Source organism: Gymnodraco acuticeps, unplaced genomic scaffold (genome assembly GCF_902827175.1).
Source record: "Gymnodraco acuticeps unplaced genomic scaffold, fGymAcu1.1, whole genome shotgun sequence".
Taxonomy (NCBI): Eukaryota; Metazoa; Chordata; class Actinopteri; order Perciformes; family Bathydraconidae; genus Gymnodraco; species Gymnodraco acuticeps.
Window position 1 is genome coordinate 39,343 of NW_022991628.1, and position 111,308 is coordinate 150,650.

The following is a 111,308-nucleotide window of genomic DNA, read 5'->3' on the forward strand; positions in this document are numbered from 1 at the left end:
ATTTTAAAATAATGTTTTGTTCTATAAAAGTAATACAAAATAAATAAATAATTGTCTTAATTTGTATAATATATACCAACAACTCAATAAAATAGCTATTGTTACAAAATAGTTGGTTCAGCTTCATTGAATAACTATTACATTAATGAACAATGGTCAGTACTGTAACTCAATCAACTAACAAGATAGTCTAGTTACGCATGTCGGAAATCTCAGAACAAAACCTAATAGTATAGTATCTCTCAAATATGAGAAAGAAAACAACATAGTATAGTATTTTGAAAATATCAGAAAGAAAATGACATAGTATAGTATGTAAAAAATATCAGAAAAAAAGAATGTCGGAAATCTCTGAAAAAAACCTATTAGTATAGTATGTCTAAAATATGAGAAATAAAACAACTTAGTATTCCATAGTATTTGGAAAATATCAGAAAAAATCATGTCGAAAATGAGTAAAAAAAGACATAGTATACTATAGTAACTCGAAAAGATACTTTATCTGCTGAGAAGGCAGATGGATACGTTTCTATTGAATGAAAAACAGTACCTCGGCTCACCGACAGAGGGCGGCATTGTAACTAGTTTTATTGTGGAGTGATTTAACATAAAACTCCCAACTTCTGTCAGCTATAATCAGTCTCTTTATAATGTATTTGAGACATCATTATGGTGGGTATAATTTGCAATTTTCAATTCTAAGTGGAAAATGTCATCTTCATTATTACACTGACTTATACTATAATATTAATCTCTCACATGCAAAACCTCCCAATGTTTTATACTTCCATTTCAAATTAGCTGCACCTTAGCCAGCTGTGATTAACACTAGCCTATATTCCATCAATAATTATAATTAAAACATATACTATATATTATTCTGAAATAGGCCAATTTGCATAATGACTACTTTTTCTTTTGTAACTTTAAGTATATTTTGAGGCCAATACTTTTGTACTTTTATTTTTGTAACATTTTGAATGCAGGACTTTTACTAGTAACAGAGTATTCCTGCACACTGGTACTTAAACAGGATCTGAGTACTTCTCCCACCTCTGCTACTGCCACTCTTGCAAAAATAATCTACCAATACCTGCATCCTAGAATATAATCTGAGCAGTGTAAAACTCGAAAAGACACAGGTATGGTGAGAGGGAAGTGGCTCATAGGCTAATTCTAATGCTTAAGGTCATCATGTCCTTTTAGCTCCAGCTCTCCCACGTCTTGTCACCACTGAAAACACATTCCTGAAGCTGAATCTGAGAACCTCCGAGGGGGGTAACTCTTAGTTTGAGTTAGAGTATATTGAGGGTGAAAATGGATATGAACCAAACCCACTCAGAACCTGTACGGGTCTGATTGAATTGTGTTAACATGTGTGTGTTAGCTTGTACATATGTACAATGCTGGTATGACGTGAGAGTGTGTGTGTTAGTGTTCTTACTCCAAGTTCGAGCTCCCAGTGTGGGCTTCCTTCTATCAATAACACACCCCAAAAAATGTTTTCCGTGAATGGGATCCATTGACCCGGGCTGTGACTGAGTGACACCCTGTGGTGTAGAGCCAGCTCTGAAATGCCTCATTTGTTTATAAACTGACAATCACAGGCAGACCTACCCTGTGGGCCACTGACAGACATACACAATGTTTTGCTCTTAAACTTCTTCTGAACAGAAAATGTAATTTTAAGTGTACAAGGATTACAAACCCGCTTTGATAATTCATTTAAGCATGGAGAAGTATATACAAATGTAGCATACAAATTAAAAAACGTTGACTTCAAATATTCTTATAACTTGACACTGCAATGTGTTCAAATCTGTTAAAATTCAAAAGTTAAAGAAGAACACATTATGCATCAACGATTTTCATACTTGATATAAGCATGGCATTAAGGCTCTCACTAAGCAAAAGTATAATTACTAGCTTTACATATTGCAACTTGACTATTGCAAGGTCCAGACTTTACCACGCGTTTTCTAGTGTCATCAGATAACGTGCTTATAATAAATACAAATCTGTAGTTGTTGGGGCAAAGTGAAAAGCTAAGTAACATAGCCAACTCAAAAATATTCAGGAATTGTTCTTTGGGACCTCACCTTGTTGTAGAAATAGACGTTTTTTGACAGCAGACATTTTTTGGCTTGTCATTGTAGCAGAAGCACAGGTGTTACTAATCACAGTAACGATGGCTTTGTTCCATTCAGGTGTCCCAATAAGGCGTTATTGTGACAGCATGCATCGCACAATTATAGGGCCGTGAAACTGAAGCCGCTAAATGGATTCCAGCCATCGTTAAGTTTATTACATACACCTGTGCCCTTCTTACTGCGGAATGTCAAAAATGTCTGCTATGAAAAAGACCTTTACATTAGATGAGGCCTCTTTACTGTAAACAAATACAACTTACATACAAAACATAACGATTATTAATTGTCCTATTCAAATGCTTTATTGTATTCCTAAATTGTCTACTTCTATGACAGGTTGCTTTTTTAATAGTATCAATGGTTTGCCAGCAACTATAAAACAATTTTTGAGGGTGTACTGTATGTGTTTGCTACACTGTTTGTCTATAATGAATAATTAGTATGTGGACCATAAAGTAAATCATTGCTGAAAGTATGGTTATAACTTTGAATTAAGTTTACATATTTGGGGGGTGTCGTTTTTCTCATACTGATATTCTGAAAAATCTGTGCTGTTGTATTTGCTGTAAAGTGTCTCGACTGTAGGCTATTTTTATTTAATGTACAGCACTTTGGCTCGACCAAAAATCGTTTATAAATGTGCTATATAAATAAAACTTGATTTGATTTGATATTTCATGGAAAATACAAAGACAAAAGAGGAGAAACAGATGCAGAGACTTCAGTAATCAACAACATCAAAGCCCCGAATATTTCCAATATCGGAACTGTCCTTACAACTGCTTTGAATTCACTTAGAGTCTAATAGGTTCCTTAAGTTATGAGTTTTTCTGTGAGCACACAGAGGAGGCAAGCATTACAACAACTTTTCAATCTGTCAAGCCTTCTGGGAAACCTAGCAGATGTAGCATTCACATTTAAAGGTTATGGTGTCTAAAAGTCCATTCCTCAGGGGCCAGTATAAGGCAGAAAAGTAATTATTTCTAGTTGGAGCTAGAGAAAACCATCTGTGGAAATATATACTTTTAAGTATTTCCATATAATGCCTCTTTGTTGTATGTATTTAGTTTAAATTCAAACGTACATATCTATGTTTTTTTTTTAAATGCTGGTTCCAGATCTACAATTTGGAGGATTTTACTTACATTTTCTATGTATTGTTCGATTTTTCAGTTGGCTGGACAAAGACAATACAATTTGAAGATGTCTCTGGGATTTGGTTATGCATTATTGTACTTTTGATAGCTGGAATGGAGTGAGAAAAGCACGCAGAGACTGTACAAAAGTTAGATGGAGATGGAACAGTGACAAAACATACATTCTTCTTTTAATCTCCCCTGTGTTAAATTAGACAATCCATGAACATTTTTTATTTAATATAAAACAAATCCACATTGTTACACTATGAGCAGCAAGTGCACTGATAACATTATATAACCTCAAGGAGATTTACTTTATAAATATACAGACGACTCAACAGAGCACTTATTACCATGGGTCTCAGTCATCACATGCAATGGCTTCTAGACTGATGCAGTAATAATAGCCACACTGAGACCTTCTCTACACACATGGGCTTATTTGTGCAAGACTTTGAGGGATAGAGCAGCGCTACATCAGATAAACAATAAGACGCAGGGCTTGTTTTAACAATGGGAAAGTGATTTGACCTCAGGGCTCAAAATGAACAGAGGGACTGTCTGTAAACATGGATGAATGGTTCATTGAATTAGTAATAATGGATGAAACTAGTATCCATGTCCTTGGAATAAAAACAAGAGGAATTCCGATGAATCTAAATGAAAGTCGTGTAGTTGACAGTTTTATAGAAAGTATTTCCCTTCTTTGAAATACGTATGTACTTATTTTTTATTTTCAAAATGGGAATACATCAAAGACAACAGAAAAAAGGGCCGTCTACAGTCCACGCGTTCTGTCTTTCATTAAATCCAGTTTCAGCATTGCAAGGTGTGATTTTCCAATTTTCCACAAGGGACTTCACCTGATATTTTTAATGAGGTTTTCAGCTATAAAGCGCCAATAAATAGTGGACAATTGCAGTTTTTCCAAGACATAAACTACCTGTGTCTTTCAATGCCATTTCTTTATTTTTACCTAGTTTTGTGCTCCACAGGAAACAGACGTCTGCGGGGACATCTGCTTTCAATTCCTACAGGTTTACTTTGTCCAATCTGGCAACCCCACCTCCAGTCCAGTGTTGTGTGTTTTCACAAGACTGGTTCTTATTTGATTGTGTTCTAAGGAGTTAATGTCTGTCGAGAGTATATTTATTTCATAAGAATGTGATTTGAATGAGGGGATAATAAGGGCAACAACCCCATAAGCCAGAGACAGATCCTTAAAAAGGGTTTATGTGTTATGTGATGGAACAGATTTGAAAGACTTATCTTAGTTTCACCTATTTATAAGGAGAATTAAAATATCATGTTTTAATGTGCCTGTAATGCAAATGGCATCCAATAGATTCTGGTTGAAATATAATTCTCCAGTCAATTTATATCCATCATGTTTGAAGGCAATTGTCCCCTGAGTTTAAACCTGACTCACCTATTATCCACATTTAGACTTTACAAGCTTAAATACATGCATCGGGAAGGTTAAAGACGACTACATTTTTTTTAAATAAACACAAATTGGAGTAACCATCTACTGATCAGAGTTTAACCATGTGCCCTGATCTTTTTCAATGCCTTGTCTGCATTCAGCCCTTATGGCACTTAGTTTGACTTATGGAGTTCACAGCATGTTTTCTGGGATGTTTCTTATGGTAAATGAGCTGTAACATCTGTCAGTAAAAGCACTTAACAAGAGGCAATTAGAGGAGTAACCTGTACCTCTGTTTGTTTATTATTTTAAAGAATGACTGAGTGACTTACATGGTCTGTTGTTTTGAGACTTTTGTTACATAGAGCAGAGGAAAGGTCTCATTGAGGCTGTGTTTAACATTATGTGAGTTTAATGTGTTTAAATTGGCTACATTTAGCCTGTGACTTTTTTTCTGAAATCTGGTTCTTTTCTGTTATTTTTCTATTTATTGCACACAATGGCAGTTACAGATATGCCATGTGTTCAGCTGTGCATTCACACAAGTTGCTACCTAATCTATTAAAGTGTCAGAGGTAAATGCCTTTTTACCTGTGCTGTGTTGGAGGAATATGATCAGAATGTGATTGCCTTACCCTTGTGTCAGTTCCATTTACCCCATCAAACTAAAATAGAGATTTTCCAGAAACCATCCACCAAGGAATCGCTCCGACTCTGCATGCAGCCGGGTAACTCCTCTCTCAATGAATGAAAAACAATAGAAAGTGAAAAGAAATATGAAAAACAGCTTAAATTCCAGGATATTGTTGTATGTGGTTTTCAAGGAATGAAAGGAAGCTGATAAACAGATATAGAGCTCAGTCACATTTAGAATAAGAAAGTACTTTGCGGATTGAATCACTTACCCTCTTATTGAGACGGATGTTAAAAAATGATATGTAGCTGGAGGTAATATTCTGATTAAAAAAATGATACAAACCTATATTTTTTGAGATTTTCCATCCTTTGCAGGTTGGACCAACTTCACACAACAGAGGATGTTTTTTCAGACATACAAGCCTACTGCTCGAGCTCCACACTGATTTATTTTTTACCTACAATGACCCTATTGCACGTCATACATACCTCCCACACCTCATTTCTACCCGTTAATCATGTAAGTCCTGTCTTAACATTGCTCTCGCTATATACAGACCTCTATGACCTCCCCTAGCACGCATTCACTCGTAAATCAAAGCGCAAACTAACAAGTCAATTAGCTTTCTTTTCCTGTTGATATAACAAATCAATTAGCGCTCATGTCCTGTGCATCTGAGGAGTCTGTTAGCTCTGGTTTCCTGTTTGTTTCCTGCAGGATCGAGGTGCGCTGTCAGAGCAGCTGCCTTGTTTGTGTTGGACCACATACACACATCAAACAGCTTCTAATAGCAGCCTTATCACAGCACATTACCCTCACATAAACATGAACCCTGGGTCAGGGCAGCAGGGCAGCATGTTTGCGTGTGTGTGCGTGTGTGTGTTTTCTGTATCCCCACCCACACTGCCAGACTACTGACAACATTTTTTGTAAACTGTGACTTGAGACATATTGCAACTTGATGTGATATGTCCATTCTGGGATAAACGTTATGCGTCCGTCTACAAGTAAGTGCAAAGTTCAAACCATTTTGCTTAATAAACGCGTATTTCAATGTCATTTTGATACCATGTTCAGTCCCACAATGAGGATGATGATGATTTTAAATACATTTGATGAATGGAGCATGTCCTTTATTAAATGTTTAAATGTTTGTGCCCAATGAGTAATATAAGCAACATATTTCTCCCAACTACATTTTTCTTTTTTAAATATACTCTAAAGCAGTGGTTCTCAACTGGTCAGGCCTCGGGACCCACTTTTTCCTTAGTCAATAGATCGCGACCCAACATTTTGAACCACTCAAATCTATTCAACAAAAAATCGTGCAGTAAAATATACTCTTTTCAGCATACATTATTAATTAAAGTGAAGTACAGTGCATATATCCCTTATATCCCTTCACAGAACTAAAGTATGCTTTTAAATAAGGTTTAATGAGATGACGGAATCAAAGCTGAACTGCATAACATAAAAAGGCCCACATGCTGAAAACCCAACCCCAGAAGGGGGGTCTGGGGGGATTCTCCCCCAGGAGATTTTTTGAAATACTAACATATAAACTACCCATTCTGGTACACTCTGAGAAGAAAATAAATAAATCTATTACTACCCGACATATTAATAATTTTTTATGCCATTGTTTGTGTTTCACTTTGTTCTGACAGCTTGCTGCTCCTCACAGAGAGAAGAGCAAAGAGGAGAGAGTCTGTGTGAATTACTTTAAATTGTGGGTAAGGGTAGACAGCTCCCATTGTTCTGTGACCTGTCAATCATCAAACTGGGGGTCATATTTCATTATGTGTTCATTGTTATCTGAAGTTATACCCATGGATGTATAAAGAATAGTTCTACCGCTAAGTTATTTTCCGTGGGGACTTCCGGCAACAATCTTGATTCTGATCAAAGGCCAGAAGACTCGGAAAAACATCAGCAAAGATGTTTTATTGAGAAGATCAGACTGAAGTTTTCAAAACCGTTCATGGTCTCCGGTACTTCCAGTCCAACGCCTACTGCATGCACAGCGTTAGAAAATCGGGCCTTCAAAATAAAAGTTTGACTTTTTCCCCCCCCAAAAAAACCAATATATTTTTTTTCTACATTTTTTTTTATTCACTCACACATCTGCGACCCACTTGAAACGGGCCACTTTTCGGTCAGGTCGCGAGCCACCAGTTGAGAACCACTGCTGTAAGGCATTTAAGGGCCATTTTAAGTTAAAAAAAAAGGAATATCAGGGGGTAATAATCCAAGAAAAACTGAGCATTTGCAAGAATAACAATCTCTTTGAGATTACGAATTATTTGAGATTAGTCACACATTTACTGGCAAAAGAAGTGTGTGTATGTGTTGGGGGTTAGAGTTAGGGTTCAAATATTTTCTATCCCTAACCCTAAACTGACTTTTACACCGTTGTAACTGTTGAATTTAATGAGAAAGATATGTGACTTAGTTTATCTTTCATTTGATCCATTGTTAACATGGAAATATTGATTGTAGCCTCTTAATACTGATACACTTGTAATTTGTGTTAATCTAACCCTAACCACACAGCAAACAAAGGGCGCAAACACAAAAACGCGATTCAGTATACATCCTCTCACTGACTTCTAACTTTTGTCTGTTGCCAAGCAATAGAATCCAATTTTAATCTAGATAAATATTTTATTGTTGTCATGGTAATACTATTACAATCATCTCGTGCCTTAAGAAAAATGTTTACGGCCTAAATCACTTTGCTGTATGTTGTCTATCTGTGTAGACAGCTTCATGTATTTAAAACCAGAATTATTATTACAACCATCAAATGCATTGGAAATCATGCTTGAAAACATTTCAAATAATACAATTAAAATAGTTGTTAAAGGAAAAATGGAAAAAAACAACACTGGGAATGTTTCATACAGTATGGTCTAAAGTAAAAACTAAAGTAGTTAAATAAATTAAACAAATGATTTCTAGGTGAATAAAACACACACATAACGTGAATCCTTTCAGCAGACACATACAGCAAAGCAAGAGATAACACTGATACATAAAGTACAATACAATCATATGTCCCTTTCAAAAATGTCATTTCAGTGAGACACATGACACGGGCTATGGTGGTTAGTTCCTGATTCTCTTTTCAAAAATATACTGCATATCTATTTATATATTTATATAAACAACAACAAAACTTTTGATAATTTTCTTTTTTTTTATAATTCTAAAATACATCTATAATATTTAGAAACAATATGTACAATTCCCCCTCTCACATGTTTATGCAACATTAAACAAATTCTTCTAAAATGGAAGAATAAATTAACATCTGGAGAGGAAAACCTCTGTTTGTAAGGCCGGGGGGGGTTAAGAGCTGATCGACTTTGTTTGTCTGACACACACTCGCTCATTCACTCACCAAAACGCACACACACACGAACATATGGTTCCAGTTGTACTTATTGAAGATATGTGATATTCAGCAATAGTTTCAGGATGGTTCTCCTGTTTATTCACAAAACAGTCGCGTCAGTGAGATCTCATATTCTGCGAGGTTTGAACTTTGAATAATGAACATTACGGGAACCGACATGTTGCGTAATGTCAGTGAACGTTCAATAACGCTTCAGGTCTGTCAGCTTTGAAATTCCCCTCCTGTGTACTCACCTCTGCTGTGTAAAATAACCAATAATCCAATGAAAAACATGAGGTTATATGAACTGACATGCTCATCAAGGCCTCAATTTGTAAGAGGCTGCAGGATCAGACCTCGCTTTACATGAGACAACAGTTTATTCTCATGATGGCTGACTGTTTTTAAAGCGTCCTATCCAACGCTCTATAAGGGTCCATATCTGTTGGACCACTGTAAGCAATGTACAGAGGAATACAAGTGAAGATGGCGAGGATGAGGAGGCGCTCGATGCTGAAGATATGTGATGGTGGTTGTTGTGGCTGTGGGCTCTATGAGACGGCTTCCCTGTGATGTAACCGTTGACGATGCGAACCAGCGGGGGAGGTGGAGACTGGACCATAGGTCTGTAGAGCAAAGACATGAGAGTAGGATAGAAACATTAGATTTAAAACAATGTTTATTTATTTTTGAAATTCCCCCTAAATATTTGCTTGATTGCCTTTTAACTTAGCAACATTAGCTCTAACCCTAAACCTAGCCCAGTAAACACACATTTCAAGAAGATTTTAGCTTATTTCAAAAAAGAGATATCCAATTGTGTGTTTTGTCCTATGGTTTTGTCCTTGCTTTCCTCGATGGTTAGAGGTAGGCGGGGCTCAGTTGGAAAATAATCTGAGGTCATCTACTTAAATGCACCCAACAGGATTTGCAACATTTAGCCAAAGCAAAGATGCGCTATCACAAAGATGGCGCATTAGAAATGGCACTAATGGTATGAAATTGGGTATGTAAAATACAATTATCCCCAGACTAATTTCCTTTTTTCCTGACCTTGTTGTATTCTGCTCTGTCATTGCTCATCTAAAACCACCACCAAGGAAAATCATGGTGTTATCTTAAAAAAAGGACTCTCTCTACATCCCTATACCATCCACAATTGTAAGCGTAAATAAGCGGAAAGCAGGAAAAAAACAAACAATGGAAATATTAATGATGGGGAAAGCTACAAAGGAAAACTTCTCAACAAAGCAATCCACTGTTTCAGCATCGACCAATCAGCAGAGAATGTATCCGAGGCGCGCAGCTCATTGATCTGCTCATGGCAATAAACCAACAGCCAATCAGCCGGCCTGCTTCTACTCTATTGTTCTTCCAATGCCAATATTATACATCCTGCATGTGTCTCTTTATCTGTCATTTTCTAAACAATTCCAGCAATTAAATCATTGTATTCTCTTGTTTGATGCCGAGACTGCAGTGCATGTGTGGTTTTGACTGGGACGAGGCCAGGCTGAACAAACACACACATTATTGAAATTTGCACAACAGGATAGCCTTCAATATACAAGAAAATGTGATCGCAAGATAGCATTTCCACTTAACTGCACTTACTATAGGCAGGGGCGGACTGGGACTACAAATCAGCCCGGGACTCTCGACCGGCCCACTTCGGTACCGCCGGCCCACCTCGGTACCGCAAGTAATTACCGCTAGTAAATTGTCAACGGGGGGGTGCTAGTGACTTATCCGACCGGCCCACCTCGGTGCCGCAAGTAAATTGTGGACGGGGGGGGGCTAGTGACTTATCCGACCGGCCCACATCGTCCGACCGGCCCACTTCAGTACCGGCCCATCGGGATTCGTCCCGAACGTCCCGATGGCCAGTCCGCCCCTGACTATAGGGCTCTGTTTAATAGGGGAATACATTTTGACAATCAAAATAAAGATAAATTAGTCTATCGCCATTGCTTCTTGAGTTTGGATGGCTGACTCCAATGTCTTTGGCTGAAGAAATTACACAGTTGGAGAAGTTAAGACAGTTAAGGGCCAGGCAAAATAAAATGGCTAAATATATTCTGTGTAGGAATCAGTTAAACATGAAAGTGCAAAAAGGCAGTGTGTCGTAACCAACTGCAGAATCAATGAGGCAAATTCCCTTCAAAAATTCAACTCGAGTGATAGATAGTGTTTATTTTATTACTTATAGATACTTGTAGTTAATGATGTTTTCTTAGCATTGACTTGTGTTGGCTCGAGTGCTACTGCCTGCAGCTTCAGGCTCATCATTTTTTTTTTAATACGGAACATAAATTCAGACCAAGCAGGGAATACTTAGCTGCTGCCTGTTAAGCCACATTAGTTCATCTAATGTGTAAATTACTGAAGCAGATATTTGAAAGTCAAGGGAAAATATTAGCCTTTTTACAAAGTTACAAAGCTGGTTTATTTTGCTTTGAGGGCCAGAAGAGGTGTACGGAAACCAGGTGTGACACATCGCTCTGTGGCCGAGCATCAAATACAACAGAGAACTGTAGCTGCTTCTTTTTTTTGTGGACTCCCTCCAATGGGCTACCTTTTCAGACATTCAAATATACAAAGACGTGCACCGTGTACACTTTGTAACACGTGTACACAAACAGTCTGTTTCCTTTCCGCTCAAAATGCAGGTTCTCAGGAGGAGAGAAAACATTTCTGCAGACATAATGTACACAAACGCTCACAAACGCCCTCTGTTTCGGTGAAGAACAGGCACTGTATGGTCTCTTTACATCACTAATTTGTAATAGTTTGTACTGTTTATGGAAAAATACATGTTCATACAGAGGTAGAAATCACTCAATTCTGAATAGCAGAGACCTGCATGGTCTATTCTTTCTTTCCTGCTGGTTAGCTGCAATTAAGGATAATCATAATTTAGATATCACTGTCATAGTCATACGCTAACCAGGTACAAATAAAAAGACACAATGAATTTTTCTTTCCTCACATGTCTTGTGTTTCTTTAACCTGTGGTTCGCTCATAAACTGGGAAAGTAAACTGTAGCACCATGGGAACATTTCAAGAAGAGACAATTTGAAGGTAACTGTATTAACAGAAGAAGAAAAAAGCAACAGCATCATATACAAACATCTCATAAGTCAGCATTATGTTATAGCCATAGGAAAAAGCTGTATGTTTCACACAAATTAAGATTCTGAGAGGGCTGACTACAGCATGCAAATACATTCTCATTCAGGAGTCAGTAAAAAAACAAAAATAATAGTAATTCTAAAAAAGATAAGATTGTCATCTTAACCTTTATCCAGATGATTGTGCAGTAAAATACATTTCTCTCATGGGATAATAAGACAAATAGAGTTCGTTTTTTTATGCAGGCTTTATTTTTCCCTTTTCTACTAATACAAGTCACTCGTGTGGATATTGACCATTATTCCCAAAATGGAAATTCCTCCATGATTAACTTAAGAAGGACCTGGTTCGTTTTTTGTGTGACATTTCCTCCCACGGTCCAAAGATCAGGTGAAGTGGAAACTATAATTGCCCGTAGGTGTGTATGAATGTGGTTGTCTGACTTTAGGTTTTGGCTAGAAACTCTAAAGCCTCTTGCCAATGCATGCTGAAATAGCTTCCAACTATGAGCAGGATAAGTGGGTGTAGAAAACAGATGCCGGGTCAAATTCATCTCTTTGTTCCCTGCCCACATGCACAATCATGCAACATAAAGGTTTGCCCTTACAACAAAATAAATTAAGTTTCAACACAGCAGACCACTCCTTTTAGTCTGAAAGGTGAGCTTGTTTTGGTGTCCGGTTAGTGCCTGCCTGGAGCTACTGTGAGACCAAAACCGGATACTTAGTAGGAATTCCCAGGCGGCTTTTTTCACATCCAAGACACTTATACCAGCTAGGAACTAGTCTGGACTTATACCCCACTGCAGAGTGTGTGTGTGTGTGTGTGTGTGTGTGTGTGTGTGTGTGTGTGTGTGTGTGTGTGTGTGTGTGTGTGTGTGTGTGTGTGTGTGTGTGTGTGTGTGTGCAGGGGCGCCGTAAGGGGGTGAACAGTTGGGACGATTCTAAGGGCCCGTGACTGACAGGGGCCCAAACAATTTTAGAACATTAAGAAAAAAATGTTTAAGTAACCAATGTGATATCTTTTCATGGGGCCCAAAATCCCTGGTGGTGCCCCTGTGTGTGTGTGTGTGTGTGTGTGTGTGTGTGTGTGTGTGTGTGTGTGTGTGTGTGTGTGTGTGTGTGTGTGTGTGTGTGTGTGTGTGTGTGTGTGTGTGTGTGTGTGTGTGTGTGTGTGTGTGTGTGAACATGTGGTGAAGTGTGTGCAGACTGCATGAAGAGTATGGTGATGTGATATGGTGGCTGTTTGAGCCTGCGGCATCCCACCAGGAAGTGTCGGGTCTATTCTATAGACATGTGGAAAGACTACATTACACATTTTAAATTTCCCCTCTCTCTTCTTTTTTTTCGCTCAGCTTTCCTAGTTAAATCCTTTTTTTCTTTTGTCCCCACAACAAAGAGACAGACAAGTCATTGATGACAGACGGATATCAGAAACTAGATCCTCTTTTCGCACTTCTTACCTCTCCTCGATGCGAACCCAGAGGTCGTTGAAATGCCGGTGCCGCTGTTTCTTCTGCTTGTTCCTCCTCTTTTTCTTCAGCATTTTCCGCTCCGCTTTCTCCAGCATCTCCAGGCTATCGGCTGGCAGCAGCATGTGGGGCAACAGATCGTCCTCCAAGGAACGCCCCTGATCGTCCTCCTTGTGGGGAAGCTCGTGGAAGAAAGGCTCCAGAAGAGGGGACTCATCGTAGAGGTCTTCTGACTCTGGAGATGATGCTCTCCTAGAGGGCGCACATCACAGGAATATGAGACACTTGTAAAGAAAGAGCTAGAAGGATTTGCCATATTTGCTTAGTTGATAACTCTTGATTTGAAAGGTATGAGCTTGTGGAATGATTTCTGTTTTTAATCAATAGAACCAAGACCAGCAGTACCTTCTGCATTTCAAAAATGTGTTTTGTTTGCATGCAAATAACGCAGAGTCTCAAACATGCTTATTTTCCTCTATTTCTATTTTTATTTAAATGCAGGCTGCTGTCAGTGGGGTGCATGGTAGTTAAGGTTTTCAAATTCTCCGCATGGGCCGAATTGATGCCAAAACATAATTAAGTTTGGTTTTGGAAAGACCAACTCTGGTCCATCAAAAGCCAAACATCTTCGAGACATCAACTGCCTGTGAGTATTATCCTGAACAAATGGATTTATGGCGAATAAATTGATTATGCTTGTTTTTGTGATTCATTGTGGAATTGTTCTCCTTATTTGTCCTTTGGAATCCACTGTAACTGTTCTGAACCCAGCCATACTAAAGCTGCTTCTCCATGATGGGATAAGCTACAACATTTTCAGAGCTACAGTTCTCGATAAGTCTGATGATTAAATATTTAAATTAAGATTTCCAGTAGAGTAGGACCTAGTGGACACGCCATTAAACAAGGTTTCAAAATCCATCTTAGAAAGGACAATATGATTAATTAAATAACGTATACGTAAATCTAATAATTAATCAAATTAGATGAAAGGGAAATAGTAGAGGAGATACAGTGAACCAACATCCAGTCTCTTAGACAAAATATACAATATTTCTGTAAAAAAAATAAAACTGACTGTTACAATACAATACAATACAATACAATACGATACGATGCGATGCTTTACGATCATATTTTAATGGTCAGATCCAGTCTGAAATTTGACTTGCATCACAGCGGCTCTTGTACTATACTACTGGAATAGGAAGAATATCATCAAATATTTTGATACAAGGTCTGGTATAATGGTGCAGCTTAGCAGATATATCCATAGATATATTTCCAGACCCAGGTATTGTTTAAAAGATGAATTCCAGAGATGAACCTATGAAAGCAATGTAGTGTGATTGGGTCACACACAGGTTCATCTCAGGCTCATAATCCTACATCAAACGTGTGTGAAAAAGTGTGTGTGTGAAAGTAGACTCACTCATTCATTGAGTCACACACACAGAGCACAGATCTGCAGAGATAGCCACCCGCACAGTGTGCTATGCTAGACTGCACTACATGCTTCACAGCAGGAGGTATGAGCCCTGCTTAGCTCGGCCTTTTCAACAACACTTCACTGGTGGCCGGTGGGGATTTTATCAGATGTATCTGTGTAAGGATCTACATCGAGCCCAGTGGAAAAGGAACATCAGCATATTGTTTTTCCTAACTCTAAAGTAATCCAAATATTAGATCCCTACAGCTTTCCCTCCGTCTATCAGACTTCCTTTTACATAAATCTGAAGTTTGTTTATGATAAATGATTGAATACCGCAGTTTATTCTCAAATCATATAACTACTACTTTTGACAATATCTGCCAATCATTTTGCAATGTAAATTAAAGTATATTAAGACAACATTAAATATACTTTTTACCCCTTGCACACAATGAATCATACACATTTTACTTGAATGTAAGTAAGTATTTGCTTTACACGTTAATCACAGAGTACCATGTTAGGCATCAGCTAATCTAATGTATACACTGTAATATTTATCATATATATTTTATCATAATTCTATTTTATTCATTTATTTATTTATTAATCCTGGTCATCTACATGACCATCCGAAGCTGTGTGCACTACTTGCTGGTCGAAACTGTCAGACCTTTTAATCTGTGTTTTAATATGTCTGTTTATAAAGCACTCGCTGGAGCAGTGACTATAAATCTCGTTGTATTCTGTACAATGACAATAAAAGCTTTTGAATTTTGAATTGAATTTAATCTCTTGATCAACAGCTTGTCAAATAACAAATAATGTAAAGATAATTGTTAATCATGTACATTTAGTGCTGACATTTCAAAGCCAATGAGTGTCTTTTTATAAACTTTTTTTTAATAATATGTGATCACCAACTTCAACAAAAAAATGACCCTTTATTATGACGTGGCGAGGAAACAAGGGGCACCGGTAGAATCGCTTAACATATAAGTAGAGTGCAATTTTTCATCATTTGCAGACAACACATTTTCTTACAAGGTCAAAGCAGAGCTTGAACATCTGTTCTGGGTCTACAAATGAACACAGACCAACTACAGAGTTGTGCTTGGAAAATGATTTCCCATTTGAAATTCAGTCAGTGAGAAAGTTGAAAGAAATGTATATTCCTGTCAGGGCCATGAGGCAGCGGTTGCCCCGGTGAATGTTGACGGGACCTGAAACCTTACCCTTATTTAAGTGATAGAATATGGGCCTTGGAGTTTGACAGACTTGTGTTTTGAGAAGAAATCATAATGGGCAACAACTATGGCGAAACATAATATTTTCTGCTTGGTTATCTATCTGTCAATTTTGTATTTCTCACTTTCCACGCTATTTTCTTTGTCAGGCTCTTCCGTCTTCTCTTGTTACACAGACATTTCTTACGCTTTTTAAGGAAAATTATTATATAAAACATGCTGGAACAGAAACGGCCCCAAGCATATTACTCATTCATCTTTGTCTTCATGAATTACTCTACTTGACCCATTGTGTCTTTCATAATAAATCGTTTTAAAGTTGATTTTCAGATTGTAATGGTTGTGTGGGTAAAGTTTAAAGGTATTTTGGATGTTTTAACTGAATCAGGCAGCCCAGCAATTTTCCTTTTCCTGTTGTTAGTCAAACAAAACCTTTTTTTTTATTTTGGTTACAGATTACGCAAACATAACTGTACAATGTCAAGCACTTAAATGATATTTGGTGAGTTTGACTCGTAAACAATACAAAGTAAAACGCTGCATGAAAGTACAATGATTTTAAAAGGGACATTTGGATTTCTGGAGAATGAATCAAATACATTTTTAAAGGTAAAAGCTTATATCAAATTGGAAGATGTTGTGTCTGTGAGTGTGTGTGTGTGTGCGTGTGTGTGTGTGTGTGTGTGTGTTTAAGGGCCTTTGGGCAGTAAACGTACCTGTTTATGGGCTGCCCAGCAGGGGTGTGCTCCACCTCGTATCCCTGGCGACGAAGCACATCAATGACTGTATTGTTGCCGAGAAAGTGACCTGCGACCAAAAAAAACACAAAAGTGATGACCTCCACTTCTGAAAGCTAATGAGGAACTGCAAGCAAATTGAAACAAGACATTTACTACCCTTCTAACTGCACTGTTTCAGGAGATCACAGGAAAACCCAGTCATGATTTAAATACAGAAACTAGAGGGGCCACTTGGAACGGAGACCTCTGCCAAGACCAATCTACTCCAACATTTTAATGGTTCTTCCTTGTCCGCTGCTAGACCATTCAACCAAGTTTCATCACAAATTGGGACACTAGCTTTTCCGTACTGCTGCTGTCAAACAAACAAACCAAAAATATGTCCGACTTTATACGTGTTAAATGTGGAGTAGGAGCTGGGAGGCAGTTAGCCTGGTTTAACATAAGCAGCGATTGAATAAAATAGGCTTTAGAGATTGCAATAAACATAATTAAGCTTGTTGAATTAAGCTGCGTGTTAACAAGCTAAGCTAGTTGTCTTATACCTTATTAAACAAAAACACATAACAATTAAATAGAGCTTTCGATATTCTCGTCTAAATGTTGGTAAAAAGGTTGAACAGTTTATTTTTCCTTGGGTCCCTTCAAATTTCTGCTGGCTCCTCAACGCTTCAGTTTATAACTTTAATTTGTTCCCCTACTTTCATACCCCCCTTAATCGCCTCTAATCACCTTTTTCCTCTGCTTTTCCATTTTCATAGACTCTCCTTTGTTTTCATTTACTTCATTATCCTTCTTCCTCTATGCTTTAACCCCCCTTGTATGTGCCACCTTTCATTCCCCCTCCAATATTCATCTCTCCATTCTCCTCCTCCCTTATCTCTAACTTCCCCCCTCTTCCTCTCGTTCTCGCTCTGACCCTCTCAGCTACGTGAAGTGGGGGCATTGAGGCTTCAGGTTGCCATGTCAAGAGGTCTCCATTCTTCCCTTCACTCTGACAAGGGGGAGCAGGGGCCCATTGTTGGGGTCTGCTCAGCCGTGGTACCACGGAGATGTGTAAACAAAGAGCCCCGGCACTTTAATCTGGCCCAGAGCCTACGATAGAGAGGTTGGCCTCAATGCACTATGGGTGCCATGATGCTGACCCATCTCTACGACTAATACGTGCTGGCTTAAACTTTGTCCAAGTGGGTAAAAGCTTTAGGAGATGACTAAAGGGAAAACTGAAAACTGCAATGTCAACATTTGATCTGTGAATTTGATAACATCTTTCTTTACTTCTAGGTGAATGCAAGTACTTAGTCAATCTGAGAGGAAAAATGTCCCATGTGCATAAAGCTTGGTAGACCTTGAAAACATGAAAAAGTCATGCTTAGCTTTTTTATTTTATTTCTTAAGTTGTTTTGAAGTCTTTCTTTACCATTTTTAAGGAGTGCTTTTATCTCATTGATGCACCTATCTAAATAATCTAAGAGCTCTCCTGGGAGAAGAACAAAAGAGCCATGCATTTATTTTCTGCTTTTGAGATGAAATCATTATCAATACAGGTGGTCAGTTAAACGAATACCCAGCAGCTCTTAAACTCTCCATGGGAGTTGGAGAGAGGACAGAGGGACAGAGTTTCCCAGCCTGCCCACGTCTAGGAACAACTCAGTGTGATTTATGTGAGTTTACGTCAGAGGATTAAGGTGGGACAAATGGGGCTGTTCGGCACAATGTAGGGCCACAGAAGGGTGGGCGGACTTCAAATCTTCAAAGGCACACACATACAAATACGTATACACACGCAAATTATAGTAGGAGGTAAACCATCAATTCTGACATGTCCCCAAGGGAATTCAATGTGTTTTTTGGGGACTGGGTTTTAAAAGTTGAAGCCCTCCATCCCCAGTGCTATTATATGCTTTAGAATGTAAAAGGTATTTAAGTTACCATGCGGCAGAAAAAAAATCTTATAAAAAGGTTAAAAAAAAGTGTGGTAACATCTTATCAACAAATCTGTTTTCTCCCTATAATATTAATCTCTACAACTGGATGGAGCCAACTATACTTGTCTCACTGTATGGATCAACTGTACAGTTTCACACACTCTAAGGAGAGAACCTATTTTTGGATCACATTTTTTTTAAATTAAGAAAGAATGACTACAGCAACCACAAGCATTTCACATAAAACATTTTTCAGACCAGCAGTCCACCTTGACAAGAGCAAGTTTCATACATCAAAAAAAAGAAAAACCTGCAGCCTGCTGGTGTGCCAAAGTCATGGAATTGCAAACAGAAACGTAATTCAGACACCTTTGATTAAGTATGATTGATGCCCCGGAAAGAGGCAGAAAGTAAAAACAGAAAATAATGTTAAAAAAATTCAGCATTTTCCTGAAAATGGGCCTCAAGTATGATGTAGCCTTTGGCCACTAACACGTCTTTGGGGCCTTAATATGCCAGGTGATTTGTGACAACTGCCTCTCTGTTTCTTACTCATACTGCTAATAATTGTTATGAAGCAATACCTGTAATTCTATCAGAAAGAAAAAAGACAGTTTATTGTGTTTGCAAAATTACAACAATGTCGGAATTGTGTGATATACAAGCCCATGTATTTCCCCTTTTTCTTTGAATTGACCGACAGCTCATAGATACTGTCTCGTCCCATGGAGGTACATCATGTTCCACGCAGAATACTCAATTATCTGAATATCAATCTTGGATCAGTGAAAAAACAATGAATTCCTACTGGCACACAGAGCAGGGGCGGATCTACCGGGGTGGCATGGGGTGGCAACTGCCACCCTAAACAATAGCCTTGCCACCCCAGCTGCCACCCCAGTTGGCATCTTTGTTTTGAAAGAAAAGTTGTGGCTCATCGGACATTTATGAGAGAAAGTCTCTAAAGTCCGAGTGCAAGTGAATGCAGCACAAGATGCACGTCATGTAACCCCTCCCCCGGTCCTGGCGCGAGAGTGGAAATATGATTGGTGGCGAATTCACTTGAACCTGGGGACGGCGCAAAACGAGAAGCCTTTCGGAACCAAGCACTGAAGGAATGAGGTAATTGCGGTCTACACTGACAGAGAAGAGAATGTCAAGTTTGGCTGTACTCAGCATTGAATCAAAACGCACTACAGCTGTTGATCTTAATACGTTTTGTGAGGCGTTTTTGCTGAACAAAATAGTAATCGCCGCATTAGACAATAGACAATAGACATGCCAACTTGATGCTCTGCTCACGGATGACTCGATGAGAATAAAAAACTGTTAAGATGATGACCTTGTATGCGTGTATATATTTTTTTCTTTGAGGGGGTCTGCCCCCAAAAAACAGTTTTAAGTCCTGAGAAAGTAAAATAAGACGGTGTGTAAAACTACACTGCCCAGCCAACAGAAAGTAACCACTTTGATTTAACTAGGCCAGTAGGTAAGGACCTTCCACTGGATAATAACTGCAGCGATGTTTAAGTTTTAGCTGAATACACGTTTTTTAACCCTAACTGATGCAGTTAGTCACTTCTTTAATGTTTGTTCTTTCGGATGTAAAGTCAAGGTTGTAACTGTATATCAATAATGATATAATTACTTGTTTTTCAAATTTGAAGGAGGGTGAGCAAGCATCTTGATGAACATTCATCATTAACTCCTCCAAAAAATATAGTTTATTCAATAATAAATGAATATGTGAATCATAACTATAGGTTACTTACGTAACCCCAGTTCTCAGAGTAACATGAAGTGAGATGTCTCACTATGGGATGCGCCTCATCGCGGAGCAAACAGAAGCATCAATCTCATTACGCCAATCCTGATTGGCTGGTGATCTTGACGTCAGCGTCAGGGAATTCACCCCCTATAAGTAGCTTGCGCCACGACGAATGCGCCATTCAAAATAAGCACCTCTTCTCGCTTCACCATAGCAAGGAGGGCCGTCTGGTGAGACATCTCACTTCATGTTACTCTGAGAACTGGGGTTACGTAAGTAACCTATAGTTCTCATTCATAACACTCCGTTCGATGTCTCACTATGGGAAATTGTAGCTCCCGTATTGTCAGACGAGCTTATCTCGAAAATCACCAAACCAACCAGAACTTAACAGGTAGAGCTCTGACTCAACCAGGTGCCCAGCACTGCTTGAGTCACACTGGGAGCAGAACGTCCAGCCTGTTAAGAGGCGGACAAAAGTGAGCGGCGAGGACCAGCTCGCCGCTGCACCAATGTCTTGGATGGGAGACATCCTGGACAGAGTCCAGGATGCAGCCAGACCCTGAGTCGAAAGAGCTCGCGGACCCGAGGGTGCCTGCGAACTCTGACTCGTATGAGCCCCAAAGCAATTGCTTCCACAAACCAGTGGGAGAGCCGTTGCTTAGTAACAGGCTTGCCCTTATAAGGGTTAGCCCAGGACACAAGGGGTTGGTCATTATGACAAAGCACCCTTGATCTGTCCCTGTACGTGCGTAAAGCACAGGCTGGACACAGCAAATCCGGCCGCTGTTCCCCAGAAGAATACAGTGGCGGGGAGGATGCCTCAATGTCAAATGTGGTACCTGAACCAACCGCCTTAAGATAAAGGCAGGGTTGGGCTTCAACCACACTCTGTTTGCCCTGGGGCGAACTGAGTGCATGAAGACTGTACAGATAGTGCATGAGTGCCACTGGCTCGCTTGGCAGCTGCCAGGGTCAGCTTCATGTCACACTGTATTCAGATTGTACCACTCACGGGCCAGGCCCATAGAGCCAAGCGCTCTGGGTGTGGGTGAAAGATCGCCCCCCCCCGCTTGGGACAGTATGTCCCTGCGTAGTGGGAGCTGCCATGGCTGCCCGCACAGCAGCTGATATATCTCCGCTAGCCAGTACATAGCTGGCCAGTGCGGAGCTATCAGGATAAGTGTGTGGCGTTGCTCTCTCACTCTGGCCAGAGTTGGGGGTATCAGAGCCAGGGGTGGGAACACGTACAGAAGGCCCGGGGGCCAATTGTGCGCGAGTGCATCCACGCCTAACGGTGCATTTAGATCGCGCATCGAAAAGAACAGCTGACACTGAGCATTGTCTTTCGAACAGATCCACCGCGGCTCTGCCGTAACGCACCCACAGCTGGCTCACAATCGTTGGATGTAGAGTCCAGTCTGCATAAAGTGGTATACCTCTGGACAGTAGATCTGCCCCGAGGTTCATCACTCCCGGTACGTGCGTCGCTCTCAGAGAGAGGAGACGTCTACCGCTCCATAGGATCAGTTTGCGCGCCAGTGTGTGTAACTGGAGAGAACGCAAACCCCCTTGGCGGTTAATATACGATATTGTGGTCGTATTGTCTGTCCTCACGAGGACGTGATGTCCCCTGAGGAAAGGCAGAAAGCGTTTTAGGGTGAGAAACACCGCTAAAAGCTCCAGGTAATTTATGTGCGCCCGCTGGAGGTCTCTGCTCCAGAGACCCCTCACCGGGCGACCTTCATAAATACCTCCCCAACCTGTCAGACATGCGTCCGTGGTGACCACTTTCCGTGAAAGGACAGCACCCATAGGCACATCTCGTACTAGAAAAGTCGGGTGCAGCCAGTGGCGCAGTGCCATTACGCATTTCACAGTAACCATCACTCTCGCCATGGCGCGCGGGGTTTAGTTTTAGGGCGGCCACCCAGCGCTGAAACTCCCTCATGTGTAAGCATCCCAGTCGTACGACCAGGATGGCTGACGCCATGAGCCCCAGCAATCGCAGGCATGATCTGTAGAGAACATGTTTGCGCAGCTGGAAAAGAGCGAGACAAGCTCTGAAAGCTTTCACTCTTTCCGCTGACAGGCGAGCTGAAAAGGGCACCGAGTTCAGGTGTAAACCCAGGAAGAGTATAGTCTGCGCGGGGCACAACATGCTCTTCTCTGTGTTTATTATGAAACCCAGGTTGAGCAGGTGCTTTACGAGGACATTTGTCTGCGTAACAGCCTCCTGCTCCGACTGTGCGAGAAGCAGCCAGTCGTCCAGGTAGGTCGCCAGGCGAATACCCTGTTGTCTTAACGGGGCTATCGCGGCTTCCGTACATCGTACAAACACCCTTGGACTGAGAGACAGACCGAAGGGGAGTACTCTGTATTCATAACAAATCCCCTGAAATGCGAATCTCAGATATTTCCTGTGTGGGTAATATACTGGGATGTGAAAATACGCATCTTTCAGGTCGACTGATGTAAATCAGTCGTCTTGTCGCACGAGCCGCAGCAGAGATGTGTGAGTGAGCATTCTGAACTTATATATTTTTAGATATTTGTTCAGAGCCCTCAAATCAAGTATTGGCCGAATTCCGTTCCCTCCCCGTTTGGGAACGAGGAGGTACTTGGAATAGAAGCCGCCCTGACTCTGCTCGGCGGGTACAATATATATAGCCCTCTTTTCTAGGAGAGAGAGAATCTCTTTCTCCAGAATATGGGCTGACTCTCCTCAGGCCTGCGAATGCAGAATGTCCGAGAAGCGAGGGGGGGTGACAGCGAATTGGAGTCTGTAGCCCCGTGTTACTGTCTTGAAAACCCAAGCAGATGATGTGAGCATCTTCCACTGCATGCTCCTTAGAGCCAGTGGAGATGTCACATCTCTTCCCCTCTGAGTCTCTATTTGTTGTGTTATGGGGCCCTCTAGTGTCTGAACACAGTGGTGCCCCTTTTCGACAATCCCCACAGACACTGCGCATGCGCATGACGGTGGTGCCTTCACAACCCCAGCCGGCACTGCGCATGCGCGTGGCGGTGGTGCCTTTAAAGCCCCAGCCGGCACTGCGCATGCGCGTGACGGTGGTGCCTTCACAGACCCGCCTGTAATCCGCCTTTTGAGAGATGCCGTAGCTGCTCTCAGAAGGGGAACAGTTGACGGGCTGTTTATTGGTTTTATTGTTTTTCTTATCATTTTTTTTTAGCTGCGCCCTCGGCCTGAAGCCTGGATGCGTCAGCGGCAAATGTTTTATGACAGAAAAATCAACAAATTTGTGACATGTGTTTGTGCGGACTTGAGGATGGTGTTGAGGCATCTCTCGAGGCGGCGGGAACACATTTAGAGCTGGGGAACCGTGGACTTCCAGCTCTGTCACAGAGGGGAGAAGGAGGGGCTGTCACGCCGCTCGCTTCTTCTTCCTCGACTGCTGGCCGAAATTCTGGGTTGGCTGCGCCTGAGCTGCAGCCGGAGATTTTCTAGGCCAGCTCGCCCTCGTCTCCAGCCTGGGCTGGGGACTCGGAGCGGGCTTTTCTTCACGACCCCAGCCGGCACTGCGCATGCGCGTGACGGTGGTGCCTTCATAGACCCGTCAATTGTCCGCCCTTTGAGAGAGGCCGTAGCTGCTCTCAGAAGGGGAACAGTTGACGGACTGTTTATTGTTTTTCTTTTCATTTTCGAGCTGCGCCCTTGGCTCGAAGCCTGGATGCGTCAGCGGAAAATGTTTTATGACAGAAAAATCAATAAGTGTGTGACATGTGTTTACGCGGACTTGAGGATGGTGTTGAGGCATCTCTCGAGGCGGCGGGAACACATTTAGAGCTGGGGAACCGTAGACTTCCAGCTCTGTCACAGAGGGGAGAAGGAGGGGCTGTCACGCCGCTCGCTTCTTCTTCCTCGACTGCTGGCCTAAATTCTGGGTTGGCTGCGCCTGGTTTTCGGTATTTTGAACCGAGCAGGGTTCGGAGCAGCTTGGACGAAGGGCTGCCGCTGCGAAGGCAGCGGCTGGGCCCTTCGAGGGAGGCAGAGGTGGAGGGCCTCGTCCTCCTTCTTTTTCGACTCGCATCTCCTCTGCATGGAGGCAAGAGCGGAGCCGAAAATCCCCTCGGGAACGATGGGCATGTCAAGCACATCCTCCTTTTCCCGGTCTGGGAGGTTGGTGAGGTTGAGCCATCGAGCTCTTTCCTGCACCACCATGATCCCCATTGTTTTGCCCGTGGCCTGGACGGCGCAGCGTTGGACACGGAGACAAATGTCTGTGACCGCGGCCAACTCATCCAGAACGGCCAGTCCAGGATTACTCAACATATCCTCACAGAGCTCCGCTTGGTATGCGGTTAGTAGTGAGGAAACGTTCAGAGCCCTGGCGGACAACGCTGCGGCTCTGTAGGACCGTTCAGTCATGGTCGACTGGAAACGGTCCACCTTCGCTGGCAGCGTGGAGTTCCTGCTTGGTGACGGGCCCATCCTCGGTAGGAGGTGGGCTGCCACCAGCAGTTCCATCGGCGGTATGCGGAGCAGGCCGAGCCTCTGCGGGCGAGACCATGGTGAGGTCTCGCCGGGAGCTCCCGCCTGGTGAGGCGTGGGGCTCCGTTCCCGCGTCTCTTGCCGCCACCGGGTCCCGGCCTGACACGGCGTGGGATCCCGGTTCCGCAGCTGCCGCTGTTAGTGAGCCCCAGACCGACAGTGAGGCGCTCAGTCTCTGCGGCGGACGCCCCCGTGTCTTGATTGCCAAACGGCGAATCAGTGGACATGAGGGAGTCCTGTTCCAACAAGCTAGCTTGGTGTGCTAGCCGTCGGTGGAGGCTCTTTCGGGTGAAAAGGGCACAATGCCCGCACGAGCCGGGGTTGTCGATAGCCTCCTGGGCGTGTTCCAGCCCGAGGCAGGACGAGCAGACCTGGTGTGAGTCTGTGCCTGCTATCTTCAACCCGCAGCCGCATGACCGAGCCTCCGAGTCCCTGACTCCTCTGGTGTGAGGGAGAGAGGCGTCCATCTTGTTCGCCTCGTGGCGTGGAGAGCACCCGCTCGTAACAGGTACGTCGTTGAGAGAAAAAGTGTTACCAATCCGTCCTTAATCCGGAGAAAAAGGGACGGTGTGGGTCCTTTGTTCTCAAAGAATATTGACTGGTGTGTCAATATACTTCTAATCCTTTTCTCCTCCGTGAGAGAGAAAAAGAAAAGCGTCCTCGCTACCGTGGTGTCGGTAGTAAGGGGAAGCTAGCTAGCAACAGGTGCGTAGCTAGCTTGAGAAAAATCAAAACCTTACCTTACTTTCCGGGGAAAGAACGGCGAGGTCGATTTTAATACTAACTGGCGTTAGTATTACCGTCTTCTTGCGAAGCAGAAGGAGTAGCCGGCGAGCGCCCGTCGACCGAAATGGTTATATTTGGGTTCAGTCTGTGGACCGTTAAGCTTGTCCGGCTACTATAGAGATGTGCTCTGAAGCGAGAAGAGGTGTTTGAATGGCGCATGCGTCGTGGCGCAAGCTACTTATAGGGGGTGAATTCCCTGACGCTGACGTCAAGATCACCAGCCAATCAGGATTGGCGTAATGAGATTGATGCTTCTGTGTGCTCCGCGATGAGGCGCATCCCATAGTGAGACATCGAACGGAGTGTTATGAATGAGAACAGTTCTTCACTATATCTGTAAAGCGTCTTTGAGCACCTGTAAAAACGCTAACAAATTAAATCTATTATTATTATTATTTATTAACAGTGATTGACAGCTGATAGGAATAATATGATTGTTAATAGTATCATATTCATTCAGACAAACATCGATGAGACAGTTAATTAATGTACTTATTGCAGCAGTCTGCATAGATTTGGTACCCCTGCTGGTCTAAGAGTGAGACAAACTCATTCAGTTATTGTTCAGTTAAAATTCATTAAATTACGTCTGCCACCTTATATGTAAGGCTTTACTGATGTGCCACAATAATATCACCTATGTGATTGAGCTAAAATATTAATATTGTGGCTTTCCAAGTTAACATTGATTGTAGGGGTGTAACGGTTCACAAACATTTCGGTTCGGTACGTACCTCGTTTTTAGGTCACGGTTCGGTTCGTTACGTTTTCGGTACAGCAGAAAAAATTATCACAAAACATTAAATATTTTTTTTAAATTATTATTAAACTGTGACTAATGTATTCAAATAAATACAAAATCTAGTAAAATAAACATTAAGGTGCAGCATTTCGATGAACTGAAATAATCTGTATTTGAACTGTACTAGTACCTAAGCAGCCAGCTTGACATTAGGACTTGCTTGTCATTGTATTCTCATGTTGTTCTAAAGAAAGATGAACTTGTCCACATTGCTTGCTGAAATGGCAGATCTGCTGGCACTAACAATGTCTCCTGCTGTGGAGAACACCCTCTCTAGGGACAGTGGCAGCAGATACAGCCAGGTAGCGCTTTGCTAACATGGCAATATAAGGATATTTGGCGTTTGTAATAGCTTTGGCTCGGTCTGAACTTTCTGCGAGTGGTGGAGGCTTGAATGCTAGTGGGAGTTGGGTTTGCACTTCAGTCTTTTTTCTTTTGGTACCGGTGATATTCACATTCGGGTGATGCCTTTTCAAATGAGTGTGATGTATTGCCAGCCGCGTAACCAATGTTAGTTGAACAATACCGACAAACAGCTTTGGTTCGGTCCACCTGTCTTTGTCCGTCATCCTTGTACGTAACTGCAAAACCAAAATGTTCCCAAACCGGAGACTTCAATGATGCTGGAGGATTTTCAGCTCAACTTTATCTGCGTTCGCCATTTCGACAGTTCCTCAAATTACTGACTACATTTGAACGCATCCCTGTGACCAGCTCTCATAGTATGCCTCTCGTCCAATGAAATGACTTGGTCGCTCTATGATATAGATTACTTCCAGAAAGTTGTTCATGTTCTCGCTGCGAGGGGGGGACCCAAGTTCCCATCAGCAAAAACACGTGGGTTTGCTATCCTGGCTCCAAAATGGTGGAATGAGCTCCCCATTGACATCAGGACAGCAGATAGCTTGCACATCTTCCGGCGCAGACTGAAAACTCATCTCTTTCGACTCCACTTCGAGCGATAGAATTATTAACAAAGCACTTATATACTAATAAAGGACTGGCTTATCTATAGCCAGTTGAGTAGCACTTGAAATGTTTGGCTCTATGAAACCTGATTTACTTATATGATTCTGTTTTCTTCAAGGTCGTGTCTTCCTGGTCGAATGTACTTATTGTAAGTCGCTTTGGATAAAAGCGTCAACTAAATGCAATGTACTCAATTTTTTACGTTTAACGCTATATTCGTTCGGTACACACGTGTACCGAACCGAAGGGCCCGTACCGAATAATTTCAGTACGGGTACGTGTACCGTTACACCCCTAATTGATTGATATGATTGCGATTTAAATCAGCATATACTTCTGTCAGGGGATGCCACCCCTCAAAATCTCCTGCCACCCTCTTGCCACCCCATGAATATTTGTCTAGATCCGCCCCTGACACAGAGAAACATCAACATCTGATTTACAGAGGACATTCTTAAAGATTAGGTACTCATACAGTGACTCACTGCGGAGACGAAAACTACTTCCATATTTGCTTTCCTACAAACAAAACATACATGATAATTGTAAAAATGCTGATGATTTGGAGCGTACTTGTAAACATTGCAGCACTTTTATGAGATGTATTAAGTTCTGCCACAGATGTTTTCTCTGCATGGTCCTCTTAAACATGTGGATTCACAATATCGCTATCAGTTTTTCTGGTTATTTGTAGTATGCGGAAAATCGATATACTTATTTTTGTTTTATTCCAGTTGATATGCATACAGAGTATCGCTTCACTCTCACACTATTGGTCTTAAACAAAACAGTTCTCACTTTTTAACTCTTACTTTAACAACAAATCTCCACCTTAAGGCTCAATGTTTCACTTCAGTTTTGTCCTATAGGTTTTCTCAATAAGAAATAGACATATCCATTCATGTTTCTACTAGAACCAGGCCCCCGGGCCATGTTAGGACCCAGCCCACAGTTTAAGAAGCACACTTCTGAAGTGACATCTGTGACATCTGACATATATTTCCACAGATTATTTATTTAGGCCAATTTCATACATTTTAAATCTATGAAATGTGCCAAAGTATGTACTTCAATGCACAATATGTAGACTGTATGTGTTTCCAGCAGAGCTGAGCGAGGGGAGATGGTAGAGATAAAGACCAGGAACAGACCTGAAAGCTTTCATTCACAGCAAACTCCATACATGCAGCCACTTTTATACATGGCACCGCTGAGTTGGAGGGTCATAGATTAGCTCATGTCACGCTTATAGAAACGTACAGAGTTGTTATTATATTGACTGAACTTTTCTATGAAGTGACAGCTTCTATAACAGTCGGCCATTGGAGGAAACACAATGGCTGAGGGATGGTGAGGCTGGGTGTACAAAGACACAGCGTTCACACCAAAGACCAAAGTTAATGTCCCATATCCAAGATGCTTTTACGTGAAAGCTTCTAAAACACTTGGTTGAAGTCACAGAAGATTAATCGATTAATCTGCCCATGGTATTTGAGATGAATCATCTGGTCTAAAAATATGTCTATCCCTTGTCCTCAAAGGTCGAAGCTGATGTCTTTGAAAAGTCTTTGTTCAGTCTAAACATCATAGAATGTTAGATTAATATGACATAATAAAGAGAATAACATAAAATATCTGAATCTTTTGCCATTTTAATCTTCAAATCAATGTTCACTTATCCAGTATGTCCATGTTAATTTCTGATTTTAACTTAAATCTCATGAAGACATCAAAGTTTGAAGAATGACTTCCCAATTTGGGAAAAGACACCATCCGAAGAGCATATGAATGCACCATTGGCCTTGGCTTGGTCCACACTACCTGTATGCATTTCTAATTGTATTATCGTTTCCAATTTACAACACAGCTTCTAAATATGAAAGACCAGTTGAAATAAACGGAGTTGTCAGTTAGAAAACATATTTCTAATACGTTTCAGCACACCTGTACCCAGTCAGAGGAACATGAGACCACGGAGGTACCCGTCCTTAGAAATACATCCAGTCTCCACAATCAGCAGCTCAAATTATTAGAGCATATGGTAAGCCTTAAGTAGCGTTCCTTTTCCATACACATCAATATTTACATTACAACTTGTAACCAGGGCCCAAGCAGCAGTTCTCATAACATTACAGCATGTTGGATAAACAAACGCTACAGGCAGAGCTGAGGCCATTCTGCCTCGTAGAGCTATTGCTAACTGTTTATGTACACGTGTTCCCTGCTAGTCAGCTGGCCCCACGGCCCATTATCATTACTACTAAGACCCAATGAAGCCTTTTTTTGGAGAAAATGACAGTGAGGTGTCATGTTTTTTCTTTACTCTGCAGAATGTTTTATTAGGTAGCTTCCTGGAAGTAACGTTTATTGCAAATTACATCAAACCACAAACGTTTGGCTTGAATTTATCATGCAACTGGTTTTAGGCTTTCTATTCCTGCTTAGATATTCGACACTACAGTGGTTTGAGACACATCAATTGTGCATAAATCACACAGGCAGAAACAGGGATGTTAAAAGAGAGAGATAAAGCTGTTCAAATGATTGTCAAAAGTAAATAATAGGCTGAAGTTTGAGACTTGACGTTTCTAGGACATCGGAAGTATTAAGCAGCCAAAGACTTTACTGGAAAATCACTGTTTTGGCTAACCGAGCTGCTGACAGGCAAGTAAAAACTCAGTGTCTTCAACAGTTAAATAGATGCAGCCATCCATACAGTGACAGTCATCTCAAAGACAAATAACAGGAAAATTATTGGGTATCCACTGGCATAAAGACCACACAGTCACCCTGGTGTTTTCCAAACAATGTCAGTTCTATATCAAATGTCTGGAAAAAACGCATTTGCTTATATAGTGCGTTATCCCTGGTTATATCATATTGTTAAATGTCTTTGATGGACAGTCTTCCTGTATTATAGCTAAACCTCATCCATTAGCAGTCAAGTGCAATTTGTTTGAAAAGAACAGGACGCTGTTGGTTTCAAACGAGAGACAATTTGATTAAATACTGTCAAGTAAGTTGAGAGTAATTATATGTGGTAGCATTTAAATGGATTATATCAGTCTTGACTTCATCATTCTTTATTCCTTTGTGGTAAAGATATATTTAAATTCCCTTAGCATGCAGTTAAACATAATGTCATTTTAAAAACAGTTTAAGAGAACCTTGTGGCAGCACAGGAAGAAAAATCAATCCTCTTGGTACCATGAACGTACAAAATGGCAATCCATCATCAATTGTTTAGATATTTCTGTACGGACCAAAGTAGTGAACTCAAGACTGGCGTACAGCAGAGCCACAATGCTGAATAGACGACAGGAAGACAGGAATGCATCAGCGAAACACTAAGTGCTTTATGTAAATAGTTCTTAACCGCAATTAAATTACTGGATAAGAGCAGTTCATCTTGTTTTTTTAAGTCAAACTTTGATAATTTTGTGGTGTTGAGACCTAAGAGTCTCTTAATGTAAATATGATATTCATCCGAGCAGGCACCAAGATTCTTTACCACTGGATGAGCTACGGAAAAATAGTTTCAAAGATGTATGTTTTCGCCTGGAATACATTTAGTATGATGTTCTTTTCAGCTATACATTGTCATTTGGATCCCAACTCCATGCAGGATAAGGATATTCCTAAAATAATAGCAATGGAGAGAATGTAAGTAGCCAAAAGATATGTTTGGTTAAATATGTCTGCATACAAGCCCACAAATTCAGTTTGGAAGAGGAACCTCTTGCACTGTTATTGGTTTAAACAAGTCCAAAACCTACATCATATTACATTTTAACTCCAATCTGTTGCATCTTTCAATTTTCCCTCCATTGCACTCTATCTCGTAAAAATAAACGATACACTGTTAAAACAAAAGTACATATGATTCAGCCAAGTAATGTGTGTAGGGATTTTAAAAAATCATAGATTGACGTAGAACCAGAGTAGTCAAGTTTTAGGTTGAAACAGTCTGAGCCAAACTAAACCTCTGAATGTTGTTTTAATGCTTTTACGGCTCATTCATTAACAATCTGCTGTAAAGGCCTTATTTTAAAAGGTGATGTCATCATTACTTTCAGTCAATTACATTTTAATCCATTAACATGAATACAGCAGAAACATTTTACTAACGCAAAAATAATGCCAAACCTCGTTTTTGTGTATTTCTTAAGTCTAAGTAGGGTTGTGATTCACTATGTTGGCTTTAAAACATAAAGGAGATACCATTGTATCCCTCTGTAGGGTTTATTAAAATGTGTTCAGGCATATCTGTCTTTATTTTTTTTAAATGTGAGTTTGATAGATATTATGTTAGAAATATGATTCAATGCAAGTAATGCTTTGTTTTGTATTTTTTGTTGTTGACCTGAAAAAAACTGAAATATGTTGCGTTGTTTCTTCTTTATTGCCAGAAGAAACATTTGGTAGACATATGCTTTTGCAATCCACGTCACGAATAATAAGGTGATTTCATAAAAGAGAAAGCATTTTACCATCTGTTATGAATTTAAAGCCATAAAGCTTAACAAATCCCCATTATGGTTATTGACACCTCTTCAAACGCAACATCAATAGTGAAGTTATACCTCAAAAACCCTCCTTAGAATTGGACAGCTTTTCAATTCTAATTCCTCCAGGATACAGTTCTGAGTGTAAGATACAAGATAGAGATAGCGATGTGTGATAGAGACAGCTGTGATATGGATGTGTGAATATGAAAGAAACAAAACAGCAGGTCGAAGACACACACCCACCTCTGTTCCATGGAATAAGCCTTTCTCAAGTCAAGCCAAAGAATGCTAACATGACAACCACCACCAAAACATTTGTCTTTCTATTGCTCTCAGCCATAGTGAGACGCACAGTTCAGAAAAAGGCTGAATTCAATAGGTCACTCCATTATTGTCAAATTGATACCGATCGCTCTTCCGTAAACAGACTGGCGAGATGGTGGGAAGATGATAGACAAGCTGAAGCAAGAAAACAACTGACCTAATGTAGACGAATAACAAGAGATTTCAATACAGGCAGAAGCGAACATGTCAATAGTTGAATTTAACATGGAAATAAACTCAGGAATATAGACAAAGGGTAAGCACAACAACACGGGAATATTAAGTTGTCAGATGCCAGACTGTGATAGCTGAGGATAAGAGCATCCTGTAAGGCCTTCAGTGTGGTGCTCAAACACTTCTCTATTGAGGTTACTGTACCTTGACATGGTGCCTATGTAAAGTCTGCTATACAAAAAAGGAGTGTAGCTTGGGCAGCTTGAAGTGGTATCTCAATTTTGCATGCAGGTTATCAACCATTTGCAAAGCGAAACCAGGGAGATTGGGTGTAGAAAATGCACATCTCCAAAGAAAAAATAAACCAAATCTTCTCCAATATCCTTTATCAGAACACTTTAAACATACAGTAGTTGTTTAGAAGTAAAGAAAATAGCTATTCTGCTAATAAATATGTTAAAATCATTTGATTTAACCATGAACTAAAGTCTAACAGGGTTCCCTAGCCTCAACAAAAAAAACACTGCAGCAGGAGTTTTGTCATACTGACTGTTTTTGTATTTCCACTCTCTTTAAAACCAGTTTTTGCCTTTTTTGATCACTACGATTCGCCTTTTCTGTTGTCTACCCTCTATTTGTGTCCATTCGGTAAAAGTCAGTGAAGAAATATCCCTTTTCTTTTAATGAAATTGGCATTTTGTTAATGTAAGGCCATCCCTTCCACTTCATCTGTCATTTTCACGTATCATGAAACGTTATTGTTTACCCAAGCTAATTTATCATCTAAAAGTAGAGTCATCTCAATGTTTCTACGATTTATGTCACACCCCGAGACAAAGGTTGAAGACTGACGTTCTGTTGGAAAGCATTAAAGTTACATTTATCATACTGAAGATGCTATTGGAAATGTGGCTGGCAGGAATAATGGAGGAGGTGGTTTGTTTAGCTAGTACAAACAGTTGATGAGTAAAATTGCACGCAAGATGTAACATTTCCCCCTTCTTTATGATCACTTAGTAGTCACTCTGTGTTTTATTTGAGATTAAATATGTTTTTCGTTAGACCAAAAGTGGCTAAATTGTCTGCACAAGTTCTCCTGAGATCGTGCTGAGCAACTTGAATTTATGCAGGGAATAAATGAGAAACAGAGCGCATAAGAGGCCTGTGGCGTGAGGTTGTTTTTTAAATAAACCCTCACTCAAAATGTGTGGTGGCACACAGCACTTTGGAGCCGTGTTAGGGATTACATCTGTCAGGCTGCAATAGTCTCTACACTCTCTCTCTCTCTCTAAGTTTTGCTCTTTCTGCCAAGAAGTTATGGCGCTTGAGCACACACCAGCTCATTCACTGTGGTCGCATGAAACGGTGATCAAAGTCAGAGAATTCTGTAAAAGTGAGCAGTTTCTGACAAAGTAAACCGGAGCACTGCCAGCTCTGAATGTCCCTGCCACTGAATATCTTATTTTTGTTAGAAATACTGTGTCAGAGAATAGTATTACTATAGAAGCAGATGAAAGGAGATGTTAAAAGCAGTTTAAGAGCAGTGAGGGGAACCCAGCCCACATGACCTCAGGTTGGCTGTGTTTTTATGATTATCATAAAAGTGCCATACGCATCATATCATTTGTTTATAACATGTTCATTTATATAGTCACTGTAGCTGTCAAAGAAATGTAGCTCCCCAAAATGTACTAATTGTACATTAAGCAAATGTACTTGGTTACTTTGCACAACTGATCAGATTCAAAAAGATAAAGCTATTTTGAAAATGAAACTATTGCTGTTTTGCCATTAAATCATGGTGGACTTTATGACCACTAAACGTTGTACAAAATGACTAAATATACATCATGCTGTTAAACACTTTTTTTTTTTCGGACAAGACAAATCTGAGGGGTTGTGAAATGACATCCTATCACTTAAACAGAATTATAAAACAGAAAGACTAATTGTGTTGTAATCTTTTGCTTTGCTTTTTTGTTATCTACTAGATAACTTAAAAAGTTTAGGCCCAAATAAATGATGGCTCTTAATTCATACATGGCTCTTAAATTGCCCCCACATCTACATAGTGTTATTCCAGGGGGTGCAGGTAGGCAAATCCTTGTTTTAAGGGGTTACAAATGTGTGGGTACACACACTGCACAGTTGAATGATGCATTGTGGGTTCAAACGGACTACAATGGCAGCATTGTTCAGCATTAAACAGCACCACTGTCTTTTGAATTGTTCAAAGGCAGTACTGAACTTAAGTAGGAAAGTGAAATTGGTTTCTACCAAACTTCACAACCAGAAGAGTTTCACTACAAAAATCAACTGCAGACTTTCATTCACCAGAGTTCTGAACACAATCATGCATCTCGCCAACCAGCAGGACTTCTGAAGCCATAACAGAGTTTATTTTCTACAGACGCGTGCTTTTGTTCGTCCCAACGTTCCATAATATATTATTGCAGTTTGCATACTACGGCCTCAAAACTGCTTCCTCTGAAAACACATGGCAGTTCGCATCCTGCTGCGAGTCTCTGCTCAGCCTTTCAACAGTCTCAGAAAAAGGATACCGAGGGGGAGTCGGATGCCCGCTCACTTTTTAAAAAGCATTCCACATCGTAGTTTTTCTCAGATGTTCTCTCACAGAGCTTCCATCTTAAACATGTGGCTCAGAGGGCAATTTTGTGCCTATTTAGTTTGAGTAATCTGCGAGAGATCGTGTAGATGTCAAATGAGGCCTGCAGATCACCAGTGATTTAGGTCTTAAAATAACTAAGAGCAGATCCACAGGATAAATGATGTTACATACACACTCATGTTATCTCTCCATATGTAAGTCTTTCTCTTTTTATCTCCCTTTTCTGCCAGATTCTCTTTACTAAAATAATGTTTTTCTTGTCTATTACCAAACATCTGTTCATGACATTTCATCCTTAATCATTCCCTTGCTAACTATATAACCAGAATGTTTTCTCGATACATGACTAGGCTTGGTTTTCCAAAAAACTCTCATGCCTTCCTGTGAACACTTCACAACAAAACATGGCCAACTTTTACATCTGCACCAACTAAAGGATCTGAAACAGCCTCGACCGAAACGGAACAACCTTGTTTCTATGATGACAATCTCTCATTTGCTCCAGACCTTTAGTAATGTGAAACACAAGTTACAAAAGCAACTACAGTCATTTCAACATGATTAACGAAAATGGAGTGTTTGTTTTGAATGCAGATGTTTGTTTAGTCATTGGCATCACACAATTTAACAATGTTTTAACAGTGAACAAGAACATAATTAGAATGTTTCTGTGTTTTGGACGCATATTCTCACAAAAATAACATTTAGGGTTCTTTGCAAACCCCAGCTCTTAACAAATTAGTAATGAGCTAGCGCTTTCACTAAATGCCAAATGGATATATAGATATAACACAGTTAATTTGAGAGTAAAAACTCAAACGTATGCTCTGTGGCATGCCAGAATCGTGCATGAACTCACACATACGCCAGGCAACACAGGCTCATTCATACGGCGAACCAGCAAAACCCACTCAGAAAAGTATTCAATAACTCCACATTGGGAGAGGGAGAAGGGGGGGAAAGAGTGGAAGCCACAACTCACACAAGTCATGTTTTCCTCTGTCTCTTCATATCTTCATCCCCCCTGGGCAGTGTTGCTTTCTTTTATGTTCTTACCTCCAAAATGAAAAGGGACAGCTCCTCAATAACAATCCCGAATCATCAATAGATTCACTGCTGCTCGCTCGCTATATATATAATTTACTTTTCCCCTTTCATAAAGAAGTGAGGTATTTCTGGTCCAAATGAAAGTTTAGCCCCTGGGAAGGCATGTTAAGAGCCTGTTCCAGGTGCATAAGGAAATACTGCTGGGTTCGAATGGGGTCAGGGGGTGAGGAGTTCAACTCTTTCAATAAATCAAAACAAGCTGTTGTGACAAGGGGAGAAAAGTGCGGGATATATGAAATATGTCTTTCAAGTGCAGAGACGGAGGCCTTTGACCCGATGAGTGCAACTAAATGTATACGTTTAGGTGCCTTTCACTCGGCGGCTTAACAGTCAGTTAGTGCTGCGGAGTGGCTGACAGGTTTATCCTCCCATTTAAGAAGAGACAGAGATATACCAGATCATACATTACAGGCGCTGCTGACATGTTAACATCCCACTGGTTAAAGGTTTGTCTGGGTTGTATTTAGGGTCGTAAATATGTAAGCTAACATTACTCAGCTGAAGAGAAGCAAGATCAAGAGGAAGCTCCACGCAAGCATACTTAAGAAAAAACGGTGACAGGGGGTCAGTAAGTCAGTCTGTCACACCCCATAAAAATGTGACTGATGTTGTCATCACTACTTTCCATCTGTTGCAAATAAATGTATTTCAGAGCGGTCAAAGCAATGATGAAGAACTGTACTGTCACTGAAAGAAGGCAACACAAGTAAACTGAACATAGTGGAGCATTTAATATCAAGATATCAAAAAGAATAATATTAAAACCACTATATCATTTTTGATACATATACCTTCAATATAGTCTGCCTTTTTGTTCCAGCAATAACCATTGAATGTCTTTGATCTTGCAATGTAACAGTTTCCTGCTATATCCACATGCAGGAGGGATTCATAGGAGCACTGCATGCATGTAATCCAATGTGACTGCTGTATGTATCTCACTTATATGACTTTCTACAGCCAAGTGACTTCCTAAACTGCAGGTCCACTGCAACTCTGACTACTTTTAAATCCAGACTAAAGACTTTTCTTTTTGCCGCTGCTTTTAATTGAACTATTAATATCTTAAACTGCACTGTAACTTTTATCCATGTATTTTTTCTTTTAATGTTTCTTTTATTATCTTTTCTTTTTATTGACTGATTTTAAATGCCATTGTCTTAATGTCTTTCGTTTTTTGTAAAGCACTTTGAATTGCCTTGTGTTGAAAGCATAGGTTGAAAGCGTTGAAAGGTGCTATATAAATAAACTTGCCTTGCCTTGCCTTGCCTGCCTATGCAACCCCAACAAAATTATTTGTTTATATTCAAATATTTGCACGGTTATTGACAGATGTCTTAATTGGAAAAATGCAGGTTTCTTTGGCTGCACTGTCAACAGTAGTGTCAGTTCCTCCATTGTTTTATTTCTAAAACAGAAGCTGCTTAAGGATTGTTTTTGCCACTCGAATTCTGGGACATGTAGTATTATTAATGATTTGCTTTCTGATACGACCTGTAAACATAGGGCTAACCAAGTGTGGCGCGCTACAAATACACATAAGACCTACTCAAAAATACTGTAAGTTGTTTGTCATAGTTACAGCCATGAGATAATTGTATGTGTGTATACCCCAATTGACAGGACATTATTTGAAAAACAGTACAAATATATAATTCACATGACTCTATTTTCATCTGCCAAGTCAGGGGGAAATCTGTTTAGGTTTGGGCACAAAACCGAATAGGTTAATCTTGCAAAAAGATTATTTATCTATGGTTTAAAGGAAATATCTGAAGGAAAATGTAGGGAAGCTCTGGTGTAAACTGACAGTATGAGAAGATCAGCAAACTATTCTCCAACACAGTAAACACAAATAACTCTACAAGATGGGACTTTAAAAAAGCCTGCAGCATAAAGGTGTCATTCAAGCTTAAATCCAGGACTTTATCCAGGGTTGGCAGACGTTCCTCCCCTGCCTGCCTGCTTCCCTACCGAGTGTGTGGTAGGTCTGGTCTGGATTTTAATGGTGCTGTATGACATGTGTGTACTCATGTCAGCAACTGCCCCAAACAGTTGTAAACCGGCTGTTTACGAGGGTGAGTTTCTGTGAAAAAAAGCACCACGTTTCTGACTTTCACACCATCTGGGGAAGAAAAAAGGGGACGACCGCAGTGATGTAGTGCTTAGTGTGAAAATACACTGCAGGGATTTGAGCCAGGTATGTGTAAGGTTTGGCCAGGGGATATGAATAGGAAGGTCCATTCAATCTGTTATGTCTAAAATATTAGGTACACAGGGCTAGTTAAAGCATGGTTTATATAAAATAAATAATGCATAAAGAACACACCTTTTTAATGTGTATATTTTAAATCCCTGACTCCTCTGCTTACTAAATAAGTTTAAATGTTCTTATTCCGCACTGCCTGACAGTTTTATATAGCATTTTCATGTTGTTCCAACTCTTTATTGAAGATATGAGATGCTGAGATTGGAGGGAAATACTCCATGTTTCATATGGATGAATCATCAAGTCCAATAGAAATATTTCAGATGTCTTGCACACAGATTTTCAAAATAAACAAAGACGAAGCAATGTTTTATAATGATGACATATTGTTTTCAGCACGGGTTACCCTGTTATTAAAATTAAATATACTGTATTTATATTATTTTTTAATGGCCGATACTGGCAATGACCATTTACATTTTTAAATTGCATAAGCTCATGTGGTTCCTGGACATGGGTCACCGGTGATGACAGTATGATCCATTCCATTAAAACATAAAACACTGTGTTTTAGTGTCTTGGTTTATTTTATTGTCACATTTATGTGTTTGCAGAAAGGATCAAATTCCAAAGACGGCTCTGAACCAGAAAGCCCTTTTACTACTTTTGCCATAATTATGTCATACTCTTTCTTTAGTATTATAAATACAAACGTGGCACAGAAGGTTAACTCTTATATTGCAGTGTAGTTCTGTGTATTAGGTGACTATTCCCCCGCTTTAGTACCCACACAGCTACCCACACACTGACAAGTCAAGGTGCTCCGTGTGAGTTATGAATTCATGTCAACCTCTGTCATGAGCCGCAGTCCACGGGGCCAAGCCATCTATTTATTTCAGCATTCCCACCGCACGAAACAGCTCCCTAACCGAGCAGTATTCACTTTAGCGTGGCCCTACGAACCCAAATAGCCAAAGATCCAAAGGCAAACCTTAATTGTCTGTGAAAAGAGTCAAACATATCAAAGTACAGTAACCGTCAGAGCCTGTCAACCACCCTGGCAATTACACCACCGCAAATATTCAAATTTGTGGTTTTTTGGAGCAGGAGAATCATGATGTGCTAAGCAGCTTGGGGTTGAGGCTGAAACATAGATGCATTAGCGTTCAGCCTGGAGAAGAAACATTAGAGAAGAATTAGTAAGAGCCCTCGGCCTTCAGCTATATGTAAACACATCGTTTTATTAAAGTCAAGAGTGCCAGGCTATGGCTGATATTATAGAGGGGAATACAGGTTGAGATTGTATACATGGATTGGATTACTGTACCTATGGGGCACAACTATAACAGCTTCCATATGCCCGTATGAACATGTGGCGCTTTTTAAACATCATCATTCACATTGAGTGATGGCCGTGGAATTCAGACAAACAAATGGGAGGGAAAGACAAATTTCCAGGAGGTATTTACTTACAGTACAGTAAAATATAGTGAGGCATGACACTACCCCAAACTAAAAGCAGAGGTTTGGGTGTACACAAGAAAACTGGAAGAACTTTGGTCTTTCTGCACTTGTGGAGATGACTACAGCAAGATCCATCCAAGATACTCTTCCAAATATCCTGCAGGCCTGCTGAGACTCAAACACTTCCAGACAGAGTGTAAGAACTGGCTAACCTTATCTGTCAAAAATAAGTTTCTAGCCAGTAAGCAAGGTTTGTTGCTTCACACAAATAAGCACCACTGAAATGTTGCCAAAACTAAAAGCTGCTGTCAGAGCATTTATATTCACAAAATGTTGGATGTGGATGTCAGTGAAGGTTGAAACATCGGTTGTGTTACCCTACCGACCCCCTTTTCTGTTTAAGTTAGCACAGAAAGGCTAAGAGCTGTTCAGAAAGAACTGGTTGTGTTACATGCTTTTACAAGTTTCTTATTCCATAAATCATCTCACACGGCTCCCATAATATTAAACAGCCTACTGGGTGGTCATCATGGGTGTGCGCTACATAAACATAACATTGTTGTAAGCAGCTCTTATCAACTCACACTCTCTGTGCGTCTCTTTGTTCATGTCTCTGTGTAATGAAGATGGAAGCCTAGGCGGCACAAATCCTCTGGACAAGTGTTGAGATGAAGACAGGTCTTTGACAGAAAATGAAACGGAGAGTATGGTGTGGGCGAAGAAAGAGAGCAAGTGTGGAGGAGAGACGGAGCAAGGCAGAGAAAGATGTGTGTGTTCCTCTGGGCTGACCAGTGACCACTTGTGTTTGTTTGACTTTTTTTCCTTTCTGACCACTAACCTGACCAGACCGCTGCAAAAACAACGTTTCTCCAACAGCGAGGGCTGCCAAAATTGGTAACAGGACTCATTCTGAAGGGTTTGGATACAACCAGTAGATCTATATCTTAGAAACAGTAGGAAGTCATTGAATATTTGAATTAATTTGAAAAGCACTTAAATTGTTTCTCAAAAGCAACTGCATCTTGTAATGTGCTTTTTTCTTCTTTAGTGTGTTTACTGGTTTGGCGTCAAAGTGTAAATGCCTCTTGACAAATGACAAGTAGCTCTAGACAAAAAAAAACTTGACTTTCTACAAGGAGAGCTGTGGATTCATGGGAAGAACCCTGATAAATGTCGGTGTGCTATGAAAGAAAAGATGGAAAAGGAATCTGTGTGTCTTTTCCTTATCTGATAATTGCTCAAGATTATAGCCACAATCACAAAAAACAAGACACAGAGTAAATTAGTGGATGGCTGGCTTTTGGTGTGTGTGTGTGTGTGTGTGTGTGTGTGTGTGTGTGTGTGTGTGTGTGTGTGTGTGTGTGTGTGTGTGTGTGTGTGTGTGTGTGTGTGTGTGTGTGTGTGTGTGTGTGTGTGTGTGTGTGTTAAGCTGGAGGCACATGAAAAACCATTTACGGTTAGAAACGTTAGCTCTGGTTTGGCAGTGTGCAACTGCCTAACCATTAATGCTTTCTCCATAAACAATTTCCCAAACCCAAATATCACGAAATGATTCTTCCCCATAGACACGGATGAGAAAGAAAACAGCGCATTTATCCACTTTTCTTAACTACTGTATTACTTTTAATGCTACATGATCATGCATGCCTTCCTTTCAATTACGATTTCTGCTTCATATGAGAATAAGTTATTTAAATGGCGATCCAAATTGATGATCTATGAGCATGTTGTTTCACTGTGGTAGCAACAAATAGCTAAAGATATTTCATTGGAAAAATTATGAAGGATGCAGGATCATCATCATTTTAATGGCCATTTTGGCAAAGAAGCTTAAAGCGTTCCTGCTTATCAGATTTAAAGCTGTCGCGGTGTACTTTTTCAGACACTTACTGCCATTAATCCTGACAAACACACTTATGCTCCTCTCTTAAGTTTCCTTTGGCGAAGCACAATCTACATCCAACCAGGCAATTTGACAGGGAATAAATGACCATGTATAAACTGTTTTGCTAACTTGTTTTGGCAATACAGCTTATAATGGGGGAAAATAAAAACCCTCAACAATTTTCCACAAAGGTCATTCAGGAATCTGCAGGCCAGCCCCTGCAGGCTAATGGGATCATTACTCGGGGAAGAGAAGTATGCTATATATTTGGCTAATTCCCTTTTGAATCCAATTTAGTTTGAAATCTGGATCCATTTCAAGTAATAATAATTGTACTAAATCTCGCAGCAACACAATTTAAGTTCTCTCCAAGTTCCCGGTCACTGCAACATGTCACACTGACAAGAGAAGGAAGATAACTGGTTGTTCTGGGCTTGTACTCAACGGTAGATGAAGGATGTGGGAGCTCTTCAAAAACAGGGGGAATCCCTAATATACGAAAAAATAACCAAAAGGAAGGAAACATTTAAAAAGCCTATATTATGGCGGCGTAATCATTTAAAAGCCGACATGTTTTGAACCATGTAGGTCTTTGTCAGGGCTAATAGTTTTTATATTTCCTGCTTCGTGGTTACTTAGTCTTACATTCTGAAGCTCCTGGATTGACTTCCTGTTGTTAACATCACACTGAAAGTTGAGTAATATATGAGCCAAAAAAATACACAATGCAGGATAATAATTGCTTGATAAATCTGTCAAGAAGTCCTTTTGCGCATCTTAAAAGAAACATGAGATGATCACCGATAAGACTCCCACACCTGATGGAAACAGGGAAGTAAAGTATGCCGACATAATGGGCTTCATTGTAGTGTGTGTGTGTATGTGTATGTGTGTGTGTGTGTGTGTGTGTGTGTGTGTGTGTGTGTGTGTGTGTGTGTGTGTCCTCTGACCCCTCTAGGGATAATTAAGGACACATTTTACCCCGGTCTGCCCTGGGGGCTGAGGTGTGTGTGTGCGTGTGCGTGTGCGTGTGTGTGTGTGTGTGTGTGTGTGTGTGTGTGTGTGTGTGTGTGTGTGTGTGTGTGTGTGTGTGTGTGTGTGTGTGTGTGTGGGTGCATATGCACATGTGCATGCACCTTAATGTGCCCCATCCCGTTCCTTGTACAGGCCGACCCAACCTGCCCTCTGTATGTCGAAGAGTGCTTCTGGGCTGATTGCCCGTATCACTTTCACTCAGCGGCTCACAACCCCACACCCACACACACACCCACACCCACACACACACACACACACACACACACACACACACACACACACACACACAACACACACCTTTTTAGACCAAGCCCTTGTAAAAGCACCTCCTCTGGGACACGCCGTGAAATGTACTCCTTGTTAGGGCTTGGGTGTGTGTGTGTGTGTGTGTGTGTGTGTGTGTGTGTGTGTGTGTGTGTGTGTGTGTGTGTGTGTGTGTGTGTGTGTGTGTGTGTCTGCTTTTCCTCAGCTGTTTCCTGCCAGCTCAGAGACCAACAGACTGTGAAGGCCTCTCGCTCGCTCTGCTCAAACTTTGCTGCTTCTCTGCCTCGAAATGACCAAAGAAACGTTGAATCAGGACGTTTCTGACGATGTCATCACAAGGAAAATCTGACTGTTCAAATTGATGGCACTGAACATTGATCCTCTCTTCTCCAAACATATCCCATAATGAGCTAAATACAATTTTGGATAAACAGATTCTTTCCAAGTGAACATGCCCTTTGCTGTAAAAATGTTTTCTTAAGGCTTTTATGGTTTCAGCGATAGTAAAAATGACTTAGGTAACTTAAAAGTCAATATAGTGCCATTTATGTGAAATAGACATTCTAATTCAACCATTTTGTTGTACTATAGTTTCATAAAGTGAACATGTTGAAACCATTCTTCACATCTGATGATAGATTTATAAAAAAGGGTGACATTTGATTTGGATTTGTCTATTTTCCATTTCTTTAGTACTTTTTATGATATGAAGAAATTATTTCAGTTGTTGTTACCTACACTTTAAATTGAAGGTGTTAGAAATTCATTTTTGATGTATACTGATTTTGTACACGTTTAAAAAAGAAAGAATCACATTTTCCTGGCAAAGGTGATTATGACCACAGGAACTAAAATAAATATTTAATTAAATGATTATTTACCTGCAAATGTAACTTAAACTCAGTGTATGTATTTAGGCTTGTAACATTTGTAGTATTTCTTTTGAACATATAATTTATTTGTACTTATACACATTTGTGTTAAAAATATGTTATATTTAAAATACAGCATATATTGGGCAAAATAAAAATAAAAACTTCATCTAGACTGAAAACCAATTTGAAGAAATGATTGCAAAATAGCCCTCCATCTTCTTCTTGCCTATTAGGTCCAGGCAAAGCTTTGATTAAGAAATCAGGGGGGGAAATACGATGGTCTGCTTTAGATATACATCGTCAAATCAAGTTAAATGAGTAAGCACAGACGTACACACCCCCACACACACACACACACACACACACACACACACACACACACACACACACACACACACACACACACACACACACACACACACACACACACACACACACACACACACACACACACACACACACACACACACACACACACACACACACACACACACACACACACACACACACACTTAAGTAAAATCAAGGATAATTTAAGGTAAAACCTAATAAAGGTGTCATATATAATAACCTAATAAAAGTAAATGTAACAACTACTACAGTGCAACAAAACAGGAAGATTAAATGTGGTCTCTTAAACATAAGATCTCTAGCATCTAAAGCAATATTGGTAAATGATTTAATATCAGATTATAATATTGATATATGCTGTCTCACTGAAACTTGGTTGAGACATGAAGAATATGTCAGCATAAATGAGGCCACTCCACATCAATACTCATATTGCCCGAAGCACGGGCCGAGGAGGTGGAGTTGCAGCAATCTTTGACTCAAGTTTACTTATTACTACATTATATGTTACTTGTTAGACGCTTTTATCCAAAGCGACTTACCCCCTAATCGCACCAGGAGCGTCTGCGCTGCGGCTGCGCCGCGCTGCGACCTCCTCCTGCGTCCTAACCCACCAGGCGCGTTTCAAAACGTTGCGGAAGCGGAGCGTCTTGTGTGCAGCCTCGCAGTTGTTGGATGAACATTCCACTTTCTGCCTGCGCCGCGTCAAAAATAGGATTCATCCTATATTTTAGAAATTCCTTGCGGCGAGGAGCTTCTGGGACGCTTCGAGCCGCGGCGCAACGCGGCGCAGCGTGTCTGGTGGAATAGCACCCATTGACTAGAGTGGCCGCGATCGCTAAAAACGCCACAGCCGCAGCTGGTGCGATTAGGGTGTCTTGCCCAGGGACACAACGACATACTGACTGCAGTGGGGTTTGAACCTGTGACCCCCTGACCCCAACACCAAGGCTCTATCCACTGCGCCATACGCCTCCCTTATCAATTCTAAATCAAAATTAAATTATACCTCCTTTGAAAGCCTTGTTTTTAGTCTTACGCATCCGACCTGGAAAACTTTGCAGCCAATCTTATTTGTTACAGTGTACCGTGCACCAGGTCCTTATTCAGAATTCTTATCAGAATTCTCTGAGTTTTTATCAACTTTGGTACTTAAAACAGATAAAGTCATTATCGTAGGTGACTTTAATATTCATGTTGACGACGATAAAAATAGCCTTACTGTTGCATTTAACTCTTATTAGATTCTGTTGGTTTCTGTCAGAGTGTAAATAAACCAACCCACTGCTATAATCACACTCTCTACCTTGTTCTGACTTATGGTATTGAAAATGAGCAACTATTAGTCGAACCGCATAATCCTGCTTTATCCGACCATTTCTTAGTAACTTTTGAAGTACTGTTACTAGACTACAAAGCATTAGTCAAAAGCTCCTGCAGCAGAAACCTATCTGTTAGTGCTATAGCCACATTTAAGGAAGAGATTCCACCAATACTTAACTCGATAGCATGTCTGCATGTAGGGGAGGAAACGTATACAAAATGTACACCACCCCAAATTGATCATGTTGTTGATAGTGCTACAGATGCGCTGCGAATAAAATTAGACTCTGTTGCTCCTTTGAAAAAGAAGAAAATAAAACAACATAGATTAGCTCCATGGCACAGTGCCGAAACCCGCAAAATAAAGCAAAAGTCGAGACAACTTGAAAGGATATGGCGTTCCACTAAACTTGAAGAATCTCGTTTAATTTGGCATATTACTCTCAATGAATATAAAAAGCACTGCGTAAAGCGAGAGCAGCCTACTACTCTTCATTAATAGATGAGAATAAGAATAATGCAAGATTTCTTTTCAGCACTGTAGCCAGGCTGACAGAAAGCCACAGCTCGATTGAGCCTTCTATTCCCATAGCACTCAGTAGTAATGATTTTATGTGCTTTTTTAACGATACAATTGTTACTCTTAGAAACAAAATTAATGACCTCTTGCCTTTGACCAGTATAGTGTTATCAACAGCTCCCGGAAACGTAAGTAACGCTCTAATGTTTTATTGAGATTTTATCCAGACTTGGCTGCAGGAGTGCACAAGCGGCAGAAGACGTTCGATAATGTCCGTCAGAAACTACGGAACCTGGGGATTCGGTATGGCATGCTATTGCCGGCTCGGCTCCTGGTAACCTACAAGGACAAGTCGCACACTTTTGAGAACCCGTCTGCTGTGGAAGACTTCATCAAGCAGATTACAAGAGAGGAGGAATAGGCTGAGTAACGTAACCTGTGGCTGTGCCCGGCTAAAAGGCTAACATGTGCTAACTATGTGCAGGTATCATGACTTATTTTCTTTAAGTATATGCGGTCGGGCATCTTGGCTATGTCAGGACATGTCGAGCTACTTGAAGTTTGCAACTGATGTCTGACGGTGACCAAATGTTTTGTTTGTATGTTCTAGTGGTCACGAGGGTTTTCTATAATGTTGAGGTCAGTTACCACACATGAGTTCCACATCAGCTTCCAGTTTGTGTTCGGGCGGCAGACACCCTATCCGTTTTTAAGAGTGCGCTTAAGACCTTCCTTTTTGATAAAGCTTATAGTTAGGGCTGATTAGATTCAGCCCCTAGTTTTGCTGATATAGGCTTAGTTTGTCGGGGGACATCTTACTTCTTCCTTCTCTCTGTCTATACCTGTGTACTCTCATGTTCCGATTAACCCAGCTTCCCCAAATTTCTTTCTTTTTGGTGTCTATATACGCTGGGATCCGGAGTCATGGATGATCCTGCGGTCCTGTGTCCTGCATCGCGAGCCCTGGATCTTGAGTCGTGGCTGTGGTCCTGGATCATAGGTATTGGATGGATATCCTCGTGGATTCATCTTCCTATTATACACACATGCATTTCCAAACATTTGGACTACCTATGTTGCAAATGTATTATCTTTTCAATTTACACACGTCATCTATTGCACGTCTGTCCGTCCTGGGAGAGGGATCCCTCCTCTGTTGCTCTCCCTGAGGTTTCTCCCATTTCCCCTTTAAACTGTGGGTTTTCTCCGGAAGTTTTTCCTTGTACGATGTGAGGGTCTAAGGACAGAGGGTGTCGTATTGTCATACTGATATTCTGTACAAACTGTGAAGTCCACTGAGACAAATGTAACATTTGTGATATTGGGCTATATAAATAAACATTGATTGATTGATTGAAGTATACATTCTCTGGAATCTTCTTTGCTGTTATCTGCTCTCTTTATCCTCCCTTATCAGCCTCTTATGAGCTTACTGCATAGTTATAGAGGAATTCAAAGAATTGAACAGACATTTCTGAAAGTGTGTAAAAGAACTCAAACAGACCAGTGGTCTGTTTCTGCACAGCTATAAACTGAGCCACCGCCCTATAGACACATCCGTTTCTGTTTTATTTGGACCCAGAGCTGATAACGCTGGAGATTCATTGGTTTCGTCTGGGCTAGTTTAGTTTATTCTGCACATCAACAGAATCAACAAACAATGAGAAGTAAAACACAACAAATGGGAATTTGTTATAAAAGTAGGTAAGAAAGTGCCCTGGGGGGGAGATGTGGAATCTTAAAAGACATATCTTCGTATTTGTCCCATCCAATGAGGAAAAGTTGGATTGTGGAAATATCTTTTAATTGTATATTTAAATTATATTCTATTTTCTGAAAGGAGCTGTATTGCCTTTCAGATTACAGAGAGAAGCGAATTAACCAGTACCAACTCTGAGGCCAGCATCTCTGTTTCCGCTTTTCTAAGTTGTCTCTGTTTTCTCTTTCTCTCCATGAGTCTGTTAAGCTGCTCAGTTGTTAAGCTCTGCTTTGCAGAAGTGCTCTCCTGACAAAAAGAGGAATTTAAGCCATTTTGTTGTTGTAATCTCCTCGACTGCTTTGATGAACAGAGACAAATAAAGACCCATATGTCTCTGTCGATAGCTGAAATGTTTCTGTTTTATGCATTTTAATATTGATCACCAACCTGCTCCAAAGGCGAAGAAGAAGCTCTTGTCAGGGTGATTCTCTAGCAGTGCCTTGACCCTGTTCCCCATCCTCTCGTTCCTCTTGTAGATGAGTTCCTGTCGAAAGTAGCTGTCTATTTCCTGGGCGGTCACCTGCTCGCTGAGTGGCAGTGTCACATTGTTGAAGTTAGGGACCTACAGGGTACAGAGAGGATGGTTCAGGTTAAGCCGAGAAGGTTAAAAGGGGAAGGGGGAGAGGAGATTCCTTTAGTTTTGTCTTTCATTCGAAGAAAAATACATTCTAAAAATACATTAATCAAAAATGTGTATTTGAACTGAAGGTGCACCGGGATTGTTAGGAGGGTGAATGGGTAAATAATGGAGAGAAAGACATGGCAAGTAGGAACAGAAGAACCAAATTGGCGATGTATAGAGAGGCTGGGTGTAGGAGGAGGTGTGGGGGATGAAGGGTCGGTCAGAGGGTTGAGGGGTGAAAGTAAAGGGTCAAAGGTCGTGTCACTGGGACACTCCAAAGGGTCAAAGGGTCAAAATGACTCTTAGTTTATTAATTAGGGAGAAATAATTTAAAGTCCACTGCTACATCACACAAGATGAAGTAAGACTGACCTGTGAGGTGTCGTGATTGAAGATGATGGAGTTGAGGTCTCCACAGTTGTAGTGTCTGATGAGGTCTTCGGTGGTGTAGGGGACCTGAAGGCTTCCGGCCCTCAAAGACTCCTGCTGTAGTAACGTCTGGTTCAGGGCAAAGATCACCTACAAGGAGACAATAGGAACCAGTTATTTATCCATTTATTATAACCATGACGGGAGACCCAAAGGCTCTCCGGCCTCACAAACTTCCTTTTAGTTTTTGCATTAGCAAAAGTTGTGCATAGGACCTGTTGGACATAGGCACAAACCTTCCATTTTAAAATAGCCAAGCTTTCATCAAAAGCAACCACATTTATAAATCACTCAACCCATTTTTTTCAGGCTGTTAAATGATAGTGTACGATTGAGGAAGAATAGACATTTTTGTCCGATCAAATAATTACATCACGGCAGTTTAATGGTACTTGACTAAGGTGATAAGCTGTTCATCCTTCCTAAACTAAGGCAGGACTATTTGCAGTGAAACATTTAATACAGACTTAGTAAATATTGGATACATTTTAGACCTGATTAAAACGCTGGACAAACATTTTGGAAATTAAAGTCAAAGGAACTAATTCTGAGGTGATCATCAATGCTGGTACACAATTTCAGGATATATCCAATAATTGAAGAGACATTTCACTCAAAGTCACAAATGTATCAGAGGATAACCAAAGACTGTAGGGTTTTTCATGTTGGGACCAACTCTTCAAAATGTCTTCTCACTCTGATCAATAGCTATTGAGATATTTCAGTCGGGGCTAAAGTGATATTGCCAAAAAAACAACATTGCCATCGCTTGAGTCACGCTGTTATCATAGCTAAAATGTGTACGTACATCTCAGACATGTTATTATCACAGTTTTAAAAGTAAACCAAAGCCCAAACAGGAAGTTAACCAGGTAAAATATTTGCTAAACTAACCACTACAGCAATGGAGACAGTTTAAGGCTTTCCTGCCAAAAACCCTCTACGCTCTGCTGCAGAGGGATTCAGCCTATTGTGCGAGCGTGAAATCGGCCAGTGTTTGGTGTGAGGGCCCCGGTGAGCCTGCCGCCTGTGATCAGCACCGCGAGGACACACATTATGCATACATGCACACAAACACACATGAACACACTCATTGAAGGCTTCTACACACAGCGAAGCCTGAGACAGAAACCACCGCCACTCACCTCAGCACATGCCCCGCCTCTGATCCCTCCACCACACACCCATCCACCCACACACACACGCACGCACACGCACACCTTTCACCCTGCAAGCCATTGATGTCGAGTCCCTTAAAAGAGGAATGTTTGTATGGCTTATTTGTTCCTCTATGGGAGCTATCAGTCAAAGTGAAGATGTGTTTTGTCAGCTGTGGAACTATGTTAATGTGTCTACAGTATGTTTGACAATTCAGTGTGCATCTGTGTACGTATTCCTCAATGTGTGTGTGTGTGTTCTCTCAGATCTTTGTCAAATGAATTCTGTATTGATATGCATACCCGTACACCAACCAGGCCAACCCAAGCGGCTGTTTTTCTTTTTTCCATGTTCTGTTTTTTCTAAGGTGCTCTGATGACACTATTCTCCCTCGGCTGGCCCATTGTGGGAGCCTGGGTGAGGCAGAGGAGAGGAGGAGAGGAGGGCAGCCTGGAGCAGATGCCTTCTTGTCAGGGGACAAAGGACCCCTCCGTCACCCTCTCTTCTCCTCTACCCTGCGCTCCCTCCAGCTTTCATCGGCCGCGCATCAAAGTAGCGCTCTGCATATGAAAAGGACCCCGTCTTTATGCCACGCAAATTAGCCTATCGCCGCCCCTCCCCGACTCATTTCACAAAAAACACCCTCACATCTGTGCCACGTCCGTGAAGGAAGGCCCTCATCTGCAGGGTCTCCCCTTTTTTTCTCAGCTCTCTTCTCCTCTTTCTCCGCTCGCCGTGCCTTTCAGCCCCTTAAATTATGGCTGTAAAGGGAGGAGGAGGGGAAGAGAGAGGGGGAGGATCAGTAAAAAAGTTTTTTTTTTAAATAAGGGAGGGGGGGAAGGTTAAAGGATGGGAATATAGAAATAAATAAAACACAAGCAAGAAAGTTAGGAAGGATACAGGAGCGGTGAGGAGGAGTGAAAGAAAGAAAGCCTTAATGAATGATTTATTTCTTTGCGCTGTGATCCTCCTCTTCTGTTAGTGCACTGTGGGTCAGCGGGTGCATTTTCCCACTCGGTCCCTTTCATCAGGTCCCCCTGTTTCTTCTGCTTCTCCTCCACGGCTTGCCCCCTTCAAACCGCCCCCCCTCCAGCACGCACACACAGACACACCCCTTGCTGATATCAAAGCAAGCGGAGCCAATGAAAGTCAATAATTGTCCTTTGTCATGGAAATGTCCCCCCTTGTTGAGATGGAGTGGGGTGGGTGTGTGCATCCAGAGCAAACATCATCACAGTCGGATTCCCACATGTGGAGATCTGGAGTGTTCGGCGGTTCGGTTGAAGAAATGCTCGCGCTCTCAAGTGTGTTGGCTTAGCTGAGGATTTGCAAGAAAAGTAGCGAGCATGCTTAGAGGAGTAGCTCTGAGGAGAGGTTACATTAATTCCTTTTAAAAACTAGTATGCACTTTCTAAAAATCATTAGTCTGTTTAGAACTAATATCCACTTATCAACTGCACGCACTAGAGCCCCATTTCACAGCAGCGGCATCATTAAAAGTGAGACATGTCAACCCAAAAAGCAGACTAAAAACCCTAAACTATACTAAAAACACTATACTAGTGTTCATTGTGTCAGTTATTGGTTTTTATTTGTTTGTCCTGTGTCAGATGTTCTTGTTAGTTGTTGTCACTCTCACACTGTTCCTTTAAAGTCACGTTATGGTCAATGAAAACCCAATTTTGTCTCGTTTGAGTCAATAAACACAGTGTGTATGTTTGGATCATTTATCATTAGATGATGTTCAACATTTAGTCTAGCCAAGATATCAACTTGTTTCTCTCTCCCAAGCCCTGATGTCATTGTTAACCATTAAATACTTAATACAGTTTAACCAAAGTAACTCCGAGTCCTCCTGACTATGTTCATTGTCTGCTGAGAGTCTGATATGCAGCACAGGAAAGAAAACTGCTGCATCAAACCAACATGTCTTTGCCGTTTTTAAAGATGTTGGTGTACAACATTTAAGCCTCATTTGTTGATATAGACACAGTTAGTATTTAATTACATTGCTGCAGTCAAAGTCTAAGTCATGGACATACATGTAAGATCATTCAAACATGGTAAAACAGAGAATATTTCATCTGTAATGGTCAATTCAATTTCAAAATGTGTAGTCTGTGATTGAAACAAACTTTTTGGGGCCATATCAAGCTGATATCAGGTAGTCATTGCAACGAATAATTGAACAAATTGCCTTTATCGTACAAGTAAGGAGAAGACGCACTACAAATCAGACCAAGCAGATCTGTTATTTTGGGAATTTATATTAAGGGAGGAAATCTGTGGAAGGGAATTCAAACAGTTTACTTTATTATTTTACTTTATTTATTATAGTTATCTTTGCAACTGACAGTCCTACTGAGGAGAAAGCCAACGCAGTTCATCAGACTGATTACTTCAGTTTCATCTCCAATATTCAAACATCAACACAGCCGTCTCATTGAGCATAGACATAACAAGCAACGATAAGATAACAAGTATTTAATCTCAATATGTCAGCAACACATTGTGTCTGTATACAAATGCATAGAGTCATATGTAAACTGTATGTGAGGTCCTGTCACAATATGAATATGGTACAATGAGAGCAGCTTGTAAACACTGAGATAAACTCCTTGTATGGTAAAAGCCTCCAAGTAATTGATGTTATTATGATTTTGACAAAGGTGTAAGTGCTGCCAATGGAGTTGTGAGAGTGTTTCAGTGACTGAATTTCAAATATCATATTTAAAACAAAGGGGAAAGGAGAAGAGAGGGTGGACTGAATGGAAGGATGTTTGACTTGGTGGGTGTTCTATGAAGTTTGTGTGTGTGTTTTTGTGCAGAAAAGCAAGTCTCAGGGACAAAACAAGAGTTGTAAAAGTCACCTGTCCACTCTGTGTTGACAAACTTCAGAGTAAGAGCACATTTTAATGAGTCCATCTCCCAAGTATGAATGAAGACTTCCAATAGATCCTCTGTTTTCTATTGACTACAGACACAGAGAGCAGTCTATCATGTGTACACAAATCAGCAGGGAAGGAAAAACAACAGCAGAACCAATAAGACAGAGGTAAAGGCAGAAATAAAAAGAGAACAGGACTCTCAGTCAGTGGCGGCCGGCCCATAGGGGTGCTAGGGGCACCGCCCCACCTCTTCCCACACACCAAATAAAAATAAAAATAAAAAATATATTTAAAAAAAATATTTTTTTATTTTATTTTTATTTTTAATAAACAAGGTAAATATTATATAATTGGTATCAGTAAAATGTATAATCTATAATAAAATATCGTTTAAAATTGTGTTACGACGATGTCTAAAGTTACTGATAAGTCACATGTTTCCTGCCTGGCCTTGCCCATGTGTCATTACCTTTATATATACAGTCTATGGTCATTACCCTCTCTCGTCTGGGCGGTAAGAAAGGAGCCCTCAACCCAACCCAGTCTCACGGCATTTCGTGTTCACCAACACGATTTTGAATCTATTGATTCGTGTTCACCAACACGATTTGCCCCTTTTTTTTCGTGTTGCACAGCACGATTTTAAAAGCAATGTATTTCTACTGCCTGCAGCACGTATTTTTCTCCGGTCGGGTCGTGGGAGACCGGAAGCTGTGTGGTTCATAAAAACATGTTCTTACTCAATATCAAGCCACAGTTATTGCTTTTATTTGAAATCGTATGATTTCGGACTTTTGTTGCCGTCTGTGAGGAAAATAAATGGGGCTCAGAATACGGAAATCTGTATTTTTAAAAAAATGTTTCCTTCTAATTCGTATTCTTTTCAAAATAACACACTGTTATTTACTCACCAATAACACACAATTATCCTTTAGCTTAGCTTTTTTGGCGTCCGTCAGGAACTGAATTTCAAAATAAAAATAACCGGAAACAGACGTAGGCCTATAAAGGACATTTCGAGCATCATTGCGATTGTCAACATTTCTGAGTTTAGGATGGCCGAAGACACTACACTACCCATAATCCCCAGCTATCGTTTAGGACTACAGTCCCCGTAAGGTTACGCAGAGCGTCAAACAGCTGTGTGAAATGGAACGAAACCACGCCAGACTATCCAAAACTGGAATCGAACGCCCCCCCAGAACTACACATGCTGGCTATTGTGTTTCGCAAAATGTTCTATGGGACGTCTCTACTGAACGTTTTCGTTTTTCCCACAATTAGAAGTTGCCAGTATTAAACACATTGGTGTTATCAAATGTAAAACATATAATTAATAAATGGGTGAAAATCGCTTGTGTCCATAATGCGCAGCATTAATACCCACATGACAGCTCATTGTTACTTTGTAATTCTAGTCCACTACAATTCAGAGGTTAACCTGGTATTTTTACTCCACTGCATTTATTTGAGTTACTTTGCAGATTCTGATTAATTATGTGAAATATAAACAACCCTTAAATCAGACTTTAGTTACACCTGAGTAAAATTCAAGTAAGGTGATTGTCAAGTGCCAACAATCAGGAGAGATATTTGATAGTTGGTGAGAGAAGACTAAACATGTATCTGCAATTGACATGAATGGAAACTAGTAATAAAGTATATTCATTACTCGTTATTCTCTACTAATAGTTCATTAAAGACTGTATATTATGGCTATTTTGAACATCCCTTTCAAGATTTCAAGATTTTCAAAGGTTTATTGACATATCATATACACAACTACGGTGTAGTTATGCAATGAATGAAAAACTTGGGTCACAGGTTCCTCAACAGTGCATTACAAGACATCTATCAATATGTGTGTACATCCACCATTAAACTGTCATATTCTGCACATTTCTTATTCTATCTACATACATAAGAGTATAATTCATATGTATAATATCAGTTAAAATAAGTGCTTCAACATAGTTAACATTGCAGGAAAGCAATATATTAGACGTTAAGTACTTTGTTAGGCTTAATATTTATCTGTAGATAGATACCCCCAAAGTTTTTTTCTTATTTAAAAGAAGACCTTAATCTGTTATTTAATGTTTAAATAAAGGTTAATTCGTTTTTCTGTTTTGCACCTCCTCCTATTAATATCTTTGTACATTCTGCACTAAACTGTTTTATTGTAGAGATCACTTATAGTATCTTCTTGATTTTTTATATTCTATATTTATACTTTCCCCCTATGAAAGTATGTACTCTTAATATTTCTGTAATCAAATAAAACACAATAATTCAATAACGTGCTTTAACCACAAGGAGGTGCACACAAGGTACACACAGCCATGATAACTTTGTATTATTAGTGTAGGACACTTGTGTTTTCGTACAACATCTGAAAATGTGTAGTTTTATGCATGCTTTCACATAATTTTACAGCATATTGCTATACTATTTCAGACTCAGTATTTACATTCTTACATTCAAAGAAAATCAGTAATATCTTTAAAAACTACAGTCCTTTTATATCAGCTGTGCACCGTTATGGTGTGAATATAACCTATCTATGAATTAGATCAAATGTAAAAGTCAGCCGAATTAGTGTTGATACTGCAAGGAGACGTATTGTGTGAAGAGAAATTGAAGATGTTGTTTAATTGTTGAATATATTTATGATCCACGTCAAGTATTCAGTTTCGGCGGCATTTTCTCAGTTTTTCCAAAGGTCTTCTCATCAGGGCTCTATAAATAAAGAACTACGGCAGATCTGTAATATACAATGCAGCCGAACCGTGTATTACAATGCCGTTATGTGATGACTTTCAAAGAGAAAAGCAAGAGCACTCGGAATTAAGTATTATTTTATTCTTTTAAAATGTTTTCCGGATTTCATATCATATAAACACCAAATCCCAGCATGCATTGCGGCTAAAACATCCAATAAACCAGCTTAAAACCATAGCTGAGGATCTTGGGTAATCGCTCGAAATGCCTACGTCTGTTTCCGGTTATTTTTATTTTGAAATTCAGTTCCTGACGGACGCCAAAAAAGCCCGAGATTATGGAATCAAACCAATAAATAAAAGCAAGGATCATTATGTGTTATTGGTGAGTAAATAACAGTGTGTTATTTTGAAAAGAATAACAAATTAGAAGGAAAAAAATATTTAAAAAATACAGATTTCAGTATCCTGAGGCTCTGAGCCCCATTTATTTTCCTCACAGACGGCAACAAAAGTCCAAAATTATACGATTTCAAATAAAAGCAATAATTGTGGCTTGATATTGAGTAAGAACATGTTTTTATGAACCACACAGCTTCCGGTCTTCCTCGACCCGACCGGAGAAAAATACATGCTGCAGGCAGTAGAAATACATTGCTTTTAAAATCGTGCTGTGCAACACGAAAAAAAGGGGCAAATCGTGTTGGTGAACACGAATCAATAGATTAAAAATCGTGTTGGTGAACACGAAATGCCATGAGACTGGGTTGCTCAACCAGTGCAGCAGCAGCCACTAGCAGCTGACTGTTGCTATCTGTAAACTATGATGCCGAAACATAATTTCAGCCAATCAGCGTCGTCAAATCTGATGATCACCGGGCGCCAATGTCAGCGCCCGGTCCAGTCTGTGAGTAGTTTGGACACTAGTGACTCGTATCCGGTGGGGTGACGCAGTACGGCAGTAGTTGATGAGGATGGCTTCATGTGCAGGTGGAGTCCCCGCCCAATTCCGTTCAAGAGCTAATCTCCAATCCTTTCGAAAGGAGAAGTTTGGGAGATAAACTGTTGCTTAAAGACCTTGGACCGGACCAACCCGATTTGTATATATCGCAGCAAGCTCGTGAAAAAGACAAAACTTATCAACGAGGCTTCTCACGTAGCTGGTACACCAGAAAGGCATGGCTAGCTGGATGCAAACAGGTAAATGCTGTCTTTTGTTTCCCATGCTTGCTCTTCAAACAGCCGGGGAAAGATACGATCTGTTCAGAAACTAGACAAAAGTTATATAAGTACAAACCACAGACTGTCTGTGTCATGGAGAATACAGTCGCTGGTTTATTTATGTCTGTATAGGCCGTTGTTGTGAGTGTGGACGGTCGGAGCATATATAACGTTAGCTTAGCCAAGCTCCATTTAGAAAACACGCATTTTAAAAGGTTTTTTCGCCTGCAGACTTGTCAAAGCGTTAATTCATGGTTTTTACTAACCGGTATCAGTATGTTGTTAATTCGGCATCATTTTGAAACGTGTATTACAATTAAATCACGGTCAAATATGTTCATCTTGTTGTAGTTGTAGCCCCCTTGCCAGCGATTCTCTCTCTAGTTTAGCATACTCAGCCCGACTCAGCCTGGTTGTTTGGATGTTATGGGGCCAGAAAAACTGTGAATTAGGACCCGCTAGCCGGTACTAGGCCAAGTGGAAACGCAACCAAAAACGGGCCCCGCACGGCTCGGCACGCTTAGAGCGAGCTCCGCGCTGCACTGGAAACGCGCCATTACATCACCAGAAGTCCTAATTTAAGGGGTCATTTCTCCCAAAAAATAAAATTGTACTCACTATATCAACAGCCCCACCAAAAATATTTTCCACCAGCCGCCACTGCTCTCAGTACTGATGTTACCAGAGGGAGGGGAGCATGAAGGCAGACAGAAATAGACAGAGATAGTGATTCTGAGTTTCTTATGACTGATGTTATCAGTGAAATGAAAAAGGGCGGAGCAGCGTGTCAGAAACACAGCAGCCCTGCCAGGGTTTTACAAAGAATCTGAAGTAAAGTCCCACTTGGTTATTATTTCACAAAATGGTTTTCTTTGAACTGCAGGAAGTACCTTTATCTTCCAGAAAAGGTGGGGTTATTGGACTGATTTTAGCAGCAGATTTCTGAGCTGATTGAAACAAAACTCTCTCTCATTTCTACTTTTAGATTAATGGCAAGGGGGGAAACAACAAATAGAGGTATGATTGCCACTCTTTTAGAAGTACGGCCAATTATGACTACGTTTTGACTGTTCAATGTCACAAGAATTTAAAAAGATAAAATAGGACGAACTGCTTAGGCAAGGCTATAGTGGCAGCTCCTCGTTTGAACATAAAGATCAAAAGTGGAGCAGTTGATAAAGCTGCACTTTTGAGACATTACGATTTTGAACACGGAGGAATGGAGGCTAAGCATTTTTTGGGGGGACGGGGGATTTTGTAAATTCATGGTTCAGCATTTATAAAAAAAACACTGCTGCTAATGGCTAATGCAGCTGCAACAAATGGTCCCGGCTTCATTCAACAGGTATTCACTGATATTCCCCATTCACACACACACACACACACACACACACACACACACACACACACACACACACACACACACACACACACACACACACACACACACACACACACACACACACACACACACACACACACACACACACACACACACACACACACCACACACACACACACACACACACACACACACACACACACACACACACACACACACACACGTCTGCATACGCATAAATCTTTCACCGCTGCACAAGTGAGCTTTCACTTTCTGGCTGAAACCTCACCATTTCCCCACACACACACTAGCACACAAACACACACACACACACCTGTCAGTTTGAGTTATCTCTATTGTTTTTACGTTTTGTCCTTCCATCCTTCCTTATATACCTCTTTTTCTCCACCGTCTCCCTTTCCCTCCTCCAGTCCCTCTATCAGCCCCTGGAGCACATTTTCTCTTACCTTTCTCCCGCCTAACATACACCTTCGCTCACACTTCTCCATTTATCCTCCCATTATTTCACTACCTTCCTCTCCCCTTTGATCCTGTACACTCCCTCCCTCTCCTCCGATGCCTCCTTCCATCCATCTCTCCCTCCCTTTCTGAGTTCTTTGATCCTATACATCCCCTCTATCAGCCAGGTCTTTAAAGATTTGACCCCTGCATTCCTCGGGTCCCTCGTGACCTCCTCACTGTGTGTGTGTGTGTGTGTGTGTGTGTGTGTGTGTGTGTGTGTGTGTGTGTGTGTGTGTGTGTTTTCTTGCATGTAAGTGTGTATACACCTGTACAAGATTAGGGATTTTCTCTGTGCATTTGTATGTACATGTATGAGTCTCTCCATGTGTGTGTGTGTGTGTGTGTGTGTGTGTGTGTGTGTGTGTGTGTGTGTGTATGTGTGTGTGTGTGTGTGTTTTCTTGCATGTAAGTGTGTATACACCTGTACAAGATTAGGGATTTTCTCTGTGCATTTGTATGTACATGTATGAGTCTCTCCATGTGTGTGTGTGTGTGTGTGTGTGTGTGTGTGTGTGTGTGTGTGTGTGTGTGTGTGTGTGTGTGTGTGTGTGTGTGTGTGTGTGTGTGTTTAAATGATTCATCATCATGGATTACGGCAGCCTCTGGAGCTTAAAGGAGACCTTTGAAGATAGCATTATTAATTTTCATATATGAGACCAAAGAAAGGAAATATGGGGCCGAGATTTCCGACACAGATGAGATGATAGAGTGGAAAAACACCAAAAATAAGACGATGATTTCATCTCCAGGCCTCCCCCCTTTTGGAAGGAAAATCCATCGTCTGATATAATTGATATATCCTATTCCTTTTGATCTTAAACAGTTCAATCAATGAATGTGACATGAACAGGTTTTTCTCACAGTCAGAGGAACAGAGTTTTTTTCTCTTAAAAATGTGCACAAAAAAGGGGGGGGGGGGATTCAATGGACAGGAGCAGAGTTTATTCTTGGATGGAAGATATATTTTCACCTCTACCATAGCTTACACTTTTCATTGATTACTTAGTTCATTCTGTTAATCACATTAATCTATTAAATGTCATGAAACAGCGTAAGCTTATCCCAAAGCCGACAATGACGTCTTCATGTTGCTTTCTTTGGCTCACCATCAGTCGGACATCCAAAGAGGATTTCTTCTACAAAAAAATGATTTAACAGAAGACCATGTCTGTAGAATGGGACCATTTTAACCCCCAGGCCGTAAAATGGTCAGATAGTGATTTTTTATAATTGTATGTGTTCATATGTTCCATCCATTATGCTGAAGTCTTGGGAAAGCTATGGTTTCATGTTTTCACAAGACAATAAACGATTAGATTAATTGATTCATATATGTATGTATTCATTTTCTTAACAATTGAAGATTTGATCCCATGTCAACACACACACAATATTTCATTGTAGCTATGGATACAGTTATTCTTCTCTTTTTTTGTGTGTACTCTGTTTCTCTCTCTCTCTCTCTCTCTCTCTCTATCTGTTTCCAAAACCTCTCTCCCACCCACCCCTTCTCTTTCTCCCTGTAAAAACATTTTTGTGGGGTGCATTTACCTTGGTGCCCGGACGCAGCCAAATATTTAGGCTGTCACAGTGAATCAGCCTCAAACCAAATGGCTGGAGATCTCTGTGTGTGTGAGTGTGTGTGTGTGTGTGTGGTGTATGTGTGTGTGTGTGTGTGTGTGTGTGTGTGTGTGTGTGTGTGTGTTGGGGATTGTGGTGATTAAAATGTCAACTACTCACCCTCCCCGCTCTTTCCTGCTTCACTACACCGTGAACAAGCTGTACATGAGTCCCAACCATCAGACCGACAGACACACACACACACACACACACACACACACACACACACACACACACACACACACACACACACACACACACACACACACACACACACACACACACTACATATGTTCACATCTATCATGATAAAACATTGACTAATGAAAGACAATTAAAGGACATGAAGGGGTCCCCTTTAGTCAGTGATTAACCAATCAATCAAATGACAGTAAATTAATTTCAATCAATTCATTACAAAAAAAGTGTTGCATCACTAAATGTATACTAAAATATCAATCAATCAAAAGACAAGCAGATTCCAGATGTCAGCCGGGCTCATTGAACAGTTTTCAGACATGTTATAGATTGGCCCATGAATTAAAGAAAGGTTACTGTCAAATTGGTAATCAAATTATAATTATTATATAAATATTTCTGACAAGTTTTCATGCAATTCTCTTATTATTATTTAAGAATGCAAACAATTGGAAACTGTCACCCAAACACAAATAATATAACTGAAAGTATTAGTCAACTCGTTTTTTGGTCGAATTATAGAAGAAAATTGCAAATAAATTGCTGTTTTGATAACTTTTCACGCAAAAATGGCAAACAAAAATGCAGTTTAAATTAATTGTTATCCTGCTTTTCTTGATTTTAGACTGACGAAACAAGACATTTAAAGACATTACCTCTGACTTTAAGAAACGGGATGGACATTATAATCACTATTTTCTGACATGTAAGGGACAAAGATCATGGAGGAAGAACTCGACAGATTAATTCATCCCATATGTAAATAATGCTTTGTAATGATCAGAAACACAAAGACACACACACCTCGTTGTGGCACCTGTCATCACACAATCCGAGACCAACAGAAGAAGAGTTTGTGAGAGTTTGCACCGCAGACACCACTGTTCACATTTCTCTGCCTCTGTCTTTCTGTGTGCCACTCTTATTTTATTTCTCTCTCATACACTCACTCTCTCACACACACACACACACTTTTACAGAACCCCACAGAGCAGCCGGCCAGCCACTCAGCCCATCAGTCCACTCTGAGGCAGAACGAGGGTCTTGAAAATACAGCGAGCCGCAAGGAAAACAGCCATCAATCTCTATGACTTGTCTGTCCACTGAAGGAGCGCTGTTAATCTTCAGGACGGAACGAGTCAAGAACAACACTGCTCCATGCCGAGAATCGAGCCAAAACAGCTGCGAGCACTTAGAGGGGCTGACCATCCTCACATTGTGTGTGTGTGTGTGTGTGTGTGTGTGTGTGTGTGTGTGTGTGTGTGTGTGTGTGTGTGTGTGTGTGTGTGTGTGTGTGTGTGTGTGTGTTATCACGCAAACAGGGAAAGATGTGGAGTAAGATCAAGATTATCTGCATACACGCAGGAAAAAGTAGCCACGTTTAAAGCACAAACAGCAACACAGATTCATTGTCACCTAAAAACTGGTCTTTAATGTTTGTTATAGTTATGTACCATGTATCTTGTAGCAATATTATCAACATATGTATCAAGATGATCTTACTGTATGTCTAAGTGTATCACACACACAAAATATAGAGTTTGAGGCTCTGTGTCAGTCCTTCAGCTGACAATCTCAGGCAATGCAGTCTTCATTACTTTTGCCATGATTTATATCTCAGGAAAAAGCACAAAGACACAGTCTGCTGAGGTCAGACTCTCAAGGTCACTAATGGACTTCTGACACTGACTGCTCCATACAGTTAAATAAATAACATCGCTCAACCTCAATGCAGAGAAATTGTTCATTCATTCTTTGTTTGTTCTGAGGTGTGTGACTTACGCAGACCCCTATATAATTGTCAATCTTTCCGTTGTGATAATGTATCAATAAGCAACAAGCAGCAGTGGTAGTCCTACCTTAGACACTATGCATTTTTTATTTTATCACATTGTTGTTTACTTCGAAATAAAATGCAAACCATTGTTAGAAAATCTATCTGAGATTTCACGAGTTACTTAATACTTAAGTAAAAAAAAGGTAAAAGAGTAGTATTTTTTAAATAAAGTATCTTGAATTGTGCAGATGTTTTTAATTTTTCAGAAAAACTAAAGAAAGTGAAACGTTTTTTTTATAGATTGCTTAAATTATCCTACTTTTTCAATAAATTAAAACATTTGAATAACCCATTGTATTCGCTTAATGCAAGCTGCAACAGTCAATAACTCTTTGGATGTCGGATTCTATTTTAGGAAATCCTTACTTTAATTGTAGTGGGTCGAGTTTATTACTGTAGCCTGTGTTTTAAATAAAGTTGCTAAATATAAAATAATAATCCTCCTTTATACCGTTAGTTGACCTCATGAAGATTTCCATCAACGTTAAGACATAAGTGGTTTGGAAAAGACATCGGAACTAATATTCTGAATATTCGACCACAGCTCAGATCTCCTACTGCACTGGATTATGGGTAAGATGTTGTTAAGACAACATGTTCAAAGCAACTAGACAACAAAAACAGCAGACAGCAGTCTCCAAGTTTTACTTTCAGAAGTCAGATAGAAAGAGACAGTAGGAATCAAAAACCCACACAGCTCTATTTAGGAGTTTCTGCAATTCCCTTAAACCACTGGCCCGGACTCAGAAGCAAAGCACCGCAGGAAAACCGAACCCAACGAGCAACACATACACCAGCACACACACCAGCACACACCAGCACGATCACATTAATATGCATGTAAATACTTGTCAGCTTGCATCAATCCCCTCGTTCTAAACAAAAACACTGACTCAAAGCCCAAAAGTACAATCTTGAACCTCACAAATACAACCTAAAGTCTATCTCATGGAACATATAACCTAGCATCCAAACCATCTGAGGAATGCATCTGTTTACTGTGGTGAAAGACTGATCAATAAAGGAGACAAAAGGATAAACAGAAGGAGGAAATGTTTGGAGACAGACAGTGGGAGCAGGAAGAGAAAACGCCTGCAGGGAAGAGACAAGAAAGAAAAATAATATAGAGTCTATAGGTGGAAAGATGAAAAACAGAGAGAGAGAAACACAGAGGGAAGAGCAAGATGGTTCCAGACGTCTCCCATGACCCGCAGCCTCACAACCACAGACCTATAAACAAGCCAACAAAATATGAAAGGCATCCAAACATCCTAAATGTGTTGGGAGTTCACTTTTCAGAAAAAAGTGTCCATTTGCATTCACAGAGGATGGAACACGCATAAACATGCTTCTGTCATGTGAGGTTACGACCAGATAAGAACACAAAAAAAGAGTTTCCACCAATGTTAGATCAGGGGAGGAAGTGCTGTGTGAGGAGAAATAAACACTGAGATACAGAGTCAGAGCATGGTTGGCTTTTTGATTTTAGATCCCATTTTGGGGATTCAGTTGCAAAGAAGAGTCTCTACAGTGACAATGTTAATTAACACTGACATTGTTTAGTCTGTAAAAGTGGATATGGATGCAGGAAATACCACGGCAACATGGTCAACAGAAGCAAGTATAAATGCAATATGAACACAGCTGTGATATATCCCACTATTGTAGTAAACTAAATGTATTGGCATTGCTGAGAAAAGCCTCCACGTAAATGTGTGACGTGTTACCTATCAGGTTCCAGTTGGTGGAAAAGCAACCAAGTTCTTATCAGGTCAACAAGCTAAAGCCCAAGCAACTCCTTTAAGAGGAAAAGGGGACGAGGGTCTGCTTTTTTGCCCAAGGCACACCATTAACTGGGCCCTCCAACGAAAAACGTTTGGGCACCCCTGACCTATGTCATTGGTTATCATCCTCTTGGGACCATGAATGTCTGTACCAAATTTCATTGAAATATAACCCACAGCTGTCTGGACCTTTCACAAACTGTCCCCCTCATGGTGGTCCTAGAGAAGAAGTCCTCTGGCGACCGTAAATGTCCGTACCGAATTTCATGACAATCTACGTAAAAGTTGAGATTTTGCCAAATTGTAGAAGAAACCGACCGACAGATCAACATTGATGTCTCTAGAGCCGAGCTGCCAGAACACGTTTTCACATCCAGAATGGTGTCTAAAGCTATGAAAATAACACCAAGGTTGTAAAAACCTTTGTAAAGGGACCAAAACATAGAAGAAGACAGACACAGAGAGAGTGAAACAGAATGGTGAAATGAGCTTGGAGGCCGAACAGTGGCGTTAGTGTTGAGCTCTCAGAGGGTTTATGATCTCAGCTACCGCAGTTCAGACAAACCCCCAAAACAAAAACAGTCTTTGGGCCCGAAAGAAGCCTGAAAAACCTTCATCCACAGCGGGGATCTGACTCTGGGTGGTGGGGGGAACCTGATACACATGTTTATGTATGTGTTGGTCTGATGTGTGTGGACTATTGCACGACTGCTTGAAAGCATGTGTGCATATAATAGCTTACATACACCTCAGTGCTCTTGATTTCATATCTCTGTGTGTGTGTGTGCGTGCGTGCGTGCGTGCGTGCGTGTATATCAGGTTCATACATTGCTTTTAATGTAATCAATGGTGCGTCGTGACCGCTGTTTACATTTCTTTTAATAATGTGTTATTTAATTAAAAGCAACATAGTGAATTGTATGCCTATATAGAGTCGTCGGGTGAAAGAAAACATTTGTATTTCTTTAAATGTGTGATAGAAATGTCTCGATTAGAAGTCAGAAACGTAATCTTCCTTTTGATTTATAACAAACTTCAGAGATAAAACATCAAACCACACACCGGAGGTTTATACAATGTCTTTCTCTTTCTCTCCTTTACGGATGCAAAACAAGTCAGACCATCACATTTGCAGTTCTGTTCAGACCAATATCTGTCAGTCATCGAAGAGGCAACAACTATTAATCAAGATGAAATGTCATGTTTCAATGAAAAGAACTTATCTAGAAGCTTCAACTACAGGCTGTTAGCAACACCGTTCTCCCCAGTTTTTCACAGCTTAAGAGAGTTCCGTTCAAAGATTAGTCAGTCAAAATTAGACCCAGAGGTTATTTCAATGTTCTCTATGGGCATATTTCTCACAACTTCTCATCATTTAATTCAAAAGTAAGCAAGAAAGAATGAGGGGAAGATAATATAGCTCTCCAAGCTAACAAGCATGTTAACAGTTTTTATAGCCTCTTGTTTTTTAGGATTCTCCACTGCTCTTTGCTTCCAACGCCAGCACTGTTAAGATGGCTTAGCATGTATTTGTCAATGGCAGTTCATTTGGATCACCTGATTTTCTGGCAATTCCAAGAAAATGTATCTACTTTTTTGTAAAACTTTGTTCCAATATAAGTCCTGGTGTGGATAGGTCTTATACAAATGCATTCACATCTATCACTGCAGCACATTGCGTTTTAGCCAATTTGTAGAAACTGCTATCCAGTCAAATATCTTATAGTAATTTCTGACTATAAATGCTGTGTAAACCTACTTGACAAGTCGCAGGCGAGCGATCGCATGAATGTCAGAAAGCAACTTTGCAGAGTATGTTAAAAAAGCTCCCCTAGGTGAAAGAAACTCCTTCTTCATTTAACTCCTGGTACGTGTGAAGATACGTGACAGCATCCAGATATTTGCTAGTCTGAGAATAAGTCTGGTCCAAACATCTCTGGAGAACAGCAAAGTCTCACAAATCCCTCCTGTGTTGTGCTCACCTGTGAAATTCCACTAAAGCCACCAGCAATGTGGACTGGAGCCAGAAAGACACAAGTGGATTTATGGCCAGGTTTGCTCAGAAACTATGTGGTCCCTTTGACTGTAGTCCAACTTTTTGCAGGCTTAAAAATGTTGTCTCTAAAGCATCTGTAAAGTCATGTAAAATAAGCCTAATAAACATGTCACTTAATTTGACAATACTTTAATGCTTAATTATACAACTTGGTTTTACATTTAGTTAAAAAAAACACTTTTTTAAAGTAAAGTCTATTATTTACATGAACTAACCAGCTAAAGAGTCTCAGGTTTTAACATTCTACGCACAAGGGTACCTCAGAGAAAATAAAAAATGATTCATGTTTAACACTTATAAATAACAAATTAATTTAATCCCAAAATACAAGCTTAAAGCTGTACAAAATATTTCCACAAGTTCCAGGTGACGCTCTGCGAGGAAGCACAAACTATTAATCCTCTGTGTTGGACCTCGCGGACAGCTTTGGCCTCGTAACGCTCGGCCGAAGTCCAGCGAGGTTTGGCTCATTTCTACAGTCTTGATTTAATGCAGAGAAGCCACAGATGTGCCCAGTACAGGGAAAGCGTAAGTATACCAGGAGTAATTTATGAGATTTAATGTCAAACTGAGGTTAATGCTCATTTGAAAACGACACCCCTATCTGAAAATAAGAATTAAGAATTAATCTAGTCTATAGTTACAGTAATATATAAATGTTAAGTCAAAGATGTGCCTTTCACACTGTGTGGCAATATGGAAATGTTATGGTAATGCTACAAATTGTTAGCCAAAGTCTCCCAACTATACAACATTGACAAATGTCTCCTCAAAATCAAGAGAAAATAACTTTGAAAAGTAAATGTTGCACGTGTGAAAGCACTTCCTGACGGCTATTAGTAAATGAAAAACAAAAGCCTTGTTTTGATGCAACAGGAGACATCTGAAACAGATCCAGTGGGTTTACTCTTGTTTTTCCATATTCCATATTTTCATGCTGTAGCTTAAAGTATTTCAATATAATTGAAGTTGTATTTTTTTGTTATGAAAAGGAATTAAAATTGTGACTCCCCAAAAAGAGCATGTCTTGAATGTTTATCAGTCACATGCTAATTCAGTGCAGATTAGTCATAGCTTTGTAATAACAATGACCCGGGGCCGTTGGCCACATTCAGGCCTGCAACAATCTTAACTTACACAACAATAGAAGGAATGATGGGCACCAAACAAATACAAATTAGCATCGTAAAGACTCTAATTGCTCTTACATATAACTTAGCTTTAAATATGGGAAGGCTGCTGTTAGTGAGTGTTAAGAGCTTTTCTTACTTAAATTAAGGTGGAGGCACACTGCGAGATAGCATAATCAGAAATGTGTTTCAGTGTTTCTCTGTGGTCTGCTTGCCGTCTGCGAGGTTGTACAATCAGATGTTGGAACAGCAAATGGAAAACTGTCTGCAAGAACAAAGCAGGGGCAGAGATATCTGTAATTTCATCTGAAATAACACAGAGTTCTGTTTTTCTTATTTTGTTTGAGTTATTATACATTCAATTAGACATTAATTGTTGATAAATTAATTGTAAGGAGCTATGTTCAACTTGACTGTTACCTCGGATCCAATTGGCCTACTAACACATTACAATCAAAGTGTATTATACTGCCAGTTGCCTGTAAAGGCCAAACAATCAGGTTTTGAGGTCATTTCAGAAGGCCTTTCAAGTAACGAACTAAGCGTGGCGGGAGAGCAGCGATGGTGCTACGAGGGTCGTCGGCGACTACACAAGTTTTCATGACCCGTTGTTAAGTTAGAGAGACAAGCTATTAAATCCCTATTTAAGCTGCAGAAGCTTGCATTACACATCCAGGAAAGCCCGCAGCAGTCTCCAGAAGTCCGCCTCTCCTCCACTGGAGTGTATTACTGTATAATCTTTCAAGGATCTAAGCTCTTTTTCTTGGCATGGAGTTGGCACCATCCAGCTGCATCCGATCTCCACTCAATCAAATGTACTCGAAAAACAAGACGATGCAAATGGGTTGACTTGCAAAGACATGGAAAATCTAATTTGTGAAATTATTCTACCTTGATATGGCAGCAGCAGCAGCGACGGGGGACTATTTTATTATCATTGGAAACGTTTTAAGTGGAATCGATCACACCATCTCATAGAAAACAAAGTAAGGCTGGTTGAAACATTCTTATAATCAACACAATTCATTTCTTTAAGCATCTTAAACAAATCACACAGATAAACTCCAAGCTATTTGTTCATTTGCTTTTCTTTGGGATTATTTGTTGATAGACTTTAAGCTTCAATTCCTGTCAATAAGACTTTTGGAAAAAAGAGGTTTTTGAGGTGAGAGAAGCGCAGCATCCTTGTCTCCGGTGTCGTGTATCCAGACAGATGGACAGATAATGTCTGAGGAGATGCCAGACATCTAATATGGGTCTGTTTGGTCAACAGTGGGGAAGAAATCAAGCACCTCAGTGCCATATGAAACCAGCGACGCCTGGAAGCTGTGAGGACATGTTGGAAATGCAACCATAGAAGTGTATACACACATGGATACAAATGCTCATTCATACACAAACCTGAACTCTTGCAGAGAGGCACATGTGCACACAAACATTCATACACACACAGACAAAACAATAATAAAGGGATGCAAGCAATCATACGAACAAATAAACAGTGGACAAACACCACGTTGCAACTAAAGACAGAGAAATTACTCCCTTTGATCAAAGCTGAGTGAAGTAGAAATTGCAAACTATTTGAGGACAAAGAAAACAACTTGTGAAAGAAATACTTGTCTACAATATGACTCAGTTCAATTTGCAGCTTTACTGCAAAAAGTAGGCTTTTTAGCAGGTGTATTTTTCCTTAAGGAAGACTGATTAATTGTGTCATAACTTATTTGCACTTTAATCTATCTTACTATTCAAACATCTGATTTTTCTGCTTTTGAGAAATTGCATTGCCTGTTTACTATTAACGTATCATATGATGACATCATTTGGAATTATTGTTTCATTTGCTATTTAAAAATGTACACATGGTTCAGAATTGGTCCAAATGACAAATGAATATTCTTTTAGTGAGACAATCATCTGGCAGGGCATTAAAGTCCTACTTGAAATGCACTAATGAGCTTAATTCGTTTAAGTACAGGTTAAGATGTATTGCTGTTCTTGAAATGTTTTGGGCTGCGTCTACTTATGTGAGCACATGTATACATTTCATCACTGCAGGCCATTCTGCTCCGGTGATCATTGAAACATATGGTTCTTTCCAGTTGGGCAAATTAGATTTAATCAGATTTGTTGCCATGATATTGCTGCGTAATACTTTCATCACGACAGCATGTGTTCTCTCCCCCACTCATACACAAACATACAGTAAATTAGCTTCCTTGCCAACAATAAGAACAGTAAATTCCTACCAGTCTTACTGTAAGGTAAATATGAAGCTTAAGCTAGGTGGGGGTTAGCTTAGCAAAACCAACAGAGCTGAAGAGCTCACCTTTGTAACTTGATTTTTTAACCAAAGTATGAAAACGACAACATGTGGCTTTAACAAGGGTTATTGGAAAGACGAAGTTGCTCAGTTACCTTTGGGCAAGGGCAAGCTAGCTCTTCCTATCTGTTTCTGGTCTTTGCGCTTAGCTTAGCGTAGCAGATGCTTGCTCAACCCAGTCTCATGGCATTTCGTGTTCACCAACACGATTTTTAATCTATTGATTCGTGTTCACCAACACGATTTTCCCCTTTTTTTCGTGTTGCACAGCACGATTTTAAAAGCAATGTATTTCTACTGGTAATGTGTTTCGTGCCTGCAGCACGTATTTTTCTCCGTTCGGGTCGTGGAAGACCGGAAGCTGTGTGGTTCGTAAAAACATGTTCTTACTCAATATCAAGCCACAATTATTGCTTTTATTTTAAATCGTATGATTTCGGACTTTTGTTGCCGTCTGTGAGGAAAATAAATGGGGCTCAGAGCCTCAGAATACTGAAATCTGTATTTTTTCAATCTTTTTTTCCTTCTAATTTGTTATTCTTTTCAAAATAACACACTGTTATTTACTCACCAATAACACACAATTATCCTTGCTTTTATTTATTGGTTTAATTCCGTAATCTTGTTTTTTTTTGGCGTCCGTCAGGTACTGAATTTCAAAATAAAAATAACCGGAAACAGACGTAGGCCTGTAAGGGACATTTCGAGCATCATTGCGATTGTCAACATTTCTGAGTTTAGGATGGCCGAAGACACTACACTACCCATAATCCCCAGCTATCGTTTAGGACTACAGTCCCCGTGATTAATCTTCAAACTCTGGGATTGGATGTTGGAGTGGCAGTGCACCAAGGTTACAACGAGCGTCAAACAGCTGTTTGAAATGGAACGAAACCACGCCAGACTATCCAAAACTGGAATCGAACGCCCCCCCAGAACTACACATGCTGGCTATTGTGTTCCGCAAAATCTTCTATGGGACGTCTCTACTGAACGTTTTCGTTTTTCCCACAATTAGAAGTTGCCAGTATTAAACACATTCGTGTTATCAAATGTAAAACATATAATTAATAAATGGGTGAAAATCGCTTGTGTCCATAATGCGCAGCATTAATACCCACATGACAGCTCATTGTTACTTTGTAATTCTACTCCACTACAATTCAGAGGTTAACCTGGTATTTTTACTCCACTCCACTTATTTGAGTTACTTTGCAGATTATGATTAATGATGTGAAATATAAACAACCCTTAAATCAGACTTTAGTTACAGTAAAATGCAGGTAAGGTGATTGTCAAGTGCCAACAATCAGGAGAGATATTTGATAGTTGGTGCTTGAGAAGACTAAACATTTATCTTTAATTGACATGAATGGAAACGAGTAATAAAGTATATTCATTACTCGTTATTCTCTACTAATAGTTAATTAAAGACTGTATATTATGGCTATTTTGCACATCCCTTTCAAGATTTCAAGATTTTCAAAGGTTTATTGACATAATCATATACACAACTACGGTGTATGCAATGAATGAAAAACTTGGGTCACAGGTTCCTCAACAGTGCATTACAAGACATCTATCAATATGTGTGTACCTCCACCATTAAACTGTCATATTCTGCACATTTCTTATACTATCTACATACATAAGAGTATAATTCATATGTATAATATCAGTTAAAATAAGTGCTTCAACATAGTTAACATTGCAGGAAAGCAATTATGTTAAGTACTTTGTCAGGCTTAATATTTATCTGTAGATAGATACCCCCAAAGTGTTTTTCTTATTTAAAAGAAGACCTTAATCTAAAGTATTATTTAATGTTTAAATAAAGGTTCATTCGTTTTTCTCTTTTGCACCTCCTCCTATTAATATCTTTGTACATCCTGCACAAAACTGTTTTATTGTAGAGATCACTTATAGTATCTTCTTGATTTTTTATATTCTATATTTCTATCACAGACCTTCTACTTTCCCCCTATGAAAGTATGTACTCTTAATATTTTTTGTATTAAATATAACACATCCATCCATCCATCTTCTCCCGCTTATCCGTGGTCGGGTCGCGGGGTAGCAGTTCCAGCAGAGAGCCCCAAACTTTATTTTCCCTGGCGACATCAACCAGCTCTGACTGGGGGATCCCAAGGCGCTCCCAGGTCAGCGAAGAGATATAATCCCTCCACCTGGTCCTAGGTCTACCCCTTGGTCTCTTCCCAGCTGGACGTGCCTGGAACACCTCCCTAGGGAGGCGCCCAGGTGGCATCCTAACTAGGTGCCCGAACCACCTCAACTGGCTCCTTTCGACGCGAAGGAGGAGCGGCTCAACTCCGAGTCCCTCCCTGATGACCGAACTTCTCACCTTATCCCTAAGGGAGACACCAGCCACCCTGCGGAGAAAACCCATCTCCGCCGCTTGTATCCGCAATCTCGTTCTTTCGGTCATGACCCATCCTTCATGACCATAGTTGAGGGTAGGAACGAAAATGGCCCGGTAGACAGAGAGCTTTGCCTTCTGGCTCAGCTCCCTTTTCGTCACAACGGTGCGGTAAAGCGACTGCAGTACCGCTCCCGCTGCTCCGATTCTCCGGCCCATCTCACGCTCCATTGTTCCCTCACTCGAGAACAAGACCCCGAGATACTTGAACTCCTTCACTTGGGGTAAGGACTCATTCACTACTTGAAGTGGACAGTCCATCGGTTTCCTGCTGAGAACCATGGCCTCAGATTTGGAGGTGCTGATCCTCATCCCAGCCGCTTCACACTCGGTTGCGAACCGATCCAGTGAGTGCTGAAGGTCCCAGACCGATGAAGCCATTAGAACCACATCATCTGCAAAAAGCAGTGGTGCAATCCTTAGTCCACCGAACTGCAGACTACGCCTCGAAATCCGATCCATGTATATTACAAACAGGATTGGTGACAAAGCGCAGCCCTGGCGGAGGCCAACCCTCACCGGAAATGGGTCCGACTTACTGCCGAGGACCCGGACACAGCTCTCGCTTTGGGAGTACAGAGATTGGATGGCCCTGAGTAGAGACCCCCTCACCCCATACTCCCGCAGCACCTCCCACAGTAACTCCCTGGGAACTCGGTCATACGCCTTTTCCAAGTCTACAAAACACATGTAGACCGGATAAGCGTACTCCCAGGCCCCCTCCAGGATCCTTGCGAGAGTAAAAAGCTGATCCGTCGTTCCACGACCAGGACGGAATCCGCATTGTTCCTCCTCAATCTGAGGTTCGACAATCGGCCTGACCCTCCTTTCGAGCACCTTAGATTAAACTTTCCCGGGGAGGCTGAGTAGTGTGATGCCTCTGTAATTGGCACACACCCTCTGATCCCCCTTTTTAAAAAGGGGAACCACCACCCCGGTCTGCCACTCCTACGGTACTGTTTCTGACTTCCACGCAACGTTGATGAGACGTGTCAACCATGACAGTCCCTCAACACCCAGAGCCTTCAGCATTTCCGGGCGGATCTCATCCACCCCCGGGGCTTTGCCACTGTGGAGTTGTTTGACGACCTCAGTGACCTCCCCCCGGGAGATTGGTGTTGATCCCCCGTCATACTCCAGCTCTGCCTCTAACATAGAGGGCGGAGTTGTCGGGTTCAGGAGTTCCTCAAAGTGTTCCTTCCAACGCCCTAACACTCCATCAGTTGAGGTCAACAACGTCCCATCCTTACTGTACACAGCTTGGATGGTTCCCTGCTTCCCCCTCCTGAGGTGTCGGACAGTTTTCCAGAACAACTTTGGTGCCGCCCGAAAGTCCTTCTCCATGTCTTCTCCGAACTTCTCCCACACCCGCTGCTTTGCCTCGGCCACGGATGAGGCTGCTGCCCTTCGGGCCTGTCGGTACCTTGCAACTGCCTCGGGAGTCCCCCGGGATAACAAATCCCTGAAGGCCTCCTTCTTCAGTCGGACGGCTTCCCTGACCACCGGTGTCCACCAGGAGGTTCGAGGGTTACCGTCCCTTGAGGCACCTAGGACCTTGAGACCACAGCTCCCCGCCGCGGCTTCGGCAATAGAGGCTTTGAACACCGACCACTCTGGTTCAATGTCCCCAACCTCCACAGGATTGCCCGAAAAGCTCCGCCAGAGGTGTGAGTTCAAATCAAATCAAATCAAATCAAATTTTATTTCTATAGCACATTTAAAAACGATTTTCAGTCGAGCCAAAGTGCTGCACATGCAGATAATAAATAACACATTCCTACCGATGTAAACAGAAACAATAAATTACAACATCAAATATAAAAATCAAACACAGGGAAGTGTCATGAGTCGTGCTCTGCTCTGATTAGAAGGCCAGGGTGAAGAAGTGAGTTTTTAGTTTAGATTTAAAAACCCCTAGGGTCTGGGCCGACCTCACATGGAGGGGCAGAGTGTTCCAGAGCCTAGGGCCACCCACCGCGAAGACTCGGTGCCCTCTAGTTTTTAACCTGGTTTTAGGCACTACCAGTAGCAGCTGGTCAGCAGACCTTAACGCTCTGGCTGGGGTGTAGCGCTGGAGGAGTTCAGCTATATAGGCCGGAGCCAGCCCATTTAGTGCTTTAAAAACAAATAAAAGGATTTTAAAATCAATTCGGAACAGAATTGAAAGCCAGTGTAGTGAGGCCAGAATTGGGGTGATGTGGTCACGCTTTTTGTGGCCAGTGAGGAGACGTGCCGCTGCGTTCTGCACTAGCTGCAGGCGTTTAATTGAGGCCTGGTCCATACCCACGTATAGAGCGTTGCAATAATCGAGTCTCGAGGTCACAAAGGCGTTGATAACCCTCTCCAGGTCTTTAGATTTAAGATAAAAAAGACTTGGTTTTGGCCAATACTCTTAATTTAAAAAAGCAGGATTTCACTACGCTGCTGACCTGCTTGTCGAATTTAAAAGTGTTAGTAAAAGTCACTCCAAGATTCATGACAGAGGGGAGGATGTTTGTTTTAAGAGGACCCAGAATGTCAACAGAAGAGGCTGGAGGTTGGGGTCCAAAAAAGATGATCTCAGTCTTGCTCTCGTTAAGGTTAAGAACATTTCTGCTCAGCCAGGACTTCATTTCTGTCAGGCAATCCATCAACTGCTGTAGTGAGTGTTTGTCATTTCCTTTGAGAGGCAGATACATCTGAACATCGTCAGCGTAGCAGTGAAAGGGAATGTTACGTTTTGTGAGGATTGAACCTAGGGGCAGTATATACAATAAAAATAGGATGGGGCCCAGGATAGAGCCTTGGGGAACCCCACAAGGAAGAGGGGCCTTTGCAGAGGAGAAGGCACCTAGCTGCACTGAAAAACTGATGTCTGTCAGGTAGGACCTGAACCATGCAAGGGCAGAGCCTGTGATGCCAGCGGACTGTTCAAGCCGTAACAACAGGATGCTATGGTCCACAGTGTCGAAGGCAGCTGTTAGGTCTAATAGCACCAGGACAGCTGGGCTACCTGAGTCGGCGGCTAGGAGCAGATCGTTAAAAACTCTTAAAAGGGCTGTTTCAGTGCTGTGCATTGGTTTGAAGCCAGACTGAAACTTTTCATGGATTCCATGTGAGATTTAAAAAGACTGCAGCTGGGCGTAGACTACTCGCTCCAGGGCTTTAGATAAAAAAGGTAGCTGGGAGATGGGCCTAAAATTTGCGGGAATTGAGGGGTCGAGATTTTTCTTTTTTAGCAGTGGCTTGACCACAGCATGTTTGAAGGCAGCTGGGACGCAACCTGAGGTAAGAGAGGTGTTTATGAGTAATAAAATACTTGCTCCAACTGAATCAAAAACATCTCTGAGAAGGCGAGAGGGAATGCTGTCTGAGGTGCAGTTTTTCGGCCGCAGGTGCTTGACAACATCCGAGAGAGAAGAGAGGGATACAGGCTCAAAGTGGTCGAGGACAGCAGGGCACAGAAAAGGAGCAGAATCTGGGGTAGCACTAGTGTGGGCTAGCCTAAGGGCAGATACTTTTTCATTAAAAAATGTAAGAAACCTATCACAGAGAGTAGTTGATGGCACAACCAAAAAGAACCTGAGGTTTCTGGCTGTTTTTAGAGATTAACAGAGAAATGTGCTCTGTTAATTGAAGGCCTCCTGAACTTGGGCCTCCTCCAGACGTTCCCAGTTCACCCGAACTACACGTTTGGGCTTACCAGGTCTATCCAGAGGCTTCCCCCGCCACTCGACCCAACTCACCACCAGATGGTGATCAGTTGACAACTCCGCCCCTCTCTTTACCCGAGTGTCCAAAACATACGGCCTCAGGTCCGATGATACGATAACGAAATCCATCATGGACCTTCTGCCTAGGGTGCTCTGGTACCACGTACACTTATGAGCATCCTTATGTTCGAACATGGTGTTTGTTATGGCCAATCCATGACTAGCACAGAAGTCCAGTAACAAACCACCACTCCGGTTCAGATCAGGGGGGCCGTTCCTCCCAATCACGCCCCTCCAAGTGTCTCCATCATTGCCCACATGTGCGTTGAAGTCTCCCAGCAAGATTAAAGAGTCCCCTTCAGGAGCCACATACAGGACTCTTTCCAGGGTCTCCAAGAAGGCCGTATACTCTGAACTGCTGTTGGGTGCATAAGCACACACAACAGTCAGAGTTTTCCCCCCCATAACCCGCAGGCGTAGGGGAGACGACCCTCTCGTCCACTGGGGTAAACTCCAACAACGAAGCACCTAACCGGGGACTTGTGAGTATCCCCACACCCGCCCGGCGCCTCACACCTTGAGCAACTCCGGAGAAGAATAGAGTCCAACCCCTATCCAGAAGTAAGGTTCCAGAGCCGACGCTGTGCGTAGAGGTGAGCCCAACCAGATCCAACTGGTAACGCTCCACCTCCCGCACAAGCTCCGGCTCCTTCCCCCCCAGAGAGGTGACGTTCCACGTCCCCAAAGCCAGCTTCTGTCGCCCGGGTCCGGTCCGTCGAGACCCTCCGCTTTCACTGCCATCCTTCTGGCAGCGCACCCGACCCCATCGCTGTTTCCCGTAGGTGGTGGGCCCGTGGGACGGAGAAGCGGAGGTGTTGCCCACGTTGCCTTTTCGGGCTGGGCCCGGCCGGGCTCCGTGGCAAGCCCGGCCACCAGACGCTCGCCGACGAGTCCTCCTTCTGGGCCTGGCTCCAGAAGGGGACCCCGGGCTTCCTCCGGGCCGGGTATCCTCACTTCTTGTATCGTCTTTCATGAGGTCTTTTGAACCAATCTTAGTCTGGCCCCTTGCCTGAGACCAATTTGCCATGGGAGACCCTACCAGGAACACAAGGTTCCAGACAACACAGCCCCCAGGTTCATCAGGGCACACAAACCTCTCTACCACGGTAAGGTGCTGGTTCTTCAGAGAATATAACACATAAAAACAATAATTCAATAACGTGCTTTAACCACTAGGCGGTGCACACAAGGTACACACAGCCATAATAACTTTGTATTATTAGTGTAGGACACTTATGTATGTACAACATCTGAAGAAGTGTAGTTTTATTCATGCTTTCACATCATTTTACAGCATATTGCTATACTATTTCAGACTCAGTATTTGCATTCTTATATTCAAAGAAAATCAGTAATATCTTTAAAAACTACAAGTCCTTTTATATCAGCTGTGCACCGTTATGGTATATAACCTATCTATGAATTAGATCAAATGTAAAAGTCAGCCGAATTAGTGTTGATACTGCAAGGAGACGTATTGTGTGAAGAGAAATTGAAGATGTTGTTTAATTGTTGATATATTTATGATCCACGTCAAGTATTCAGTTTCGGCGGCATTTCTTCCAGTTTTTCCAAAGGTCTTCTCATCAGGGCTCTATAAATAAAGAACTACGGCAGATCTGTAATATGTAATGCAGCCGAACCGTGTATTACAATGCCGTTATGTGATGACTTTCAAAGAGAAAAGCAAGAACACTCAGAATTAAGTATTATTTTATTCTTTGAAAATGTTTTCCGGATTTCATATCATATAAACACCAAATCCCAGCATGCATTGCGGCTAAAACATCCAATAAACGAGCTTAAACCATAGCTGAGGATCTTGGGTAATCGCTCGAAATGCCTACGTCTGTTTCCGGTTATTTTTATTTTGAAATTCAGTTCCTGACGGACGCCAAAAAAGCCCGAGATTATGGAATCAAACCAATAAATAAAAGCAAGGATAATTGTGTGTTATTGGTGAGTAAATAACAGTGTGTTATTTTGAAAAGAATAACAAATTAGAAGGAAAAAAAGATTTAAAAAATACAGATTTCAGTATTCTGAGGCTCTGAGCCCCATTTATTTTCCTCACAGACGGAAACAAAAGTCTGAAATTATACGATTTAAAATAAAAGCAATAATTGTGGCTTGATATTGAGTAAGAACATGTTTTTATGAACCACACAGCTTCCGGTCTTCCACGACCCGACCGGAGAAAAAGACGTGCTGCAGGCAAGAAACACATTACCAGTAGAAATACATTGCTTTTAAAATCGTGCTGTGCAACACGAAAAAAAAAAAGGGGAAAATCGTGTTGGTGAACACGAAATGCCATGAGACTGGGTTGGCTTGCTATAGCTTTACATTTGCAGTATAGACAAAACTTCCCAAAATGTTGAGTTATACCTTTTAGAATTACCAGCTACAAGTGCCTTCTTCCAATTGAAAGCACATATGCATACACACATGCTTACATTTTTGTAAATGTTTTAAAAATGTATATAATAAAGTTATAATTTGTATAGACTAAATACTATGTGCACGTGCTAGAGTTGTCTTGTAGTTGAGGTTCAAGTGACTAGGTGTAGGGGCGCCTTTCTTATTTCATAATTATACTTGTTGAATTAGCTTGGAATGATGAAAGTTAAATATCTTGTGGATACATTTCCTTGAAAAACGTTTGTGCCACTTTCCATTTACATCATCGAGAATCAGGTTTTGAATCAGGAATGGATTTCCAAATGATTTGTACCACAACAAAATCATTATTTTCATTATCATTCTCATTTTGCCGTCTAATCTCATTACAGGAGGAGATGAGAAGGATTTTCCTCCGAGAGCAAACTCTGGAAATCAGTGGCAGCTTGCCCACAGCATTGCCCATGTGGTGCTGGAAAATAAGGGCAGTCATTGTACTGTCCAGCATGTCGAGCTTGTGTGGGAGTTTTGGGATGTTCACACTTAGTGACAGCGTCTATCCTGTCCAATGAGTTGTGGTTTCTTGGTACATTTTCCCACAAATCTACTGATTCCAAAACATAACCTACTGTTATATATTCAATATTCTAGCCAAGAGAGCTTAGCATTTCTATGCCATAATTGTGAACAGAAAATATGGCTTGACCAAGGGGTCAAAATTATCTTTAAAACAAAAAAACGTTTCCCCAAATGCAGGAAAAGGGCAATATAAGATGTAGGTTTTAAATGGGGCTGATATGTTTGTTAAAGTCACATTTAAGGAGGAGCATGTGTTCTAAAATTGGTTATGGAAATGTCGAAATTACAGACTGGCAGTAATAAGATAATTGGGTTGAAATCAGGTTATAGAAGTTGGTTTTGTTTGAATTATATCAGAACTTGTCTCATGAAGACTGACCCGATCGAGAGTCCTGTAGCCCGTCATTTGAAGCAAAAAGAAAACACCTCAACTGAAGTTACAAGGTTGTCAAACAGAGGTAACGTCATGGTACTTTTAATGCAGACGGAGTCACGCCTTCCTCCCTTAATGGCTCCTCTACTGATCTCAGTCTGCATCTCGGCTCTCCCTGCTCCAATCCCTCCTCGTCATGAATGAACCAAATGGGCTTCAAACATTCTTACCCTGTTCTCATAGACATACACTGAGACCTGCATTCATCACCTCTCCATGCACCATTACTTCCAGTGATGGGAGGAAAGAAACAACACTTTCATTAGCAGGTCTGCTCCACTGAGGTGTGGAATGTCCCGCGGGTTTCCAACAACAGTGACAGAGAAAGCCGGCCTTCATACGGCCATTGTTGTCCTCAACAAGCTCACTTAGTGTAATGGGCAAGGCTGAGCCCGCTCTTCAAAAGACGAGGGGCACCGTGCAAGAATAAGAGCAGTCATGCTTAGCCAGATTAGGGATCGGAGTATAGAAAGTATAATTCATTGTGGTTTGAAAATAATGACCTCAATGGGCTTAATTCATAATGGTAGGCAAAAATGGACACATCACTTGTAAAACGAGATAAAAACCACCTCATTTTTCATGCTTTGAGCTATTTTATATCCTATAAGTCTAATGCTGCGTTCATATGGAATCAGGCAGATGGTAGACAGACAATACCTTTTGGAAATCACAGCACAACCTGAACAACAGTCCAACAGAATGTCAGGACGGCAAACAAAACATACTTGCCAATATGTTGCTATAGCGAAGATGGATTGTTTACAGGGGAAAGGAAAATAAAAATGTACAAATGTTAAAGCAAGAGCTGGGTGATTGTTTTCAAACAGCCACATTGATAATATGTGATTTCAAGATCCGCCTGATTCAGCTCAGCAGGTGATTGGTTGATCATCAAGTAGTGTTGGCTTTGCAGTAATTAATCAGAGCAGCGACTCACAATGTTAAAAAAATAAAAACCTAATCCCACTTTAAACATCATAGTACTTTTGTTTCCATGACTCCAGAAAAGCAACCATGATTCCCCAAATTGAGAAAAAACAACCAGTCAGACAAACGTTCATCCAATCAGCATGCACACAAACTTCAACAGAGGCCTGAATATAGAAATGTTCACTACTTCTATACATAAACTACTATATTTTCCATTTGCCTTCCCCTTTTCTCTCAAGTCTTTTTCATGCCAGATGAAAAATGGCCAGTGAAAACAAACTGGTTCTCCAGTTGTAGCCTCATTTAACAGTTTTTCAATCAAGAATGGCGTCTGAGGCGGCAATATGTTTCACCAAGAGTGTATCTCACTCATCACACTATCTGGATATCTTTCACTCTAGTTAAGCCAGAGGGATTTAAATGGCATTGCCCTTTTCAACGACACTGAAAAACTGTGAAAGTAAATGTTTACTGAAATATCAAGCGGGCTGCTTCAAGCCAGGCGTTCATCAAGCTGCTGTTGATTGGATTGAAACCGAGTGTGGAAATTATGGAGTGCCAAGCTATGTGCTCTGCTGGTGCAGTGTCAGGGTAGGGGTTGTTTCTGGGACACTACAATTCATTGTTTAGCCCTCTGGAGGCTTTGTGGACCTAATTCAATGAAAGCTGTGATGATGGGAGGTTTTTCCCTCTTTATAGCCGTGTTGACAAACCCAATTTCGGCCACCCACTTTCTTTCTGTGATATCCATAATAACAAGTTCCAATGTTTGAACGGAAAAAGGAGTTTATGAATGTCTTCCAACATAAACCAATACATCAATTATGAAAATAATTCATGATGGTCATCGTTTAGGATTAGGTTAGTTGTTATGCTGTAGCAAACTCCAGGGGCCTATACTACGAAGCTGGTTCAACCTAACCTGGATATGTTTGAGTTAGCCGGTTGGCCTAATCCAAAACATACGCGCTCTCGCTAAACTGTACTACGACGCTGGTTATCAAGTGGATCGCTCAAGCCAGCCGTTTCCTATCTAGTTAGGTGCGCGTTCACATGAAAGGAGTGGTATTTGGAGCATTCGACCAATCACAAACATGGAGAAGCGCACTGACAGCGCAGCGTCATACTTCCTGAATGAAAAGTGAACTTTAATACTAGTCAAATATGAAGAAGTTAAACTTTAAACATCCATGACTTAAACACTTTATCCAGGATAAAAGCCACATAGCTGCACCTGCAAGGTGAATACAGCTGGTAAAAGAACAAGTGTTTGAATGCATACATTAACAGGTTTATGATATCACTGCCCCGTCTAAGACACGATCTGACTTTAATTACATTTGTCTCGAGTGTTTCGTCAACTTAATGTGTTGCTTAAAATAATACTTCTGTGACACTGTAAGTGTTGCACGGCCAGATACGGCTCAAGAAGCTGACTCAGATAAGGAGATATACAGTGGTGTAGTGGGGATTTTTTTACTGGGGGGACGCTATTTTAATTAGGTAATCCCAAACAATGCCACACAAGTGCGCACGCGCGAAGTGCACTCACAACACGGGCAGACAGGCCCAAAGAAACTACCGACATGCTTAGTCCTATAGTTGCTGTACTGCAAAAAGTAGACAGCGCTGCGCTCAACACACACACAGACTCAAAACCATGGACACACTGGCATATAAATTACATAATGTGGTGACCACCTTTAATACACTGGGTTACATAATCCACACATGGAACTAGAGTTGGGGGTATTGTTTCCACACGGACATATATGTGGTTACCTTTATATGTTGTGTGCCCTCCCGGCTCTTTCTCTTGTTGTCCCGGGCTGCGACCCAACAACACCTGCATTTCTGCTGCTCATTAAAGACAGTTTTGCACCTTCGATGCACCGCCTCCGACTCCCTTTCTCTCGGCACTACAATAAACAATGTATAGGCCTAAATTGCATAAACTACAGTATTGCAACTAAGCAGACGATGATCTGGACTTTAAATTATTCTGATTAGGCCTAGCCTACATTGCACATAAGCAGACAGTGCTGCGCTGCATTTCACACACACACACACACACACACACACACACCACACACACACACACACACACACACACACACCACACACACACACACACACACACACACACACACACACACACACACACACACACACCTTGCGTTTGGAAGACTGATAAATCCGAAATGGATGAACAAACTTTGCAGCCCAGTTTCCCAGCTTTGCAGTCTCCACGGGTATTCCTCTTGTTTCCTCCGCCGCATCTCCTCCGTCCATACCTCTGGGAAAGGTGAGCTTGAGCTAGCCAGGGGAACGTTGCTAGCGCAGCTAACGTTGACGTTATTGCTAGCATTATCCACGTCTTTAGGCGGCTCTTCTGATGATGTAGTACTAGTAGCAACTTCACTTGTAGCTTCGGTGCTGCTAGTTTCTTTCTTCTTGTGAATTATATTCTTTTTAGAAAATAAGTCAAGTAAAAAATGTTTGCCTGCCATTATAGAGCTTTTTCGTTAGCATTCTTGAGGGAAAGAGCTACCGCAAAATCGGCGGGCAGTGAGCTGGCTCGCCGTGGGTGTGTCAGTGACACACCCCCAGCTCGCCGCGGGGTCATGAGCGTGATGATGAATCATAATTCTTTAAGGAAATTGTTCTTATTTTTTATTATAATTACTGTGAAATGTATTATGTTTTTGTCATTATTACAACAAATACACACTTGCAACTGATAACACTGGCAATGATTTTATATTTATTAGACTATTAAAAAAAAGATTGTGCTCCAAATAAGTGGGGGTACGGCGTACCCCCGCGTCCAACGCCCACTACACCACTGGAGATATATGATACATTATGATGTGATATGAATGATAATGGGACACATCGACGTCTGCACTCAGTGTACTTATGTTGTGGCAGATATTTAAGTAAGCTTTCTTAACGCTAATGTTATAATAGTCAGATTGCTCTGAAGATGGGAGGTGATATTCTATTAATGTTCACGTTCACACAGTCGGTGATTTTTGCCGGCCGTCTTTCCTGCAATGGCAGTTTTTCTGTATTTCCTTTCTCCTGTAATATGACTTGATCACTTTAAACTCCGCACACTGAGCTCTGATTGGTCAGCAGGCGGTGCTTTCACTGAGTTGATCTCTTAGCCTGCAACCTAACCTGGTCCCGACCAGGTTAGCCCGCTAAGCATAAGTTACCATGGAGATCTAGCCTGCTAAAAAGAGAACCAGCTTCGTAGGACCGGAAAGCCGGAGTTTTCCCTGAATTTAGCCGGCTAAGCGAAAATCCTGCTTCGTAGTATACCCCCCTGGTCTGACAAGTGAAGCCAACATACAAACAAAAACAAAAAAGTGAAGACGCTGCATCCAACTTTGATTCTTTCAAATAGCCAATGTGGAAACTCCACTTGTTGCAAAAAGAAGTCCAAATGCATTCTATGAAAAACTGACTTCTCAATTGATTTCACAGCCAAAAACAAAGTTTGGGACAGAGGAAATGCCAAACTGGAGGCTTCAAAATCATCGTCCAAATGCCAATGGGTGACATTCCAATTACTACATCCACTTATGACTGTACCTATGGGCAAAGGCACTGTGGGTACAACATGGCTGATGTATACCTTCTTAAAACTACAAACTTGGGGCTTTGATGGTTTCACAATGGGACCTCAGGAACTATGATCTAGTTGTGTTTCCTCCAACAAGTTTCCGATGGAAATTGTTGATAGTGAAGACAATTTTGATGTATTGGAAGAAAAACAAACATGTCTGCCGCAAATCTTTGGACTAAAACAGTTTGCTGTATGTCACAGTCAATGAGAAGTTACATGTCTGATTTATTTGTCATTTCACAACAAAGTGTTGCATAATGAAATAGTAGTAACCGTTTACTGCGAAACACACCATAAATATATAACATAAACACTGCGATTGCATGAGAGTAGTCTCCTATTTAGTAAACCGACAACTAAAAATGTTAAGTTACCAGGATGTAATTATTGCATGTGTAGTCCACCAAAGTTAAGTCAAAGAGGAATATATCAATGGGTGGAATTTGACTCTTGACTACAAATTACAACCTATGCGATAGGTACTTATGCTGGGACTCCCATTAGCATCATTCTAGCTTTAAAATAAAACAACAAGAGGAACTTGATGCAAAGCCTGGTTTTAAATGTCAAAGTAAGACACTTGTATAGCAACATCACCTGCCTTTGCTTTTAAGAGAGAACAGTCATTATGTACACAGCCACAGAAAAAGGTCAACCAACTGCTGTAGTATATCTGGAGACCACGGACGTCTCATCAAGAACACTTCTAGTGATTTAAAATAACACTAGGAAGTGTTGCATCTGATCTGACAAAGATTAGACAAGTGTAAGAGTATCTGAGATATATAACTTCACCGTTTAGCCAATGAGAATGCTTCTTTAGCAGTTAACAACACAAGCTAAATCATCTCATCTCAGCCGGAGAATAACATCTTTCTCTTTGCGATGCTAACTCTTACAAATACTCCATGTGTTTATCAAGACTTAAAATATTGCCTCATTCTTCCTCTTAGACTCAAGAGAATGCTTATAACAGTGCTGATGGGTGGTTTGAGCAGAGACTTATAGTCTGAAAGGCCCACCAGCCCTGCTTTACAATAACAACACCTAAAGCATCTGGGTGTTAGGCTAAATGGTCAAGTGTAATCCCCTTAGCTCCTGACCAGCATTAGCAGAAATTCCTCAATAATATGCAACATGATTTCATAGTGACTGCTGCCTTTGAGAGATGTTTGTAATACTCAAAGGGTCACGAGGGGCACAGACAGACAGGCAGACAAGGGGACTTAAGTGCGCTGCTGTGGGGAACAAGGTTCCTTTTTTTCTGTCGATTTCAGACTTGAGTCATTAGGATCCATTTTTCTTTAATAACAAAGAACGCAGCGGAGCACGGCTGAATGTTTTTACAGCTGATTATAACACCACACCTTTATCCACTCAACTAAGCTATGGGAAAAGGCATCTGTTGTAAACATTAAAACAAAATGAATCTGAATGTATACAACTGGTCTTTGTCATTTGTATTACGCAACTTAGTACTGGTGTATTTAATGAGATGCGAAGCCTCTTCAGTGGAGAAGATTTGACATTTTGTTATTGAAACAGACCTAAAATGTGTGAAAGGTAAATCCAACAGCTGCGTCACACACATAAGATGTACTGAGGAATGGTTGTGGCTATCCAGCTGTTTTCTCCACCTCTACCGATTCAGCTTACCATACTAAGTCAATACTGAGAACCAACTCAATATAAAAGCGCTTTTTTCCCAAATGTAAAATTCTCTCAAGATCTGCGTGTGGAAGTGATTAATCCGATATGTCTAAGCAAACGTAGCTGCAGCTACACATAAAAGCTTGATTATGGATGCGGATACACCAAAATCCTTTTCAGGCTTGTGCTCATTTTAATTATAGCCTAAGGTTATATGACAACACCATAATGCATTCAAAGCAGTACTTTTGCGTTTGAAGTATCTTTTACCTGCTAAGAAATTAAAGGGCACAAACATCTATATAAATACAGAACACCTTTTTCTAAATATATTTCTTTTTTTGAGACTGCCAAGAATATTGGGCAACTCAGGCAGAACACAGGTACGTTTTTATGACAACAAAAGAAAGATTGTGTGGGGTGCCACAAAGGGGATTTATAGGTCAACTCTCTAAAAGAATACACCAAGACTTGAGTGAAAAATAAGTATATACAGTCTTTGTCATTTGTCAAATAAGCATTGGTTTGGTGGTTTTATGTCCACAAACAAATTGCATGAAGAAAAAAACTCTTTCTGCCCAGAATCAGTATTGTCAATTGGTGGTCAAAGAATGCAAAGGGATCTTTCAATCCAATATGTTGAATTCCCTGGCAATAGGAATATGTTCAAAAATAATTGTATAACATATTTCCCCCAATTAGATCAGCACAAATGTAAGATCACACAGAAACAGAGAGATGATTCCAGACACTGCTGAAATGGAACAAATTGTAAAACAGCGCCAACTAGTAGAGCTTTGAACTCACCTGGGAGAAGTTGAGCCCATTGAGTGGATGGCACTGTTCCTCCACCTTCTCGACTGCCCCCGTCCTTTTCCTCATCCGCTCCGCCTCCTGGGCCAGGTACAAGTCTAGCACGGGCACCCCTCGTGTCTTAATATCTGCCTCTGTTAACGAATTGACCATCAGCATCACCCAAACGGGCCGCTTCCTCTCCCAGTTCCCAGCGATGGCGTTGAAGAGGTAGTCCGCATAGAGTCCCTTCCCTCTCTGATCTGGGGTCATCCATGAAGGCATCATGAGTTTGACATACTCAAGGTGTCTCTTGAGTCTCCGATAGATGTCTCTGGGCAGGACATCCTGCAGGTTCTCGCCCTGAGGCAGCAGCTGACAGCTGGTCAGGGCTGAGATTGTGTAAGGGTCCGTCAGGTCCAGCTCAAAGTAGACGATGTTGCTCTCCTGGAAGGCCTGCTTGGAGTTTTCAGGAATGAAGTCCCAAACGCGTGTGTAGGGAACATGGATTGTACCGTAGAAATATGAAGGAGGGTCCCGTTTGATCGTCCACAGGAAGGAGTTTAGGTCAGTTTGCTAGGAGGAAAGGGAAGAAGTAACAAATAATTATTGTCACAATCGAACAATCTGTTGATTATTTTTCTGATTATGGTTTCGTAGATATAAACCATCTGTTGTTAAACTAGAAAAGTTCCATCTACAGTGGTTTTAAAACACTAAAAGCAGGAAATCCTCAGATTTAAGAAGCTGGAACCAATTAATTTGCAGTGGTTGGTTAACCAATTTGTTTTTGCTAAATGTTTTTACATTCCAGCCCTAAATATTAGTTAGTCAGAACCAATTGATGGGCATGTGAAGAGAGATACATCAGGAAACAGGCAGAAAAGAGACAACATATCTTACTTAAAGTGTTGTCATTTATTTTACATGAACAAACACTGGGCCGGTCTCACACCAACCAGCAAATCTACCACTTTGTCTGCGAGAGGCTGTTTATTAGACTGACTGCTAACAGACTGATAATGACTTATTAACAGGCCACTTAGGACCCAAGTGCCAAAATAACAATACACATGTCAGTGATTGTCAGACTGTTAGGCCAGCGTGTTTTACCTTCCTGTTTCTGCCGGATCTGACCTGAAATGCTCCGGGTGAGTTTAAAGGACACGACTGACTGAGACTGAAAGGTAAATCAATAAGGGGAGGTTCTGAATCAGTTGTAAAACACAATGCAAAAGGACAAAGTAGGTCTCAAATGGCTGACATTCTCCTAAATACACATCTAGATTGTGTAACAAACTAACTGCCTGTTACTAAAAGCCAATACCCAAAATGAGAGCTGGATAGATAAACAGATAATCAATTACTAATAATATTGATATCCATATCATTTGAATTTCTTTAGTTTTTCAACAGTTCAAAACTTCTAATTTGCAGACATTTTTGGGACTTGTGATAGGCATTTTAAACCGTTTTGCCAACTTTTTGTACAACTTTAATGGATTATTTGAAGTAATATGATATACATAGTAATCCATCATTAGGCAACTAGTTACAGTTAAAAAAAAATCAGAGTTTAAATTGACAAGACTGATTAGTCCAGTATGCACTTAAAACACAGAAGTCATTTTAAGTCAACTTTAAGATGTGCAACTCAACCTTGTATTGTTGCACCAAATATTGTGTCCCTGATGTATAAATCATGACAAATATTAAAAAGAAAAGTTGCAGTGGACTCCTTAACTGACACTTAACACTGTAAAATGCAAGATAGCGTAGCATTTCTGAGAGTTCTAGAAAATTAAATTAAATAAAGCTATTTTTGCAACACCTAAACAGTGCAATTACTCATTTATTTTCGCTTCATAATCACTTACTTTCTTGTTCAGCTCGCAGTTGGCGGAGTCCTTCAGCCTCCACTGGTCTGCCCGGACCAGCAGTATCACACAGGACTGAATGAATGCGACCAGAGTGCCCCGCATCGTAGCTCTCTCCAAAGTGTGCACTGTGGCTTGTGTTCGCTTCACAACGTGTTGCACCAACTATTCCCCAGAAAGCATTGGAAGAAGTCTCCTTCTACATCCACAGCTCCGGCTCCATGCGGTCGCGTAAAACGAGCTGACAAGTATCCGACAGACCGCCGGACAGAGTCATGCTGGCCTGGGCGCTGGACATGCACGCGCTGCTGCTGTTTCACGTGTGTTTGAGAGAGAGAGCGACAGAGAGGTGGTCATCGGGAGTTTACGCAGGGTCACCCTCTCTCACTGCCGGTAACACTGCGCTCTCCACGCCTCATTCTCTTCCACTTCCTCCTGTGTTTCGCAAAGTTTGCGCTAACTTATCCAAAAGTTGTCCAGCCAACAGGTCCGCGCACGTGTCACCTGGAACCAAAATAGAGATGTAGGGTTTGTTTTTAGTTGTTTAGTTGGTGAAGATGAGCCTGCATGGTGTGAATGAGCAAACTACACCGCCGGGCTGCACTTTAAACAACCCACACTTCTCTGCTCACTGCTCTGTCTGCCTGCCTGCCAAGCACTCTCTCCCCCTCTCTTACGCGTGCGTGAGCATCTCTGTCGGGCGACTTCACTCTACCTACCCCTGTTGACTGCATATATACCCCTCCCTCCATCTTTGTCGCCCACTCTCTCTCTCTCTCCCTCACACACACACACACACACACACACACACACACACACACACACACACACACACACACACACACACACACACACACATGCACACACACAGGATTAATCTGATTAAACATAACCCCGCCTGCGACACGTAAAGTCTCCTGCATTGATTTTATTCATGTCAATAAACAAGGTGTGCAGACCTTTAGCATTCACAATAACTAAAATACATATTGTATCAATACACTCACTAGTTGCCTTATTTGTATCCCTAGTTTTAATTCTCAGTATTGTATCTTCAGTTTCAGACTGAAGTCTCTTGTTGTCACCCAATGGGAGGCCTATGGGCAATCAAGGGTGCCAGTGGAGATCCCGGGGATAGATTAGTGTTAATGCCTGACAAACTGGAGGCATTAACATGAGAAAACCCACAATAACAGCGCTTTACTCTGCGTTACATCACAGCACAGACAGACCACAGAACTCCACCTTTAATGGAGCCTAGTAGACTTCATGCGGGACAGGGCCACTCTTGCATCGGTTAAACAAATCTACATTTAGGCCTATAAGGAAGCATGTAGGCTGCCTTTGGTGACAGTCAGAATTATAAAAATGACTAGCACTGTTGATATAGGCTCCATGAGGAAAATCAGAAACAGAAACCGTTTTTGGTGCATACATAAACATAACAATAAAACAATGAAAAAAGTATAGGTCGTAATACAAATATAAAAAGGAGGGTGGTGCATGACTGACATGGAAAATGTGTTTCTAACCAATACACAACAAAATAAATGTATTAAAAACATCTAAAAGTATCCTGTTAAAATATGATCATGTTATTATTGTTCCAATGCCTATTTCATTATCACTTGTTGTGTTATAAGTAGCTAGGCTACATAGCCGTGAACTGGTACATGACAAAATAAAGAATAAAGCCATGCCCTCTCCCCTCAGTACCTCACAGATCGCCTCCACCCATACATTCCGTCCCGCACCCTTCAATCCTCAGACTCCGGACTGCTCTCCATTCCCCATTCACGCCTCCGCACCTTCGGGGACCGTGCCTTCAGTGTCGCTGCCCCCCACCCTCTGGAACTCCCTCCCCTTCTCTGAACATCTTCAAATCAATCAATCAATCAATCAATGTTTATTTATATAGCCCAATATCACAAATGTTACATTTGTCTCAGTGGTCTTCACAGTGTGTACAGATCAACCCTGAAAACTCATCTGTTCACCCCCCCCCCCTGCAATGTAACACTTCCATTTCTGCTCCCTGTTCTATGTCTTGTCCTTAAATGTTTCTTTGTTAAGCGACCTTGGGTTGATGAAAGGCGCTATATACATTAAAGTTGTTATAATTATTATAATTATTATTATTATTATTATTATTATTATTAAATACACTAATTTCTACTTGTTAAACCACTGATGAAAATTCAAAATATAAGGAAATAACTTAATCTCGTGAATGACATTGTATCAGAAAGCTTGCTTAATTTTTGATGAAGGTTATTTTTAACAGACAGTAAACATTCAGATTGTAGGCTACTCACACACTTTGCTGCTGGTGTGTAGCAGGAGGCAGATCTATGCGCTCTGGTTCTACGCTCTGCACCGTCAAACTCCTGGGGGGTATACGAAGCAGGATTTTCGCTTAGCCGGCTAAATTCAGGGAAAACTCCGGCTTTCCGGTCCTACGAAGCTGGTTCTCTTTTTAGCAGGCTAGATCTCCATGGTAACTTATGCTTAGCGGCTAACCTGGTCGGGACCAGGTTAGGTTGCAGGCTAAGAGCTCAACTCAGTGAAAGCACTGCCTGCTGACCAATCAGAGCTCAGTGTGCGGAGTTTAAAGCGATCAAGTCATATTACAGGAGAAAGGAAATACAGAAAAGCTGCCGTCGCAGGAAAGACGGCCGGCAAAAATCACCGACTGTGTGAACGTGAACATTAATAGAATATCACCTCCCATCTTCAGAGCAATCTGACTATTATAACATTAGCGTTAAGAAAGCTTACTTACATATCTGCCACAACATAAGTAACCGGATCAGAGTAACATTAAGTAGGCCTACTGTCCGCGGCATATCACTTCATAATGTATCATATTTTCTTATCTGAGTTAGCTGAGCCGTATCTGGCCTTGCAACACTCACAGTGTCACATACTGTATGCAGAAGTATTATTTTAAGCAACACATTAAGTTGACGAAACACTCGAGACAAATGTAGGCCTAATTAAAGTCAAATCGTGTTTTAGACGGGGCAGTGATATCATAAACATGTTAATGTACGCATTCAAACACTTTTTCTTTTGCCAGCTGTATTCACCTTGCAGGTGCAACTATGTGGCTTTCATCCTGGATAAAGTGTTTAAGTCATGGATGTTTAAAGTTTAACTTCTTCATTTTTGACTAGTATTAAAGTTCACTTTTCATTCAGGAAGTATGACGCTGCGCTGTCAGTACTTTCCATGTTTCTGATTGGTCGAATGCTCCAGATACCACTCCTTTCATGTGAACGCGCACCTAACTAGATAGGAAACGGCTGGCTTGAGCGATCCACTTGATAACCCGCGTCGTAGTACAGTTTAGCGAGAGCGCGTATGTTTTGGATTAGGCCAACCGGCTAACTCAAACATATCCAGGTTAGGTTGAACCAGCTTCGTAGTATAGGCCCCTGGTTCACACGGGGCAGCTGTTGGTGTTGTCAGACGTCTGGGTAAATACAACACGTTTTGTTGACGCAAAGAACGACCCCGGGGCTTCATTCTGCAGACAAAGAACAGGCTGGAGAGACTATGATGAGGTTTGGTGGCTGGCAAGACAGAAATATGCATTTATAGACGATCTCACATCTGTGGAATTATTCATTATTATACCTCTGATAAGGGATGGACCACATTGACCTATTTTAACATTGGAAGAAAATATCAACGAGGAATAAGATACATACAACACAGGAGTATATTATGCATAATGACTGTTTCCAATTCTCCAATGTTTCTGTTCAGGTGTAGTCTACTTGAGACCCATGACTTGAATAGGGCCCATCATAGCTCCCCCTAGCGGACACACATTATGTTACCCAGCTGTGCTTTACTCAGTCTTCTCTGATATGTCCAACTTTAAAGGCACAACTACTCTGCACTTTGTCTACATTTCACCGGGTTCAGTAATGTCATTCTGAGGCACTTGGAACACAAGGGAAAAAAGAGTAGGCAGAAAGGTGAAAGTGAGGATGGAGGGCACAAAGACTAATCACAAACAGGGGATAAAACAAAGCAGAGAATCTGATCTGATGACTTCATGATGTAAAATAGGCCTAGTGTCTCTCTCAATCTCAATTTCTTCACAGTCTATTTCACTCCCAGATTAGAAAGATATAGCTACTCTACTTCTCTTTCCAGAAGATCTCACTGCCAGATTCTGTATATGTATGCTTATAAAAACGTTGGCGAACAGACATTAAATTAAAGCATGATACTGCAACTGCAAGGCTTTTCCTTTTTTGATAGATGGTTCAGAGGAAATGTGTAAACATCAGAACAGTGAATTAAAGAAAGGTGATTTTGTCCAATCAGGTTGACTGAGCAAGGAACTGAAATATCAAACATGTACAGCCTTCTTGAAATTACTTCTGGCACAAGGTAATGTATCCAAGCTGTAGCTAAACAAACCAATAAAAGAGCCAAACATAGTGTGACAGCTCTGTGTGTGTGTGTGTGGTGTGTGTGTGTGTGTGTGTGTGTGTGTGTGTGTGTGTGTGTGTGTGTGTGTGTGTGTGTGTGTGTGTGTGTGTGTGTGTGTGTGTGTGTGTGTGTGTGTGTGTGTGTGTGTGTGTGTGTGTGTGTGTGTGTGTGTGTGTGTGTGTGTGTGTGTGTGTGTGTGTGTGTGTGTGTGTGTGTGCAGAAAGGTAAAAAGAACACCTGCAGCTGTTTCCTGTTTGAGAGGTGTTTGAACAGACACACACACACACCTGTTTTCTATTTTCATTATCTCCCCTCTCATCCTCTCTCTGTGTAGCATTACTTGTGTCTGAGGTAAGACCTGTAAACTGAAACCACATATTTCAGCTCTTTACAAAAAAAAAAAGGGGATCAGGAGGAAGTCTGGGATCGCGAAGCGAACAAGCAGCGCATCACAATGTCACACAGCGGAGCAAAATGTCTCTGATAGCTTACAACACATGTAAGGGGGGCTAAAAATGATCATTTGCAAGTTTAAAAGTGTTTTTTGCCAGGTAAATAAAACCTGTGTGATAGCATTTGAGTTTGGTTTTTATTTATTTAAGTGAAGGCCATGTCGTTGTTGTCCTGTTTTTAAAGTAAATTAAAATATTAAAATAGGGGACATTCTATTTCAAACAGCTGAAGCAAAAAGTCCACATTTTTTATGTTTTATTATGCATTTCCATTCTGTGTTAGCTGGGCTGTTCACATGGCCTATAATGAAACCTGTTAAAAAACAAGCGAAATCAAGAATGATCCATAACCCATTTCACTCAAGCATTTGAATCCCTTTCTATTACACTATAAAAGGGAGGTTTGTTTGAAGCCTGTTATGGGCTTCAGTGACCCCTGTCAATACTGATACTGCAGTACATCTGTACATTTCCACTTTAAAGCGTCGCTGTTTGTGAAGATCAAGCAGCGCTGGGGTCTTCTGAGGCTCCTAAGCAAACATCTGATTCTGCCTCTTTAGAGAGATCTTCAAACGGATTTCAAAATATGGAAATAGCCACATATGTTTCATTTTATAAAGACTGGGATGTGTTTGATCCTGTCAGGCGACCCACCCTGTCCGTCTTTTAGGAATTGTAAAACGATAAAATGGTGACAAATATCTACATTATTTGTTCTTATAGTTCTTGAAACAACCCTGATCTTTGATTGATTATAAGCCTAGGAAGTGTGTCTGTATGCAAGTGCTCCCAGTTTACAGTATGCACTCTAAGTTTACATATTTTATAATCCTTAAAATGGGCAACAGAAGACATGACTGTCAGTAAGCAGACTGCTGCACAGATGTATTCATTCATTTTACACATGAGAACAGAAGAGAAGCGCACAGAAAGCTATGTAAGCCTTCCAGAAAGAGTTCAAATGACTCAGTCCATTTACCGATGGTCAGTCATATCGACCATAGTCTACTTCTCTCACACCCCATTAAACTCTGATTGAAAAGACCTGGCACTCGTATCTGCAATTCTTTCTGTGTGTGTGTGTGTGTGTGTGTGTGTGTGTGTGTGTGTGTGTGTGTGTGTGTGTGTGTGTGTGTGTGTGTGTGTGTGTGTGTGTGTGTGTGTGTGTGTGTGTGTGTGTGTGTGTGTGTGTGTGTGTGTGTGTGTGTGTGTGTGTGTGTGTGTGTGTGTGTGTGTGTGTGTGTGTGTGTGTGTGTGTGTGTGTGTGTGTGTGTGTGTGTGTGTGTGTGTGTGTGTGTGTGTGTGTGTGTGTGTGTGTGTTTGGACGCAGCAGACTGTCTGTATGCTTGCCTTGGGGAAAGGTTAAAGATTGGTCAGCAGTGAGGCCAAGCCAAGTGAAACTGCTATAGGGAAATTAAGGCATATAAAGGTGCACAACATTTTTTGTAAGTCTCATGTATAATTAATTATTCTTATGACTGATATTGTTCATGTTATTTGTAAATGTAGCTTTATTCTCAAGTAGCCTATTGATAGTCTTTGTAGCTCAGAGGAATAGTTTCGATTATTTAAAGTCAGGTTTTATGAGATATTTCACATGTGTACAGATTACTACCTATAGTTTATAGCAGTAAGCATACACTCTAAAAACAAATGCCTTGGCTCAACAAAGAAAATCAACGCAACAGTTTGCATCAATGTTTATTGAGTTAAGACAACTTCTAATGAAATTGTCTTAAAGCAACACAGTTATTTGAGTTAGGAGAGAAGGCTTTTCCTCTACAATCAGAGGTGTTTTTAATTACCACTTACTTAATAATTGGTAGCATTAACACAAGTTTTGAAGTTGATTATTCAAAAGATTAAGTTGTTCCTATGTTTACCGAATGATTTAAAAGGAATTTTAAGTTGTATGTACTTAATTACTCTCATTGTGAACACACGTTTTTGTATATATATATTGTATTCAATAGTTTATTTTCTTAGTTTTTTCATGTTTTTGCCTTTTAAAGAAAGAAATTAATTGATTCCACAACAAAAATATAAGGCAATTCACTTTTTATTTTGAACTGCTGTTGTTTATTTCAACACATGATGTTTCAATCAGGAGAGAATTCATTTAGTTTGAACATTTATTGACACATGCCATATGATAAGGTGCATGAACACCTGAAATCACAGCTGACTGCAGGAGAGAGGAAGTTTGGCTGCAGCACGCTGATTGGCTGCTGGAGAATGAGGTGAAATGTAATAGGTTAAAGAGAATGCCTGTGATGAGCTGATTATATGCAGCTGCGGAGTGAATGTATACACCCAGTCTTCCTGAAAGAACTTGCGCTGAGCTTCATTTCAATCTTGAAAAAAAAGATAAATAACAAATTTAAATTGCCCCCCAAATAATAAATAAACACATTAGCCATATTACCATGGGAAATGGGGACACAGCAAATACATGCTGCCATCACAACGAAGTTAGAGGTCTTTGCATATTTAAAACCAGTGCCAAATATGTCAAATCTGTAAAGTTTTTGTGAAACTACAGAAACAAACTCTCAATGGCCACCAATCTGCAGATCACACACATCAATTTGACAAAAGATGTAACAAAGATGTTTACACTGCCGACAGTCATTATTTCAAACAGTATGAACACATTTAACGCAGAATGCTTGCTCATTCATTTGTTTCCCTCGACCACGATGGTTGCCATCGTATGGTCAGATCCTGGGGTGGACCGGTCACTGATGAAGGCGATATTCATGTCCTTTTGAAGCACATTAAATAATAGGTTAGCGCATAAGAGATAATGAATTAGGTAATTGCATACTTTTTAAACTGTCACTCTTAGCGAATTCAGAGCCATTATTACCAGCTGCTAAAGCAACCCTGGTATTGTTTTCCCCTATTGAGTCTGCATGTGTGTGTCGTCATGGCAATGTGGTCCTGAAGACACACAGAGGTGCTTTTGAGTACTTTGCCTAGTGTTTGAATGCATGTGGACAGATTTTGTCAATCACAACCGTGCAAGTTTCAGTGTATCTTCTCATCTTGTTAGCAGGTTCCATACAATATTTGAACTGGTTAAGTGAAGGGCAGAAGCCACTTTTCAAATGTTACACAATCCTTTTCCCACGCCATTGCTGTCAACACCTATCCATGCTGAACGTTGATAAGATATTATTGATTGGGGTGTGGCCAAAAGTGCAATATGCTTCAAAATGTAACTGACAGAGCAGTGCTTTTGTCCTGTGTTTTTACACTGTGCCCATGGATTTTGTGTTATTTCAAGATTTGTAATTACATCGCTAAACTCCTTGAAAAGGTCCTCTTCCTTTTCTCCAAGGTACACGACAAGGCAGCAGATGGCTATAGTTCTCTGCGTACTTCAATTGTATTGTTTCTATTTTTGAAAAAGGAAAAAAAGAGAAATGACCTAAATGAATATATTCTGAATGGGTGACTGCCAACAACTTGCATTTCAATGACAACTCTAAATAACGATCCTACCTCAAGAAGCATGATGTCCTTGATCTGCTTCACGAGATTCATTTTGAATAAAAAGCGATATCACAATAGTAACCAAAGTATTTTTACTCTCACAGTAGCCTCTACTACTTTGTATCCTCTCACAGAACTATTCACAGTTCAAAGGCTGCTAATTTTGGTCAAACAGCAATTTGCCTATACAGTGCAACTACAAGGCTATCTACTGTATTTGAATGACAAAAGATGACACTCACCTTAAAATGTCCTTTGTATAGTATTTCTATTTGTCTTAACTGTCGGAACTTGTCCAGGCATGTTAAGTGGGAGTGGACTTGAAATCCTTAACTCAAGGTGTAGAACAATTAAGTTATCAAGCCAATTGCATTACTTACTACAACTTGAATTTTGTTTTAAGTCAATTAACGCAGAAATCAGAGTTCAAATTACACACAATATTAAGTTGATGTAATTACCAACATTATTACGTCAACACAACTTATAAATTCATGTTTGCAACTCAAAATGTTTATCTAAATCAATTAACTCACATTTTTATCTTGCAACCATGCATTTAATTAAGTGGAGGTGAAAGGTCGCCTGAATTCGTTTTTAGAGTGTACCTTTGTTAACCCTGATGGCAGGAAAAGGTATTTTATCCACCTAAAAAAAGGCTAAGATAATAAATCAATATCAGTTTATGTGTACGCTATATTTAAAATATTCCCTTTACTATTAGCTGCTTTCTAAGACCCTAGATACCTTTGACAAAAACTGTAAGGGAATTGCTTGTCTTCATATACTGCTCTTTTTTTCTTTTGTTATTGTGGGACTTTGAATCTCAACTCACCCTTAAATCAATAAAGTGACACAATAACACTAGCTAATCAGGGATACCAGCAACTTCCATATTCTGCAAGTTAAAATGATTTTTTGTTGTAATAGGAGTCTGGTAGCTTTGAAGGCATGGATAATGGCTTCAGTTCCAATATGTAAATGTCCAAACCATCCCATATACAGTCAGCTACAGGTTAGCTTATCTTAATTTAGTTTATGGACTGGAAGCAGGAGAAAATGGCTAGCATAGCTCTAACTAGCCAGCCATCTAAAGTCTTTCAGGTAGCTTCCTGTTGACAAACGTTTTGGTATCTTTCACAACCGAAACAGTGACTCAGACATTTTAAAGCGTCCCTGTATGGAATGTGTTAAACAGACACATCTTAATCTCTGTTATCTCAAAAAAGGGGACTTCCTTAAACTTCCTGTCAAATCCATTGGGGTGATTTTAAATGCCGATGTGGATGTGAATTTACCAGCATCACTACCAGACTCGTTCCCTACCAATAAGGAGATGTGACCTTTGAATAGATAATCTGATTTGACTCCACCAATGATGTAAATGGTGTTTTTGTGCCACTTACAGTAACCCCATGTATTCTAATCTGTGACTTCCCAACACAAGCAAACAGACTTTCAAGATAACTCAGCGTCAATACACCGGACCTTCTACGTTTAGACGGGGATGCAAACCACATGATGCTGTTTTTCATATTCACAACACATTCACTTCCCCGGTTCTCGTAAACATATATGGTTTCCGATTTCAAAAACAAAACATGACATTAACTCCAAACGACATCTACACCAGGAAAGGCATGACTGCACGGTTAGTTGTGATGGAAGTGGTTTGTGTGAGCGAGCCTTTAGTCACAGCATCAAAGCTAAAATGGTGTTCATGGTAGAAAGCATTTACTGGAATCCGGGGTGTCCTGGCGGCTCTGTGGGCAGACACACATACCACCACGTATACAGGATCCAAAGGTCTGCCCCCAGCTCACGTACTTAATTACAACCGCCCTGCACCCCCCCCCCCACTACCACTCTCATGTTTCCCCCCCTCTTTATTAGGAAACATCTTTCACAAGTGTCATTGATTTACAAGGAAATTCCACATCGTAATGATAACGGCCAATAAGAATAACAATTTAAACTTCAACTACTGTAGCTGTTAATCTTGGGAAATGTTTTCAAGAACATGGCAGTTTAAGTCAATGTACTGTGGTAATACCGTGTAACGTTTTTTGTCTTTTTGTTTGCCAATAATTTATTTTTCTCCTGCAGTTATTTTTGTGTGCTCTGAATACTCTGTGGGTGACTGAGTCTGAGTCATGTAAGATCCTGAGCTGAGGTTTGTGAGTGGACGTTAGTGAGAGGAAAATGTGTGGTCATTCAGATTTATCCTTTTAACACAAAGTCATTAAAATAAAAGCAATCTTTTTTTCATTTGGTCCACATTAGCTTATGGCAGATCAGTGTTAGCAAACAAGTTTCGAGAAATGTCAAAAGAGTAATGTCAAAAACTATGTTTGAAGTCATTCTAAATAGTATATAGACCAGAGAGCATGGCCAAATGATCAGTAACAAGTTTCAATAACTACATTTGTAATCCTTATTAAAAAGGTGTACAAAGCTCTTTAAGGAATCAGTGACAGAAAACATATTTTCATTATGAAAATAATTTGATGTTGCGTTTAAATATTTGTGAAGTGTGTTAATTGTAACGGGGTTCTGGAAACAATGAAGACTGTGGGATTCAATGGTTTAACAAAATTAAATTCCCGATTTAAAATGAATTAGTATTTAAATTAAATTCCAACATGATGCCCTTTGAGAGGAGAAATAATAAAAAATCCTTTAAAAAAGAAAAAACGTTCTGTACATGTTGAAAAACTTTCCCGGTCTCATGAGATTCAAGTAAGCCGTGAAGATCAAAACAACTGTTTCTCTGTCCCTTTGTAATGACATACACAACAAAAAGCAGTTGAAATCTATCCTGTCGCTTTCTAGAAAGCCGCTCCAGTTGAGGTCAAAAGTTTATCTTGAGTTGTTTATTGCTCAGAGCCAGTGTTAGGTAAAGAAAAATAATAATTATCCTTCCTACTATTATCATTCCAACTCCACCCTCGACTTCCAGTTCGTTCTGAAAAGGTTCTCTCGCTCTCTGATGTGCGGTGTGTGTGTGTATACAGGTCATTAGGTTTCATGATGGCGTGCTTGATGTATGAGTTATCCGTCACTGCCAGAGGCTTAAATGTGCTCAAAGCTAACATTCTTTGCCCCATTTATAAAATAAATAAGTAAAAGTCGTCTGTTCGGATAGTGGTTCTGACTTTGATCTGTGTGTATTATTACAGTAATTAGAAGTGAGCCAAATCAAGGGTTAAAGGTCCTCATCATGCATTTATATTCTGTTTAGGGTGTTGACCATTACTTCCTTGCTATGGAGCACTGTATTATAAATAGTAAGCAATATACAGTACAATCCAATTCAGCAGCCATCACTTCCTACCCCCTATTCAAATCCAACGAACCAACACACCTTTGAAACATTAGGATTCACGCTAAATAAATCTGAGCCGGTTTTGTCCATACAACTGTACACATACAATTATCGTGCCTGTCTCTGAAAACGAATGGCCCAACAGTATGTGACTCTGGAGGAGGGCAGCTGTATGTGTGGACAGACATGGAAGCTTCGTAATGACTCACTCAGGGCTGTCATGAGCCCATAAATCAGCTGCAGGAGCTGCTGTGAAGCATCACTGAGTTTCTCCTGTCTCATCTCCACGCTTCACCTCTAACAGACACCTGTCCACAGCCAGAAGATGACTAAATTCACTCTTTTTTCTTGATCTTCATCACACCAGAATATCACTAGGGAGGGGAAGTGGGACAAAGCCACAATGAGAGATAGATGGAGAGTGAGAGGGTGAAGGAAGGGAGAATGGGAGAGGATGAAGGGGTGTGAAGGAATGCAGCTGTTCAAACAGCTCTTTGATTTAGTGGTCACGGCGCCCCGTGTGACTCACTGTGGCTCAAACAGCGTGGCGATCACTCAGACGTTCGTCCCTCTGGTCTGGTGTGTGTGTGTGTGTGTGTGTGTGTGTGTGTGTGTGTGTGTGTGTGTGTGTGTGTGTGTGTGTGTGTGTGTGTGTGTGTGTGTGTGTGAAAGAGACATAAGAGTAAACCGTTCCACAACTTCAAGATGTGAATTAAAGCTACCCTGTGGATTATTTTTGAAAATAAATAAGGTTTTGTTAAAAGTGGCAATTTTGAAGAATATGTCACTGTCCATGGCCAAACGATGTTAAGTTGTGACTCTACAGTTTGTCCCACTGATGAAATTATCGCAATATTTATATTCTTGTCTTGCAGTATTCCGAATTGGCTCTCTTCAGTGACTTTCACAGTAAAAAAAGGTTTTATTAGTCAACGCTGTTACAAAGCGGACATATTTAGCTTTTGCCGTGTAATAAAAGCATTTCACTGGCAACACGCGAGTGACTTCAATAATGAGGTAGTCACACTGTCTGCTATTGTTTAGTGTGATCAATGCACTTTCAAAACAAGACAACAATCATTTAATTTTTACAACTCATCAGTTTGAAATATTGCAGCGGAAGAGTCAGGAGCTGCCTCTAAGTGTTGAAATGACCACTCCCACTTGAGCTATATTTCATCATGCTGTGTGCATAGTAGCAATATTTGTTGCTTTATTTTCATGTTATATCTACTAATTAGCAAAAAATAAAGAATTTAAGATTTACAATCAACATGTAAGCTTTCTGTTTGTCTCGGACGACAGAAGGGTCAAAAGGAGAAAAATCTGCGAGGCTGAACAATTAAGCTAAGTCATGAACCCAGAAGTTGTAAAAAAGAGAAAAACACTTTCCTGATGAATGTTATCATAATAAAGTCACTGATTCTGAAGGTGAAGTACATTTGTATCAGTACACTAAGGGATCCAACATGGCAACAAGCCTGAGAATCTGGCTGAAAATGTCAGCCCTCATGTAAGAAACCAAATCTGATCCGTTCTTCTGGTGACCCCTGTGACCTATATCGCTCAATGAGAGGGGTTTTAACAGCATAACAAGCCTGAGAGGAGGCCAAAAACTGCCAGGAATAAATAAATCTTCATGTCAGATGAAACAGATTTGTGTCTCAGAAAAAAATCACAACCCTGCTCGGCCTGCATGTAAGCCTTTCTACAAACGCGGCTGTCAGTCAAACTGCTCCCCTGGAACTCTGCATGGTTCTCCTCGCTCGGAGGGGTCAATACAATCCAAAGAGCCACTCTGCCTTCCTTTCACTCTCTCTCTCTGTGTCAACAGGCTGAGCATGAGGTTTCAGTTTCGCCAGTGCACTTCTCACCTGCCTCTCATTGAAGTCGTGCCAAAAATGATCATGTAAAAGTGGAGAGGTGTTGGCTGGCGGTGAAAGTGCTCTGTGTGTATGCATCGGAGGGTGTGTCCATGCTTTTTTGTGCGCACGTGCGTGTTAAAATCTCAGGTCAGGTATCCGCCGGGCTCCGAACCAAAGTGCTGAAACACCACCTGATCTGTGAGTGTGATTGTGTGTGCGCGTTGGAGTGTGTGCATCAATGAGAGCCTTGTGTTATCAGGCCTCCTCCATCAGTGTGATTGAAATGGAAATTGAAAGTGTCATAAAGCCCATATTGTCAGCCAGACGTTAAGTTATGAAGAAATAATAACAGGCTCTTTCATTAGGGAAATGACAGCTCTCGTTTGCTCTGATTTTCCTCCCAGTGGAATGTTTCCGTAATTACTTCAATATTGAGTGTCGAGGAAAAAAAGAAGAAAAAAACATCTGGGATCAATGACAACATTTTCTTTGAATATTAAAAACAATGTTCTGACTCTTAGTAAAAGCAACAATGTTCTGTAAAATGGGTGTACTGTATACGTCGTTGCACCGTTAGCATTGCCTCAGTCTTAGCTGACTGAAGCATTAAAGGTGTCAAACTTTCATTCCAATAAAAACACAACCAAGCCAAATTCTCATAAATATGGATGCTGTACAAAATGTTATTATTCCAAAAGAAGTTCCATCCATGCAGAGGTTGGTTGTGTAAGATTGATTAATGTCTACGTCTGTTATATTTGAGAGAGTGTCTGACCATATTGGAATGATAATCAATCAGACACCATGCGGGAGGGCTGTGCAATTAATCGTATTTTAATCGCAATTACGATTTTGGCCTGCCGCAATTACGAAAACAACATTATCGAAAAAAACGATTATTTAGCTTTGATAGGTTGTGACAGTGCACTGCAACATATTTGCATTTATTTATCATATTTATATATGTTTAGTAGCTTGTTGAAGTGCGCTCCAAAAATATTTGTTGATCTTGTTTTATTTATTATTTTGATATTATTTATTTAAATATAAATGTATCATTTATTTTATTTATTCGTTTTTCAGTTGAATTCTACGTTCAGGGTAATCAACAGTTAAACAGATACTGTTCAAATTATTATTTTAATTTGTTTTAAAGTTCAATAAATGGATGTTTTCAAAGTCAATGAATAATCGTATTTAATAATCGTGATATCAATTATTGACCAAAAATAATCGTGATTATGATTTTTGCCATAATCACACAGCCATACCATGCGGTCATGTTTCAAGAAACAGAAGAATAATTGAGGGCTTTTGTCTGGACCACACTAGTAGAGTTGTGTCAGTGCTGCTGGTTGGCCACCCCTATTCATAAATATGACTCACTGTCTGCCTGTGACGTTATTTTAGTTTTTTGTTAATTTTCCTTGTCTATTTTTTCCTCCTCTGATTCTTTAATTAAACCCTGATGACAAAACGGAGAAAACTGGAGATAGAACATAAAGCATATGTCAAATTGTGAGGTACGCAATTGTCATTAAGAGGCTATATGGACACTTAAGAGTTGGTGACTACAAAACAGACACATATCACCTATTAAAGGGGCCCTATTATGTTTATTTGCAGGTCCATGTTTGTACTTTGTGCCTCTACTGTAACATGTTTTAATGTTTAAAAAGTGCTTTAATCTTCTCATACTGCCTGTGAAGTAGCATCTTTTTTCACCCTCTGTCTGAAACCAGAACCCAGTCTACAGTGATTGGTTAGCTGGCCGGCTCTGTTGTGATTGGTCAACTGCTTAGAGATGTTTTGACCCTTAGCCGATCACGAACGATGTGTTGGAGCGCTAGCCAAGTAATGTCACTATGTTACGGAAGTAAACAAAGGAGTCCAATCGAGGCGTTTGAGGTAGCGAGGGAGTGTGTGAGAGAAAGTTTGTCATTTAAAACGTAGATACAAACTTGCTAACAATGTTGGCAATAGGAGAAGTATAGGAGGGCAGCAACTAACAATTATATTCCATAATCCAAGTATCTCTCAAAGCCCTGTGCGAGGAAAAACAGATTTACAATAAATAATGGTCATTCAGGGAATGGTCCTGTTTGAAATATTCCACTGATGTGCAAACATTACAAACAGCCAAAGTAAACAGTGGATAACATGATCATTTACCGTTTCTGTTTAATCCCTCTGTCATCTGTTTTTAAGACCTAACTTCAATCAAATTAACCATCAGCACAATCGACTTGACCCTGGAATTAAAAGTGATAACAACTTGTCTGTAACTACCGGCCCCCTCCTTTGAGCCAAACCCATCGTGATGGAAGTGAGTGAGAAACTGGAGAAGTGTATTTTTATTGACTCTGGATCTCTGCCTGTGACATGTCAGGAGGAAGCTCCCAGGGCTGAGGTGAGAGAGGGAAAAAGAAGCTCTCAGGAATGAAGAATGGGACACTGATACAGGGAAGTTCCTGTGCCCAAGCCTCGAGGGGCTTCAGGCTTCATTTCCCAGGCAAGGGATGTGCTTGTGTGCAGATACAATTCTTAAGAGAAGCAGATACTGCAAATCAGAATGCACCAAACATAGCTGAAACAGAAATATGAAGCAATCTTAGTGCTTTGACAACAGTGGTAGTTATAGCATTTAGACCAATGATAGGATTTTGGGTAAGGCAAGCCGGGAAAACAGTAGGCTAACTTAAAGAATAAGCATATCACATTAAGAAGCTGATTAAATGTTCACTATGTTATTCAACTTCATTTAAGGCCTTGATTTGCATTTTTATTGATGATTTGTAACCGAATGTGTGTGTAGAGGGTGTATTTCACAAACGAATACCTGCTTCCACTAGCCTACCTGTTTTTGTTCGGATCACTTTTTGGATGTGTGGATGGATCTCCATCAATAGGCTATGGCAGCTGGAGATGGTTCTTTATACCTGCATATACAAAAAAATGCTTGCCACTTGGGGAAAATAAATGAACCACATCGACATATTACAGTTTGTTGATATGGTGAACATATTAGCAAATATTTGCTCATTTACTCATCAAGCTAATATGAAGTAACACTAGTCTTTATTTGCAAATCATGAAACTGGACACACACTGTAGTATATAGTGCCGCACACATATACTATCAGTATCAGGACGTTACTGATGTGGTGCGGCTGCGGAGTGATACTGGGTGTATGCAAGCCCGCATCTTAAACGCATGTATGTGTCATTGCTGCAGGTCTCCCTTGAAAAAGAGATCTATGATCTCAAGGGACAATCTGGAAAAATAAAGGTTATAAAGATAATATTAATAAATATGGCGGAAGATCTGTTAAGTAAATAAAGATGCCTCATACAAAGGTCTACGGTTACTCTCCATGACCTGTGGTCAACTAGCATAAAGGTCACACACAGTGACGTCACGAGCTACCCACAATGCAACACGCGCCATATATATATATATAAATACGCCATTTTCATGGAGGTGCAAATATCCTGGAAGTGCAAATATAAACAGCTAGCTAACATAGCAAGGCAGAGCGCACTAGGTTTTTTTTCTGAATTAACGACCGAAGAAATCGCTGCATGTCTTCGGATTACATCTCTGGACTTGAGGGGTGTGCTCTAGGTCGTTACCAGCGTAAACTAGAGCTGTGTGGGTTGTCGGATTGCCCTTACAGACTGCGTCGATTTTGTCTGCATCTACGTCTAATTTCTGGAAACACCAGGTGAATACCCCACTTGTCACAATAATATTATCATGCCATTGCATATATGTGGTATTTGAGAGTTGACTAGATATTGATTAAGGCAATAGACTATGATATTCAGTACAGGAAGCTTAGCAACACCTAGACGGTGTACGGCTAAACCCTTGGCCTGCTTGCACCTCGCGTAAAACGGCGGATACCGGAAGTACGGTGTCGCCCTCGGCCCAATACCCGTATGTGTGTGTGAAAGAAGGTCCTGGGTTCAGATCCCGGACGAGCCCCCACGTGTTACGTTCCCACTTGGCTAGGGTAAAAACGGGAAACGACACGACCAGATTGGATTTGGTATATTCGTTACCGGTGGTTTTATTGTTACTGAAACTAAGTAAAAATGATGGTCACACAGATTGGCCCCACAACACGGGTCAATCTGTCACTATAACACAACACAAAGGGTCTCCAAATACGCGTTACAATTGCTTATTCCGGAGAGGACAGTATTCACCAATCTTTGAAATGTAGCGGGAGCGTTACACATACCAAACGCCATGACTGTATATTGCAGGAAACAGTCAGGCGTAGCGAAAGCGGAGATTTTTGAGGCACGGTCCGTTAAAGGTACCTGCCAGTAACCTTTAAGTAGGTCCAATTTACTGACAAATTTAGCGGAACCTAAATTGTCAATGCAATCCTCCATTCTCGGCAATGGGTAGCAATCTGTTACCGTAACAGCGTTCACCTTACGGTAGTCCGTGATAAAGCGCGGAGAACCATCAGATTTCGCCTCTACAAGACACGGCGAACACCATGGGCTAGAGCTCTGTGTCGCCAGGCCATTTGCTACAAGATAGTCAGCCTCCTGTTTCATAAGTGCGCGTTTGGTGGGATTGGCGTGGTACGGATGTTGTTTGATTGGCCTCGCACCTTTTACATCAATGTCATGTTTTATCACATTAGTTTGTGTGGGGACATCATGGAAAAGGCACGGGAAATCATCCACCAACTGGGTTACGTCATTCTGCTGGCTCTCCTGACCTAACGTGGTCGGCAGTGTCTCTACCATCTCCGAGTTGCATAACCGAGCACCCGGCTGGTGATGTGAGCGCATCACCAACCCGTCGTCAGAGGAGCCGGAACTATCTACCACTATTAACGCCGAAGCAGCTACTCTTTGATTACATGAGCCGGCTGGCGTACCATCAGTGACGGTGCGTGCATGATATCGCTTCAACATGTTTATATGGCAGACACGCGTTTTTCGTCGTCTCTCGGGAGTACCAATCACGTAATCGGTGTCACTGAGACACTCACGGATTTCATACGGCCCGAGGAATTTGGCTGAGAGCGCAGAGCCGGGGATAGGTAATAGTGCAAGGACCTTGTCACCTATTTCAAAGTGCCTAGGGATAGCGGCACGGTCATAGTTACGCTTCATAACCGCTTGTGAAGCGGAGAGCGACTCTCTAGCGAGTGAATTTGCTCGGTGCAAACGCTCACGGAACTGACTAACGTAATCTAGTACGTTTTTCTCAGGAGGACTATCAGCCGAAAGAAACTCATCGTGTAGGATTTTAAGTGGTCCGCGGGGCGTATGGCCGAAAACGAGCTCCGCGGGACTGAATCCTAATGACTCCTGAACAGCTTCACGGGCTGCGAACAAAACGAAAGGAATTCCCTCATCCCAATTTTTTTTTGTCTCCATACAGTATTTTCGCAGCATGCTTTTTAAAGTCTGATGCCACCGTTCTAATGCCCCCTGCGACTCTGGATGATACGCACTGGATATCACATGTTTAACCTGCAGAGTTTGTAGGACCTGTTTGAACAATTTAGATGTAAAGTTTGTCCCTTGGTCACTTTGGATTACTCGCGGAATTCCAAATGTAGAAAATAACTTCGTCAAGGCCTTAACTACAGATGTTGAAGTAATGCTACGCAGCGGAATCGCTTCCGGAAAACGAGTCGCCGTACACATTATCGTGAGTAAATACTGTTGACCTGTTTTCGTACGTGGTAAAGGACCAACACAGTCTATCAACACCCGGTCAAAGGGCTCACCTATAGCCGGTATGGGATGTAACAGAGCCTGCGGAATTTTTTGATTAGGCTTACCGACAACCTGGCACACATGACAGCAGCGGCAGAAGCTAGAGACATCTTTCTTTAAACCTGGCCAAAAGAAATGCTTCAGAATTACTTGATACGTTTTAGTCACGCCCAAGTGTCCCGACCATTGACTTTCATGCGCAACAGATAGCACATGTTGACGGTATGGCACCGGCACGACTACTTGATGCACTACACTCCAGTCAGCTTCAGCAGTAGCAGTGAGGGACCATTGGCGCACTAATATCTCCTTATCCAACACATAAGCCACCTTCTCACCCCTTGCTTTGTCATTACTCACCACCTGCTCGAAACACTTCACAAGCGTCGGATCCGCCCTCTGCGCGGCGAGTAAACGCTCTCGGGTTACCGGGAGTGTGGAACAGTCAACAGCTGGGCTAGCAGGTTGCGCTGGCGCAGCGGTTCCAGCCGGGAACGCGGAGGATGCAGAAACCTCCACTGCTGGCTTTTCCTCCGGTATTTTGTCCTCTGTGAATATTTTCCCAAACATAGTATCATCTAGCGACACTTCCGAGTTACTCTTACGCGCTTGCGCGCGAGTGACAGCACAAATAGGGGAAATGTGGGCCTGGTTTACTTCAGGCACTACAAGCTGAGGAGAATCCAATATTTCTAATGCAGGGGTTACCTTACCCCCTGCGATATCATTTCCCATTAGGAAAACTATACCCCTTATGGGTAATGCTGGGCACACAGCAACAGGGAAAAATCCAGTAATTAATTTACATTGTACATGTACATTATGTACGGGCCGGGGCACATAACCCATTTCAATGCCACATAAAGTCGATCCATACCCACACGCTGATTGTTCGGAAAATGGTAGAGCCGAGGCAACAATCACTGACTGTGAGCCTCCCGTGTCTCGTAGTATGCGGACGGATCGTCTGACTCATCTGTTAGTGAAATCAATCCCTCGAACACAAAAGGCTTAAAACAGGGATCTATTTCCTCCTCATTGTCAGGTGTGGAAATACTGAGTGAGTTAGTGTTAATTAAGCCGATGCCTTTCGGCCTGGTCACGTTTGGTGGCTGCTCCTTCCGCTTCAGAATTAGGCAATTATTAATGAGATGCCCAGGCTGATGACAATAGTGACATTCTCTCTCCTCTTTGTTCCTCGTAAACACTCTCGCTGGCTGACCAACAGGTGCACCCGGCATGCGGCGAGAGTTCTCAGCAATAGCCGGAGAAAACACCGATTTATGCATCAGCACATATTCGTCTGCCAGTACAGCAGCTGCGGAGAGAGATTGCACTTTCTGATCATTTATATGCCCCACAATACGGTCAGGTAATCCCCTCTTAAATTCCTCCATCAGGATTAATTCTTTAAAGGCAGAATACTCTGCAGCGTCACATGAATCAATCCATTTATGGAGCATCATCCCCTTCTCCCTGGCATACTCGACATGTGTTTGATTAGCCCCCTTTCTGTGATTCCTGAACTTCTGCCGATAAGCCTCGGGAACTAACTTGTACACCCTAAGTATGGCACGCTTTACCAGGTCGTAGCTTAGGCTGTCCTCCAGTGAAAGAGCAGCAACCGCCTCCTGAGCTCTCCCGTGAAGTTTACACTGCACTAACAGAGCCCAGGCGTCAGTCGGCCACTGTAATGCCGCTGCCATGCGTTCAAACGCACCAAAATACGCATCCACTTCAGCCTCACGGAAAACCGGCACCAACGCAACATTTTTCCCTACATTGAAGGCAGGTGGATGAGAAGGAAGTGAAAAGCTTTCTCGAAGATTGCCAACAACACCGGATGCGCGCAGTTCGGACACTAGCTCCATCTGCCGTATCCGGATCCGGACTTCTTTATCTGCCTCGATTTTCCTTATTTCCAACTGAAACTGCCTGTCTTGCTCCCTGTCCTTAGCCTCTAGCTGAAGCCGGGCGAGACGGATTTTCAGTTTATTCCCTACCCGGGAATCTGTGCTGCCCACAGAAGAGGGTGGACCTCTGCGAGGCGGCGTGAGCGGTGCCTCACACGGCTCGCCCCCCTCGCTGTCACTACCCCTTCCTTCAGTAAACGTAAACTCCGCCGCCTGCCCCTGACTTAACGGGTCTTCAACTAGACCTTTGGACACTGGGAGCTCAGCAGATACAGCCAGTACTAATAAGCCCTTTCTCACCATCTCATCCACTACCAATGCCCTCAACTCTTTCTTTACCATTTACCGATTCACCACCAGACTGAAGTGCCGCGCTATCTCTATTAACTCATCTTTTTTACATCGGTCCAGCTGCTCGTAACACGGCCAGACTAAGAACGCCTCTATGTCAAACGACGCCATACCTGGGTGTACCGCCAACACGTTTACAAAGTTTACTGCCACAATAATCCCACCTATAACCCCAGGAATTGCTTTAAATGTATCCCGGACGAGTCCCCACGTGTTACGTTCCCACTTGGCTAGGGTACAAACGGGAAACAACACGACCAGATTGGATTTGGTATATTCGTTACCGGTGGTTTTATTGTTACTGAAACTAAGTAAAAATGATGGTCACACAGATTGGCCCCACAACACGGGTCAATCTGTCACTATAACACAACACAAAGGGTCTCCAAAAGAGAGTTGCCCCGCTACACAAAGAAAAACAAATCTCACTACTAAAGTGGAAACAAACAATAAACAAAACGGGACTGTGGAAACACACACAGCTGGTGCGGGTCTACAGGTGCTAATCACCTGGCTCTACGCAATATCCACTCACAGGAACGCTGGTCTACAGGTGCTAATCAACCTGGATCTAAGCAGTATAAACACACAGGAATGCTGGTCGACAGGTGCTAACCAACCTGGATCTAAGCAGTATACACACACACAAAATCTCTACGCTAACACAGAACCCGACGACACACTGCTACTCAGTGTGCTCGCCTAGAACCCTACTACAGACACTGCTAATCAGTGGAGCTAATACAAAAGACACACGGCTAAATACTCTCAGAATTCACAGAAGGAAGGCTTATCACAAGGATAGGGTTGAGGCATCTGACACAAAATACAGAGCCTCCCGACTGTGGTCCGTGCTCAGCCTTTATACTCCTCCCCCGGATGACGTGGCAGAAGCGAGCAGGGGTTGGGCGACGTCTGTCCAATCCCCGCGGATGTTGAGCGGTCCAGACGGCCAATGACAGCAGAGGAACTGCACAGCTCATTTACATACACAAACAGACTTAAGCTCACAAGGTAGTAGCGGCTGTAACACATGGTGTCAGAAGTCGGTCCAGTTTGTCATTTTGCCGGAGGTAAACAGATGAAAGTTTTGTTAGCCTAAAGCCTAGCTAACAGGTGCGGTCCCCAGAGAGCGGGAGTGCAATTTTTGGAAGAAAGAAAAAAAAAAGAGAGATGGATCGATTCGAATTACCATCTCCACTGGTACTCACTGGCAACTTGGGAGAAAACTGGCGACGATGGGAACAACGCTTCCAAATCTACATGACCGCGAGTGGTGCAGACGGTAAGGACAGGAAGATTAAAGTGGCCATACTGCTGCATGCACTAGGAGAGGAGGCTCTTGAAGTTTACAACACGCTAGACATCGCACATGGTGAAGATGAAGGTGAAGAAG

The 111,308-nt window shown here is 41.2% G+C and overlaps 1 protein-coding gene across 1 annotated transcript; it reads right to left on the reverse strand.

Moving 5' to 3' along the window:
* Positions 1–7,996: 7,996 nt before the first annotated feature.
* trabd2a (TraB domain containing 2A) lies at positions 7,997–88,998 on the reverse strand. Its single transcript, XM_034198177.1, has 7 exons — positions 88,306–88,998; positions 86,444–87,004; positions 48,960–49,106; positions 48,353–48,527; positions 16,749–16,839; positions 13,345–13,605; positions 7,997–9,375 (listed from the first exon to the last, which is right to left on the reverse strand). The coding sequence occupies exons 1-7, from the start codon at positions 88,408–88,410 to the stop codon at positions 9,135–9,137; spliced, it is 1,581 nt and encodes a 526-aa protein (XP_034054068.1). The 5' UTR covers positions 88,411–88,998; the 3' UTR covers positions 7,997–9,134.
* Positions 88,999–111,308: the final 22,310 nt, after the last annotated feature.

Bases quoted from the DNA above. Each gene is read 5' to 3' on its own strand.
- trabd2a (XM_034198177.1), bottom strand. From the start codon at position 88,410: ATGCGGGGCACTCTGGTCGCATTCATTCAGTCCTGTGTGATACTGCTG. The intron at 16,840-48,352 runs GTTGGTGATCAA...TTTTGGTCGCAG, and splicing joins CTTCTTCGCCTTTGGAGCAG to GTCACTTTCTCGGCAACAAT. The intron at 9,376-13,344 runs GTAAGAAGTGCG...TTTGCTCTACAG, and splicing joins TGGGTTCGCATCGAGGAGAG to ACCTATGGTCCAGTCTCCAC.